The sequence below is a fragment of the Oncorhynchus mykiss genome, chromosome 23 (genome assembly GCF_057628025.1).
Source record: "Oncorhynchus mykiss isolate SJ-2025 chromosome 23, ASM5762802v1, whole genome shotgun sequence".
Taxonomy (NCBI): domain Eukaryota; kingdom Metazoa; phylum Chordata; class Actinopteri; order Salmoniformes; family Salmonidae; genus Oncorhynchus; species Oncorhynchus mykiss.
This window is the reverse complement of record NC_143044.1, coordinates 2,807,393-2,929,347: the sequence shown is the minus strand read 5'-3', so window position 1 is coordinate 2,929,347 and position 121,955 is coordinate 2,807,393. Positions and strand designations below refer to the sequence as shown.

Here is a 121,955-nt window from a genome sequence, read left to right as displayed (position 1 = left end):
ATGTGTTTACGTATAGCTTCCTGTGCCAACCGGAAGTGCCTTTAATTGGGTCACACTGTCTGTTTTGAACTTGCATTGGCCAAGTGCCCACATCAACCTACAATTTACTCATAACCCACTTCCAGGAGCACCCCATCACTCACCTTACCATATCAGGGTTACAGTCACATATAGTCTGGACCTGTGGGCCTCTGGACCTGTGGGCAGCACGGGAGTGGATCCAGAACCTACAGACAATAACACCAAATGGCCTGTATTAGAAAATGGGTTTTAACAGACAGGAAAATGGATGGAGAAGAACATGGTTTTATTCATAATTTATTTCTACTCTATATATTTATGGTTTGTTTGGTTTTAGTTTGGCACTTCCTCTTTTAGGTTTTTCCTTTCCTTTAACAAAACAATGAAACCATTTAAATGCACAATATGGCGTTTATGTTCATATTTAACAACACTATGGTTGAATGAATCTCTCACCACATCGACTTCTGCACTGCCACCCAGAAAAAGAGGCAACTTGGAGCTTACCTCAGTTTAATTTATGATCCTAGGAGGACATCTACGGGCCTTTAAGTATTACACCAAATGGCAAGGTGGCAGATTGGAATTTTAAGGGACATAAACCAATACTAGTCTTGGGAGACTCAAATGTTAATAGAATCCCTCCATTTCATAACCCATAACCCATACAAGTGGAGAGTTACCCTGGAGCAACATTTTACCATTTCAAAAAGGTCCTGGAGAAAACAGAGGTTCATTTAGACACCAGCATGCATAGTGGTTCTCTCGGTGGGCATAAACAATATGGATAATGACCCATACAAAACATCAAACAGAATGCATCAATGCACAAGGAAGCAAGAGTCACTTTTTCCCTAATGCAATTATTTACATCCCCATTATTAACCACTCACACCTCCTTTCACCAGATCGAAAACGGAACCTCAAAGTCATTAACGGTTACATCACCACACATGGCCCATTTCTCTTGGAGATACCACATGATGAATTCCACACAACAGACCTGATACACTGAACAACAACCACAGCAGACCTCATTTTTAAGAATTGGTGTGAGCAGCTAAATTTAGAATAGGCTCTACCCACAATTTGGACCCACACCACACCCTTCTTTTCCCCCCAACCCCCTGTACACTCCCCCTTTCCTCCCCCAGTTGCTTTCTTAGATTACCCAGCAGAGGGGGTAGTTGACCCCCTCTCATCATGAATTTATCCAAGTCTTTTCAACTCACAACAGCACAGACCCAACTTTTGGAGAGGGGGGGTTGTCTTTCATTTCACTCTACACTCCAAATGTCATATATGTATATAATCACTTGCACATTTAGCAAAAAACACTACATTGGGGAAACCCAGTATACAATAGAAAATAGACTTAAACAGCATTCTATACAATATCAAACGGGCCCATTTACACACAGAACTAGTGACTCATTTCCAGGATCACCCCATCAATGAACGCAATGAAAGCACTTATGCTGATTATAGACACTTAATAGCGCGTTTTTAAGTTTCAAAAGATTGCGACTCCCGCCCTTTGCCTCACAATGGTTTGATCCACTGCAGGTCATTCGTTTTGTTGGAAGCCTTCACACACACCTGCTGAATTTGCAGAGCTGGCGCGCAAACTAAAGCAAACGTTAACTATCAAGCTAGCTCACCCTAAAAGTGTTTTGAAACACATAACCTGTCATTATGAAAATCACTGTATTCAAACCTGTGTAGATCAGTCAATTCTTAACTTAAAGACTTAAAACTCAGGATTCTGTAAGTGGCTATGTCAATAAAGACATGTGTTTACTTATAGCTTCCTGTGCCAACCGGAAGTGCCTTTAATTGGGTCACACTGTCTGTTTTGAAGGGTTAAAAAAGTCACATCTTTCCAAAACTTCACATGTGTGACTAGGTAACCCTCCTAAACTGTAAATCAGTAATTTCCGCCAGCAGATGTCAAAGAAAAGCTCTCACACACACACACACACACACAGCAAGGATGGAGTGAAAAGGTGTGGTGCTGAAAGACACAGAGAGCAGGCAAGGGCATAAACATAATCTCTAGGCCGTGCAGAGTTCAACGAGATATCCCGTAGCTCGCTCGGTCTGAGCGCAGCGACCATGAGAAAAGTAGGCCCAAAATGTCATTTGTTTTGGGTGACAGTGAGAGAACTGCTAGGGTGAGAAGCACAATTCGACCTCAGGTACGTTCCTGAGGTCCTCCCGATCCGTGCAAGCCTAACCTTGGCCGTGTGGCATTAACCCTTAGCAGTTAAAAGAAGGTGTTTACTTCAAACAGTTTGCATTGACTTCTCTCCCCATAGGAATACATTGCCTGCACCTCTAAATTCAACCTGAAGCCTATGTGGGTTATGAATGCCTTATGAACCTGTCTTCTATGACAGTCCATCAGACCACTATGAGGTCTACCTGTGTCGAATCTAAGCATCCTGGAGCATCCGGAAGTGGTTAAATTCACCCAAAAGGTATTTTGATGTACATAACCTGCAAATGTGAAAATGACTGCATTCAACCCTGTCTAGATCAGTCAATTTTTAACATAAAGACTTTAAACTCAGGATTCTGTAAGAGAATACCCCAAGCAAGATATGTGTTTACGTATAGCTTCCTGTGCCAACCGGAAGTGCCTTTAATTGGGTCACACTGTCTGTTTTGAACTTGCATTGGCCAAGTGCCCACATCAACCTACAATTTACTCATAACCCACTTCCAGGAGCACCCCATCACTCACCTTACCATATCAGGGTTACAGTCACATATAGGCTGGACCTGTGGGCCTCTGGACCTGTGGGCAGCACGGGAGTGGATCCAGAACCTACAGACAATAACACCAAATGGCCTGTATTAGAAAATGGGTTTTAACAGACAGGAAAATGGATGGAGAAGAACATGGTTTTATTCATAATTTATTTCTACTCTATATATTTATGGTTTGTTTGGTTTTAGTTTGGCACTTCCTCTTTTAGGTTTTTCCTTTCCTTTAACAAAACAATGAAACCATTTAAATGCACAATATGGCGTTTATGTTCATATTTAACAACACTATGGTTGAATGAATCTCTCACCACATCGACTTCTGCACTGCCACCCAGAAAAAGAGGCAACTTGGAGCTTACCTCAGTTTAATTTATGATCCTAGGAGGACATCTACGGGCCTTTAAGTATTACACCAAATGGCAAGGTGGCAGATTGGAATTTTAAGGGAAATAAACCAATACTAGTCTTGGGAGACTCAAATGTTAATAGAATCCCTCCATTTCATAACCCATAACCCATACAAGTGGAGAGTTACCCTGGAGCAACATTTTACCATTTCAAAAAGGTCCTGGAGAAAACAGAGGTTCATTTAGACACCAGCATGCATAGTGGTTCTCTCGGTGGGCATAAACAATATGGATAATGACCCATACAAAACATCAAACAGAATGCATCAATGCACAAGGAAGCAAGAGTCACTTTTTCCCTAATGCAATTATTTACATCCCCATTATTAACCACTCACACCTCCTTTCACCAGATCGAAAACGGAACCTCAAAGTCATTAACGGTTACATCACCACACATGGCCCATTTCTCTTGGAGATACCACATGATGAATTCCACACAACAGACCTGATACACTGAACAACAACCACAGCAGACCTCATTTTTAAGAATTGGTGTGAGCAGCTAAATTTAGAATAGGCTCTACCCACAATTTGGACCCACACCACACCCTTCTTTTCCCCCCAACCCCCTGTACACTCCCCCTTTCCTCCCCCAGTTGCTTTCTTAGATTACCCAGCAGAGGGGGTAGTTGACCCCCTCTCATCATGAATTTATCCAAGTCTTTTCAACTCACAACAGCACAGACCCAACTTTTGGAGAGGGGGGGTTGTCTTTCATTTCACTCTACACTCCAAATGTCATATATGTATATAATCACTTGCACATTTAGCAAAAAACACTACATTGGGGAAACCCAGTATACAATAGAAAATAGACTTAAACAGCATTCTATACAATATCAAACGGGCCCATTTACACACAGAACTAGTGACTCATTTCCAGGATCACCCCATCAATGAACGCAATGAAAGCACTTATGCTGATTATAGACACTTAATAGCGCGTTTTTAAGTTTCAAAAGATTGCGACTCCCGCCCTTTGCCTCACAATGGTTTGATCCACTGCAGGTCATTCGTTTTGTTGGAAGCCTTCACACACACCTGCTGAATTTGCAGAGCTGGCACGCAAACTAAAGCAAACGTTAACTATCAAGCTAGCTCACCCTAAAAGTGTTTTGAAACACATAACCTGTCATTATAAAAATCACTGTATTCAAACCTGTGTAGATCAGTCAATTCTTAACTTAAAGACTTAAAACTCAGGATTCTGTAAGTGGCTATGTCAATAAAGACATGTGTTTACTTATAGCTTCCTGTGCCAACCGGAAGTGCCTTTAATTGGGTCACACTGTCTGTTTTGAAGGGTTAAAAAAGTCACATCTTTCCAAAACTTCACATGTGTGACTAGGTAACCCTCCTAAACTGTAAATCAGTAATTTCCGCCAGCAGATGTCAAAGAAAAGCTCTCACACACACACACACACACAGCAAGGATGGAGTGAAAAGGTGTGGTGCTGAAAGACACAGAGAGCAGGCAAGGGCATAAACATAATCTCTAGGCCGTGCAGAGTTCAACGAGATATCCCGTAGCTCGCTCGGTCTGAGCGCAGCGACCATGAGAAAAGTAGGCCCAAAATGTCATTTGTTTTGGGTGACAGTGAGAGAACTGCTAGGGTGAGAAGCACAATTCGACCTCAGGTACGTTCCTGAGGTCCTCCCGATCCGTGCAAGCCTAACCTTGGCCGTGTGGCATTAACCCTTAGCAGTTAAAAGAAGGTGTTTACTTCAAACAGTTTGCATTGACTTCTCTCCCCATAGGAATACATTGCCTGCACCTCTAAATTCAACCTGAAGCCTATGTGGGTTATGAATGCCTTATGAACCTGTCTTCTATGACAGTCCATCAGACCACTATGAGGTCTACCTGTGTCGAATCTAAGCATCCTGGAGCATCCGGAAGTGGTTAAATTCACCCAAAAGGTATTTTGATGTACATAACCTGCAAATGTGAAAATGACTGCATTCAACCCTGTCTAGATCAGTCAATTTTTAACATAAAGACTTTAAACTCAGGATTCTGTAAGAGAATACCCCAAGCAAGATATGTGTTTACGTATAGCTTCCTGTGCCAACCGGAAGTGCCTTTAATTGGGTCACACTGTCTGTTTTGAACTTGCATTGGCCAAGTGCCCACATCAACCTACAATTTACTCATAACCCACTTCCAGGAGCACCCCATCACTCACCTTACCATATCAGGGTTACAGTCACATATAGGCTGGACCTGTGGGCCTCTGGACCTGTGGGCAGCACGGGAGTGGATCCAGAACCTACAGACAATAACACCAAATGGCCTGTATTAGAAAATGGGTTTTAACAGACAGGAAAATGGATGGAGAAGAACATGGTTTTATTCATAATTTATTTCTACTCTATATATTTATGGTTTGTTTGGTTTTAGTTTGGCACTTCCTCTTTTAGGTTTTTCCTTTCCTTTAACAAAACAATGAAACCATTTAAATGCACAATATGGCGTTTATGTTCATATTTAACAACACTATGGTTGAATGAATCTCTCACCACATCGACTTCTGCACTGCCACCCAGAAAAAGAGGCAACTTGGAGCTTACCTCAGTTTAATTTATGATCCTAGGAGGACATCTACGGGCCTTTAAGTATTACACCAAATGGCAAGGTGGCAGATTGGAATTTTAAGGGAAATAAACCAATACTAGTCTTGGGAGACTCAAATGTTAATAGAATCCCTCCATTTCATAACCCATAACCCATACAAGTGGAGAGTTACCCTGGAGCAACATTTTACCATTTCAAAAAGGTCCTGGAGAAAACAGAGGTTCATTTAGACACCAGCATGCATAGTGGTTCTCTCGGTGGGCATAAACAATATGGATAATGACCCATACAAAACATCAAACAGAATGCATCAATGCACAAGGAAGCAAGAGTCACTTTTTCCCTAATGCAATTATTTACATCCCCATTATTAACCACTCACACCTCCTTTCACCAGATCGAAAACGGAACCTCAAAGTCATTAACGGTTACATCACCACACATGGCCCATTTCTCTTGGAGATACCACATGATGAATTCCACACAACAGACCTGATACACTGAACAACAACCACAGCAGACCTCATTTTTAAGAATTGGTGTGAGCAGCTAAATTTAGAATAGGCTCTACCCACAATTTGGACCCACACCACACCCTTCTTTTCCCCCCAACCCCCTGTACACTCCCCCTTTCCTCCCCCAGTTGCTTTCTTAGATTACCCAGCAGAGGGGGTAGTTGACCCCCTCTCATCATGAATTTATCCAAGTCTTTTCAACTCACAACAGCACAGACCCAACTTTTGGAGAGGGGGGGTTGTCTTTCATTTCACTCTACACTCCAAATGTCATATATGTATATAATCACTTGCACATTTAGCAAAAAACACTACATTGGGGAAACCCAGTATACAATAGAAAATAGACTTAAACAGCATTCTATACAATATCAAACGGGCCCATTTACACACAGAACTAGTGACTCATTTCCAGGATCACCCCATCAATGAACGCAATGAAAGCACTTATGCTGATTATAGACACTTAATAGCGCGTTTTTAAGTTTCAAAAGATTGCGACTCCCGCCCTTTGCCTCACAATGGTTTGATCCACTGCAGGTCATTCGTTTTGTTGGAAGCCTTCACACACACCTGCTGAATTTGCAGAGCTGGCACGCAAACTAAAGCAAACGTTAACTATCAAGCTAGCTCACCCTAAAAGTGTTTTGAAACACATAACCTGTCATTATAAAAATCACTGTATTCAAACCTGTGTAGATCAGTCAATTCTTAACTTAAAGACTTAAAACTCAGGATTCTGTAAGTGGCTATGTCAATAAAGACATGTGTTTACTTATAGCTTCCTGTGCCAACCGGAAGTGCCTTTAATTGGGTCACACTGTCTGTTTTGAAGGGTTAAAAAAGTCACATCTTTCCAAAACTTCACATGTGTGACTAGGTAACCCTCCTAAACTGTAAATCAGTAATTTCCGCCAGCAGATGTCAAAGAAAAGCTCTCACACACACACACACACACAGCAAGGATGGAGTGAAAAGGTGTGGTGCTGAAAGACACAGAGAGCAGGCAAGGGCATAAACATAATCTCTAGGCCGTGCAGAGTTCAACGAGATATCCCGTAGCTCGCTCGGTCTGAGCGCAGCGACCATGAGAAAAGTAGGCCCAAAATGTCATTTGTTTTGGGTGACAGTGAGAGAACTGCTAGGGTGAGAAGCACAATTCGACCTCAGGTACGTTCCTGAGGTCCTCCCGATCCGTGCAAGCCTAACCTTGGCCGTGTGGCATTAACCCTTAGCAGTTAAAAGAAGGTGTTTACTTCAAACAGTTTGCATTGACTTCTCTCCCCATAGGAATACATTGCCTGCACCTCTAAATTCAACCTGAAGCCTATGTGGGTTATGAATGCCTTATGAACCTGTCTTCTATGACAGTCCATCAGACCACTATGAGGTCTACCTGTGTCGAATCTAAGCATCCTGGAGCATCCGGAAGTGGTTAAATTCACCCAAAAGGTATTTTGATGTACATAACCTGCAAATGTGAAAATGACTGCATTCAACCCTGTCTAGATCAGTCAATTTTTAACATAAAGACTTTAAACTCAGGATTCTGTAAGAGAATACCCCAAGCAAGATATGTGTTTACGTATAGCTTCCTGTGCCAACCGGAAGTGCCTTTAATTGGGTCACACTGTCTGTTTTGAACTTGCATTGGCCAAGTGCCCACATCAACCTACAATTTACTCATAACCCACTTCCAGGAGCACCCCATCACTCACCTTACCATATCAGGGTTACAGTCACATATAGGCTGGACCTGTGGGCCTCTGGACCTGTGGGCAGCACGGGAGTGGATCCAGAACCTACAGACAATAACACCAAATGGCCTGTATTAGAAAATGGGTTTTAACAGACAGGAAAATGGATGGAGAAGAACATGGTTTTATTCATAATTTATTTCTACTCTATATATTTATGGTTTGTTTGGTTTTAGTTTGGCACTTCCTCTTTTAGGTTTTTCCTTTCCTTTAACAAAACAATGAAACCATTTAAATGCACAATATGGCGTTTATGTTCATATTTAACAACACTATGGTTGAATGAATCTCTCACCACATCGACTTCTGCACTGCCACCCAGAAAAAGAGGCAACTTGGAGCTTACCTCAGTTTAATTTATGATCCTAGGAGGACATCTACGGGCCTTTAAGTATTACACCAAATGGCAAGGTGGCAGATTGGAATTTTAACCTCTTAGAGCTCTAGGGGCGCTATTTCATTTTTGGATAAAAAACGTTCCCGTTTTAAGCGCGATATTTTGTCACGAAAAGATGCTCGACTATGCATATTCTTGACAGTTTTGGAAAGAAAACACTCTGAAGTTTCAGAATCTGCAAAGATTTTGTCTGTAAGTGCCCCAGAACTCATTCTACAGGCGAAACCAAGATGATGCATCACCCAGGAATTAGCAGAATTTCTGAAGCTCTGTTTTCCATTCTCTCCTTATATGGCTGTGATTGCGCAACGAATGAGCCTACACTTTCTGTCGTTCGCCCAAGGTCTTAGCAGCATTGTGACGTATTTTTTGGCATATCATTGGAAGATTGACCATAAGAGACTACATTTTCCAAGTGTCCGCCTGGTGTCCTGCGTCGAATTCGGTGCGCAATTGCCAGCTGCTTCCACTTTACCATTTGATTCAGGGGAGAAAGCATGTGTCCAAGAACGATGTATCAATGAAGAGATATGTGAAAAACACCTTGAGGCTTGATTCTAAACAACGTTTGCCATGTTTTCAGTCGATATTATGGAGTTAATTTGGAAAAAAGTTTGCATTTTGAGGACTGAATTTATGGATTTTTTTTGGTAGCCAAATGTGATGTATAAAACGGAGCTATTTCTAATACACAAGGAATCTTTTTGGAAAAACTGAGCATCTGCTATCTAACTGAGAGTATCCTCATTGAAAACATCAGAAGTTCTTCAAAGGTAAATGATTTTATTTGAAGGCTTTTATGTTTTTGTTAATGTTGCGTGCTGGATGCTAACGCTAATGCTAACGCTAAATGCTAACGCGAAATGCTAACTCTAGCTAGCTACTTTTACACAAATGATTGTTTTCCTATGGTTGAGAAGCATATTTTGAAAATCTGAGATGACAGTGTTGTTTACAAAAGGCTAAGCTTGAGAGATGGCATATTTATTTCATTTCATTTGCGATTTTCATAAATAGTTAACGTTGTGTTATGCTAATGAGCTTGCTGATAGATTTACACAATCCTGGATACAGGGGTTTTTTCATAGCTAAACGTGACGCAGAAAACGGAGCGATTTGTCCTAAACAAATAATCTTTCAGGAAAAACTGAACATTTGCTATCTGAGAGTCTCCTCATTGAAAACATCTGAAGTTCTTCAAAGGTAAATTATTTTTTTGAATGCTTTTCTGTTTTTTTGTGTAAATGTTGCCAGCTGAATGCTAATGCTAAATGCTACGTTAGCCATCAATACTGTTACACAAATGCTTGTTTTGCAATGGTTGAGAAGCATATTTTGAAAATCTGAGATGACAGTGTTGTTAACAAAAGGCTAAGCTTGAGAGATGGCATATTTATTTAATTTCATTTGCGATTTTCATGAATAGTTAACGTTGCGTTATGGTAATGAGCTTGAGTCTGTATTCACGAACCCGGATCCGGGATGGGGAGATCAGAAAGGTTAAGGGAAATAAACCAATACTAGTCTTGGGAGACTCAAATGTTAATAGAATCCCTCCATTTCATAACCCATAACCCATACAAGTGGAGAGTTACCCTGGAGCAACATTTTACCATTTCAAAAAGGTCCTGGAGAAAACAGAGGTTCATTTAGACACCAGCATGCATAGTGGTTCTCTCGGTGGGCATAAACAATATGGATAATGACCCATACAAAACATCAAACAGAATGCATCAATGCACAAGGAAGCAAGAGTCACTTTTTCCCTAATGCAATTATTTACATCCCCATTATTAACCACTCACACCTCCTTTCACCAGATCGAAAACGGAACCTCAAAGTCATTAACGGTTACATCACCACACATGGCCCATTTCTCTTGGAGATACCACATGATGAATTCCACACAACAGACCTGATACACTGAACAACAACCACAGCAGACCTCATTTTTAAGAATTGGTGTGAGCAGCTAAATTTAGAATAGGCTCTACCCACAATTTGGACCCACACCACACCCTTCTTTTCCCCCCAACCCCCTGTACACTCCCCCTTTCCTCCCCCAGTTGCTTTCTTAGATTACCCAGCAGAGGGGGTAGTTGACCCCCTCTCATCATGAATTTATCCAAGTCTTTTCAACTCACAACAGCACAGACCCAACTTTTGGAGAGGGGGGGTTGTCTTTCATTTCACTCTACACTCCAAATGTCATATATGTATATAATCACTTGCACATTTAGCAAAAAACACTACATTGGGGAAACCCAGTATACAATAGAAAATAGACTTAAACAGCATTCTATACAATATCAAACGGGCCCATTTACACACAGAACTAGTGACTCATTTCCAGGATCACCCCATCAATGAACGCAATGAAAGCACTTATGCTGATTATAGACACTTAATAGCGCGTTTTTAAGTTTCAAAAGATTGCGACTCCCGCCCTTTGCCTCACAATGGTTTGATCCACTGCAGGTCATTCGTTTTGTTGGAAGCCTTCACACACACCTGCTGAATTTGCAGAGCTGGCACGCAAACTAAAGCAAACGTTAACTATCAAGCTAGCTCACCCTAAAAGTGTTTTGAAACACATAACCTGTCATTATAAAAATCACTGTATTCAAACCTGTGTAGATCAGTCAATTCTTAACTTAAAGACTTAAAACTCAGGATTCTGTAAGTGGCTATGTCAATAAAGACATGTGTTTACTTATAGCTTCCTGTGCCAACCGGAAGTGCCTTTAATTGGGTCACACTGTCTGTTTTGAAGGGTTAAAAAAGTCACATCTTTCCAAAACTTCACATGTGTGACTAGGTAACCCTCCTAAACTGTAAATCAGTAATTTCCGCCAGCAGATGTCAAAGAAAAGCTCTCACACACACACACACACACACACAGCAAGGATGGAGTGAAAAGGTGTGGTGCTGAAAGACACAGAGAGCAGGCAAGGGCATAAACATAATCTCTAGGCCGTGCAGAGTTCAACGAGATATCCCGTAGCTCGCTCGGTCTGAGCGCAGCGACCATGAGAAAAGTAGGCCCAAAATGTCATTTGTTTTGGGTGACAGTGAGAGAACTGCTAGGGTGAGAAGCACAATTCGACCTCAGGTACGTTCCTGAGATCCTCCCGATCCGTGCAAGCCTAACCTTGGCCGTGTGGCATTAACCCTTAGCAGTTAAAAGAAGGTGTTTACTTCAAACAGTTTGCATTGACTTCTCTCCCCATAGGAATACATTGCCTGCACCTCTAAATTCAACCTGAAGCCTATGTGGGTTATGAATGCCTTATGAACCTGTCTTCTATGACAGTCCATCAGACCACTATGAGGTCTACCTGTGTCGAATCTAAGCATCCTGGAGCATCCGGAAGTGGTTAAATTCACCCAAAAGGTATTTTGATGTACATAACCTGCAAATGTGAAAATGACTGCATTCAACCCTGTCTAGATCAGTCAATTTTTAACATAAAGACTTTAAACTCAGGATTCTGTAAGAGAATACCCCAAGCAAGATATGTGTTTACGTATAGCTTCCTGTGCCAACCGGAAGTGCCTTTAATTGGGTCACACTGTCTGTTTTGAACTTGCATTGGCCAAGTGCCCACATCAACCTACAATTTACTCATAACCCACTTCCAGGAGCACCCCATCACTCACCTTACCATATCAGGGTTACAGTCACATATAGGCTGGACCTGTGGGCCTCTGGACCTGTGGGCAGCACGGGAGTGGATCCAGAACCTACAGACAATAACACCAAATGGCCTGTATTAGAAAATGGGTTTTAACAGACAGGAAAATGGATGGAGAAGAACATGGTTTTATTCATAATTTATTTCTACTCTATATATTTATGGTTTGTTTGGTTTTAGTTTGGCACTTCCTCTTTTAGGTTTTTCCTTTCCTTTAACAAAACAATGAAACCATTTAAATGCACAATATGGCGTTTATGTTCATATTTAACAACACTATGGTTGAATGAATCTCTCACCACATCGACTTCTGCACTGCCACCCAGAAAAAGAGGCAACTTGGAGCTTACCTCAGTTTAATTTATGATCCTAGGAGGACATCTACGGGCCTTTAAGTATTACACCAAATGGCAAGGTGGCAGATTGGAATTTTAAGGGAAATAAACCAATACTAGTCTTGGGAGACTCAAATGTTAATAGAATCCCTCCATTTCATAACCCATAACCCATACAAGTGGAGAGTTACCCTGGAGCAACATTTTACCATTTCAAAAAGGTCCTGGAGAAAACAGAGGTTCATTTAGACACCAGCATGCATAGTGGTTCTCTCGGTGGGCATAAACAATATGGATAATGACCCATACAAAACATCAAACAGAATGCATCAATGCACAAGGAAGCAAGAGTCACTTTTTCCCTAATGCAATTATTTACATCCCCATTATTAACCACTCACACCTCCTTTCACCAGATCGAAAACGGAACCTCAAAGTCATTAACGGTTACATCACCACACATGGCCCATTTCTCTTGGAGATACCACATGATGAATTCCACACAACAGACCTGATACACTGAACAACAACCACAGCAGACCTCATTTTTAAGAATTGGTGTGAGCAGCTAAATTTAGAATAGGCTCTACCCACAATTTGGACCCACACCACACCCTTCTTTTCCCCCCAACCCCCTGTACACTCCCCCTTTCCTCCCCCAGTTGCTTTCTTAGATTACCCAGCAGAGGGGGTAGTTGACCCCCTCTCATCATGAATTTATCCAAGTCTTTTCAACTCACAACAGCACAGACCCAACTTTTGGAGAAGGGGGGTTGTCTTTCATTTCACTCTACACTCCAAATGTCATATATGTATATAATCACTTGCACATTTAGCAAAAAACACTACATTGGGGAAACCCAGTATACAATAGAAAATAGACTTAAACAGCATTCTATACAATATCAAACGGGCCCATTTACACACAGAACTAGTGACTCATTTCCAGGATCACCCCATCAATGAACGCAATGAAAGCACTTATGCTGATTATAGACACTTAATAGCGCGTTTTTAAGTTTCAAAAGATTGCGACTCCCGCCCTTTGCCTCACAATGGTTTGATCCACTGCAGGTCATTCGTTTTGTTGGAAGCCTTCACACACACCTGCTGAATTTGCAGAGCTGGCACGCAAACTAAAGCAAACGTTAACTATCAAGCTAGCTCACCCTAAAAGTGTTTTGAAACACATAACCTGTCATTATGAAAATCACTGTATTCAAACCTGTGTAGATCAGTCAATTCTTAACTTAAAGACTTAAAACTCAGGATTCTGTAAGTGGCTATGTCAATAAAGACATGTGTTTACTTATAGCTTCCTGTGCCAACCGGAAGTGCCTTTAATTGGGTCACACTGTCTGTTTTGAAGGGTTAAAAAAGTCACATCTTTCCAAAACTTCACATGTGTGACTAGGTAACCCTCCTAAACTGTAAATCAGTAATTTCCGCCAGCAGATGTCAAAGAAAAGCTCTCACACACACACACACAGCAAGGATGGAGTGAAAAGGTGTGGTGCTGAAAGACACAGAGAGCAGGCAAGGGCATAAACATAATCTCTAGGCCGTGCAGAGTTCAACGAGATATCCCGTAGCTCGCTCGGTCTGAGCGCAGCGACCATGAGAAAAGTAGGCCCAAAATGTCATTTGTTTTGGGTGACAGTGAGAGAACTGCTAGGGTGAGAAGCACAATTCGACCTCAGGTACGTTCCTGAGATCCTCCCGATCCGTGCAAGCCTAACCTTGGCCGTGTGGCATTAACCCTTAGCAGTTAAAAGAAGGTGTTTACTTCAAACAGTTTGCATTGACTTCTCTCCCCATAGGAATACATTGCCTGCACCTCTAAATTCAACCTGAAGCCTATGTGGGTTATGAATGCCTTATGAACCTGTCTTCTATGACAGTCCATCAGACCACTATGAGGTCTACCTGTGTCGAATCTAAGCATCCTGGAGCATCCGGAAGTGGTTAAATTCACCCAAAAGGTATTTTGATGTACATAACCTGCAAATGTGAAAATGACTGCATTCAACCCTGTCTAGATCAGTCAATTTTTAACATAAAGACTTTAAACTCAGGATTCTGTAAGAGAATACCCCAAGCAAGATATGTGTTTACGTATAGCTTCCTGTGCCAACCGGAAGTGCCTTTAATTGGGTCACACTGTCTGTTTTGAACTTGCATTGGCCAAGTGCCCACATCAACCTACAATTTACTCATAACCCACTTCCAGGAGCACCCCATCACTCACCTTACCATATCAGGGTTACAGTCACATATAGGCTGGACCTGTGGGCCTCTGGACCTGTGGGCAGCACGGGAGTGGATCCAGAACCTACAGACAATAACACCAAATGGCCTGTATTAGAAAATGGGTTTTAACAGACAGGAAAATGGATGGAGAAGAACATGGTTTTATTCATAATTTATTTCTACTCTATATATTTATGGTTTGTTTGGTTTTAGTTTGGCACTTCCTCTTTTAGGTTTTTCCTTTCCTTTAACAAAACAATGAAACCATTTAAATGCACAATATGGCGTTTATGTTCATATTTAACAACACTATGGTTGAATGAATCTCTCACCACATCGACTTCTGCACTGCCACCCAGAAAAAGAGGCAACTTGGAGCTTACCTCAGTTTAATTTATGATCCTAGGAGGACATCTACGGGCCTTTAAGTATTACACCAAATGGCAAGGTGGCAGATTGGAATTTTAAGGGAAATAAACCAATACTAGTCTTGGGAGACTCAAATGTTAATAGAATCCCTCCATTTCATAACCCATAACCCATACAAGTGGAGAGTTACCCTGGAGCAACATTTTACCATTTCAAAAAGGTCCTGGAGAAAACAGAGGTTCATTTAGACACCAGCATGCATAGTGGTTCTCTCGGTGGGCATAAACAATATGGATAATGACCCATACAAAACATCAAACAGAATGCATCAATGCACAAGGAAGCAAGAGTCACTTTTTCCCTAATGCAATTATTTACATCCCCATTATTAACCACTCACACCTCCTTTCACCAGATCGAAAACGGAACCTCAAAGTCATTAACGGTTACATCACCACACATGGCCCATTTCTCTTGGAGATACCACATGATGAATTCCACACAACAGACCTGATACACTGAACAACAACCACAGCAGACCTCATTTTTAAGAATTGGTGTGAGCAGCTAAATTTAGAATAGGCTCTACCCACAATTTGGACCCACACCACACCCTTCTTTTCCCCCCAACCCCCTGTACACTCCCCCCTTTCCTCCCCCAGTTGCTTTCTTAGATTACCCAGCAGAGGGGGTAGTTGACCCCCTCTCATCATGAATTTATCCAAGTCTTTTCAACTCACAACAGCACAGACCCAACTTTTGGAGAGGGGGGGTTGTCTTTCATTTCACTCTACACTCCAAATGTCATATATGTATATAATCACTTGCACATTTAGCAAAAAACACTACATTGGGGAAACCCAGTATACAATAGAAAATAGACTTAAACAGCATTCTATACAATATCAAACGGGCCCATTTACACACAGAACTAGTGACTCATTTCCAGGATCACCCCATCAATGAACGCAATGAAAGCACTTATGCTGATTATAGACACTTAATAGCGCGTTTTTAAGTTTCAAAAGATTGCGACTCCCGCCCTTTGCCTCACAATGGTTTGATCCACTGCAGGTCATTCGTTTTGTTGGAAGCCTTCACACACACCTGCTGAATTTGCAGAGCTGGCGCGCAAACTAAAGCAAACGTTAACTATCAAGCTAGCTCACCCTAAAAGTGTTTTGAAACACATAACCTGTCATTATGAAAATCACTGTATTCAAACCTGTGTAGATCAGTCAATTCTTAACTTAAAGACTTAAAACTCAGGATTCTGTAAGTGGCTATGTCAATAAAGACATGTGTTTACTTATAGCTTCCTGTGCCAACCGGAAGTGCCTTTAATTGGGTCACACTGTCTGTTTTGAAGGGTTAAAAAAGTCACATCTTTCCAAAACTTCACATGTGTGACTAGGTAACCCTCCTAAACTGTAAATCAGTAATTTCCGCCAGCAGATGTCAAAGAAAAGCTCTCACACACACAGCAAGGATGGAGTGAAAAGGTGTGGTGCTGAAAGACACAGAGAGCAGGCAAGGGCATAAACATAATCTCTAGGCCGTGCAGAGTTCAACGAGATATCCCGTAGCTCGCTCGGTCTGAGCGCAGCGACCATGAGAAAAGTAGGCCCAAAATGTCATTTGTTTTGGGTGACAGTGAGAGAACTGCTAGGGTGAGAAGCACAATTCGACCTCAGGTACGTTCCTGAGGTCCTCCCGATCCGTGCAAGCCTAACCTTGGCCGTGTGGCATTAACCCTTAGCAGTTAAAAGAAGGTGTTTGCTTCAAACAGTTTGCATTGACTTCTCTCCCCATAGGAATACATTGCCTGCACCTCTAAATTCAACCTGAAGCCTATGTGGGTTATGAATGCCTTATGAACCTGTCTTCTATGACAGTCCATCAGACCACTATGAGGTCTACCTGTGTCGAATCTAAGCATCCTGGAGCATCCGGAAGTGGTTAAATTCACCCAAAAGGTATTTTGATGTACATAACCTGCAAATGTGAAAATGACTGCATTCAACCCTGTCTAGATCAGTCAATTTTTAACATAAAGACTTTAAACTCAGGATTCTGTAAGAGAATACCCCAAGCAAGATATGTGTTTACGTATAGCTTCCTGTGCCAACCGGAAGTGCCTTTAATTGGGTCACACTGTCTGTTTTGAACTTGCATTGGCCAAGTGCCCACATCAACCTACAATTTACTCATAACCCACTTCCAGGAGCACCCCATCACTCACCTTACCATATCAGGGTTACAGTCACATATAGGCTGGACCTGTGGGCCTCTGGACCTGTGGGCAGCACGGGAGTGGATCCAGAACCTACAGACAATAACACCAAATGGCCTGTATTAGAAAATGGGTTTTAACAGACAGGAAAATGGATGGAGAAGAACATGGTTTTATTCATAATTTATTTCTACTCTATATATTTATGGTTTGTTTGGTTTTAGTTTGGCACTTCCTCTTTTAGGTTTTTCCTTTCCTTTAACAAAACAATGAAACCATTTAAATGCACAATATGGCGTTTATGTTCATATTTAACAACACTATGGTTGAATGAATCTCTCACCACATCGACTTCTGCACTGCCACCCTGAAAAAGAGGCAACTTGGAGCTTACCTCAGTTTAATTTATGATCCTAGGAGGACATCTACGGGCCTTTAAGTATTACACCAAATGGCAAGGTGGCAGATTGGAATTTGAAGGGAAATAAACCAATACTAGTCTTGGGAGACTCAAATGTTAATAGAATCCCTCCATTTCATAACCCATAACCCATACAAGTGGAGAGTTACCCTGGAGCAACATTTTACCATTTCAAAAAGGTCCTGGAGAAAACAGAGGTTCATTTAGACACCAGCATGCATAGTGGTTCTCTCGGTGGGCATAAACAATATGGATAATGACCCATACAAAACATCAAACAGAATGCATCAATGCACAAGGAAGCAAGAGTCACTTTTTCCCTAATGCAATTATTTACATCCCCATTATTAACCACTCACACCTCCTTTCACCAGATCGAAAACGGAACCTCAAAGTCATTAACGGTTACATCACCACACATGGCCCATTTCTCTTGGAGATACCACATGATGAATTCCACACAACAGACCTGATACACTGAACAACAACCACAGCAGACCTCATTTTTAAGAATTGGTGTGAGCAGCTAAATTTAGAATAGGCTCTACCCACAATTTGGACCCACACCACACCCTTCTTTTCCCCCCAACCCCCTGTACACTCCCCCTTTCCTCCCCCAGTTGCTTTCTTAGATTACCCAGCAGAGGGGGTAGTTGACCCCCTCTCATCATGAATTTATCCAAGTCTTTTCAACTCACAACAGCACAGACCCAACTTTTGGAGAGGGGGGGTTGTCTTTCATTTCACTCTACACTCCAAATGTCATATATGTATATAATCACTTGCACATTTAGCAAAAAACACTACATTGGGGAAACCCAGTATACAATAGAAAATAGACTTAAACAGCATTCTATACAATATCAAACGGGCCCATTTACACACAGAACTAGTGACTCATTTCCAGGATCACCCCATCAATGAACGCAATGAAAGCACTTATGCTGATTATAGACACTTAATAGCGCGTTTTTAAGTTTCAAAAGATTGCGACTCCCGCCCTTTGCCTCACAATGGTTTGATCCACTGCAGGTCATTCGTTTTGTTGGAAGCCTTCACACACACCTGCTGAATTTGCAGAGCTGGCGCGCAAACTAAAGCAAACGTTAACTATCAAGCTAGCTCACCCTAAAAGTGTTTTGAAACACATAACCTGTCATTATGAAAATCACTGTATTCAAACCTGTGTAGATCAGTCAATTCTTAACTTAAAGACTTAAAACTCAGGATTCTGTAAGTGGCTATGTCAATAAAGACATGTGTTTACTTATAGCTTCCTGTGCCAACCGGAAGTGCCTTTAATTGGGTCACACTGTCTGTTTTGAAGGGTTAAAAAAGTCACATCTTTCCAAAACTTCACATGTGTGACTAGGTAACCCTCCTAAACTGTAAATCAGTAATTTCCGCCAGCAGATGTCAAAGAAAAGCTCTCACACACACACACACACACACACAGCAAGGATGGAGTGAAAAGGTGTGGTGCTGAAAGACACAGAGAGCAGGCAAGGGCATAAACATAATCTCTAGGCCGTGCAGAGTTCAACGAGATATCCCGTAGCTCGCTCGGTCTGAGCGCAGCGACCATGAGAAAAGTAGGCCCAAAATGTCATTTGTTTTGGGTGACAGTGAGAGAACTGCTAGGGTGAGAAGCACAATTCGACCTCAGGTACGTTCCTGAGATCCTCCCGATCCGTGCAAGCCTAACCTTGGCCGTGTGGCATTAACCCTTAGCAGTTAAAAGAAGGTGTTTACTTCAAACAGTTTGCATTGACTTCTCTCCCCATAGGAATACATTGCCTGCACCTCTAAATTCAACCTGAAGCCTATGTGGGTTATGAATGCCTTATGAACCTGTCTTCTATGACAGTCCATCAGACCACTATGAGGTCTACCTGTGTCGAATCTAAGCATCCTGGAGCATCCGGAAGTGGTTAAATTCACCCAAAAGGTATTTTGATGTACATAACCTGCAAATGTGAAAATGACTGCATTCAACCCTGTCTAGATCAGTCAATTTTTAACATAAAGACTTTAAACTCAGGATTCTGTAAGAGAATACCCCAAGCAAGATATGTGTTTACGTATAGCTTCCTGTGCCAACCGGAAGTGCCTTTAATTGGGTCACACTGTCTGTTTTGAACTTGCATTGGCCAAGTGCCCACATCAACCTACAATTTACTCATAACCCACTTCCAGGAGCACCCCATCACTCACCTTACCATATCAGGGTTACAGTCACATATAGGCTGGACCTGTGGGCCTCTGGACCTGTGGGCAGCACGGGAGTGGATCCAGAACCTACAGACAATAACACCAAATGGCCTGTATTAGAAAATGGGTTTTAACAGACAGGAAAATGGATGGAGAAGAACATGGTTTTATTCATAATTTATTTCTACTCTATATATTTATGGTTTGTTTGGTTTTAGTTTGGCACTTCCTCTTTTAGGTTTTTCCTTTCCTTTAACAAAACAATGAAACCATTTAAATGCACAATATGGCGTTTATGTTCATATTTAACAACACTATGGTTGAATGAATCTCTCACCACATCGACTTCTGCACTGCCACCCTGAAAAAGAGGCAACTTGGAGCTTACCTCAGTTTAATTTATGATCCTAGGAGGACATCTACGGGCCTTTAAGTATTACACCAAATGGCAAGGTGGCAGATTGGAATTTGAAGGGAAATAAACCAATACTAGTCTTGGGAGACTCAAATGTTAATAGAATCCCTCCATTTCATAACCCATAACCCATACAAGTGGAGAGTTACCCTGGAGCAACATTTTACCATTTCAAAAAGGTCCTGGAGAAAACAGAGGTTCATTTAGACACCAGCATGCATAGTGGTTCTCTCGGTGGGCATAAACAATATGGATAATGACCCATACAAAACATCAAACAGAATGCATCAATGCACAAGGAAGCAAGAGTCACTTTTTCCCTAATGCAATTATTTACATCCCCATTATTAACCACTCACACCTCCTTTCACCAGATCGAAAACGGAACCTCAAAGTCATTAACGGTTACATCACCACACATGGCCCATTTCTCTTGGAGATACCACATGATGAATTCCACACAACAGACCTGATACACTGAACAACAACCACAGCAGACCTCATTTTTAAGAATTGGTGTGAGCAGCTAAATTTAGAATAGGCTCTACCCACAATTTGGACCCACACCACACCCTTCTTTTCCCCCCAACCCCCTGTACACTCCCCCTTTCCTCCCCCAGTTGCTTTCTTAGATTACCCAGCAGAGGGGGTAGTTGACCCCCTCTCATCATGAATTTATCCAAGTCTTTTCAACTCACAACAGCACAGACCCAACTTTTGGAGAGGGGGGGTTGTCTTTCATTTCACTCTACACTCCAAATGTCATATATGTATATAATCACTTGCACATTTAGCAAAAAACACTACATTGGGGAAACCCAGTATACAATAGAAAATAGACTTAAACAGCATTCTATACAATATCAAACGGGCCCATTTACACACAGAACTAGTGACTCATTTCCAGGATCACCCCATCAATGAACGCAATGAAAGCACTTATGCTGATTATAGACACTTAATAGCGCGTTTTTAAGTTTCAAAAGATTGCGACTCCCGCCCTTTGCCTCACAATGGTTTGATCCACTGCAGGTCATTCGTTTTGTTGGAAGCCTTCACACACACCTGCTGAATTTGCAGAGCTGGCGCGCAAACTAAAGCAAACGTTAACTATCAAGCTAGCTCACCCTAAAAGTGTTTTGAAACACATAACCTGTCATTATGAAAATCACTGTATTCAAACCTGTGTAGATCAGTCAATTCTTAACTTAAAGACTTAAAACTCAGGATTCTGTAAGTGGCTATGTCAATAAAGACATGTGTTTACTTATAGCTTCCTGTGCCAACCGGAAGTGCCTTTAATTGGGTCACACTGTCTGTTTTGAAGGGTTAAAAAAGTCACATCTTTCCAAAACTTCACATGTGTGACTAGGTAACCCTCCTAAACTGTAAATCAGTAATTTCCGCCAGCAGATGTCAAAGAAAAGCTCTCACACACACACACACACACAGCAAGGATGGAGTGAAAAGGTGTGGTGCTGAAAGACACAGAGAGCAGGCAAGGGCATAAACATAATCTCTAGGCCGTGCAGAGTTCAACGAGATATCCCGTAGCTCGCTCGGTCTGAGCGCAGCGACCATGAGAAAAGTAGGCCCAAAATGTCATTTGTTTTGGGTGACAGTGAGAGAACTGCTAGGGTGAGAAGCACAATTCGACCTCAGGTACGTTCCTGAGGTCCTCCCGATCCGTGCAAGCCTAACCTTGGCCGTGTGGCATTAACCCTTAGCAGTTAAAAGAAGGTGTTTACTTCAAACAGTTTGCATTGACTTCTCTCCCCATAGGAATACATTGCCTGCACCTCTAAATTCAACCTGAAGCCTATGTGGGTTATGAATGCCTTATGAACCTGTCTTCTATGACAGTCCATCAGACCACTATGAGGTCTACCTGTGTCGAATCTAAGCATCCTGGAGCATCCGGAAGTGGTTAAATTCACCCAAAAGGTATTTTGATGTACATAACCTGCAAATGTGAAAATGACTGCATTCAACCCTGTCTAGATCAGTCAATTTTTAACATAAATACTTTAAACTCAGGATTCTGTAAGAGAATACCCCAAGCAAGATATGTGTTTACGTATAGCTTCCTGTGCCAACCGGAAGTGCCTTTAATTGGGTCACACTGTCTGTTTTGAAGGGTTAAAAAAGTCACATCTTTCCAAAACTTCATATGTGTGACTAGGTAACCCTCCTAAACTGTAAATCAGTAATTTCCCCCAGCAGATGTCAAAGAAAAGCTCTCACACACACACACAGCAAGGATGGAGTGAAAAAGTGTGGTGCTGAAAGACACAGAGAGCAGGCAATGGCATAAACAATCTCTAGGTCGTGCCTAGTTCAACGAGATATCCCGCTTGACCGTAGCTCGCTCGGTCTGAGCGCAGCGACCATGAGAAAAGTAGGCCCAAAATGAAGCCTAGCCCTAAATGTCATTTGTTTTGGGTGATAGTGAGAGAACTGCTAGGGTGAGAAGCACAATTTGACCTCAGGTACGTTCCTGAGGTCCTCCCGATCCGTGCAAGCCTAACCTTGACCGTGTGGCATTAACCCTTAGCAGTTAAAAGAAGGTGTTTACTTCAAACAGTTTGCATTGACTTCTCTCCCCATAGGAATACATTGCCTGCACCTCTAAATTCAACCTGAAGCCTATGTGGGTTATGAATGACTTATGAACCTGTCTTCTATGACAGTCCATCAGACCAATATGAGGTCTACCTGTGTCAATTCTAAGGTTCCTGAAGCAACCGGAAGTGGTTAAAATCACCCTAAAAGTGTTTTGAAACACATAACCTGTCATTATGAAAATCACTGTATTCAACCCTGTGTAGATCAGTCAATTCTCAACGTAAAGACTTAAAACTCGGGATTCTGTAAGTGGCTATGTAAATCAAGACATGTGTTTACTTCTGAACTGTAAATCAGTCATTAATCCCAACAGATGTCAAAGAAAAGCTCCCTCACACACACACAGGAAGGATGGAGTGATAAAGTGCGGTGCTTAAAGACACAGAGAGCAGGAAATGGCATTACCATAATCCCTAGGCCGTACCGAGTTCAGCGAGATATCCCGCTTGACCGTAGCTCGCTCGGTCTAGGCGCAGCGAGCATTAGAATAGTAGGCCCAAAATGAAGCCTGCACCACAATGTCATTTGCTTTTGGGTGACAGTGAGAGAACCGTTAGAGTGAGAAGAAAATTTGCACCACATGAATGTTCCTAAGGTCCTCCCGATCTCAACAAGCCTAACCTTGACCGTGTGGCATTAACCCTTCACAGTAAAACAGTGTTTTTTGATCTCACAGATTACAGTGTCATCTCTCCCCATAGGAATACATAGCCTGCACCACAAAATTCAACCTGAGGCCTATGTGGGTTATGAATGCCGTATGAACCTGTCTTCGGTACCAGTCCATCAGGCCACTATGAGGTCTACCTGTGTTGATTCTAAGCTTCCTGGACCAACCGGAAGTGGTTCAAATCACCCTAAAAGTGTTTACCCATACATTGCATGCAGTTTGATAGACATAGTGCATTCAACCCTGTGTAGATCAGTCAATTCTTAACGTAAAGACTTAAAACTCGGGATTCTGTAAGTGGCCATGTCAATCAAGACATGTGGTGATTTATAGCTTCCTGTGCCAACCGGAAGTGCCATAATTGGTGTCTCAGGGGCTGTTTCGAAGGGTTAAAAAAGTCAGATCTGTCCAAAACTTCATATATGTGATTAGGCAACCCCCATGAACTGTAAATCAGTCATTTTTCCCCCAAAAAATCAAAGGAAAAAAAAATTGCACTAAAACACAACTTGGATGGAGGGACGTATTGGGGTGCGTAGAGACAGACAGTGGCCGCAATAGTTAGCTTTGTTGGAGCTAAAAAAGAACGGTCGGACCTAGAGTTCCGAAACTTTAGAAACCTGTTCTAGACCTCCGGGCCATGGTGCGTGGCGAGTTACGTGGCTCTAGATGGTTCTCGGACCGAGAAACAGCCTCGTACATTTGAAATAACTTCAATTCATTTTTGCATCACGAAAATGACGACATTTAGAAATGTCCCAGAGTCGCAAGACTAGGTGCATTGCGAACGTCTCGGCCCATATAGGCAGACCCCAACGTTTCTGTCCGATATCTCATTCAAGGACCCCGTAGCAAGTCATGGAAAATAGTGGATTTTCAGCACCAATTAGGGTTTTTCTCGGACACCAAATGACCTATCGAGCCGAAACTCGGGATTCGGGGTCGCCTCACATAGGACTTCACATAATGTCCGAACTGGACCCGCAGCTAGAACGTAACTATGTGTTTTACCTTTTTATTATGTTTTCAACTAGAGGCGCTGTGAATTATGGGCCTGCTCTGACATATGTGATAGTTGGCTACTAAATGAGTAGGAAAAAGTGGGTTTGGTGTCAATTGATATCCATTTGGTGTCATAATGACATCTAATTGACTGATGGACACTGACTTGCTAGTTGACTTTTGTACATTTGCAATATGTTTAAACGGAGAGGGACCATCACCAAAATGGCATTCTGAAATCAACACAAAAAATGGCATCACCATAGTCTCCAGACTGTGCCGAGTTCAAGGAGACGCCCCGCTTGACCGTAGCTCGTTCTGAGTGCAGCAAACTTGAAAAAAAGAAGGCCCAAAATGAAGCCTGCACCACAATGTCATTTGATTTTGGGGGGCAGTGAGAGAACCGTTAGGGTGAGAAGCACAATTCCACCACATGAATGTTCCTAAGGTCCTCCCGATCTGAACAAGCCTAACCTTGACCGTGTGGCATTAACCCTTCACAGTAAAACAGGGTTTTTTGATCTCACAGATTACAGTGTCATCTCTCCCCATAGGAATACATAGCCTGCACCACAAAATTCAACCTGAGGCCTATGTGGGTTATGAATGCCGTATGAACCTGTCTTCGGTACCAGTCCATCAGGCCACTATGAGGTCTACCTGTGTTGATTCTAAGCTTCCTGGACCAACCGGAAGTGGTTCAAATGCCCCTAAAAGTGTTTACCCATACAATGCATGCAGTTTGATAGACATAGTGCATTCAACCCTGTGTAGATCAGTCAATTCTTAACGTAAGGACTTAAAACTCAGGATTCTGTAACAGCATACCCCAATGAGGATATGTGTTGATTTATAACTTCCTGTGCCAACCGGAAGTGCCATAATTGGTGTCTCAGGGGCTGTTTCGAAGGGTTAAAAAAGTCTGATCTTTCCAAAACTTCATATGTGTGATTAGGCAACCCCCATGAACTGTAAATCAGTCATTTTTCCCAAAAAAAATCAAAGGAAAAAAAAATTGCACTAAAACACAACTTGGATGGAGGGACGTATTGGGGTGCGTAGAGACAGACAGTGGCTCCAATAGTTAGCTTTGTTGGAGCTAAAAAAGAACCGTCGGACCTAGAGTTCCGAAACTTTAGAAACCTGTTCTAGACCTCCCGTAGATGGTGCGTGGTGAGTTACGTGGCTCTAGAAGGTTCTCGGACCGAGAAACAGCCTCGTACATTTGAAATAACTTCAATTCATTTTTGCATCACGAAAATGACGACATTTAGAAATGTCCCAGAGTCGCAAGACTAGGTGCATTGCGAACGTCTCGGCCCATATAGACAGACCCCAACGTTTCTGTCCGATATCTCATTCAAGGACCCCGTAGCAAGTCATGGAAAATAGTGGATTTTCAGCACCAATTAGGGTTTTTCTCGGACACCAAATGACCTATCGAGCCGAAACTTGGGATTCGGGGTCGCCTCAGCTAGGCCAACACATAACATAAGAAATGGACCCGCAGCTAGAACGTAACTACGTGTTTTATGGTTTTTTTATGGTTTGTACCGAAGGCATTGTGAATTTTGGGCCAGCTCTGAAGTATGTAATAGTTGGCTACTAAACGAGTTGGAAAAAGTGGGTTTGGTGTCAGTTTGTATCAGTTTGGTGGTCAGAATGATATCTAATTGACTGATGGACTCTTGTCCACTTGACTCTTGTACATTTGCAATATGATTCTATAGTGAAAAAACATCTCCAAAAGCGACATTCTGAAATCAACCCAAACGAGCGATTGAGATGACCCAGAATCACTGCAAAGCCATCCCGAGTTCATCGGGCCAGTCAATTTCACATTCCTGCAGGATTTTTATAGCATGACAAATTCGTGATGGTACCTGCCCATTAAAACATATTGCAAATGCACAGTGACTTTGAAAAAGTAAGGAAACATAAACAAATTCGATAAACAAATTCGTGATGGTACCTGCCCATTAAAACATATTCCAAATGCACAGTGACTTTGAAAAAGTAAGAAACAAAAAAAAATACATCTAAAATTTTTTGAGCATGACAAATTCGTGATGGTACCTGCCCATTGAAACATATTGCAAATGCACAGTGACTTTGAAAAAGTAAAGAAACATAAACAAATTCGATAAACAAATTCGTGATGGTACCTGCCCATTAAAACATATTCCAAATGCACAGTGACTTTGAAAAAGTAAGAAACAAAAAAAAATACATCTAAAAAATTTTGAGCATAACAAATTCGTGATGGTACCTGCCCATTGAAACATATTGCAAATGCACAGTGACTTTGAAAAAGTAAGGAAACATAAACAAATTCGATAAACAAATTCGTGATGGTACCTGCCCATTAAAACATATTCCAAATGCACAGTGACTTTGAAAAAGTAAGAAACAAAAAAAAATACATCTAAAAAATTTTGAGCATGACAAATTCGTGATGGTACCTGCCCATTGAAACATATTGCAAATGCACAGTGACTTTGAAAAAGTAAGGAAACATAAACAAATTCGATAAACAAATTCGTGATGGTACCTGCCCATTAAAACATATTCCAAATGCACAGTGACTTTGAAAAAGTAAGGAAACAAAAAAAAATACATCTAAAAAATTTTGAGCATGACAAATTCGTGATGGTACCTGCCCATTGAAACATATTGCAAATGCACAGTGACTTTGAAAAAGTAAGGAAACATAAACAAATTCGATAAACAAATTCGTGATGGTACCTGCCCATTAAAACATATTCCAAATGCACAGTGACTTTGAAAAAGTAAGGAAACAAAAAAAAATACATCTAAAATTTTTTGAGCATGACAAATTCGTGATGGTACCTGCCCATTGAAACATATTGCAAATGCACAGTGACTTTGAAAAAGTAAGGAAACATAAACAAATTCGATAAACAAATTCGTGATGGTACCTGCCCATTAAAACATATTCCAAATGCACAGTGACTTTGAAAAAGTAAGAAACAAAAAAAAATACATCTAAAATTTTTTGAGCATGACAAATTCGTGATGGTACCTGCCCATTGAAACATATTGCAAATGCACAGTGACTTTGAAAAAGTAAGGAAACATAAACAAATTCGATAAACAAATTCGTGATGGTACCTGCCCATTAAAACATATTCCAAATGCACAGTGACTTTGAAAAAGTAAGAAACAAAAAAAAATACATCTAAAAAATTTTGAGCATGACAAATTCGTGATGGTACCTGCCCATTGAAACATATTGCAAATGCACAGTGACTTTGAAAAAGTAAGGAAACATAAACAAATTCGATAAACAAATTCGTGATGGTACCTGCCCATTAAAACATATTGCAAATGCACAGTGACTTTGAAAAAGTAAGGAAACATAAACAAAAAAACATCCCAAAAAATGTTGGGTAACCAGCTGCATATTTTAGATCAGAAGCTTGAATTTTGAGCATGACAAATTCGTGATGGTACCTGCCCATTAAAACATATTGCAAATGCACAGTGACTTTGAAAAAGTAAGGAAACATAAACAAAAAAACATCCCAAAATTTTTTTGGGGGGTTACCAGTTGCATATTTTAGATCACCAGGTGCACATTTCAGGTCACCAGGTGCACATTTCAGATCACCAGGTGCACGGAGGAAAATATTTACTTTTGACTTTGACTTTTGACTTCCTATGACATCATATTGCAAATGGAGAAAACATATGCCTTATGCACAAGTAAAACAAAAAGAAATATGTAATACAAGTTGACCAAGGTATAGTTTGAGCAAAGTAAAGTTTGAATTTTGAGCATGACAAATTCGTGATGGTACCTGCCCATTAAAACATATTGCAAATGCACAGTGACTTTGAAAAAGTAAGGAAACATAAACAAAAAAAATCAAAAATGTTTTGTTGCACATTTTAGATCATCAGTTGCACGGAGGAAAATCGTTACTTTTGACTTTGACTTTTGACTTCCTATGACATCATATTGCAAATGGAGAAAACATATGCCTTATGCACAAGTAAAAAAAATATGATAATAAAGCATGACTAAAGTATGTTGATAAAGTTCTTATACATTTGTTATTGACACAAAAATCGAAAGAATTTTGAAAAAAGGTCCAGAAAGCACTTTTTTAAGGATGTATGAAGTTTTTTACCAAATTTTGACATTTTTGACTTTTGACTTTTGACTTCCTATGAAATCATATTCCAAATGGAGAAAACATATGCCTTATGCACAAGTAAAAAAAAATATATATATATGATAATAAAGTATGACTAAAGTATGTTGATAAAGTTCTTATACATGTGTAATTGACACAAAAATCGAAAGAATTTTGAAAAAAGGTCCAGAAAGCACTTTAAGGATGTGTGAAGTTTTTTACCAAATTTTGACATTTTTGACTTTTGACTTTTGACTTCCTATGAAATCATATTGCAAATGGACAAAACATATGCCTTATGCGCATGTACTTAAAAAAAATATATATATGATGACAAAAGTATACTCATACAGTTCTTACACATGTGTAATTGACAAAAAACTCGAAAGAATTTCGAAAAAAGGTCCAGAAAGCACTTTTTTAAGGGGTTTTAAGTTTTTTTTTTTTTTTATTTCATTTTTCAAAATTTGGCTTTTGGATGTTGACTTGGGTGCCATTTGCAATATGAAATGCCCCGGTGGAACGCACACGCCCCCTATTGGAATTTTGAAGTGTTACAATTGGCAATTGCCATATGGCATTTGCAATATACTTTGCATGAATCAACGCCAAATTGGGTGGTATTGGCCATCGTGTATATGGTTTGTCCAATGCCAATATACCGCCATTTGATTTTGTCCAAATCAGGGGGGTATTCCCTTACATAACCTTTAGTTAATGCTAAATACGGCTGCTAGAATCCTGACTAGAACCAAAAAATTTGATCATATTATTCCAGTGCTAGCCTCTCTACACTGGCTTCCTGTCAAAGCAAGGGCTGATTTCAAGGTTTTACTGCTAACCTACAAAGCATTACATGGGCTTGCTCCTACCTATCTCTCTGATTTGGTCCTGCCGTACATACCTACACGTACGCTACGGTCACAAGACGCAGGCCTCCTAATTGTCCCTAGAATTTCTAAGCAAACAGCTGGAGGCAGGGCTTTCTCCTATAGAGCTCCATTTTTATGGAACGGTCTGCCTACCCATGTCAGAGATGCAAACTCGGTCTCAACCTTTAAGTCTCTACTGAAGACTCATCTCTTGAGTGGGTCATATGATTGAGTGTAGTCTTGCCCAGGAGTGGGAGGGTGAATGGAAAGGCTATGGAGCAACGAACCACCCGTGCTGTCTCTGCCTGGCCGGTTCCCCTCTTTCCACTGGGATTCTCTGCCTCTAACCCTATTACAGGGGCTGAGTCACTGGCTTACTGGGTCCCTGGAGGGGGTGCGTCACCTGAGTGGGTTGAGTCACTGATGTGGTCATCCGGTCTGGATTGGCGAGGTCTTTGTGGGCTATACTCAGCCTTGTCTCAGAATGGTAAGTTGGTGGTTGAAGATATCCCTCTAGTGGTGTGGGGGCTGTGCTTTGGCAAAGTGGGTGGGGTTATATCCTTCCTGTTTGGCCCTGTCCGGGGGTGTCCTCGGAGTGGGCCACAGTGTCTCCTGACCCCTCCTGTCTCAGCCTCCAGTATTTATGCTGCAGTAGTTTGTGTGTTGGGGGGCTAGGGTCAGTTTGTTATATCTGGAGTACTTCTCCTGTCCTATTTGGTGTCCTGTGTGAATCTAAGTGTGCGTTCTCTAATTCTCTCCTTCTCTCTCGGAGGAGGACCTGAGCCCTAGGACCATGCCCCAGGAATACCTGACATGATGACTCCTTGCTGTCCCCAGTCCACCTGACTGTGCTGCTGCTCCAGTTTCAACTGTTCTGCCTTATTATTATTATTATTATTATTATTCGACCATGCTGGTCATTTATGAACATTTGAACATCTTGGCCATGTTCTGTTATAATCTCCACCTGGCACAGCCAGAAGAGGACTGGCCATCCCACATATACTCTCTCTAATTCTCTCTTTCTTTCTCTCTTTTTCCTAGCCACCGTGCTTCTACACCTGCATTGCTTGCTGTTTGGGGTTTTAGGCTGGGTTTCTGTACAGCACTTTGAGATATCAGCTGATGTACGAAGGGCTATATAAATAAATTTGATTTGAGATAGGGTTTTACGGCTCTCTGTATCTGAGGACAGAAAACATCACAAAAGAAACATGTTGCATTATACTCAAAATAGACAGCACTGAATATTATGTTGCTATATCCCTCTGTCCTACGTTTGTCTTGCTAGGAAATGGAACTAATAATAATAATCTTTTCATAATGTCCTCCCACAAAAGGTACCTGCCCCATCCAGAGTAGCCTACTATACCTTCTCTGACAGCTGGAACTGCTAGCTAATTCTTTCACAGTCAATCATGGCTGTTAGCTAGCTACCTACCTAGCCACAAATGCATTTTGAGTTACGATGATAAATACATCAAGAATGAAGTTAGAAAGCTGGTGATATTTAAATACTATTTTGTAAGCAATACAGTATGTAAAGTTAGCTAAATAGTTGAGTTTGAGTTAGTTGAGTTTTAGTTAGCCTGTACACTAAGTTTCTATAGCAAACTAGTCAACTAATAATACATAATTTTTGATAATTTTCTAAATATATTTACTGACAGGTTCTCTCACTGCCTCCATTTTCTGGGTCCTTAGAAAGACTAAATAATGGGCAATCTTCCTGAAATTTCCGGTGGTCGCAAAACACAGCCAGCTAAGTGGAGGGTTTGAGGTCTTCCAACAGACGGACTTTGATCTTCCAACATGGCGCCTGGTGCGGTTGCTAAGTGATTTGTGACGCAACTGCTAGCCCTCTATAGTTAGGGGCAACTTACCGGTTTGGTCAGGGCCAGCATGAGGGATAAAGTTTATCCTATGTTGGTGAGCGTGGTTATTAAGATAAGTTTGAGCATCATAGAAATACAAGGAAAGACACACAATTAATTATACAATAACAAACCAGACCCAGCAGACTCGGACCAGCCCCGCAACACCGTCTCCTCTCAAGGAGCCACCAGGAGTTACTTCAAGGTCTTATGGAAGAATTCCAGACCTTGGTGGAATGCCATGTCCGTGCCTTCAATACATTGCTGAGCAATTCCGCGGATTGTCTGTTAGGCAGCCTGCCACTACAGTAACCCCCCAGACTGTCATTTACCACGCTACCAGAGGAGCTTCTCCCCAATCTACCCCAGCTTCACTGAGAACCCAGCTTACTTCCTCCGGAGCTCTATGCTGGAGATCCAGGATCCTGTCGGGCGTTTCTTTCCCAGTGTTTCCTCATCTTTGAGCTGCAGCCCTCTTAATTTTCCTCAGATCGCTCGAGGATAGCGTACTTGAAAATGCTGATGTCTGGGAGGGCTCTTGGGAGAAGCCTCGGATCTCTCCGCCATTCCCGTTGAGTACCAGGACCTCCGGGAGGTTTTCAATAAGGCCCACGTTACATCTCTCCCTCCGCATTGACCCTACATTTGTGCTATTAATCTTCTCCCGGGTACTACACAACCGCAGTGGCGGCTTTATTCCCTGTCGGGTCTGGAAACCAAGACTATGGAGAGGTACATTGAGGATTCTCTTGCTGTAGGGAGTATTCGTCCATCTGCCTCCCCTGCCGTTTGTCAAGACGTTTCAATTAAAAAACACTTTGTCACTAGACAATAGATGTCACGACTTCCGCCGGAGTCGGTCCCTCTCCTTGTTCGAGCGGCGGTCGACGTCACCAGTCTTCTAGCCATCACCATAAATTTTTAATTTTCCATTTGTTTTGTCTTTGTTTTCTACACACCTGGTTTCAATTCCCCATTACATGTTAATTTAGTGGTACCGGTATTTTTTCCACACTGTAGTATTGTGTTTATACTGCTGTTATCTTGTATTAAATAACTTGTCCACGCATCTCCTGCGCCTCACTCCTTTCACCAGTTACCCACAGCCCTGACAATAGAAATGGAAACATTGTAACACTTCATATGTGTTTGGTGTAGACTTACATTCGCATGACATTTTGATAACTGTGTTATTCTCTCATACAAGGTGAGTTTTTATCAATATAGTCGCCTCCATTTACTTAAAAAAAAAAAAGTTAATTAGCGACAGAGAAGACCTCAGCAAGACTACTAATTCAGCAAGACACTGCTACCGTCCTAGCTAGCCACTGACTACACCATAGCTAGCTAGTTAGCAGTGCAGTAGATATTTTTTATTTTTTTGTAATACTTGGCCTAAAGAACTGTTTGTACAGTATATCGACTTTGGTGTCAATTTCAGACCATATGGCATTTTTGAAGAATTAAAGGTGAAGAGGTGACGTATTACAACTGTACTTCTGATACTAATTCTCAAAAGGAAAGTTAAAGACCTCAGCTGTGAGGTCAGTGAGGAAGACCAACAGTGATAGGGAGATTGTCTGAAAGGGACTGACATGCAGAGATGGAACATAAGGATTAAGACCACGATTTCTACTAACCCGGGTAACATTCAGGTCCTAAATCTGTGGCATGCAATGTTTCACTGCTGTGTCAGGCTAGTTTGGCACATCGCTAACTTTAGAAACATTTGCTAGCATGTCAACACCTGTCGGAAAAGTCTGCTTATACCACAGTGAGATATGGTACAACGTTAGCTGTAAGGAAGGTAATGTGTGTTGTACACGTAACTACAGTTATCTAGCTAACCACAGATTTTTGACCTAACCAAAATAGTTTGTTAGCAGCTAGCAAACAGGGCTTACCTTGTTACACAGCTCCAGCAACGCCTCTGACTTACAGAGGTTGGAAAACGATAACATGCACGTGTGCTTATCAGAGTAGTTACAATTTGGTACATAGCACAGAACCATCCTTGCTTCTGATCGATGAAGAGACCTAAGGTTAGCTTCAAAGGCCAGGGTAATTTAAAAAAACATATAGTAATTAAAAAATGGTAGCTAGCTAGGTAATTACAAAAATGCTAAACAAGAATACACACAAGAAATACATTATATAAATTATTTACATGAGAAACTAAAAAGGCTATAATATCTACTTGCTAGGTTACTTGCTACTTGTCGATGAGAGTTTGAATGGAGAAATGTTAATGTTTTTCCCACCCTGTTCCATGAGTGATGAAGTCAAAACTTGTGACAGGATGTGTGTTCTGTATGATTAGCGGCCACATTAGCAGCTAGTTAGCGTTTCCTTTTTTGGGGTGTAATTACAGGCGAATATATTGATAAATGTTACCTTGTCCGAGAGAGATTTGCGCGGTTATCAAAACGTCATGTCAGGGTAAGCCTACACACAACACAGGCCTTATATGAAGTAGTTCTAAAATCCCCTACGAAAAAATGAATGGTGGAAAGACGATTGGAACCATTTCAATATGAGGAGGTAATTATAGTCTACCAACTTTCCAGTGGCACTCACATAAACAAGGTCTAAATCATGTTTGATGCACTCTAAGTACAATTTTTGCTGTACTGTTTAAACTAGATGATAGGAACATTGTGGACAATTTTCAGCAAGTTGCAACAATGAAAATAGTGTGGCAAATCTCTTCAAGGTTAGGAGCGCTTGTCACAAATTAAGTGGTAAACTGTCACCAAATCACCCAAGAATGAGAGTTCTTTCGAACAGGACAGTGACCTGTGTGTTTGTTTCTCCGTCCTGGTCCACCCAGGCCGTAGGCGAGGTCAAGGATAGCAGGGTTCGGTACACAAATCGGGTTCTCGGTAGGTCCAGGTCCAAACACCATCAGGTAAGTCCAAAACAATCCAGCTCATACACAGTAAATCCAGCCAATCTCTATTGTCTCTTTCTCTATTGTTTATAGATCCTTCCAGCACTCTCTCTCCCTCTTCCTGGTTTTTCTTGACCCTTTATCTGTGGGTCGGCTCCACCTTCTGAGGGTTCCCCTTGCTTCTGGGACTTGTAGTTTTGGCGGTCGGCCATTTTGTGATCTGTAGTTCTGACAGGGGTGGACATTTTAGTGATCGGGCAGAGCCCGTTTATTAGTTCTGCTCTCACATATCTGCCATTTATCACTCGACCCCCTTCTTTGCCACAATAGTTATAAACAGTTTTCCATAAACAAGATCTAAAACATGTTTAATGCAATTTGTAAGAATAACATTGTCCAGTACTGTGAGGGTGAGATAGTCGGAACACTATGGACAATTCTGAACTCAAGGCAACAAGCCCACCTCACAGAACTCCTGTACCCCCATGTGGGTCCTAGTGTTCAGCATATACCTGATACCATTATTTTGCATGACCTGCATTCTCTTTTTCAGCATTTTTGATATCCCTCTATACCAAGCAGAGCAGGCATAATAAAAATGACACTGAATCAAGGTTGAGTCAAGCAGTTATTTTTATTTATTTAACTAGGCAAGTCAGTTAAGAACAAATTCTCATTTACAATGACAGCCTAGGAACAGTTGTCTAACTGCCTCGTTCAGTGGCAGAATGACAGTTTTTTTGTCAGCTCAGGGATTCGATCTAGAAATCTTAATTGCTCTAACCACTAGTCTACCTGCCGCCTCATCTTAACTTTGATGTTAAAATAGTTAGTGTTACAATATAAACATTTCAATTTGTTCGCCATTTCAGAAATAATTTTAACAGTAATCATGTCTCAAGAAAAGGATTTATCAAGGGACACACCAAGATAAGTAACACTTGTTTTAGATTCAATCTCCTTGCCTGAACAGTTTGCCTTTATCTTGTCAGCCCTAAGCAATCCACATTTGTTTCCAAACAAAATCGATTAAGTTTTTCCAAAAATGTAGTGACAATTTGTTGTCATTTAACCAATCGCTAACAAAATCTGCAATTCCTTACTCAGGGTCTCCGCTATGTAAACTATATCCTTCTCTGATACCAGAATATGGCTGTGTCATCAGCATAAAGCAGGAGTTTGCACTTTACTGTATCTGGCATATCATTAACATATACAAAAGAGACCCTTAAATGTATCCCTGCGGAACTCCATAGGATATTTCTTTGGCTTCTGACAGAACATCACCAACGTTACATACTTGTGTTCTGTTGGTCAGATAAACCAATTCACTGCTATATCATTTCAGTTTGCATTTCAGTTTCATCAGGAGAATATCATGGTCCACAGTTTCAAAAGCTTTCTGCAAGTCTAACTTATTTTTAAAACCTTTTTTTAACTAGCAGAAAGCAAACATGACCATAGCTGTATAATTCCCCTTTTCACCTTCCTGCTTGATGTAGTCAAAAAGGTGGACACGACAAGTATCGGTGGAATGAGCTGTTCTAAAGCCAGATTGGAGTTCATAAAGAGGTTTGTGCTCGAGAAGGTATCCAAATCAAATCAAATCAAATCAAATTTTATTTGTCACATACACATGGTTAGCAGATGTTAATGCGAGTGTAGCGAAATGCTTGTGCTTCTAGTTCCGACAATGCAGTAATAACAAGTAATCTAACTAACAATTCCAAAACTACTGTCTTGTACACAGTGTAAGGGGATAAAGAATATGTACATAATGATATATGAATGAGTGATGGTACAGAGCAGCATAGGCAAGATACAGTAGATGGTATCGAGTACAGTATGTACAAATGAGATGAGTATGTAAACAAAGTGGCATAGTTTAAAGTGGCTAGTGATACATGTATTACATAAGGATACAGTCGATGATATAGAGTACAGTATATACGTATGCATATGAGATGAATAATGTAGGGTAAGTAACATTATATAAGGTAGCATTGTTTAAAGTGGCTAGTGATATATTTACATAATTTCCCATCAATTCCCATTATTAAAGTGGCTGGAGTTGAGTCAGTGTCAGTGTGTTGGCAGCAGCCACTCAGTGTTAGTGGTGGCTGTTTAACAGTCTGATGGCCTTGAGATAGAAGCTGTTTTTCAGTCTCTCGGTCCCAGCTTTGATGCACCTGTACTGACCTCGCCTTCTGGATGATAGCGGGGTGAACAGGCAGTGGCTCGGGTGGTTGATGTCCTTGATGATCTTTATGGCCTTCCTGTGACATGGGTGGTGTAGGTGTCCTGGAGGGCAGGTAGTTTGCCCCCGGTGATGCGTTGTGCAGACCTCACTACCCTCTGGAGAGCCTTACGGTTGAGGGCGGTGCAGTTTCTTGGGAACAGGAACAATGGTGGCCCTCTTGAAGCATGTGGGAACAGCAGACTGGTATAGGGATTGATTGAATATGTCCGTAAACACACCGGCCAGCTGGTCTGCGCATGCTCTGAGGGCGCGGCTGGGGATGCCGTCTGGGCCTGCAGCCTTGCGAGGGTTAACACGTTTAAATGTCTTACTCACCTCGGCTGCAGTGAAGGAGAGACCGCATGTTTTCGTTGCAGGCCGTGTCAGTGGCACTGTGTTGTCCTCAAAGCGGGCAAAAAAGTTATTTAGTCTGCCTGGGAGCAAGACATCCTGGTCCGTGACTGGGCTGGATTTCTTCCTGTAGTCCGTGATTGACTGTAGACCCTGCCACATGCCTCTTGTGTCTGAGCCGTTGAATTGAGATTCTACTTTGTCTCTGTGCTAGCGCTTAGCTTGTTTGATAGCCTTGCGGAGGGAATAGCTGCACTGTTTGTACTCGGTCATGTTACCAGACACCTTGCCCTGATTAAAAGCAGTGGTTCGCGCTTTCAGTTTCACACGAATGCTGCCATCAATCCACGGTTTCTGGTTAGGGAATGTTTTAATCGTTGCTATGGGAACGACATCTTCAACGCACGTTCTAATGAACTCGCACACCGAATCAGCGTATTCGTCAATGTTGTTATCTGACGCAATACGAAACATCTCCCAGTCCACGTGATGGAAGCAGTCTTGGAGTGTGGAGTCAGCTTGGTCGGACCAGCGTTGGACAGACCTCAGCGTGGGAGCCTCTTGTTTTAGTTTCTGTCTGTAGGCAGGAATCAACAAAATGGAGTCGTGGTCAGCTTTTCCGAAAGGGGGGCGGGGCAGGGCCTTATATGCGTCGCGGAAGTTAGAGTAACAATGATCCAAGGTCTTTCCACCCCTGGTTGCGCAATCGATATGCTGATAAAATTTAGGGAGTCTTGTTTTCAGATTAGCCTTGTTAAAATCCCCAGCTACAATGAATGCAGCCTCCGGATAAATCGTTTTCAGTTTGCAGAGAGTTAAATAAAGTTCGTTCAGAGCCATCGATGTGTCTGCTTGGGGGGGGATATATACGGCTGTGATTATAATCGAAGATAATTCTCTTGGTAGATAATGCGGTCTACATTTGATTGTGAGGAATTCTAAATCAGGTGAACAGAAGGATTTGAGTTCCTGTATGTTTCTTTCATCACACCATGTCACGTTGGCCATGAGGCATACGCCCCCGCCCCTCTTCTTACCAGAAAGATGTTTGTTTCTGTCAACGCGATGCGTGGAGAAACCCGTTGGCTGCACCGCTTCGGATAGAGTCTCTCCAGTGAGCCATGTTTCAGTGAAGCAAAGGACGTTACAGTCTCTGATGTCCCTCTGGAATGCTACCCTTGCTCGGATTTCATCAACCTTGTTGTCAAGAGACTGGACATTGGCAAGAAGAATGCTAGGGAGTGGTGCACGGTGTGCCCGTCTCCGGAGTCTGACCAGAAGACCGCCTCGTTTCCCTCTCTTTCGGAGTCGTTTTTTTGGGTCGCTGCATGGAATCCACTCCGTTGTCCTGTTTGTAAGGCAGAACACAGGATCCGCTGTCAGGTGCGTGAATGAGGACCCAAAAGCGAATTAACAAAACAGAGTTTCTTTAATGACGAAACACACGTAGGCTCAGATGGACAGGCAGATTCCGACAGGACAGGACAAGGTTAGATGAACAGGCAGATTCCGACAGGACAGGACAAGGTTGCAGCAAACACGACGATAGTCTGGTTCAGGCATGAGTAACACAAACGAGAATCCGACAAAGACAGAAGCAGAAACAGAGAGAGATATAGGGACCTAATCAGAGGGAAAAAGGGAACAGGTGGGAAAAGGGGTGAACGAGGTAGTTAGAGAAGACAAGGAACAGCTGGGGGAAAGAGGGGAAGAAAAGGTAACCTAATACGACCAGCAGAGGGAGACAGGGTGAAGAGAAAGAACAGGAACAGGACACAACATGACAATACATGACAGTACCCCCCCACTCACCGAGCGCCTCCTGGCGCACTCGAGGAGGAAACCTGGCGGCAACGGAGGAAATCATCGATCAGCGAACGGTCCAGCACGTCCCGAGAGGGAACCCAACTCCTCTCCTCAGGACCGTACCCCTCCCAATCCACTAGGTACTGGTGACCACGGCCCCGAGGACGCATGTCCAAAATCTTACGGACCCTGTAGATAGGTGCGCCCTCGACAAGGATGGGGGGGGGGGGGGGGAAGACGAGCGGGGGCGCGAAGAACGGGCTTAACACAGGAGACATGGAAGACCGGGTGGACGCGACGAAGATATCGCGGAAGAAGAAGTCGCACTGCGACAGGATTAATGATCTGAGAAATACGGAACGGACCAATGAACCGCGGGGTCAACTTGCGAGAAGCTGTCTTAAGGGGAAGGTTCTGAGTGGAGAGCCAAACTCTCTGACCGCGACAATATCTAGGACTCTTAGTTCTACGTTTATTAGCAGCTCTCACAGTCTGCGCCCTATAACGGCAAAGTGCAGACCTGACCCTCTTCCAGGTGCGCTCGCAACGTTGGACAAAAGCCTGAGCGGAGGGGACGCTGGACTCGGCGAACTGAGATGAGAACAGCGGAGGCTGGTACCCGAGGCTACTCTGAAAAGGAGATAGCCCGGTCGCAGACGAAGGAAGCGAGTTGTGGGCGTATTCTGCCCAGGGGAGCTGTTCTGACCAAGACGCAGGGTTGCGAAAAGAAAGACTGCGTAAGATGCGACCAATAGTCTGATTGGCCCGTTCTGCTTGACCGTTAGACTGGGGGTGAAAGCCGGAAGAGAGACTGACGGAAGCCCCAATCAAACGGCAAAACTCCCTCCAAAATTGAGACGTGAATTGCGGACCTCTGTCCGAAACGACGTCTGACGGAAGGCCATGAATTCTGAAAACATTCTCGATGATGATTTGTGCCGTCTCTTTAGCAGAAGGAAGCTTAGCAAGGGGAATAAAATGAGCCGCCTTAGAGAACCTATCGACAACCGTAAGAATAACAGTCTTCCCCGCTGACGAAGGCAGTCCGGTGACAAAATCTAAGGCGATGTGAGACCACGGTCGAGAGGGAATGGGAAGCGGCCTGAGACGGCCGGCAGGAGGGGAGTTACCGGACTTAGTCTGCGCGCAGACCGAACAAGCAGCCACGAAACGACGCGTGTCATGCTCCCGGGTGGGCCACCAAAAACGCTGGCGAATGGAAGCAAGCGTACCCCGAACGCCAGGGTGGCCGGCTAACTTGGCAGAGTGAGCCCACTGAAGAACGGCCAGACGAGTAGGAACGGGAACGAAAAGAAGGTTCCTAGGACAAGCGCGCGGCGACGGAGTGTGAGTGAGTGCTTGCTTTACCTGCCTCTCAATTCCCCAGACAGTCAACCCGACAACACGCCCCTCAGGGAGAATCCCCTCGGGGTCAGTGGAGGCTACTGAAGAACTGAAGAGACGAGATAAAGCATCAGGCTTGGTGTTCTTAGAGCCCGGACGATAAGAAATCACGAACTCGAAACGAGCGAAAAACAGCGCCCAGCGCGCCTGACGCGCATTAAGTCGTTTGGCAGAACGTATGTACTCAAGGTTCCTATGGTCAGTCCAAACGACAAACGGAACGGTCGCCCCCTCCAACCACTGTCGCCATTCGCCTAGGGCTAAGCGGATGGCGAGCAGTTCGCGGTTTCCCACATCATAGTTAAGTTCCGACGGCGACAGGCGATGAGAAAAATACGCGCAAGGGTGGACCTTGTCGTCAGAGAGGGAGCGCTGAGAAAGAATGGCTCCCACGCCCACCTCTGACGCGTCAACCTCGACAACGAACTGTCTAGAGACGTCAGGTGTAACAAGGATAGGTGCGGATGTAAAACGATTCTTGAGGAGATCAAAAGCTCCCTGGGCGGAAACGGACCACTTAAAGCACGTCTTGACAGAAGTAAGGGCTGTGAGAGGAGCTGCCACCTGACCGAAATTACGGATGAAACGACGATAGAAGTTCGCGAAGCCGAGAAAGCGCTGCAGCTCGACGCGTGACTTAGGGACGGGCCAATCAATGACAGCTTGGACCTTAGCGGGATCCATCTTAATGCCTTCAGTGGAAATAACAGAACCGAGAAATGTGACGGAGGAGGCATGAAAAGTGCACTTCTCAGCCTTCACAAAAAGACAATTCTCTAAAAGGCGCTGGAGGACACGTCGAACGTGCTGAACATGAATCTGGAGTGACGGTGAAAAAATCAGGATATCGTCAAGGTAAACGAAAACAAAGATGTTCAGCATGTCTCTCAGGACATCATTGACTAATGCCTGAAAGACAGCTGGAGCGTTAGCGAGGCCGAAAGGAAGAACCCGGTATTCAAAGTGCCCTAACGGAGTGTTAAACGCCGTCTTCCACTCGTCCCCCTCCCTGATGCGCACGAGATGGTAAGCGTTACGAAGGTCCAACTTAGTGAAAAACCTGGCTCCCTGCAGGATCTCGAAGGCTGAAGACATAAGAGGAAGCGGATAACGATTCTTCACTGTTATGTCATTCAGCCCTCGATAATCTATGCAGGGGCGCAGGGACCCGTCCTTCTTCTTAACAAAAAAAACCCCCGCTCCGGCGGGAGAGGAGGAGGGGACTATGGTACCGGCGGCAAGAGCTACAGACAAATAATCTTCGAGAGCCTTACGTTCGGGAGCCGACAGAGAGTATAGTCTACCCCGGGGGGGAGTGGTTCCCGGAAGGAGATCAATACTACAATCATACGACCGGTGTGGAGGAAGAGAGGTGGCCCTGGACCGACTGAACACCGTGCGCAGATCGTGATATTCCTCCGGCACCCCTGTCAAATCACCAGGCTCCTCCTGTGAAGAAGAGACAGAGGAAACAGGAGGGACAGCAGACATTAAACATTTCACATGACAAGAGACGTTCCAGGAGAGGATAGAATTACTAGACCAATTAATAGAAGGATTATGACAAACTAGCCAGGGATGGCCCAAAACAACAGGTGTAAAAGGTGAACGAAAAATTAAAAAAGAAATGGTTTCGCTATGATTACCAGAGACAGTGAGGGTTAAAGGTAGCGTCTCACGCTGAATCCTGGGGAGAGGACTACCATCCAAGGCGAACAAGGCCGTGGGCTCCCTTAACTGTCTGAGAGGAATGTCATGTTCCCGAGCCCAGGTCTCGTCCATAAAACAGCCCTCCGCCCCAGAGTCTATCAAGGCACTGCAGGAAGCTGACGAACCGGTCCAGCGTAGATGGACCGACAAGGTAGTGCAGGATCTTGAAGGAGAGACAGGAGTAGTAGCGCTCACCAGTAGCCCTCCGCTTACTGATGAGCTCTGGCTTTTACTGGACATGAAGTGACAAAATGACCAGCGGAACCGCAATAGAGACAGAGGCGGTTGGTGATTCTCCGTTCCCTCTCTTTAGTCGAGATGCGGATACCTCCCAGCTGCATAGGCTCAGCACCCGAGCCGGCAGAGGAAGATGGTAGTGATGCGGAGAGGGGGGCAACGGAGAACGCGAGCTCCTTTCCACGAGCTCGGTGACGAAGATCAACCCGTCGCTCAATGCGAATAGCGAGTTCAATCAAGGAATCCACGCTGGAAGGAACCTCCCGGGAGAGAATCTCATCCTTTACCTCTGCGCGGAGACCCTCCAGAAAACGAGCGAGCAAAGCCGGCTCGTTCCAGCCACTGGAGGCAGCAAGAGTGCGAAACTCAATAGAGTAGTCTGTTATGGATCGATTACCTTGACATAGGGAAGACAGGACCCTGGAAGCCTCCTCCCCAAAAACAGATCGATCAAAAACCCGTATCATCTCCTCCTTAAAGTCCTGATACTGGTTAGTACACTCAGCCCTTGCCTCCCAGATTGCCGTGCCCCACTCACGAGCCCGTCCAGTAAGGAGAGATATGACGTAGGCGATACGAGCAGTGCTCCTGGAGTAAGTGTTGGGCTGGAGAGAAAACACAATATCACACTGGGTGAGGAACGAGCGGCATTCAGTGGGCTCCCCAGAGTAACACGGCGGGTTATTGATTCTGGGCTCCGGAGATTCGAAAGCCCTGGAAGTGGCCGGTGGATCGAGGCGGAGATGGTGAACCTGTTCTGTGAGGTTGGAGACTTGGGTGGCCAGGGTCTCAACGGCATGTCGAGCAGCAGACAATTCCTGCTCGTGTCTGCCTAGCATCGCTCCCTGGATCTCGACGGCTGAGTGGAGAGGATCCGAAGTCGCTGGGTCCATTCTTGGTCGGATTCTTCTGTCAGGTGCGTGAATGAGGACCCAAAAGCGAATTAACAAAACAGAGTTTCTTTAATGACGAAACACACGTAGGCTCAGATGGACAGGCAGATTCCGACAGGACAGGACAAGGTTAGATGAACAGGCAGATTCCGACAGGACAGGACAAGGTTGCAGCAAACACGACGATAGTCTGGTTCAGGCATGAGTAACACAAACGAGAATCCGACAAAGACAGAAGCAGAAACAGAGAGAGATATAGGGACCTAATCAGAGGGAAAAAGGGAACAGGTGGGAAAAGGGGTGAACGAGGTAGTTAGAGAAGACAAGGAACAGCTGGGGGAAAGAGGGGAAGAAAAGGTAACCTAATACGACCAGCAGAGGGAGACAGGGTGAAGAGAAAGAACAGGAACAGGACACAACATGACAATACATGACATCCGCGTCGCGAAAAACATATTATTGGTCGTACTGATGGTGAGTTGACGCTGATCTTATATTCAGTAGTTCTTCTCGACTGTATGTAATGAAACCTAAGATGACCTGGGGTACTAATGTAAGAAATAACACGTAAAAAAAGAAAAAACTGCATAGTTTCCTAGGAACGCGAAGCGAGGCGGCCATCTCTGTCGGCGCCGGAAGTCAACGACTTGAGTCCCTCAAGTTGATTAAAAAATAATCTCTCAACAACTTGGGATAAAATGCTGAGGATTGACACAGACCTGTAGTTTCCTACATTTGTTTTACTGCTCTTCTTGTGGAGCAGAACCAGTCGGGCTGTTTTGAGAACAGTGGGAAATGTACCACTACTAATAGAAAGGTTTACAATATGCATTATCATTTTAGCAGTGACACAAGCACTATCCTTTATGAATCTTGCAGGAAGGGTATCCAACCCAGTTGCTTTGTTTGTGCTCATTAAGCATATTAGATTGGAGATGTTGTCCTCTGTTACCATGTACAGATCAAACAAATTTGCAACCTTTTCCTGGTCATAGCATAAAAAAATCATCAATATCCAGGCCAATACTACCGGTTTTTACCTTATGGGGTTGATTTTGAGCCAACATTTTCCACAGTTTACCAGGCTGATGTAAATTGTCATTAACAGCGTCTATGTAATGTTGGGATTTGGCCTTATCCATTTTGTATCTTGCGTGGTTTCTAAAGTTTATATAACCATCATTATCTTGTTGTAGTTTGTGCTTTCAAGACAAAGTTGTTTTTATTGATCTATTGTCAGTGTCAGTAGAGTAGGCTTGAGCTACTATCACATTAAAAAAGATTTAGCTATCCTTTGCTATAAAGATGTTTTTTTTTGTGGTGAAAAAAATACCTTCCCCAAAACTTGAAACTCACGAGACACATGCTAATAGGTGGACTGACTATATGCTATCTAGCTAATTTTGTCTGACGTTCAGGTTTTGACGGGCATAAAGGTCTCTTCACTTTTCTCATTGGCATCACCAATGGTGTTTCATGATTACGGGGAATCTTCCATGTTCGAGCAGCCAAACACTCCACAGAAAATGACTGTGTCCGTCTTTGATGAATCAACTAGTTTTAGGCACTGTAATTATGCAGTTTGGAGAGCCACTCAGCTGTTGTTGACAAAATAATTAATGCGGTGGTCTTCCAACATGGCCGCCAGGAGGCGTCGTATGTCAACTGCAAGCACTCTATATTTGCACTTCTCCACATGGCCAGACATAGTGCTCTTCTCCCCTTGTAGTGCTCTTAAGCTCATCCTTGAAAAATGCCATAAGGTCTGAAATAGCAGACGTCAGCATACTATACAAACAATTATCTAGGCTAAGTAATATCAAATTATTTTTTGATCTACTGCTCTGCTAACTTGCTAGCTAAAGTGTAGTCAGTGGCTAGCCATACAGAGAAAGGGGACGGAAGAGGTTGAACACTTTCTGGTTCATGAAACAACCTATGAGAATTGTTAGGGGGCACAGTAAATCTGTTATTTGTTATTTTGTTATTTTCATGTCCTCCCTCTCTTTGCTCCTTTCATCTCACCTAGAGGTTATTATAGGCGCTTATTTTTTGCCTACGCTACAGACTGCTATATACAGTGCCTTGCGAAAGTATTCGGCCCCCTTGAACTTTGCGACCTTTTCCACATTTCAGGCTTCAAACATAAAGATATAAAACTGTATTTTTTTTGTGAAGAATCAACAACAAGTGGGACACAATCATGAAGTGGAACGACATTTATTGGATATTTTAAACTTTTTTAACAAATCAAAAACTGAAAAATTGAGCGTGCAAAATTATTCAGCCCCTTTACTTTCAGTGCAGCAAACTCTCTCCAGAAGTTCAGTGTGGATCTCTGAATGATCCAATGTTGACCTAAATGACTAATGATGATAAATACAATCCACCTGTGTGTAATCAAGTCTCCGTATAAATGCACCTGCACTGTGATAGTCTCAGAGGTCCGTTAAAAGCTCAGAGAGCATCATGAAGAACAAGGAACACACCAGGCAGGTCCGAGATACTGTTGTGAAGAAGTTTAAAGCCGGATTTGGATACAAAAAGATTTCCCAAGCTTTAAACATCCCAAGGAGCACTGTGCAAGCGATAATATTGAAATGGAAGGAGTCAGACCACTGCAAATCTACCAAGACCTGGCCGTCCCTCTAAACTTTCAGCTCATACAAGGAGAAGACTGATCAGAGATGCAGCCAAGAGGCCCATGATCACTCTGGATGAACTGCAGAGATCTACAGCTTAGGTGGGAGACTCTGTCCATAGGACAACAATCAGTCGTATATTGCACAAATCTGGCCTTTATGGAAGAGTGGCAAGAAGAAAGCCAATTCTTAAAGATATCCATAAAAAGTGTTGTTTAAAGTTTGCCACAAGCCACCTGGGAGACACACCAAACATGTGAAAGAAGGTGCTCTGGTCAGATGAAACCAAAATTGAACTTTTTGGCAACAATGCAAAACGTTATGTTTGGCGTAAAAGCAACACAGCTCATCACCCTGAACACACCATCCCCTCTGTCAAACATGGTGGTGGCAGCATCATGGTTTGGGCCTGCTTTTCTTCAGCAGAGACAGGGAAGATGGTTAAAATTGATGGGAAGATGGGTGGAGCCAAATACAGGACCATTCTGGAAGAAAACCTGATGGAGTCTGCAAAAGACCTGAGACTGGGACGGAGATTTGTCTTCCAACAAGACAATGATCCAAAACATAAAGCAAAATCTACAATGGAATGGTTCAAAAATAAACATATCCAGGTGTTAGAATGGCCAAGTCAAAGTCCAGACCTGAATCCAATCGAGAATCTGTGGAAAGAACTGAAAACTGCTGTTCACAAATGCTCTCCATCCAACCTCACTGAGCTCGAGCTGTTTTGCAAGGAGGAATGGGAAAAAAATTCAGTCTCTCGATGTGCAAAACTGATAGAGACATACCCCAAGCGACTTACAGCTGCGACTTACATCGCAGCAAAAGGTGGCGCTACAAAGTATTAACTTAAGGGGGCTGAATAATTTTGCACGCCCAATTTTTCAGTTTTTGATTTGTTAAAAAAGTTTGAAATATCCAATAAATGTCGTTCCACTTCATGATTGTGTCCCACTTGTTGTTGATTCTTCACAAAAAAATACAGTTTTATATCTTTATGTTTGAAGCCTGAAATTTGGCAAAAGGTCTCAAAGTTCAAGGGTGCCGAATACTTTCGCAAGGCACTGTAGGTCCACGAATACAGGACTAGTAAAGACCTGTTTACTACTTTTGTAAAAAAAATATGTAAACGATGTATTCAGATTTTTCAGGGAGTGCTGCAGTACCCTCAGCATCCCTACTTCTTGTGGCTACGCCGGTCCGGACAGAAACAAAAAACAAAACAAAAAAATATGTCCAAAAGATATCAACTGTGCCACAAACAGACCACCGACCATTTCGAATCTCACCGTACCTTCTCCGTTATGCTATCTGGTTTCCGAGCTGGTCATGGGTACACCTCCGCCATGCTCAAGGTCCCAAACAATATCATAACCGCCATCGACAAAAGTTAATACTGTGCAGCCGTATATATCGACCTGGCCAAGGCTTTCGACTCTGTCAATCACCGCATTCTTATCGGCAGAATCAACAGCCTTGGTTTCTCAAATGACTGCCTCACCTGGTTCACCAACTATTTCTCAGACAGAGTTCAGTGTGTCAAATCAGAGGCCCTGTTTTCCAGACCTCTGGCAGTCTCTATGTGGGTGCCACAGGGTTCAATTCACGGGCCGACTCTTTTCTCTGTATGCATCAATGATGTCGCTTTTGCGGCTGGTGATTCTCTGATCCACCTCTACGCAGACGGCACCATTCTGTATACTTCTGGCCCTTCTTTGGACACTGTGTTAACTAACCTCCAGACGAGTTTCAATTCCATATAACTCTCCTTACGTAGCCTCCAACTGCTCTTACATGCAAGTAAAACTAAATGCATGCTCTTCAACCAATCGCTGCCCGCACCTGCCCGCCCGCCTAGCATCACTACTCTGGACGGTTCTGACTTAGAATATGTGGAAAACTACAAATACCTAGGTGTCTGATTAGACTGTAAACTCTCCTTCCAGACTCATATTAAGCATCTTCAATCCAAAATGAAATCTAGAATCTGCTTCCGATTTCGCAAAACAAAGCATTCTTCACTCATGCTGCCAAACATATCCTCGTAAAACCTCTTTGCTTTATCTTGGCCAGGTCATAGTTGTGAATGGGAACTTGTTCTCAACTGGCCTACCTGGTTAAATAAAGGTGAAATAAATCAAATAAAAAAATACTACTGGAGTGTAGCCTACAGTGTCAGCCTGCAATGGAATGTTACGAATGCCCATTCATGTGGTAGGCCCAGTGCTTAATTCAAGCCTCTCCATTTTTAACTGTTTTGTTCCGGAACCTATTTGGCCGGATCGGGTACCTCTACGTGCGAGAATAAAAAAAATCCCTGTTTGCAATGTAAAAATTATAATAAAAGCAACCAGAGTTAATTCGAGTTACCTCTTCATTATCTCCTGCCCACTAAAAAAAATGAGAATGAGATTCACATTCTGTCATACCCTGATCTGTTTCACCTGTTTTTTTGCTTGCACCTGTCCAGGTGTCGCCCATTTTTCCAATTATCCCCAGTGTATTTATACCTGTGTTCTCTGTTTGTCTGTTGCCAGTTTGTTTTGTTCATCAAGCCTACCACCCTTGTCGCACCACCCTGGATTATTGCCCTGACCCTGCCATTCTGTACCTTATGGACCCTGATCTGGATTACTGACCTCCTTTTGCCCTTGACCTGTCATTTTGCCTAGCCCCTGTTCTAGTAATAAACTTTTGTCGTTCTGCATCTGGGTCTACTCCTGAAACGTGATAGTACGAACTGGCCATGACTGACCCAGCAGACTCTGACCAGCTCCGCAACACCATCACCTCCCAAGGAGCCACAAGGAGTTGCTTTGTGTTCTTATGGAAGGGTTCCAGACCTTGGCCGAACGCCATGACCGAGCGTTGAACACATTGCTGGAGCAATTCCACAGGATGTCTGTTAGGCAGCCTACCACGACAGTAGCCTACCATGATGATGGCAGCCTACCATGGCGGCCTAAATTCCCAGCCACTCAGTAACCCGGGTATTAACCAGTTGCACTTAGCCATCCTGGATCCGGGATCGTGAATACAGACTCAAGCTCATTACCATAACGCAACGTTAACTATTCATGAAAATCGCAAATGAAATGAAATAAATATGCTAGCTCTCAAGCTTAGCCTTTTGTTAACAGCACTGTCATCTCAGATTTTCAAAATATGCTTCTCAACCATAGGAAAACAATCATTTGTGTAGCTAGCTAGCGTAGCATTTAGCATTAGCATTCAGCAGGCAACATTTTCACAAAAAACAGAAAAGCATTCAAATAAAATCATTTACCTTTGAAAAAAAACGAAAATCCAGTCATCAAAACGCCGAACTTTTTTCCAAATTAACTCCATAATATCGACTGAAACATGGCAAACGTTGTTTAGAACCAATCCTCAAGGTGTTTTTCACATATCTCTTCGATGATATATCGTTCGTGGAAGTGTGCTTTCTGTCCTGAATCCCAGGAGAAAATGACCGCAACTGAAGATTACGCACCAATTTAGACAAAGGACACCGGGCAGACCACTGGAAAATGTAGTCTCTTATGGCCAATCTTCCAATGATATGCCTACAAATACATCACAATGCTGCAGACATCTTGAAGAAACGACAGAAAGCGCAGGCACGTTCCTGGTGCATTCACAGCCATATAAGGAGACATTGGAAAACAGAGCTTCAGAAATTTTGCTCATTTCCTGTTTGAAGTTTCATCTTGGTTTCGCCTGTAGCATGAGTTCTGTGGCACTCACAGATAATATCTTTGCAGTTTTGGAAACGTTAGACTGTTTTCTTTCCAAAGCTGTCAATTATATGCATAGTCGAGCATCTTTTCGTGACAAAATATCACGCTTAAAACGGGCACGTTTTTTTTATCCAATAATGAAATAGCGCCCCCATAGACTCAACAGGTTAACAGCACCACCTCCCCAGCCACCCGATTTCCTGGGGAACCCCGCTTACCTCCCACGGACGCTTCGATGGAGAGTCGGACAACTGTCAGGCATGTCTCGCTCAGTGTTCCCTCATCATCGAGCTGCAGCCTTTCTCCTTCCCCTCAGACCACTCTAATATAGCGTACCTCATCACAGTGATGGCCGGGAGGGCTCTCACCTGGGCTACGGTAGTGTGGGCAACAACAGTTGGCAGTATGCTTCCTGCACAGAGTATCGGAGAAAGTAAAGGATGAGCTTACAGCCCGGGATCTACCGACAGATCTCGACTCGCTCATCGCTTTGTCCATTCAGATTGATGGGCGACTACGGGAGTGAAGGAAGGAGAGGAGATTTCACTCGCCCGCCCAAGGCTTTCACCTCGCCTCCGAGACATCCCAGAAGTCCTCAACGGCTCCGTTGCTGAGAGAACCTGAGGCTGCCCGAGTTACCCCGAGAGTCGCCGAAGTCAGCCAATTCCCCTCTTCCCGTGGTAATGCAACTAGGCAGAGCTAGGCTGTCCCCAGTAGAATGGCAATACAGGCTTCACACGAAGAGTTGCCTGTATTGCAGGACTACTGGTCATTTTGTGGCCATATGTCCACTAAAAGACCAGGCTCACCGGTAGGAACGACTACTCTGGTGGGCCAAACTGAAAACTTTTCCTCTCCCCTTACTCGCACCCCCTTTCATGCCATCTGTGGGGGAACCAGTTGAAATCTCTCTGGGTACTCATCAACATTGGGGCCAATGAGAGCTTTATGGAAGCTACCCTTTTGTCCGAGCTGGGCATCCCCACACAGTCCCTCTCCATTCCCATGGACGTTAGAGCGCCCGTGGGTTGGGTCACCCACAATTCCACCCGCATCAACCGACGTGTGTCAGGGAACCACAGCGAGACAATCCAATTCCTGCTGTTTAAGTTATTCAGGTTCCTGTGGTATTGTGGATTCTCTTGGCTCCAGTGACACAGTTCTTTTATTGACTGGCCTGCTGGGCTGGAGCCCATTCTACTCAGCCTGCCCCGGGATGTCTTCCTGGGGGCTCAGAAGTTTCTCCGGATGTCTCCAGCATTCCCGCGGAGTACCAGGACCTCCGGGAGGTGTTCAGTGAGGCCCGGACCACTTCGCTTCTGCCGCACCAACCCTATGACTGCGGGATCAACCTTCTCCCAAGCACCACTCTGTCCCCGGGTACAACTGTACTCCCTGTTGGGTTCGGAGACCAAGGCTATGGAGAAGTACTTTGAGGACTCCCTAGCTGCAGGATTCATCCGTCCTTCTTCCTCCCCCACCTGTGCAGGGTACCTCTTTGTGGAGAAGAAGGACAAAACCCTGAACCCATGCATCGACTATCGGGGCCTCAACGACATCACGGTGAAGAACTACTATCCGCTACCACTCATCTCCTTGGCCTTCGAGCTGCTCCAGGGGGCCAGTGTGTTCTACAAACTGGACGAAACGCTTACCACATGGTGCGGATTGGGAAGGAGAAGAGTGGAAGACTCCCTTCAACACGGTCACTACGAGTATCTGGTCATGTCAGTTGGCCTTACCAACGCCCCTGCTGTGTTCTAGACTCTGGTGAATTATGTTCTCTTGCGGTGAAGCTGGCATTGGAGGAATGGAGGCACTGTCTGGAGGGGCGGAACATTCGTTCATTGTGTGGACAGACCACAAGAACCTGGAATATCTCCCCATCGCCAAACGTCTCAATTCCATTCAGCTAGGTAGGCCCTGCTTTTCACTCGGTTTAACTTCTCCATCTCATACTGACCGGGATCCAAGAATGCCAAGCCGGATGCGCTGTCATGCCGCTATAGCCCTGTGGCTACACCACTCGGAACCCAAAACCATCCTTCCCACCTCGTGCCTGGTGACAGCACTCAGCTGGGGAATAGGGAAGCAGGTTCGTGAGGCGCAGCATTCCCAGCCGAAACCCCGGACAGGGGCCCAGATCCTCTAACCTTGCCTGCCACCCGGGCTCTCGTCGGACCTTGGCCATTGTGCAACAGCGCTTTTGGTGGACTACCATGGTTGCTGACGTCACCGCATTTGTTGCCGCAATCTGTGTGCAGAACAAGTCTCCCCATGCGATACTTTCTATGATCTCTCTCACTCTCTCTGCGAGACATGAGCCTGCAGCTCTCAACTCTTCAGTGTTGCACTTCATCATTTATTTTCAATCATAGCAGCGGGAAGAGTGCTGGAGGAGCTGCAGCACCCCTAATTAGGCTAATTGAAAAACATTGCCAAAATTATAGAATTGCTCCTGTCTGTTCAGAAATAAATGAAATAATGCAGATTACTACATTGGAGTAGGCCTATAATTTTGCCACACAGGACCAATAGCTTATTTTTTTTATTGTCTATCTATGGATTGTGTTTATGCAGCCCAATCACAAGGCATGGCCCAGGAACGCACGGAAAATCTGTCAGTGAACAGCATGCAGCCAGAACAAGCCTTTCGCAATATTTCAGATACAATTGCGAGAAAACATAGGTTGGAAAACAAATGGCCTCTGCTTAAAAGAGAACACTCTAGTCTGACTGTTGGATGCCAAAATAGTTTATCAACTTCCAAATAGGCCGATTGATAGTCTCGTGCCAAAAGCCTATCGCCATCGCGGGCAATTGAGCTGCGCGTCATTGGGTGAGTCAGTGAAAGTGAAAAGCTTTTCTAGGACTATAATGTCCTCCTCATATTGCATGCACACGGTTTGCAATATACCAAAAACAAGTTATTCAATCAATCAAAGCTAAATATGATGTGGCTGTCCATGGTTCTGATTTGAGTGCGTTCGTGTAGAAAAAACATGTTGACTCACCCTGCCATCCTCCTCTCGTTCATGTTGATGAAACGGTCAATGACTGTCATACAGTACAAGCTGTGTTTATTTTTTGTTGTCCCAAGCTACCTAGCGAAAATGCCTGCTCGCTATCCTAACTTCCTTTCATGGCAACGTTAGCTAGGTAATATTAGCCTTCTACATCTAGCTACTTCCATCCTCTCAGTCCAGGGGCACAATGTGTACTTTTATGGTTCGATCAGATTCGGCGTTCTAATATTTTTTTACAAATTTTATTTCACCTTTATTTAACTAGGTAAGTCAGTTAAGAACAAATTGTTATTTACAACGATGACCTCCTCAGTTAAAATGGCCATTACGGAGGATTGAGTAAAACCACAAGTCCAAATCCCTATCTCTATCCATGGCTAATTTAGGAAAGGGTCCATTTTAACTTGCTAGCCACTGGAGGACAACAACACAATGAGGTGCAACAATTCAAGTTGTTTCAGTTATTTTACGTGATAGGGGTGAAGTCAAATCCAAACCGGCTTCCCTTAACACTTTTCTTTGGTAAGCCAGGACCATTCACAGTTGAGCTCACTCAGTTTACCTCAAAGCTGATTGGCTATTATTTTATCAAGTGAGGCCAATGCTCACTGACTTCCCTTGTATTCAATGCTACAGGTGGCAGTCATACTCTTTATGACCAGACAGATGATAGATGGATGGCTTACAGTGAGGCACTGTTTCACTCGCTCTGATGCTTTCTCCTGTGAGATGCATTCAACCTCTTGCGAATTGAAGGGAAATTATGAAAACACAGAGACGAAAAATTAGTTATTTAATTTAAAAAACAAATCTTGGTCAATTTTGGGGGGAAGCTTGGCTTCCCTTGGCATCCATGAATACACGCCACTGTAAGTGCCTCTACTCTGAATACACGCCACTCTGTAAGTGCCTCTACTCTAATGCTCTGTGTGTGATATTCCTCCATTCCAGGCACCTCAGACCCTCCCAGGCAGTTGCATTATTAGTCCTGATTCCTGTGACTAATCAATTTGGCTATTTAATATCAGCTACCCAACTTTATCAGGAGTTATCCCGAGTGAGCCTATTTGCAATGAGAATCAATAGTTTATTTTCTTTTTCGCCATGATCTGCTCGTATAAAAACATTTACGGATACAAACTTGAAACCATTGATCATGACAATTTAGCTCACGGGGTGAAACTCCTGGACAGTAGTTTTGAGTAGCCTGTGTTGTGACATGACTATAATTAATGTGATGCTACTTATCGAATAATTACCTACTACATTTAATTATTACTCGATTCAATTAATCATGTAAGAATGAACTCATTAGGAATTTGGGGCACCACATGAAAAGTCATACCAGTCACTAAATAATAATTTATTCATATCAATCTCATTCTGAACGTCGTTGACTTCATACATCTGCACAATCATACTAATCATTCTGTACCACACAAATTTATTTTTATTATTTATTTATTAACAAGCTAAATGATAACATAAGATAACACACACACACACAACACATACACACAATATAGGTTATTGATTGGAAACTTAGTCCGCTAGGGATTTGTTGTTGTATTAACACAAGATGAAGATTTAAAGAGTGAGCGAGAGAAAGAGAAGCAACACTTGGATACATTTGTAAACAACGCTTAGTTTAGCCCTAAATCCTTGCCCTGAACAGCCGTTCCTTTGGATAAGAAGTAATGTAAGGATGTGTTTACGTGTTGAAGGTCTTTGTCGTGTATCTCTGTTGGGCCCTCTTCAGATGGCCTTGTCTTTCATTCTCAGGTGTAAGTCTCTGATTGTCCACAAGAGGTCACAATGTCCTTAGTTGTCTGTTTATTTGCACTCGTTCTGGACAAGTGGCCTACTGAGGATGGCTAATCAGCCGTGTCAATGATCCCAGAGTGGTGATGAAAGCAGTGTAGGACACAATGATTTGAAGAGATTAACTGGATTGTCCTACTTAAATTTACCTTCTTAGATACAGTACAGTACTACTCAACCATAGCATTAATTGTTAAGAGGTTATTTTGTCTTTTTCAACTTTGTGTTGCATTTTCGGGGTCACGACTATCTTATCCCACGCTGCACCTGTGGTCCGTTTTAGTCTGATATGTTATTTCTTAACTCAAATGCTTTATGCCCTCGGATAAAAAGGGGGCCTTTACATCAGGCTGACACACTCTCTGGGTTCCCTGGGGCGTGGCTATGTACGAGGCAAGGTATCACAACTTACTATGATCTTCTTAGAGAACTAAAATCCCAATCTTATTGTCACAATAACGTTATATTTATCCTGGATATTTTCCACACAACGTAAAGCATGTAACATGATATACACAGTATGAAAACTCTTCAAGTTACAGTGTTTTTGTTATAACGTCTTCATGAAACTTTTAATGGCATCACAAAATAGACATTCATTTTCCATATTCCATCTCTCATCATTCCCAATATTCGGATGTTGAAATATATTGTCCCAGTGTCCATGGTTTGATGTTGTAGTTTTGGTCGGCAAACTCTTCATAAGACACAAAGACATCACCCAAAATAGGCCCCAAAAGAAATCGTCTGCTGCCTATGGTTTATGATCAACGTGAGGTGTCATAAAACCCCCACATCCATCCCTATCCCCCTTTGCGGTAGAGAGAGAGAGAGCTCTGTGGAGTTTATCCACTGAAGCCTGAACTTTTGGATCCTCACAGGTGAGTCATGACACCTGATTGTCCATTCCATTTTGTCCATTTTACCTTGACCTGTCCTGTTTTTAGGATATAGTGTTTGTTAACATGTCAATGCATTTTTTATTTCATTGGGAACCATTTAGGTTAGGCTATTTGATTTGAGAAACGTGCATGATGTAAAAAAGTGTCCATCTCGTTACATTGTACATGTCATCTATATCTGCTACATGATTTATGTAAGATAATTTTTTTACGGGAACGTTGGTGTAGCGCACCAGCGATGAATCTCTCCAACAGCACCTTGGAGAGGCGCACTGGGAATGGACAAGCAAAACATTTTGAGCCAGTCGTCACTGCTTATCACAAGGGCAGATTCAGCGCTCACCTTAAAAGCCCAAATGCCAATTTTTGAGATAAATTGTTATTGTTTTTGGGCAGAATTATGTGAGGTTTTATGTGTTGTTGGAGGTGCGTCTTAAACAGTTTAGCTTGTCAATCTGCCGCCATAGGCAGCCGACTAATCCTGACCAATGGGCAGGCCGGCCATGTTCACAGAGATTAAGTGGCCCCTACGTGTGGGGAATCTGATTGGTTGTTTACTACACACCTCCTTGTGATTGGTGGATTGTAACTCACCACGGCCAAAACTTGGTCTGCATGGCTAGTGGCTAATGTTAGCCAGCATCTAACTCAGAATAGATTCTCCATATGACATTGAGAAAGAGTGTATTGTGGGTAGTTTTTAAGAGAAGTTAATAAATATGTAAAAACACAAACATAACTGTGTTTGGATATAGTTATAGGTAAACAGATCGTGACTACAACTAAGTTACTTCCGAGAGGCTCCCGAGTTGCACAGCAGTCTAAAGCAGTCTAAGCATCACTATGGACCCTGGTTCGATCCCAGGCTGTATCCCAACCGGCCGTGATCAGGAGTCCAATAGGGCGGTGCACAATTGGCCAAGCGTAGTCCAGGTTAGGCTGGGATAGGCCGTCATTTTAAAATAAGAATTTGTTCTTAACTCAGTTGCCTAGTTAAATAAAGGTTAAATAAAAATTGTAAAAACGTAATCTTTGACCACACTGTGTTGTTACTTTGCTGAGTAAAAACTCTTTAATAGAATAGAATGTTACAAGGTGTATCGTCGTAGTGAGGAGACCAAAGTGCAGTGTGATGTGAATACATCCTTTTAATGATAGATGAAAACAAACACGAAGTACACTAAACAAACAAAATGACCATGACCGCTATAAATACTGAGTGCAAACATGCAACATCACATAGACAATAACCCACGAACCACAATACAAAACAGGCTACCTAAATATGGTTCCCAATCAGAGACAACAACAAACACCTGTCACTGATTGAGAACCATATCAGGCCAAAACACATAGAAATAGACAAACTAGACATACAACATAGAATGCCCACTCATATCACACCCTGACCAAACAAAACATAGAAACAAACAATGCAAATAATGGTCAGTGTGACAGTGTATGACAACATAGTGTCACGATCGTTATATAAATAATCAGACCAAGGCGCAGCGTGAGTATAGTTCCACATTTTATTGATTGTGAAACTTCAAAAAAACAACAAAGAAATAACGAACGTGAAAATACGTAGCGCACATACAAAAACAATATCCCACATCGCAGGTGGGAAAAGGAACACAATAAGTATGATCCCCAATTAGAGGCAATGATTATCAGCTGCCGCCAATTGGGAACCATACACATACACCAACATATAAACACAATACCTAGAACCCCCCTAGTCACGCCCTGACCTAAAACACCATAGAGAACCCAGAGGACCTAAAACACCATAGAAAACTCTCTATATGTCTCTATATGTCAGGGGTATTTCAGGTTATTTCATGATCATGACATATTTATAGGGTATATGAGGGAGAGCTGATTTCAGGGGTCGAGAGGGGACGACTTTCCTGTTACCAGTGGTTTAAGGACAGACTGACACAGACAATGCACACACACACACACACACACACACACACACACACACACACACACACACACACACACACACACACACACACACACACACACACACACGGTAAATCCAGAATACGTGTTAAGCAGTGGTCAGGTTGGTAAGGATGATTGAGAGATAAGTTCTAACAGCCCGTTCATACCAAGGACAGTTACAGATACAGACCCAACTCTAGACCTCTGGGAACACCAAACCAGACATGTAATCTAAAAGCAATCACTCAATTATTCATTCACTCACTCACTCCCTCCCTCACTCGCACACATGTACACACACATTCTCTCTTTCTCTCTCTTTCTCTCACTCACTTTGTCCCCCCTATCCAACCTCTTTTATTTCTTTGTGAACCACCACCCAATCAAATCTTCTCTCTTTCGCTTTACCACTCCTTTCTGTAAACTGCTGTTGTTCCTGTCAGTGCACAGAGGCGTGTGGTCCTGCTCTATGAGACACATCTGTGTTAGAATTGATCCTCTTTCAAATACTAAATCTTAGCTTGATTGAGCTCGTCTGGCAGTGGGATAGTCCCAAAAGTACTGTACAAACCCTGTCCACCTGACAAGCTCAAACAAACGTGCGAAGAAAACAAATACTATTTGATAACAGGTCTGTTAAATCCAAGTATGTCTCTTTTGCTACAAAAAACTTGACAGAACTACATGTAATTTACAAAATAAGGATTTTTTTTTGTTTGTTACACAGCTGTGCATGGTGCAATGTTTCATCCTTGGTGTGTGTGTCCCTCTTTCTGTTATAGCATCCCCTCACAATTCCATGTCTAATGCCCCATACGTTGAACAACCCCCTGATAAGAGAATTTTGTTCTCCAGGTTCATAACTTTAATTGTGATTACTCAGTCTGCTATATCAGGATTTGTAAGATACTGATAGAAATGAAAACAGACAGAGGCCCAGTCTACCACAGTTAAATGTTTATTCATGGAACGTTCTAAAGTCAAGAATACAAAATAATTCATTTTATACACACTTCACACGCCCACACATTCACACAGCCATACACACACACACACACACACACAAACAGACGTACATACACACATACTCACACACACATTCACACAAACAGACGCACACACATGTCCTGCTACGCACACACTGTCTGTCTCACTACCCAGCCGACAGAGATAGTGACCTTGTCCTTGAGATGTACTCCCCGTTGTCACGCCCTGACCGTAGATTGCTTTATAGGTTTCTATTTTCAGTTTGGTCAGAATGTGATGTGGGTGGGTATTCTATGTTGTAGGTCTAGAATTTATTTTTCTATGTGTTTGGCCTGGTATGGCTCTCAATCAGAGGCAGTTGTCCATCGTTGTCTCTGATTGAGAGCCATACTTAGGTAGCCTGTTTTCCCATTTTGAGTTGTGGGTGATTATTTTCCTTTTCAGTGTTTTCACCATACGGGACTGTTTCGGGTTTCCTTTATTATTTTGTTTGTTTGTATTCAGTGTTCAGTTTATTAAAGGCATCATGAACATGTACCACTCTGCGCTTTGGTCCACTCCTTCTTCCACCAACAAAAATCCTTACACCCGTTCTCTTCCAAATCTCTAGTCAGGTCGGCACCAAGCTCAGACAGTCTGTGTTTAAAATACCATAAAGACATTGTTTTACCCTAATTCTGACTAGGACTACACATTTATTGATTATGATTTGATACATTCTAATCAATTCCATACAATTATATGTTTCAGGGCGGAATATTCTAATCATTAAATTAACAGACAATTCTCACCTATCACCCCCCCACAATTTTTTTTTAACAAGTGCTGTTTGTGTCACACACACAACACTCACACACACATATGCACACAGTTTGCAACAGAGTAATATAGTTTGCAGTAGCTAATGTAGTTTACATCAGTAGATGATGCAATTTATGTTAGTTTCTCTGACCCTTATACGGCCCTTATACGGCTCTGAGAGGCTTGAGGTATAGAACTCTTTCTCTGAGCTCTGTAAGGACAGGAACATAACAGGGAGACAGAACATCAAGATCGCTTAGCAGGCCTTGCTATAAAACCCGTACTGCCTTAATACCAAAATACTACTAGTAACCTGAATGGCCCATAGGGCAGGAGTCTATATCCTGTTTCTGTAGTGTGAGGCAGCTTGGACGCTAGTTTATCACAGGGCCTTACCCTAATCCATCTCCTTAATGCTGAGTGCCAAGCAGAGAGGCATTGGGGTCCAATTTTTTAAAGTATTTAATAAGACTCAGCCAGGGTTGATTCAACTGGGATAATTCTAACCCCTAACCTTCAAATCTTATTTTACCTTTATTTAACCAGGCAAGTCAGTTAAGAACAAATTCTTATTTTCAATGACGGCCTGGGAACAGTGGGTTAACTGCCTGTTCAGGGGCAGAACAACAGATTTGTACCTTGTCGGCTCGGGGGTTTGAACTCACAACCTTCCGGTTAGTAGTCCAACGCTCTAACCACTAGGCTACCCTGCCGCCCCTTAGGGCAGACACTCTTAACCACAAGGCTACTTGTCGTTACTAAGTTACCAAGTACTACTGGTTTGTTTTCAAATCAGGAGGAGCCCATCTCTTTGCGCAGCTGGTCACACTAGAGAGTCAAGTCCCTCAGCTCCTGCTACAGTTTCTGGTTTCCAACCCTAGATTCAGATGAACCTCTATGGGCCACTGCTTATACACACAGACCACCCAAACTTAAACATGTACAGTCTACACACCATACATCTAACCCCAACCCATTCCCCAAACACTCAACAAACGTATAAGCCTGCCCAGAAAACAAATGCACTGACCAGACACTACAGACCTCCTGGAGAGGGGGAGAACTGGAGTTATACCAATGTCAATATCCTCCTGGTAGTTCATCCACCTACTCCATCTCCTTCATTTTCAGCATACTAGACAGTCAGGCAGGCTCTACAGAGGAACAAGGTTTTAACCAAACAGACAACCAATTCTGGCCAAGTCTAAACCCAGGCAGTCCATTTGCCATTGCGAGAAACTAGCCTCCAATGTCCTTATTAACCCAGCAAGCAGTAAGGAAAGTTGGGCTGGGGTAACTGGGTGGGGTAGTAGCGCAGTGTTACATTTCCATTCCCCCTCCCAGCTCCTGTGGGCTGCAGAAGATAGCTGAGCTGCTTGATCTGGGGCAGCTAGGAGCTGCAGAAGGAGCCCTTGTTCTTATTATAGAGCTGGTGGCCAAAAACGACAGGCTGGAGACACGTTAACGGTAACTCCTGACCCTCCTTTTAGCTAACCCAGATCAGGTGACAGACCAGGAGAAGTCCCAATTGGCACCCTATTCGTACATAGTGCACTAATTTTAACCAGGGCCCATACGGCTCTGGTCAAAAGGGGTGCACTAGGGTATAGAGTGCCATTTGGGATTGACACCAGCTCTAAAGCAGCCTAACACTCAGACTCATAGACCAGAGAGAGTGTTTTTTTTCCCCCAGTGGCTTGGAGTGGGTACGGTTTAAGTTGAGGTCTACTTGTGGTTTACTTATGATCTGGTTGAAGGTATATGATGGCATGTCCGAAAGTTACTTTGTTACCATCTAGCTCTGGTATGAAATGTTGCAATAACTCCATACTAATATCAGGTCTCTCTCACTCTCCCTCCCACCCCCGTTCCCCCACCATCTCACTCTAGCACTCCCTTTTTCGGCAACCAGAATGCATGACGTCATTTGGGAACAGCTTTCACATGCAGTGGGGTAACGGTGTGCGTGCGTGTGTGCGTGTGAGTGTGATGAGAAGCCGTCTGTGCCCACCAATCCTATTAACAGATGTATCTCGTGCAGTCAGTCATTGGCTGAGATCTCGAACTGTGATTTCTCCTGTCACGATTTTCGGTGTTCGTCTCACAATCGCGGACAAGGTGCTGACACCGCGCATTGCAGACCGTCCACACTGGAATACGCACTCCAGGAGTGGAACTAAAGAAGAAAAAGGCATTTTGTTTGTCAATTTTTATTGTCGGGTAAAGACGGCGGAGGAATAGAGCAGGATTTTACCAGCGGGGTGTTGGAGCTGCAGCAGCCGTGTTTCAGATCTCTTTGAGCGGGCTAACAGCTGTAACCATGCCAGTGTTCCACACGAAGACCATCGAGGGCATCCTTGAGCCGGTGGCCCAGCAGATCTCCCACCTGGTCATTATGCACGAGGACGGGGAGGTGGACGGGAAGGCCATCCCGGATCTGACCGGGCCGGTGGCCGTGGTAAAAGCAGCGGTCAGTAACCTTGTCAGGGTAAGTGCGTCTCCCTCTCTCCTCACAACTCAGTTTGGTGTAGTGATTTTGTAATGTACTGGATGGTAATGAACCGAGAGGAGTTTGTGCAGCAGAATGAAACGGGAGTGTTGTTATTGTTTGTTGTAGTGGTAAACACTTTGTTACAGGGACAATCTAGACAGGCACTGCTGTCACTGTGGACTGGTCAAATGGGGTTAGGGCAGCATCCATTCATGTTGAATAAACCTTCATCTGTAGCAGAAAGAAGGTAGTGTAAAACAGTGTAATAGTATTGCCATAATAAATGGCATGTCATACAGTAGTGTACATTTGGAAGAATCTTATCTCTGGAAAACTGAGCTAGTAACAGAATAGCCTAACCTTTCAGCACATGTGCATGGCAGTGTACACTGTGGTGTGGTGTGTGTGTGTGGGAATGTGCATGTGCACGTGTGTGTGTCTCCCCTCTTGGAGTGAGTCTATTAGACTTGAGGATTCTGCTGGTTTCCCTCACAGGAAACAGCATTAAGAATGCCCCCTCTTTCTTTCTCTCTCTCTGTCGCTCATTTGCTCTCTCTCTCTCTCTCTCACTATTTCCTTCCCCCTCACTCTCGCTCTCTCTCCTCTGTAATAAACAGAGTAATGTCTGGTTGTTTTCAGTGAGACAGCAACAGTGGTGTAGTGTTGCCTGGAGAAGTGCATATATTCTAATTTTGCAAAATGATTCCCAAAACGGCCCTCCAAAGGAAAAATGCTCTGTGAAAAAAGTTATATGAGAAACCGTGTCATACACTCTGAATTACCTTAAATAAAAAATTCCACATTGGTAATTCACAGTCACGTCAACCCATGTTGTACTGTGCAAGTAGGCTAATTGAAGGTATATTATTGAAACAGATAAATGAGGCTGTGAACTGAGTCGGAAATACTTCGTGTTTCAGATTTGTTCATTTTTTCACATTTTTTTGCTCTCAAAGTCAGACTTTTTAATAGAAAACAAGAAATTGGATGTTGTAAGTCATAACTTGCTTAAACCTCATCAGGAGATCAATTTTGAGGTCTTGTGCAGTTACCCTTTAATTCAAGTGTGCAGGCACCTAGCTCTGTTTGTATGGTGGTGTTTCTGTAGCACATGAGAGGGAGTTTGCAAAACAAATAGCCACTGGATTGATGCAAATAATCATATCATTCTGCCTGGTAGGCATAGGCTACTCTGTGTCGAGTTTACATGTAATTTAGAAGGCTTTGGGAAAGCCTCTCCATCTACCAGATATGGTTAGGCCTATCATTAGCATCACTATACTTTACCTGTTCCTTAATTGTTTGAAATCTGAACTTTTTCTACATGTTATGAGGCATGTCTTACCTTGCTTCAATGTAGCCTATAGCCAAAATCCCACCATGGAAATGTAAAGGCAATTATTTTATAAGCACTTCCTCATATGCATTCTCCTGCTCTATTGATTTTCTTACAACTTTGGTTCATTGTGTAGCACCCAAAAGCATTATCCTAGTCATATTAGCAACCCATGATAGTTATTGCATATTTAGATCTTCCCTCTTTCTAAATTTCAAACAGATATTTCCTTCCCTTTCCATGAATCCGCTTGCATGTGCAGTGCGCATTTTAGAACAGTGTTTTCCCTTAAATTGCATTTGGAAACATTCGCGCATACACCTACTGCTATGTGCACATTTCTGCAACTAAAATGTGAAGAAATAATAGTTTATAAAAATAAATAAAGCGAGTCGCACGCATATCTACAGTTTTCTATGACAATCTCAGGCTACATTGACATTTTAACACTGTAAAATCAGGGAAAGGGAATACATTCATACATTAATTCATGTATTTTATAGCTTACAGTTTATTCGCCTTTTGTCAGCACATCTACACAAAATAATTTTCTCTGCGGTTGCGCCAGCTCATGCTTTTTTAAAGAAGTAATAGTTTACAACATTTTAAGCTAACCATTCTGATCTGTTCCATCAGCCTTATTAATTGGTATGGCGTTTACCTCCACTACACTACTTTGATACACACCATGGGGATTAAGTAGTGAATATATGCAATACCCACTGAAAAATAAATGGGCTTACGTCATATAAGTGTACCCTCCACTACACCACTGGACAGCAACACAGAGACTGGCAGAGAGCAGGCTGGGATAGTGTAATGAAGACGCTGAGGGTCGAGAAGCAGGTGCATGTGGTACGTTTAATAAAGCAACAAACATGGAACAAGACAACATAGCAGTGCACATAAACAATACTGACTGTGGAAAGAAGCTAAGGGAATTCCAGATATAGGGGAGGTAATAAATGAGGTAATGGAGTCCAGGTGTTCCTCATGATGAAGTGCAGGTGCGCGTAATGATTGGTGCCAGGTGTGTGTAATGATGGATGTCAGGACCGCTGGATAGTATACTGGCAATGTCGAACATTGGAGGGGAGGAGCTGTAGATGTGACAGAATTTGGAAAATCTATCCACAACCACCAAAATGGTGGTGAAATCGTCAGAGGAGGGGAGATCAGTAACAAAGTCATGGATAGATGAGAAGTGGAAGGAGTTTCCCTGCTGGAGTGTTAAAGGGGGATTTGGTTTGGGCACATACGGAATAGGAGTTGACATAGTGAGAGACGGCTCCACACCAACCTACGAGGACCACCCTTGAGGAGAGAGTTGAGAGAAGTGGGGACGGAGCTGGTTCCTGATGAAACAGCAGTAGATGTAAACCCCAAAACTGTTGTAATCTCTTTATGGTGGTTGGGACTGGCCATGACCTGACCACATCTACCCTCTTGACGTCCAACCTCACTCCCTGTGGGCTGATTTGGTAGCCTAGGAAGGAAACAGTCTTCTGATGAAACTGGCACTTCTCAGCCTTGACGAACAGGTGGTTAGCCAGGAGGGGTCCCAGGACTGCTCAAACTTTCAGGGTAGCCAAGTAGACCAGGATGTGTTTGATATACACAACCACCTGGCATCCGAGCATGTCCCTGAACACCTCATTATCAAAGGCCTGGAACACTGACGGAGCATTGGCTAAGCCAAATGTCATCACCAAGTAATCGTAGTGACCAGACATCGTGCTGAAAGCCGTCTTCCATTCATCCCCTTCGCGGATGAGAATGTATGCACTCTGCAGGTCCAGTTTGGTAAAGAACTGGGGCCCGCGGAGCCAACGGGAGAGGATCATTTCGTTGAGTGGGAGTAGTCGTGACAGATAGGGCTGACATTCACTTCTCTCTGGTATGTGTGTGTGTGTGTGTGGAAAGGTGTTTGTGTGCATTTGTGCCTGCCTGCGTGTGTGCATGCACACACGTGTGTATTCCAAGAAAAGTCTCAATTGGAGACACTGACACCAGAGACCTTTCCTTTTCAGCAGGGTGTTCCCAGAGTTGAGGTTTACGGCTATCTAGGGTTGAGAGCGAATCATTTATAAATGTGGTTTGTTATGGTTACAGTAATATCAGAACATATTCTAGTGCCTCATTGAGTGTAGCTCCCAGAGGCTGTGTAACCTGTTGTCACTGTCACAGTCAATGTTGACAGTGGAGATCCAGGTCAGATAGATACTGCTCTTTGCCTAATTGACAGTTATTAGGCTAAAGTGGAGTGATCAATACACTCAACTGATCCTAGGTCAGATCCAGACTATTCTATGCTTCATGGACTGTTTTTACAGTGGAGTAATAGTACACAGTTTTTAGGTCAGCTTCTACTCTTTATGCACTGTTACTACTGTGGAGAGAGGGCTCAATACATTACAAAGATCCAAGGTCAGCTAGATACTGCAACGAACCTAATTGGACAGTTATTACTGTGTGGAGTTAGTGATACATTACACTAGGATATTTAAATACCTAACGCGACAATGCTAATCCCTAACCAAATTTAAATCATAGTTCAGTTATCACAAAACTACCACTAACAGGTCCCGATCATCATCATAAAGGCTAAATATAAATTAAACAAATACCTAACGCAACAATGCTGTAAGTAGGAGGAGAGGCTGTAAGTATGCATCTTTCAAATTATTTTCCACAAATATAAAGCTCTCTGCACGTCATCGCCATTAACAGTTGAAAACATTTCAGCGAGTGAGACAGGGAAGCGTCAGCAGCAAAGTCCTATATGGCAATATTTTGAAAAGTTAAATGAGAAGGGGATGAAATGCTAACTGGAATATATGAACATGCTGTCATACATCACTGCAACGAGCCATCACATTGATGAGAAGTGGGACATGAAGTCCCATCTATTGACAACTGAGAACATGGAGGAGAGGCACACAACAGAACCTAAAATGGCCTCCCGAGTGGTGGAGTGGTCTACTAGAGTTCCTGGTTCGAGTCCAGGTTCTGTCGCAGCTGGCCACGACAGGGAAGACACATGGGGTGGCGAACAATTGGCCTAGAGTCGTCCAGGTTAGGGGAGGGTTTGGCCGGCAGGGATGTTCTTGTCCCATTGCGCACTATTGACTCCTGTGGCGGGCCAGGCACAATGCACGCTGATATGGTCGCCAGGTACAATGCCGGGTTAAGCAGGCATTGTGTCAAGAAGCAGTGCGGCTTGGCTGGGTTGCGTTTCGGAGGACACACAGTTCTCGACCTTCGCCTCTTCTGACTCCATACGGGAGTTGCAGCGATGGACTGTAACGACCAATTGGATACCACGAAATTGGCATTAATAACATCATTGCTGAGTGGGTGGGGAACAGCAGTAAGGTGAGCTGTGTCTGGTAGGTAGTCATGAGTGCAGTAGATTGAACTGCATTGCCCCCTCGTAGTCATACGCAGGACCATATCTGCATTGTGAATTCATAATATTTTTTAAAAATAAAAATAATGGTAGTTTATATATTTAAATTGTATTTTACATTTGTCACCTTACACTGACACTACCTGTCTGGAGTCGACAATTTTTGTATTTTTTTTAATTTCACCTTGATTTAACCAGGTAAGCTAGTTGATAACAAGTTCTCATTTGTAACTGCGACCTGGCCAAGATAAAGCAAAGCAGCGTGACACAGACAACAACACAGAGTTACACATGGAGTAATCAATAAACAAGCCAATAACACAATAAACAAGTCAATGACACAGTAGAAAAAATAAAGTCTATATACAGTGTGTGCAAAAGGCATGAGAAGGTAGGCAATAAATAGGCCATAGGAGCGAATAATTACAATTTAGCAGATTAACGCTGGAGTGATAAATGAGGAGATAATGATGTGCAAGTAGAGATACTGGTGTGCAAAAGAGCAGAAAAGTAAATAAAACAGTATGGGGATGAGGTAGGTAGATTGGGTGGGCTATTTACAGACGGACTATGTACAGCTGCAGCAATCGGTTAGCTACTCAAGAATGTTGATGTTTAAATTTGGTGAGGGAAATAAGAGTCTCCAACTTCAGCGATTTTTGCAATTCGTTCCAGTAACTGAGAACTGGAAGGAAAGGCGGCCAAATGGGGTGTTGGCTTTGGGGATGATCAGTGAGATATACCTGCTGGAACGTGTGCTACCGGTGGGTGTTGTTATCGTGACCAGTGAACTGAGATAAGGCGGAGCTTTACTTAGCATAGACTTATAGAGTACCTGGAGCCAGTGGGTCTGGCGACGAATATATAGCGAGGGCCAGCCGACTAGAGCATACAGGTCGCAGTGGTGGGTGGTATAAGGTGATTTGGTAACAAAACGGATGGCACTGTGATAGACTGCATCCAGTTTGATGAGTAGAGTGTTGGCAGCTATTTTGTAGATGACATCGCCGAAGTCGAGGTTCGGTTGGATAGTCAGTTTTACTTGGGTAAATTTGGCGGCGTGAGTGAAGGATGCTTTGTTGCGAAATAGAAAGCTGATTCTAGATTTGATTTTGGATTGGAGATGTTTAATATGAGTCTGGAAGGAGAGTTTACAGCCAGGCACCTAGGTATTTATAGTTGTCCACATATTCTAGGTCGGAACCCTCCAGGGTGGTGATGCTAGTCGGGCGGGCGGGTGCGGGCAGCGAACGGTTGAAAAGCATGCTTTTGGTTTTACTAGCATTTTAATTAAGAGCAGTTGGAGGCCACGGAAGGAGTGTTGTATGGCATTGAAGCTTATTTGAAGGTTAGTTAACACAGTGTCCAAGGAAGGGCCAGAAGTATACAGGATGGTGTCGTCTGCGTAGAGGTGGATCAGGGAATTGCCCGCAGCAAGAGCGACATCATTGATATATACTGAGAAAAAAGTCGGCCCGAGAATTGAACCATGTGGTACCCCCATAGAGACTGCCAGAGGTCTGGACAACATGCCCTCCACACTGAACTCTGTCTGCAAAGTAGTTGGTAAACCAGGGATTCGAAATGGTCAGTGATCTGTTTATTAACTTGGCTTTCAAAGACTTTAGATAGGCAGGACAGGATGGATATAGGTCTGTAACAGTTTGGGTCTAGGGTGTCACCCCCTTTGAAGAGGGGGATGCTGCGGCAGCTTACCAATCTTTAGGGATCTCAGACGATACGAAAGAGAGAGAGGTTAAACAGGCTGGTAATAGAGGTTGCAACAATGGCGGCGGATAGTTTTAGAAAGAGAGGGTCCAGATTGTCTAGCCCAGCTGATTTGTACGGGTCCAGGTTTTGCAGCTCTTTCAGAACATCTGCTGTCTGGATTTGGGTGAAGGAGAAGCTGGGGAGGCTTGGGCGAGTAGCTGTGGCGGAGGCGGAGCTGTTGGCTGGGGTTGGAGTAGCCAGGAGGAAGGCATGGCCAGCCATTGAGAAATGCTTGTTGAAATTTTCGATTATCATGGATTTATCAGTGGTGACCGTGTTATCTAGCCTCAGTGCAGTGGGCAGCTGGGAGGAGGTGCTCTTGTTCTCCATGGACTTTACAGTGTCCCAAAACGTTTTGGAGTTAGAGCTACAGGATGCGAATTTCTGCTTGAAAAAGCTAGCCTTTGCTTTCCTGACTGACTGCGTGTATTGGTTCCTGACTTCCCTGAACAGTTGCATATCTTGGGGACTATTCAATGCTATTGCAGTCCACCACAGGATGTTTTTGTGCTGGTCAAAGGAGTCAGGCCTGGAGTGAACCAAGGGCTATATCTGTTCTTGGCATGGTTATCTAAGATGGTGGGGAAATTACTTTTAAAGAATGACCAGGCATCCTCGACTGACGGGATGAGGTCAATATCCTTCCAGGATACCCGGGCCAAGTCGATTAGAAAGGCCTGCTCGCAGAAGTGTTTTAGGGAGCGTTTGACAGTGATGAGGGGTGGTCGTTTGACCGCGGGCCCATAGCGGACACAGGCAATGAGGCAGTGATCGCTGAGATCCTGATTGAAAACAGCAGAGGTGTATTTGGAGGGGGGAAGTTGGTCAGGATAATGTCTATGAGGGTGTCCATGTTTACGGAGTTAGGTTTGTACCTGGTGGGCTCCTTGATGATTTGTGTGAGATTGAGGGCATCTATCTTAGATTGTAGGACTGCCGGGGTGTTAAGCATATCCCAGTCTAGGTCACCTAACAGAACAAACTCTGAAGCTAGATGGGGGGCGATCAAATCACAAATGGTGTCCAGGGCACAGCTGGGAGCGGAGGGCAGTCGATAGCAGGCGGTAACAGTGAGAGACTTATTTCTGGAGAGGTTAATTTTTAAAATTAGAAGTTCAAACTGTTTGGGTATAGACCTGGAAGGTTTGACAGAACTTTGCAGGCTATCTCTGTAGTAGATTGCAACTCCTCCTCCTTTGGCAGTTCTATCTTGGCGGAAAATGTTGTACCTGGAAATGGAAATATCAGAATTGTTGGTGGCCTTCCTAAGCCAGGATTCAGACACGGCAAGGACATCAGGGTTGGCGGAGTGTGCTAAAGCAGTGAGAAAAACAAACTTAGGGAGGAGGCTTCTGATGCTGACATGTATGAAACCAAGGTTTTTTCGATCACAGAAGTCAAAAAATGAGAGTGCCTGGGGACATGCAGGGCCTGGGTTTACCTCCACATCACCCGAGGAACAGAGAGGAGTAGGATGAGGGTACGGCTAAAGGCTATCAAAACTGGTCGCCTAGAGCATTGGGGACAAAGAATAAAAGGAGCAGATTTCTGGGCGTGGTAGAATAGATTCAGGGCATAATGTGCAGACGGGTATGGTTTGGTGCAGGTACAGCGGAGGTAAGCCCAGGCACTGAGTGATGATAAGAGAGGTTGTATCTCTGGATAAGCTGGTTAAAATGGGTGAGGTCACCGCATGTGTGGGAGGTGGGACAAAGGAGGTATCAGAGGTATAATGAGTGGAACTAGGGGCTCCATTGTAAACTAAAACAATGATAACTAACCTAAACAACAGTATACAAGGCATATTGACATATGAGAGAGACATACAGCAAGGCATAAAGTAACCACAGGTGTTAATTTGGAGAGCTAGCTAATACAACAACAAGTGAGACAACAACAGCTAATCAGCTAAAACAACAACAGGTAAAATGGCGATGAATGGGCAGAGAGGGTCGGTACTACACACAGAGCCTGAGTTCACGGCTGGGGCCGATAGATGAACAAAATAAAATAAAATAAAATAAACAGAATGGACTACCGTGATTAATGAACAGTCCAGCGGGCATCAGCTATGTAGCCAAGTGATCATAGGGTCCAGGGGGCAGCAATAGATGGAACAGGGAAGCCGCGGAGTAGTCACTACTATGCTAGCATGTGGGCGACACAGCGTTTAAAGTTAGTAGCCCGGGGCTTGTAGACGCGTCTGCTCCTACGTCCGACGGAGGCCGGTTGAAGGCACAGCGGATGGAGTATTCGTCGGCAGACCTGTCTTGGTGGTGTGGAGGGGCGCCGTGTCGACTAAGGATCCAAGCCAGATGGCGAAAGAGATATTATAGTTGTTGTAATTTACTTTTCTATCCGGGAGATGCGCCTGATTCACGGCTAACCGGGGCAGGGGCGTTAGCCACTATAGCCACTCGGTAGCAGCGGTGATCCAGTGCCAAGGTCTAGAGCTTGCGGCAAGGATCCGGTGGAGTAGTGTGTTATAACCGTGTCTGGGTGGAGTCCGGGTGAACAACTGAGTAGGCCGGGAGGTGGGCCTCAGGGATAGCTTCGGTACTGGGTAACTTAGTCGGTGCTAGCTAGCTGTGAAGATCAGGAGAATGGTCCAGGGATTACGGCAGGAATACGGCGTTGTAGTGGAGAGACAGTCCGTTACTGGTAGGCTGGCGAGTAATTATCCAAGCTAAAAAAAGGGCTGGTACCTGTGCAGAAGGTAAAGGCCGCTAGCAGTGGCTAACAATGACTAAATAGCTTGTAGCTAATTAGCTGGTTAGCTTCTGATGGCTAGGTGGTTCTTGCTATAAGGTCTAGAAATTAAAAATAATAGCGGTTCCGTATCACATTGGGTGTGGCAGGTTACCGGAAGGTATAATTGAACTAAAATGGAGAAGAGATTGAAAATAAAATTGAAATATATACAAAAAAATATGAAAAATACAAAAGTACACAAGAGGACAAAGAAAACACATCTGCACTGCTACACCATCTTGGAAGAATGAAGAGTGGGACTTCCACAACTCCCTGTCCTCCATTGCAGATACAATCTCCTCCTCCTCCAGTCCCGTGTCACATTTGTGCTGGTCCAAATATGCAATCTCTCGCCTGTCTCTGCGAGTTGGAACCATGCAGTGGTTGCTAGAGGATCAGTTCACTTGCTGGAGTGTCCTTCTGCCTGTAAACATGTGCATTATGGCATGTTACTGTGGAATGATCAATACATTGATTACACTGATTCTAGGTTAGCTAGAGAGTGTTCTGTCCTAACTGGACTGTTACTACTGCGGAAAGCAGGGATTTCTGTCAGCAACTACAGAACTAAAGTTGACCAAAATTGACTAAACAGTAATATTTTATTTACATACATATATTGTTTACCTCAGGGATGGGTAACTTCGATGGGGGTGGAGGCACTCATCATAAGGGGCCGCAGTGTACCCACATCCATACCCACACATGCAGTCTGAGCCAGCCCTAGCCTTTTGGGTGCCCTAAGCAAAACAATTGAGTTGCCTCCCTTTTGACAGCAGAAAGAAATAATCTATGTTTTAGTTAATTTCCTGTAATTCTACACATTTTGCCATGGGGCGTAGAGAAAGTGTTGCAGTTTTAAAGCAAGTCTGCAGCAATTCTACACATTTTGCCATGTGGTAGAAAGAAGATTTAGCAATTTTAGAACAAATTTCATACAATTATACTCAATTTGCTATGGGGTGGAGAGAGAAATTTGTGGTTTTGCAGATCATTTCCTGCAATTCTACACATTCTGCCATAGGGTGGAGAGAAATGTTTGCAGATTTTAATGATATCTGAGTGAGAGTGACTAACAAAATCAATGGGGGCTTCCCGGTCGGTAATTTGACCATGAATACAACAAGTTTGGATAGCTGGTTAGACTAATTTAACAATCTAAATTTTTTTAGCTGACATGAGATAATTGAGTGACTTGTCAGAGACTGACATAAGAAAAAGACTGCTGATGCACAACCAAATCCCGAAATTGCATGTTGTGTTCAACTATTCTAGTTGACCTGCAGTTGTCCATCCCTGGTTTACATGATCTTGGCAACTCCTTGACAACAGATGGTTCATTACCCTTACGAGAAACTTGTATTTTGCGACATGTGGAAGGGGTTTGATGGGTTTAGATTTTTTTTGGAGGGACACACATATACACCACTGACTAAGTTAAATAATATTGAGTTTCCTTTCCAATCTGAGGGTTGCTCAGTGTTTATTGACCCTTGGGTACACGCCTCCTCCCACAGTACGGAGCAGGCTAATGCTAAATCCCAAAACCACTCAACATTAATTATATATTAAAATGGCTAATTGACGCTAAAGGCACTCGGTGTGTTTGTGTCCATGCCGTTCCTGTGGTCCTGGGGTCAAGCAAAATTAAGACAATTTATACAATTTTAAAACATTACAATACATTCATAGATTTCCCTACTCCACCACTACCACATATCTACATTACTAAATCCATGTGTATGTATGTATGTTGTGTGTGTGTGTGTGTGTCTGTGCCAATGTTTGTGTTGCTTCACAGTCCCCGCTGTTCCATAAGGTGTTTTTTAAGTCAAATTTCAGTTTATTGATGTGGAATAGAGTTCCATGTAGTCATGGCTCTATGTAGTAATGTGTGCCTCCCATAGTTTGTTCTGGGACTGTGAAGAGACTTCTTGTGGCATGTCTTGTGGGGTATGCATTGGTGTCCGAGCTGTGTGCCAGTATTTTAGACAGACAGCTCGGTGCATTCAACATGTCAATACCTCTCATAAATAAAAGTAGTGATGAAGTCAATCTCTCCTCCACTTTCAGCCAGAAGAGATTGACATACATATTATTAATATTAGCTCCCTGTGTACATCCAAGGGCCATCCGTGCTGCCCTGTTCTGAGCCAATTGCAATTTGCAAGTTTTGTTGCACCTGACCACATGACTGAACAGTAGTCAAGGTGTGACAAAACTAGGGCCTGCAGGACCTGCCTTGCTGATAGTGTTGTTAAGAAGGCAGAGCATCACTATTATAGACAGACTTCTCCCCATCTTAGCTACTAATGCATCAAATGTTTTGACCATGACAGTTTACAATCTAATGTTACTCCAAGCAGTTTAGTCATCTCAACTTGCTCAATTTCCACATTATTTATTACCAGATTTAGTTGAGGTTTAGGCTTTAGTGAGTGTTTTGTTCCAAATACAATGCTTTTAGTTTTATAAATATTTAGGGTTAGACTGTTAACTTATTCCTTGCCACCTGTTCTGAAATGAGCTGCAGCTCTTTATTGAATGTGGCAGTCATTTCAGTCGCTGTAGTAGCTGACGTGTATAGTGTTGAGTCATCCGCATACATAGAAACTCTGGCTTTACTCAAAGTCAGTGTCATGTCGTTAGTAAAAATTTAAAAATCAATGGGCCTAAACAGCTACCCTGGGGATTTCCTGATTCTAACTGGATTATATTTGAGAGGCTTCCATTAAAGAACACCCTCTGTGTTCTGTTAGACAAGTAACTCTTCATCCACAATATAGCAGGGAGTGTAAAGCCATAACACATATGTTTTTCCAGCAGCAGACTATGATCAATAATGTCAAAAGCTGCACTGAAGTCGAACAAGACAGCCCCCACAATCATTTTATCATCAATTTCTCTCAGGCAATCATCATTAATTTGTGCAAGTGCTGTGCTTGTTGATTGTCCTTCCCTATAAGCATGCTGAATTTCTGTTATCAGTTTCTTTACTGTGAAATAGCATTGCATGTGGTCAAACACGATTTTTTCCAGAAGTTTACTCAGGGTTGGTAACAGGCTGATTGGTCGGCTATTTGAGCCAGGTAAGGGGGCTTTACTATTCTTGGGTAGCGGAATGACTTTAGCTTCCCTCCAGGCTTGAGGGCACACGCTCTCTAGTAGTCTTAAATTGTTTTTATTTTTTACAGTCTTTTCAAAAATGAGAATTTTTAAAAAGTTGTCATTTCCATTATTACGTTAGAAAGGAAAAATTACCATTATGGATGTTATAGTCTAAAATGGACATTCAAATCTTTTAAAGATTTTTTGATTAAATTCTTTCATAACACATTTGTTGTCATCTGAAACATTTCTAAAATGTCAGCAGAACTCATAGTACCTTAGGACAATATAATTACAGGTAGCCTGAATACCGGATAGGCTAAGGCCATACACCACACCCTAATAGGGTCATTTTTTCTCTTTATAGGGCCACACAAGGACATTACAAAAATATTTTGGGTATTAGATTGTTCTGGAAATTCTCACTTGGAAACATTATTGGGAGGAAGGATGTTTGACATGCTTTTTACATGTCACTTTTACAATATTTTAGGCCCTTTTTAGACCTATACTTGCCTCCTGTATCAAATCAAATTGTATTTGTCACATACACATGGTTAGCAGATGTTAATGCGAAATGCTTGTGCTTCTAGTTCCGACAATGCAGTAATAACCAACGAGTAATCTAACTAACAATTCCAAAACTACTACCTTATACACACAAGTGTAAAGGGATAAAGAATATGTACATAAAGATATTTGAATGAGTGATGGTACAGAGCGGCATAGGCAAGATGCAGTAGACGGTATCGAGTACAGTATATACATATGAGTTGAGTATGTAAACAAAGTGGCATAGTTTAAAGTGGCTAGTGATACATGTATTACATAAAGATGCAGTAGATGATATAGAGTACAGTATATACGTATACATATGAGATAAATAATGTAGGGTATGTAACCATTATATTAAGTAGCATTGTTTAAAGTGGCTAGTGATATATTTTACATCAATTCCCATCAATTCCCATTATTAAAGTGGCTGGAGTTGAGTCAGTGTGTTGGCAGCAGCCACTCAATGTTAGTGGTGGCTGTTTAACAGTCTGATGGCCTTGAGATAGAAGCTGTAAGACCCTGTGATCTGTAAACCGTACATGATACAGAAATCATCTTGGTGTTATTATACTCCTTACAGTGTGATCTCAAATATTGAGTATTTCTCGATACAACAATACAAATTATAATATTAATATCCCAAAGGCAGCCTTTTTGATGTTGATTTTTTATTTGTATTTTTATTATTTTCATATTGTTCGGAACAATATATTCTTCAAACACGTCAAATTTCCAAAATGTGCTCTCTGGTACTTTTGAAGATATAACCCATTTTATAGGGTCATTAACCATTCAGCAAATCACCAACAGAGGGAGTTTGAATCCATTTTCCCATTCACTTTTTTGGTGGTGCTCATTAGTAGAAAGCCCACTCTGAAAAGTTGCTGTACTTGTAGAGTATATTGCTTCAAACAATGTCTAAGAATAAGCTAACTGAAAAAGGGTACTTTTGAAATGTACTTATCGAAATAACGTTTTTAATTCAAATATGTCAGTCATTGTTTTAATGTTGGTAGCCAGTTTATAAAAGCTATAAGACGTAGTTGGTTAAAATATGTTTAATAATCTACATTCATCAATCTGACTCCAATTTAATATAAAGGTTTATAGACATACTATTTTAGCAAGAGACCCTTTTCGTGACTAACGGGTCTAGCCATGCAGCAAGTTTGGGCATCACCAGACTTTTTATTATTTTTTTTACATGTGTTTAAAATGAACCTTTATGCAATTAACAAGAGGCTAGACACAAAGAGCATTAATCAATTAATTAATTGAGTCAGTTTTAAGCAGAGGTGTCAAGTTGGTACCTCAAGAATACAATGTGTGTGTAATTAACTTAAATTAGAATTGGCAAATTCTTATTCATTATGAAAGTAGTCAATCAAAGAGGTACTCTATGAACGAGGAATGCATTCACTCAAATCAACTAATAGATGTATTAATCAAGAATAAACTAACTCTCAAACAATAACAGTGTACATGGAAGACATTACACAGCATAAAACAGAGTAAATGACTATCAACTAATAAGACTTCAGATATTAACCTCTAAGAGAGAAGATCTGTGTGTCTGTACACACAAGGGGCTTGCAAATAAGGTCTCAATTAACTAAAGGAGACACAGTCCTTTTAACTACGAAAAACGGAACTCTATTAACTATTAACTAACATTACTTTACACTTTGCTGGCGAAAACAAAAGGAAGAAACATCACACACGGATTGTAATCTAATTACATTCTTAAAATGATATGACAGGACACAGGAATGCTCCTGTCTGATAAGTGATAAGCCCAACAAATGAATTCAACCCAGTCTCTCTGAAAAGATATCAACCAGACAACATACAATGCAAGTCATGTCAAAATATTCAGCTCTTTATGAGCTATTAAACAAATCCAAACATGACAATAAAATTCATCAAAATACATTGACAATGTCAGGTCCAGTTTTAATATATTTCAGCCTTGAGGGCACAAGGAGGCACATGGATTCTCCTGTACTTCGTGGGAAGGTCCCGCCATGTGGAGAAGGTGCAAACACAGCTGTGCCTTGCTCTTTTAAGTGGTAAAATACGATAAATTATCTAGATAGTTCCATAAATTGTGATTGACCACATGCTGGTCTCCCACGCCAGCAAATCGCCAACGTAGTCTTCATCACATTCCAGGATGGCCATCCTCTCTCCCCTACAAAGGCGCATTCACGTTGTGCCTAAGAACAGCCCTTGGCCATATACCACACACCCTCATGCCTTATTGCTTAAGTATAGCCCAGGAGGTGTTTACATGGCAGCCATCAAGCTATGTGATGTAATTCTCAAGGGTTCATGATGTTTAGTGGTTGAAACATCGATTGCCAACCTGTCTTTATTTCTGTACACTGAGTATACCAAACATTAGGAACACCTTCCTAATAATGAGTTGCACTGTATACTCAGTGTAGTTCTAGTGCTGTATATACTGCACTACATTACTAATGTATCCCTGCTATTGATGCTTTTGATACTGACACACCAATCTACTGTACACTGTCAACCCCTCTTCCTGTTCTTATATGTGTATGCGTGTGTGTGTGTGTGTGTGCGTGCATTCTTGGGTGTGTGCGTGCATTCTTGCATGTGTGCGTGCATGCGTGTGTGTGGTGCATGCATGTGTGCGTGTGTGGTGTGTGTGTAGGTGGGAAAGGAGACTGTTCAGACCACTGAGGACCAGGTGATGAAGAGAGACATGCCTCCCGCCTTCATAAAGTGAGTCACGCCTCTTACATTGACCTCTGATCTACTCCTGACCCCCTAACCTCTAACACTAACTATTGGGACTGATTTCTAGGGGTTTGCAGTGTGTACTCTTCAGCTAAACAGCAGCATTCATTGATCAGTAAAGTACCAGAGAGAAACACAAAAACCAACAGGAAAGGGGGACTGGAGGGCTGAGGTTTACACCCCATGTCAAATCAAACTCGATTCATTCTAACAAAGCCTAATTATACATATTTTATACCATCTCTTTTAGCCTTGGTAGCGTTCAGTTTCAGAGGCCTTCTGTCTTTAGTTTATAAATGGTTTAGTAATGATGCCCTTCTCTTGTGTCAGTGAGTGACGTTGCTCTCTTCTCCGCCCATCTGGTCTTTTTGTCTCTGCGTCTGTTTCTCTCTCTCATCGGTGGAGGAAATAATAATTATAATTCGTTTTAGGTTTGCTTAGCAGGATGTGAACTCTGTCTGTCTGTTGGTGATGTAATTTAATAACCGGCCTGACTGGACTGTCTGTTTTGCCTGAGAATGCTCTGCCTAGAGGTGTATACTGTAGCTGTGCTCTGTCTTCTGCTGTGAGTCTGTCTATCAGTATGTTAGTTCTGCTGTGTGGTTCTGTCTGTCTGTCCAGAACTCTGCTGTGGGGTTCTACTGACTGTCTGATCTGCTACACTCAGTGTCCAGAGGAGAGTGAGCGTAGATTAGACTCCGTTACTCAGCAGTCCTGCTGCTACCTCTCTCTTTTTCACTCTCTGTCTCTTCTCGCTCCCGGTAACTGCTGCAGGAGTAAAGTTTTTAGATCTCTTCACATGAGAAGTCCACAGCGCAGTCCCACGCAGACACACACACACAAACTGGCACTGCATCATAAATATCATACTCGGTTCTCAGCAGGGGTTATGAGGGAATGTGAACCCTGCTATATTTAGTTCTCTTTGCAGAAAATTGATACTCTGGCCAATGAGGGCTCAACCCATTGATACTCTAACCAAATGAGGTCACAGGAAGGCCCTGTTCCAATAGTCTTAAAATCCTCCCTCCTTAACTTTCTTCTACCCATACTTTATTCCATATTTCCGTCTTTCATTGATTGCTTCCTTCCTTCCTTCTCTGGGCTGTCAATAATAATTCATGTTATATATCCAGTACTGTAGGTAAATTGTTCTAAGTTGTATCTATGTTCTAACAGTGGAAAATGTCTGTTTTAAGAGGGTTCTATGGTCTGTGTTCTAACAGGGTGGAGAACACCTTTTCTAAGATTGATCTATGTTCTAAAAGGGTAGAGAACACATATCGTAAGCTGGTTCTGTGGTCTATGTTCTAACAGGATGGAGAATGCATGTGTTCTAAGCTGGTTCTATGGTCTATGTTCTAACAGGGTGGAGAATGCGTGTTCTAAGCTCGTGCAGGCAGCTCTGATGTTGAAGGCGGATCCCTACTCGGTCCCTGCCAGAGACTACCTCATTGACGGTTCCAGAGGAATCCTGTCTGGAACCTCAGACCTGCTGCTCACTTTCGACGAAGCTGAGGTGTGGGGGGGGGGGGGGTGGTGTGTGTGTGTGTGTGTGTGTGTGTCTGTCTGTCTGTCTGTCTGTAGCAGTGTAATAGGCATCACACTGTTTCATCACCAGCTGCCCTGGTACTGAACGACCACAACTCCCCTCGATCACAAGACTTACATCACAAGACGCACACACACACACGCAGGGTTCAAAAGGAAAGATGTAGGTAGTTGTGAAACTGTATTTACAATCACAAGCAACAACATCCTTTAAGTGTGCACTTGCAAGCATTGGCTGGAGGGAGTTTTCACCACTGTTAAATCCATGTCAATGAAGAAATCCATGGAGAATTGGTCAAAGTGAAGAGATCCTATTATACTGAACAAAAATATAAACGCAACATGTAAAGTGTTGGTCCCATGTTTCATGAGCTGAAGTAAAAGATCCCCGAAATGCTCCATACACACAAAAAGCTTATTTCTCTCAAATTTTGTGCACACATTTGATTACATCCCTGTTAGTGAGCACTTCTCCTTTGCCAAGATAATCCATCCACTTGACAGGTGTGGCAAATCAAGAAGCTGACAAAACAGCATGATAATTACACTGGGGACAATAAAAGACCACCCTAAAATGTGCAGTTTTGTCACACAGCACATATGTCTCAAGTTTTGATGGAGTGTGTAATTAGCATGCTGACTGCAGAAATGTCCACCAGAGCTATTGCCAGGGAATTTAATGTTAATTTCTCGACCATATATCAGGTATGAAGGTAAAACACAGATGCAGACAACGTCGAATTAATAATGATTTAATAATCCAACAGGGGCAGGCAATAGACAGGTCAAGGCAGGCAGGGGTCAGAAAACCAGAGGTGGGGCAACGATACCGGACGGCAGGCAGGGTCAGGGTAGGCAGAGGTCAATAGTCCAGAGGTGGGGCAAAGTTACAGATCGGCAGGCAGGGCCAGGGGTAGGCAGAGTGGTCAGGCAGGCGGGGTCAGAGTCAGGACTGGCAAGGGTCAAAACCAGGAGGGCGAGAAAAAGAGAGACAGGAAAAAGCAGGAGCTGAGAAACCAAAGCACTGGTTTACTTGACAAACAAGATGAACTGGCAACAGACAAACAGAGAACACAGGTAGAAATACATAGAGAATAATGGGGAAGATGGGTGACACCTGGAGGGTGGTAGAGACAATCACGAAGACAGGTGAAACAGATCCCTCCAACATTGTTTTAGGGAATTTGGAAGTCAAATCAAATGAAATCAAATTTATTTATATAGCCTTTCGTACATCAGCTGATATCTCAAAGTGCTGTACAGAAACCCAGCCTAAAACCCCAAACAGCAAGCAATGCAGGTGTAGAAGCACGGTGGCTAGGAAAAACTCCCAAGAAAGGTCAAAACCTAGGAAGAAACCTAGAGGAACCAGGCTATGTGGGGTGACCAGTCCTCTTCTGGTTGTGCCGGGTGGAGATTATAACAGAACATGGTCAAGATGTTCAAATGTTCATAAATGACCAGTATGGTCAAATAATAATAATCACAGGCAGAACAGTTGAAACTTGAGCAGCAGCAGTGCCAGGTGGACTGGGGACAGCAAGGAGTCATCATGCCAGGTAGTCCTGAGGCATGGTCCTAGGGCTCAAGTCCTCCGAGAAAGAAAGAGAGAATTAGAGAGAGCATACTTAAATTCACACAGGACACCGGCTAGGACAGGAGAAGTACTCCAGATATAACAAACTGACCCTAGCCCCCTGACACATAAACTACTGCAGTGTAAATACTGGAGGCTGAGACATGAGGGGTCAGGAGACACTGTGGCCCCATCCGATGATACCCCCAGACAGGGCCAAACAGGAAGGATATAACCCCACCCACTTTGCCAAAGCACAGCCCCCACACCGCTAGAGGGATATCTTCAACCACCAACTTACCATCCAGAGACAAGGCCGAGTATAGCCCACAAATATCTCCGCCACGGCACAACCCAAGGGGGGGCGCCAAACCAGACAGCAAGATCACATCAGTGACTCAACCCACTCAAGTGACGCACCCCTCCTAGGGACAGCATGAAAGAGCACCAGTAAGCCAGTGACTCAGCCCCTGTAATAGGGTTAGAGGCAGAAAATCCCAGTGAAAAGAGGGGAACCGGCCAGGCAGAGACAGCAAGGGCGGTTCTTTGCTCCAGAGCCTTTCCATTCACCTTCACATTCCTGGGCCAGACTACACTCAATCATATGACCCACTGAAGAGATGAGTCTTCAGTAAAGACTTAAAGGTTGAGACCGAGTTTGCGTCTCTCACATGGGTAGGCAGACCATTCCATAAAAATGGAGCTCTATAGGAGAAAGCCCTGCCTCCAGCTGTTTGCTTAGAAATTCTAGGGACAATTAGGAGGCCTGCGTCTTGTGACCGTAGCGTACGTGTAGGTATGTTCGGCAGGACCAAATCAGAGAGATAGGTAGGAGCAAGCCCATGTAATGCTTTGTAGGTTAGCAGTAAAACCTTGAAATCAGCCCTTGCCTTGACAGGAAGCCAGTGTAGCGAGGCTAGCACTGAGCTACCACTCAGTCCTGAACTACCCCTCAGTCCGGAGCTGCCCCTCAGTCCAGAGCTGCCCCTCAGTCCAGTGGGGCCCTTTAGTAGGGTTGTCAGTCCTAGGTTGGCGGCAAGGGTCGCTTTTCCTAGGAGGCCACAAAAGCGGACTAAGACTACGGTGGAGTGGGGTCCACGTCCAGCACCCGTGCCGCCGCCGTGAAAGAAGCCCGCCCACCCGGACCCTCCCCTTTAGATTAGGTTTTTGCGGCCGGAGTCCGCACCTTTGTGGGGGGGGGGGGGGGGAACTGTCACGCCCTGACCTTAGTATCCTTTGTTTTTTAAATTATTTTGGTTAGGTCAGGGTTTGACATGGGTGATATGTGTGTTTTTGTCTCATTCTAGGGTGTTTCTACTGTCTAGGGTTTTTTGTAGATTCATGGGGTTGTTTTCATCTAGGTTGTTGTTGGTCTATGGTTGCCTAGATTGGTTCTAATTTAGAGACAGGTGTTTATCGTTGTCTCTGATTGGGAACCATATTTAGGCAGCCATCTTCTTTGGGTATTTCGTGGGTTATTGTCTGTGTTGTTGCCTGTGTCAGCACTCGTTTTCATAGCATTAAGTTCGTTTTGTTGTTTTTGTTTAAGTGTTCTTTGTGTTTTTCGTCATTCAATAAAATAATGGATTCACACCACGCTGCGCTTTGGTCCGCTTCTTACAACGTTCGTGACAGTGTAGACCAATCTGGGTTTCCAATCTCTCCAAAAGAATGTGTTGATCGATGGTATCAAAAGCAGCACTAAGGTCTAGGAGCACGAGGACTGATGCAGAGCCTCGGTCTGATGCCATTTAAAGGTAATTTACCACCTTCACAAGTGCAGTCTCAGTGCTATGATGGGGTCTAAAACCAGACTGAAGCATTTCGTATACATTGTTTGTCTTCAGGAAGGCAGTGAGTTGCTGCGCAACAGCCTTTTCTAACATTTTTGAGAGGAATGGAAGATTCGATATAGGCCGATTTTAGTTTTTTATATTTTCTGGGTCAAGGTTTGGCTTTTTCAAGAGGCTTTATTACTGCCACTTTTAGTGAGTTTGGTACACATCCGGTGGATAGAGAGACGTTTATTATGTTCAACATAGGAGGACCAAGCACAGGGAGCAGCTTTTTCAGTAGTTTAGTTGAAATAGGGTCCAGTATGCAGCTTGAAGGTTTAGAGGCCATGATTATTTTCATCATTGTGTCAAGAGATATAGTACTAAAATACTTGAGCGTCTCTCTTGATCCTAGGTCCTGGCAGAGTTGTGCAGACTCAGTACAACTGAGTTTTGAAGGAATACGCAGATTTAAAGAGGAGTCTGTAATTTGCTTTCTAATAATCATGATCTTTTCCTCAAAGAAGTTCATGAATTTATTACTGCTGAAGTGAAAGCGATCCTCTTTTGGGGAATGCTGCTTTTTAGTTAGCTTTGTGACAGTATCAAAAAGGAATTTCGGATTGTTCTTATTTCCTCAATTAAGTTGGAAAAATAGGATGATCGAGCAGCAGTAAGGGCTCTTCGATACTGCACGGTACTGTCTTTCTAAGCTAGTCGGAAGGCTTCCAGTTTGGTGTGGCGCCATTTCAGTTCCAATTTTCTGGAAGCTTGCTTCAGAGCTCGGGTATTTTCTGTATACCAGGGAGCTAGTTTCTTATGAGAATTATTTTTCATTTTTAGGGGTGCAACTGCATCTAGGGTATTGCGCAAAGTTAAATTGAGTTCCTCAGTTAGGTGTTTAACTGATTTTTGTCCTCCTTGGTTAGACAGAGGGAGTCTGGACGGACATCAAGGAATCTTTGTGTTGCCTGAATTTATAGTACGACTTTTGAGGTTCCTTGGTTGGGGTCTGAGCAGATTATTTGTTGCAATTGCAAATGTAATAAGATGGTGGTCCGATAGTCCAGGATTATGAGGAAAAACATTAAGATCCACAACATTTATTCCATGGGACAAAACTAGTTCCAGAGTATGTCTGTGACAGTGAGTAGGTCCAGAGACATGTTGGACAAAACTCCCCCCAAAAAAAGTCGATGATGGCTCCGAAAGCCTTTTGGAGTGGGTCTGTGGACTTTTCCATGTGAATATCAAAGTCACCGACAATTACTCGATGCCGACACATCTTTCTAGCTCATTCACACGCTGAAGCTATGTTGTGCTTGGTGATCTCTGACTGTTTCATCCTAACATCGTTGGTGCCGATGTGGATAACAATATCTCTATACTCTCTACACTCGCCAGTTTTAGCTTTAGCCAGCACCATCTTCAGATTAGCCTTAACGTCGGTAGCCCTGCCCCCTGGTAAACAGTGTATGATCGCTGGATGATTCGTTTTAAGTCTAATACTGCGGGTAATGGAGTCGCCAATGACTAGAGTTTTCAATTTGTCAGAGCTAATGGTGGGAAGCTTTGGTGTCTCAGACCCCGTAACGGGAGGAGTAGAGACCAGAGAAGGCTCGGCCTCTGACTCCGACTTGTTGCTTAATGGGGAAACCCAGTTGAAAGTTTCTGTCGGCTGAATGAGCGACACCGGTTGAGCATTCCTACAGCATTTCCCTCCAGAAACAGTGAGAAAGTTGTCCGGCTGCGGGGACCGTGCGAGGGGATTTATACTAACGTTACTATCTGTAGTTACTGGTGGCACAGACGCTGTTTCATCCTTTCCTACACTGAAATTACCCTTGCCTAACCATTGCGTCTTAAGCTGGGCTTGTAGCACAGCTATCCTCGCCGTAAGGCGATCGTTCTCCTGTATATTATGAGTACAGCGACTGCAATTAGAAGGCATCATGTTAATGTTACTACTTATCTTCGGCTGATGGAGGTCCTGATGAACCATGTCCAGATAAAGCATCATGTTAATGTTACTACTTAGCTTCGGCTGTTGGAGGTCCTGACGAACCATGTCCAGATAAAGCATCATGTTAATGTTACTACTTAGCTTCGGCTGTTGGAGGTCCTGACGAACCATGTCCAGATAAAGCATAATGTTAATGTTACTACTTAGCTTCGGCTGTTGGAGGTCCTGACGAACCATGTCCAGATAAAGCGTCCGGAGTAAAAAAGTTGAATGAAAAAATAAAGTTAAGGGAAAAAACAAAAATTATAAACGGTTATTAAAAAGTAAAAACCTTAAAGTTGTCAGGTAGCAAAGTAAGTTTGGCAACAAAACGCACAGCAACACGTAAAAAAGTCTGCAAGTTGTGACCGGAAATTATGTCAAAAAATCTAGGTGTCAGCTAGATCAGACAGCATTGAGTATGACTGTGACAGTGAGTAGGTCCAGAGACATGTTGGACAAAACCCACTCAAATCAAAATAAAATCACTGAGTCAATGATGGCTCCGAAAGCCTTTTGGAGTAGGTCTGTGGACTTTTCCACGTGAATATTAAAGCTACCAAAGATTAGAATATTATCTGCTATGGCTACAAGGTCCGATAGGAATTCAGGGAACTCAATGAGGAACGCTGTATATGGCCCAGGAGGCCTGTAAACAGTAGCTATAAAAAGTGATTTGAGTAGGCTGTATAGATTTCATGACTAGAAGCTCAAAAGATGAAAACGTCATTTTTTTTTTGTAAATTCAAATTTGCTATCGAAGTACGTCCAACTGGCCTCAACCGCAGGCCACGTGTAACCACATCAGCCCAGGACCTCCACATCCAGCTTCTTCACGTGTGGGATTGTCTGAGACAAGCCGCCCGGACAGTTGATGAAACTGTGTGTTAGCACAACCGAAGAATTTCTGCACAAACTGTCAGAGATCGTCTCAGGCAAGCTCATCTATGTACTTTATTGTCCTCACCAGGGTCCTGACCTGACTGCAGTTCGGCATCATAACTGACTTCGGTAGGCAAATGCTCACCTTTGATGGCCACTGACATGCTGGAGAAGTGTGCTCTTCACGGATGAATCCTGTTTTGAACTGTACGGGGAATGCTTTTTCTGATGGCAATGCTACGGACAATAAACACAATTGCATTTTATCGATGGCCATATGAATGCACAGAGATACCGTGATGCAATCCCGAAGCCCATTGTCGTGCCAATAATCCGCAGCCATCACATGATAATGTGATGCATGCATGTCGCAAGGGTCTGTACACAATTCCTGGAAGCGAAAAATGCGCTCACCATCCATGTCACCATTCATTGAGCAGGTTTGGGATGCGCTGGACCGACGAGTTCGACAGCGAGTTCCAGTTTACGCCAATATACAGCAACTTTACACAGCCATTGAAGAGGAATTGGACAACATTCCACAGGCCACAATCAGCAGCCTGATTAACTCTTTGCAAAGGAGATTTGTCGCGCTGCATGAGACAAATGGTGATCACACCAGATACTGACTGGTTTTCTGTTCCACGGCCCTATCTTTTTTAAGAGGTATCTGTGACCAAGAGATGCATATCTATATTCCCAGTCATGTGAAATCCATAGATTAGGGCCTAATGAATTTATTTAAATTGACTGATTTCCTTATGTGAACTGTAACTCAGTAAAAGTTGCGTTTACATTTTTGTTGGTCAGTCCTGTTGGGTGTGCTGTGGTGTCACACAGTTAGATGGGTTATGGGTTAGAGCCAGGGGGTTAGAGATAAGGTCAGGGTTATGGTAGCCTCTGCCGATACCCCAACAACCGGACGCTTTTGGACGTTAACAAGGCGGCACTCCATCTTAACTCCAATGCAGAAGAAAACCTCCCCCAACAGTTTTTTTTTTCATCGCGTCAAGACCAGTATATAGGGGATCTAGTTTCAGGCATTTATTTTACACCTGCTATGTTATGTTAAGGTTATTATGGTTAAGAGTTGCTGTAGCTTAACTATCTGTTGTGTACATGTGTTTTTTTTTTTTTGTTAGGTGCGTAAGATCATTCGTGTGTGTAAGGGGATCCTGGAGTATTTGACTGTAGCTGAGATTGTGGAGACCATGGAGGACCTGATCACCTACACCAAGAACCTAGGACCAGGTAACCTCACCTGTAGGCTCTGACCATTAACCTCTGAACAACCTCTAACCCTGATCACCTATACAAAGAAACTGGGACCAGGTGACCTCACCTTAAGCCTCTGTCCCATAACCTCTGACCTCTAACCCAGCAGTTTCCAACCTTTTCCCTTCTGGGAACCACCAAATCAACATCAAAAGTTCATGAGGACCACCATTCGTGGAGTCTTTTTATTTATTTTAGTTAGCCTTTATTTAACTAGACAAGGTAATAGATTAGAGCCCTATTATTATTAACAATTTGAGTTGTGAAAAGTAATGTAAAAGTAACGTTAAATTGCTTAGAATACCAATAATACTGTTATTAATTTTGGAAGAAAAAAAATATTGACAAAATAAAATAAAATCTCTTAAAAAATGTGGACCACCAGACCACAGGTTGAAACTCTAACCTGATCTCTAACCCTGATAACCTACACTAAGAACACCAGGTAACCTCTGACCATGAAGATAATTGGTTCAGGATATTTTTCACTCCGTGTTGTGATTGGCTACAGGTATGACTAAGATGTCTAAGATGATTGAGAAGCGACAGCAGGAGTTGACCCATCAGGAACACAGAGAGATGCTATTCAACTCCCTGAACACTGTCAAACAACTACTGCCTGTACTCATATCAGGTCTGTCGGACTGTCTGTCTCTCTCTTTCTCTCTCCCTCTCTCTCTCTCTGTTGGTGTTTGTGTGTGTGTGTGAATTTGCTCACCTCCATGAACACTGTCAAACAACTATTGCCTCTTCTCATATGAGCTTTGTCTCTCTGTGTTTATTTGTGTGTGTCTGTCTGTCTTCTCTGCACACTCCTCACACACACAGCCGCCCAGCAGATACCAGAGTTGTCATAGCAGCACTGATAATTGCAGTGGTAATTAGAACTTGGCTCTGGCAGAATGACTCCCAGCCCACCATTTCGCTATACACACTCACTCAGGCTCTCATTCTCTCAAAGATGCACACTCACGCACACACACTAGTCCATGTACTCTGCAGTAATCCCCATCTCTCTCTCACCAGCCATAAAGATATTTGTAGCGACTAAGAGCACACATAGTGCTGGGGTGGATGAGGCAGAGAGAAACAGATGCTTTACGTTTGAGAAGATGAGTGCTGAGATTAGTGAGATCATCAGAGTCCTACAGCTTACCACCTGGGATGAAGACACATGGGCCAACAAGGTACACACACACATACACACACACTTCACCCCCTGACTCCCCTTCCAGACACACACCAGTCTCTGGTAGTCCCTCCCTTCCCATTTTCCTCTACACTAGACGCAGCATTTCCTAAACCAGGGGTGTTCCTATCCAGGTCTGGTGGTCTGCTGGTTTTTTTCTCCCTGGCAATTAATTGATTGACCAGAGAGTCCACTCGCCTTGTTTTCCAAATCTGAATTAGTCCCTGAATAGAGGGCAGGGTGAACATCAGCAGTACTATTGACCTCCGGAACTGGATTGGAAAAACCCTGTCTTAATGCATACTTCACTTTCTCTCTTTAGTTTCCACTCTTTTCTTCTGTTGGGCTTCTGTTATAACTATTTTCTTTTTTCTCCCTTCATTCTTTTCCTCCCTGTAGAAGGTAAGCCTGTCTCTTTCCCCTCTGCCATGCTGCAGTGTGTGTGAGAGAGAGAGCGTGAGTGTGTGCATGTCTGTAAATGCTGTGTGAGGAGAGTGGGTGCGTGAGTGCGTGTGTGTGTGAGTGTATAACTGCTCTCTTTGTGTCTCTCTAGGACATGGAGTGTATGAAACGTTCTCTGGCGGTGATAGAGGCTAAGATGACCATGGCGAAAGGCTGGCTCAAAGACTCCCATGGACAACCAGGTACACACACACATATCCTATCCATAATCCTATCCGCCATGGTCCAGTGATAGTCTACCCAAATACCTGCCTGCCCCATCATCCTTATAGTGACATCCTCACAATACTAGCACTGCACTCCTTATGGTTAATTCATTGTGTGTGTGTGTAGGCGAGCCCGGGGATGTAGCGGTGCGTGTGATATTGGATGAGGCAGGGAAGGTAGGAGAACTGTGTGCTGGAAGGGAACGCAGAGACACACTTGGAACAGCAAAGACTCTGGGACAGATGACTGACCAGGTCACAGAGCTACGTGTCAGGTACTGTGTGTGTGTGTGCTTGCTCGTTGTTATAATAACCATGTATAAGCCGTTCCAATCTCGCATGATAAGGCTTACGTTATGTTATGTAGGGATGCACCGATATGACCTTTTTGGCCAATACTGATATCCAATATTTTCCTTGCCAAAAAACCCGATACCCATATAAAGAAAATGTGCGGCCCTTTAAGCATTGTAGTAGTTAAATAGTTGAAACACACACACACTGGCTAAAAAGTTATTTTGTTGGCATTTACATATGTCCCCATTACCAGTAAAACATAATCAAAACCTATTTCTTTCACGTACTTGCTGTGCTGTTTCGTTGTTCATTTGTTCAGTCGTTTCATTCTCAACCAGGATTTCATCATACATGTCAAGCAGTGAAGTCTCAGGTCTGTCTGTCCATGGCCTCTTCTGTCGTGGGTTCTCTTCTTCGGTGCGCACTGTCAATGTATCCGTTTCCATCTTGTCCAGCTGTGTCTGTAACATTTCACATAAACCCTGTTTCTTGTCTGCATCGAAGGAGCGGTCCTTGTACCTAGCATCAAGCATGGTGGCGACACAGTAAACAGGTTCAGAGAGAGTGCCACTGAATTGCTTTTTCACAGCCTCTAGTAGACTACTTTTGCAAGCTTTAACCCCACGGTCTGTCGGCAGTTTTGTTGAGCAGGCGTTTCAATGCCATGACAGAGAGTATCACGTCTGATGCAGACACAGTTGATGAGCTTATTTCTCGAGTCAGTTGTTCGAATGGAGCTAAGAGTGTGTTCATGTTTCAAACATGTTCTCAAATGCCATTGAAATGGCAGCAGCGGTATGAGAACCAGCACATTCTTGAGCATATCCGCAGTACGAAATCGACCCACTGTGCTGTCAGACTCAACATGCTCATGGGGTGGACATCGCTGGTTCAAATGTCAGTCGTTAAGCTAATAGCAGTGACACCCATAGCAAGTAGCTCATGGATGTGCGTTTCAACAATACTGTGTAACTAGGACAAAAAGGCTTCTCAACAGATTTTACCCCCAAGCAATAAGACCCCAACCCCTCTTTTACTCTGCTGCTACTCTCTGTTTATCATATATGCATAGTTACTTTAACCATATCTACATGTACATACTACCTCAATCAGCCCGACTAACCGGTGCCTGTATATAGCTTCGCTATTGTTATAGCCTCGCTACTGTATATAGCCTCGCTACTGTTATTTTTCACTGTCTTTTTACTGTTGTTTTTATTTCTTTACTTACCTATTGTTCACCTAATACATTTTTTTTGCACTGTTGGTTAGAGCCTGTAAGTATGCATTTCACTGTAAGGTCTACGTGACAAATAAACGTTGTCCCTGAATAGAGGGTATTTGATTAACTCCGGTAGGGCAACATCTGAAAAATAGCGCCTACTTGATAATGTGTACCGAGGCTCGAGGTGCTCGACCAGTTGGTGAAAGCCAACATTATCCACGACAGAGAACGGTTGATTGTCAAGGGCTTTTGTCCTAAGTAGTCGCTGAACATCTGGGGGTGATGTACTTTCAAATGAGTAATTAGGTTTGTGATATTGAAATATTTAACTTTCCCCCCTTCTTGGGAAATAATAGTAGCACAAACATTGTGCTACTGGCCTTTTTGTTATCTTCCTTTGAAACTTCAAAATAGATCCACATAGCAGACATTGTGGGCTAGGTTAGGAATGCTGTATTTTTTTGTGGCGTCGTTACGTCATCTACCTACATTATATAGGTATGCACATCAGCTTTGACATCGGTTTTGCACATCGGTGTTAAACTAGACATTGGGCCGAGGCCGATGTTGCCCTTTTTAGCTAATATCGTCAGATTCCGATATACTTACCGATATATCGTGCTTCCCTAATGTTATGTCTATATGTATCAGCATTTCAACTTTCTAATGGCTGGTATTTATTTTCATGTTGAGTTGATTCTAACACATTATACATGGTCATGACAATCTTACAATACATTAAACCTGCTGCTAAGTGTTAAAGTGTGTGTGTGTATAATCTCCTCCTGTAGAGGACATGGTCTGTCTCCACTATGTGTTCAGCGGGCCGGTCAGTGTTCTCAGGGTCTGGACCTGCTGCTTGGGAAAGTGGACAGTGCCACCCGCAGGCTCGAGGCTTTAATTAAAGCTAAACTGGCATTCGCTAGGAGACTGGATGCTGCCCAGGTCTGCACACACATACCAATATTTGACGTTTTGTTTCTGGGTTGGTCGAAATATCAGATTACATTTTAAAAGGACAAAACCTAAAAGGTAAAGTATGTGTGTGTGCCTCATAGGCATGGCTGGCAGATCATAATGGGGGTCCAGAGGGTGCAGAAAACATCAGAGCCTTGCTGGCCAATGCCCAAAAAATCGCTGACCTGTGCGAAGACCTCCTCGAGAGAGACGACATCCAGAGATCCATCAATGAGATTGCGGGGCTCACCGCACGACTAGTGGAGCTACGCAAGCGGTAAATTTGTTTGTTTCTTTGTTGTTGCCTGTTTTTTCAAGCGTGTAACTGTTGTTGTCTATATTGTATTGTGTGTATATTTTGTCTGTTTGCAGGCCATACTATGGGTAACTACTGTTGTCTGTTTGCAGGCCACACTGTGTATAAATGTTGTCATCTGTGTGATTGTCAGTTTTTCAGTTTTAGGCACATGCTGCAACCTCATGCCACCAGCATGTTCTCCCTTCCCAGGGAGCCCTGTCTGGCTGAGTCTGTCTGCCCACTATAGCAGGTTCAACACATGTAGAGTGGACACGTGCACCCACAAATCATATTTTCTTTGGGATGGTTTGGAGACAGTCCAGATTAAAAAGTCAACAGAAGACAAGACAACAAAGTTTAAGAACAATTTGATTGATCTGAATTGCCTAGTTTTAAAGCGCCTGCTGACGGCTATTGACATCTCGGGGTGTTTTCGCATACATTTTTGTGAACTCAGTGCAGTTCACTTTTTTTTGTCCAGTGTGAACACTCCAAAGGAACTCAGACCCCTCAAAAGAGCCCCCGAAAGGAATCAAACTGAGACTATCTCAGAGGTCTGAGGTGGTCTGAGTTCGGTTCGCTTGAATTCCGCTGTCCGGTTCCATTTTTTTAGGGCAATGTGAACACAAAGCTCCCCAGGTTCGCTTGTAATTATTTTGTAATTATTCCCACACCACACACTAGTCTACTGCAACACCATTCCCCCTGCCATAAACCCTTTCACATTGGTGCCACATAAGAGTGAAGATGATGATATGCAGGTTCACTGAAAAAACATTGAACATTCACTGAAAAAACAGCCTATTGATTAGCGAGGCACAGAAATTCCAAAATATGTGTGGAGTTTTTAGTTCAATTGATTTGTTTTCAATATGTGATCTTTAGGCTAAGCTGTTTATTTGTGGTTTTTTATTTTATTTTTTATTTATTTATTTATTTTACCTTTATTTAACCAGGTAGGCAAGTTGAGAACAAGTTCTCATTTACAATTGCGACCTGGCCAAGATAAAGCAAAGCAGTTCGACACATACAACGACACAGAGTTACACATGGAGTAAAACAAACATACAGTCAATAATACAGTATAAACAATACGATGTGAGCAAATGAGGTGAGATAAGGGAGGTAAAGGCAAAAAGGCCATGGTGGCAAAGTAAATACAATATAGCAAGTAAAACACTGGAATGGTAGATTTGCAATGGGAGAATGTGCAAAGTAGAAATAAAAATAATGGGGGTGCAAAGGAGCAAAATAAATAAATAAATTAAATACAGTAGGGAAAGAGGTAGTTGTTTGGGCTAAATTATAGGTGGGCTATGTACAGGTGCAGTAATCTGTGAGCTGCTCTGACAGTTGGTGCTTAAAGCTAGTGAGGGAGATAAGTGTTTCCAGTTTCAGAGATTTTTGTAGTTCGTTCCAGTCATTGGCAGCAGAGAACTGGAAGGAGAGGCGGCCAAAGAAAGAATTGGTTTTGGGGGTGACAAGAGAGATATACCTGCTGGAGCGTGTGCTACAGGTGGGAGATGCAATGGTGACCAGCGAGCTAAGATAAGGGGGGACTTTACCTAGCAGGGTCTTGTAGATGACATGGAGCCAGTGGGTTTGGCGACGAGTATGAAGCGAGGGCCAGCCAACGAGAGCGTACAGGTCGCAATGGTGGGTAGTATATGGGGCTTTGGTGACAAAACGGATTGCACTGTGATAGACTGCATCCAATTTGTTGAGTAGGGTATTGGAGGCTATTTTGTAAATGACATCGCCAAAGTCGAGGATTGGTAGGATGGTCAGTTTTACAAGGGTATGTTTGGCAGCATGAGTGAAGGATGCTTTGTTGTGAAATAGGAAGTCAATTCTAGATTTAACTTTGGATTGGAGATGTTTGATATGGGTCTGGAAGGAGAGTTTACAGTCTAACCAGACACCTAAGTATTTGTAGTTGTCCACGTATTCTAAGTCAGAGCCGTCCAGAGTAGTAATGTTGGACAGGCGGGTAGGTACAGGTAGCGATCGGTTGAAGAGCATGCATTTAGTTTTACTTGTATTTAAGAGCAATTGGAGGCCACGGAAGGAGAGTTGTATGGCATTGAAGCTTGCCTGGAGGGTTGTTAACACAGTGTCCAAAGAAGGGCCAGAAGTATACAGAATGGTGTCGTCTGCGTAGAGGTGGATCAGAGACTCACCAGCAGCAAGAGCGACCTCATTGATGTATACAGAGAAGAGAGTCGGTCCAAGAATTGAACCCTGTGGCACCCCCATAGAGACTGCCAGAGGTCCGGACAGCAGACCCTCCGATTTGACACACTGAACTCTATCAGAGAAGTAGTTGGTGAACCAGGCGAGGCAATCATTTGAGAAACCAAGGCTGTCGAGTCTGCCGATGAGGATGTGGTGATTGACAGAGTCGAAAGCCTTGGCCAGATCAATGAATACGGCTGCACAGTAATGTTTCTTATCGATGGCGGTTAAGATATCATTTAGGACCTTGAGCGTGGCTGAGGTGCACCCATGACCAGCTCTGAAACCAGATTGCATAGCAGAGAAGGTATGGTGAGATTCGAAATGGTCGGTAATCTGTTTGTTGACTTGGCTTTCGAAGACCTTAGAAAGGCATGGTAGGATAGATATAGGTCTGTAGCAGTTTGGGTCAAGAGTGTCACCCCCTTTGAAGAGGGGGATGACCGCAGCTGCTTTCCAATCTTTGGGAATCTCAGACGACACGAAAGAGAGGTTGAACAGGCTAGTAATAGGGGTGGCAACAATTTTGGCAGATCATTTTAGAAAGAAAGGGTCCAGATTGTCTAGCCCGGCTGATTTGTAGGGGTCCAGATTTTGCAGCTCATTCAGAACATCAGCTGAGCAGATTTGGGAGAAGGAGAAATGGGGAAGGCTTGGGCGAGTTGTTGTGGGGGGTGCAGTGCTGTTGACCGGGGTAGGAGTAGCCAGGTGGAAAGCATGGCCAGCCGTAGAAAAATGCTTATTGAAATTCTCAATTATGGTGGATTTATCAGTGGTGACAGTGATCTTCAGTGCAGTGGGCAGCTGGGAGGAGGGGTTCTTATTCTCCATGGACTTTACAGTGTCCCAGAACTTTTTTGAGTTAGTGTTGCAGGAAGCAAAGTTCTGCTTGAAAAAGCTAGCCTTGGCTTTTCTAACTGCCTGTGTATAATGGTTTCTAGCTTCCCTGAACAGCTGCATATCACGGGGGCTGTTCGATGCTAATGCAGAACGCCATAGGATGTTTTTGTGTTGGTTAAGGGCAGTCAGGTCTGGGGAGAACCAAGGGCTATATCTATTCCTGGTTCTAAATTTCTTGAATGGGGCATGTTTATTTAAGATGGTTAGGAAGGCATTTTAAGAAAAATATCCAGGCATCCTCTACTGACGGGATGAGATCAATATCCATCCAGGATACCCCGGCCAGGTCGATTAGAAAGGCCTGCTCGCTGAAGTGTTTCAGGGAGCGTTTTACAGTGATGAGTGGAGGTCGTTTGACCGCTGACCCATTACGGATGCAGGCAATGAGGCAGTGATCGCTGAGATCTTGGTTGAAGACAGCAGAGGTGTATTTAGAGGGCAAGTTGGTTAGGATGATATCTATGAGGGTGCCCGTGTTTAAGGCTTTGGGGAGGTACCTGGTAGGTTCATTGATAATTTGTGTGAGGTTGAGGGCATCAAGTTTAGATTGTAGGATGGCTGGGGTGTTAAGCATGTTCCAGTTTAGGTCGCCTAGCAGCACAAGCTCTGAAGATAGATGGGGGGCAATCAGTTCACATATGGTGTCCAGAGCACAGCTGGGGGCAGAGGGTGGTCTATAGCAGGCGGCAACGGTGAGAGACTTGTTTTTAGAGAGGTGGATTTTTAAAAGTAGAAGTTCAAATTGTTTGGGTACAGACCTGGATAGTAGGACAGAACTCTGCAGGCTATCTTTGCAGTAGATTGCAACACCGCCCCCTTTGGCAGTTCTATCTTGTCTGAAAATGTTGTAGTTTGGAATTAAAATGTCTGAATTTTTGGTGGTCTTCCTAAGCCAGGATTCAGACACAGCTAGAACATCCGGGTTGGCAGAGTGTGCTAAAGCAGTGAATAGAACAAACTTAGGGAGGAGGCTTCTAATGTTAACATGCATAAAACCAAGGCTATTACGGTTACAGAAGTCGTCAAAAGAGAGCGCCTGGGGAATAGGAGTGGAGCTAGGCACTGCAGGGCCTGGATTCACCTCTACATCGCCAGATGAACAGAGTAGGAGTAGAATAAGGGTGCGGCTAAAAGCAATAAGAATTGGTCGTTTAGAACGTCTGGAACAGAGAGTAAAAGGAGGTTTCTGGGGGCGATAAAATAGCATCAAGGTATAATGTACAGACAAAGGTAAGGTAGGATGTGAATACAGTGGAGGTAAACCTAGGTATTGAGTGATGAAGAGAGAGATATTGTCTCTAGAAACATCATTGAAACCAGGAGATGTCATTGCATGTGTGGGTGGTGGAACTAATAGGTTGGATAAGGTATAATGAGCAGGACTAGAGGCTCTACAGTGAAATAAGACAATAAACACTAACCAGAACAGCAATGGAAAAGGCATATTGACATGAAGGAGAGGCATGCTCAGTCGAGTGATCAAAAGGGTCCAGTGAGTGGAGAGGTTGGTTGGGGGTCACGGCGATTTAGACAGCTAAATCGGTAGCAAGCTAGCATAGGAGCAAGCTAGCATAAGATGGAGGTCTGTTATTAGCTAACTCTTGCGTTCCGTCAGTAGATTAGTGGGTTTCCGTGTGGTAGAGGGGATGAATCCAAATCACACAACAACAACAACAACAAAAATAAAAACAATATATATAGTTATAGAGGCCCAAGAAGAAAAATAAATAAATAAATACATAAAAATAAAATAAAATAAAAATTGTCCGATTGTCTATTCAGATAGCAGCCGATAAGATAGCCAACGGCTAGCAGGCCGCAGATGGGCGCCCAGGCAACGTTACGCCGGAGGAACCAGCCGGACAATTCCCTCGGGTAGACAACGTCGGCAGTCTAGCCGTGAAGGCCCGGTGGGGCTCCGCGTAGGCAGCAAAACGGGTCCGGATAGGTGACTGCAGCCCAGGAGTGATTGATGGAACTCTTCAGCTGGCTAGCTCCGGAACAATTGATGCTAGCTCCGGAATCGACGAAAGCCGATAGTCACACGGATAGCAGCTAGCTAGCTGCGAGATCCAGGCATGGACGTCCAGAGCCAGCGGCCGAAATCCAGGGACATGGAGAGAAAAATTGGTCCGATATGTTCCGCTCCGAGCCGCGCTGCGCTGCACCGCGCCGTGCAAAACTGGCGATAGATTCTCGAGCCAAAGGACAGCCGATGACCACAAACCGTGGTCAGCTGAGTACCAACGATTAGCCAGTAAATAAGCTAACTAGCTTCTGAACTAGCCCCTGAACCAGCTTCAGAGTAGCTTCTGGACCAGCTTCTGGCTAGCTCCCGGCTAGCTTCTGGCTAATTTCTGGCTAGCCTCTCGGAGGATCACAGATCTGAGGTAAATAATACTTTTTTATATAAATATAAATTGGTGAAGCGGATTGCAGGAGAGTGTTCTGAAGATGAGTTTTGGAAAATTAAAAATGTATGTGAAAAAAAAAGTTGTAAATATATATATATACGGGACACGACAGGACGAGGACAAAAATACGTCTGAACTGCTATGCCATCTTGGGTTTGAATAGTGTGAGAAGACACCAACATATTTGGTGAGAATCACAACGTAGAAAAATCTATTCTAGCTCTTAAAGGGGCAGTAGCCTACATGGGGTGTGCAATTTCCAATTACATGATTTAATCTACAGTTATTCTTCAGCTATGTTTTCTGTTACCAATAATATGTACATTTTAATAGGGCTGGTCGGTATACCATATTTTACGATATACCGGTATTGATGCACTGACTAGTTTGGGTTTTTACTTCTATAACTGAATGTTTGATTTGTTAAATGGTATACGCTGCTCTATTTTTATAGTTTACTTCGCTACTTGAGTCCTTTCTCTCTCTCCGCTCTCTCTTTCTCCATGCTGCTTTCCACACAGACCTAGCCCTGCCCTATGTCACACAAGGAGTGCATTTGTTGTTCTTCGACCACGAAACCGTTGCGTTCAGTCTGCATGGTCAATGCAGCACATGTGACAATGTTGACGACAATGATGCTATTTTCACTTTGCTTCTTCATATAAATCCACTAGCATTCTATAATTACGCTATACATTTGTGTTTCTTACATCTGTAAACAGCTAGTTTGTCTTTTCTTAGCAAGTTGGGCCGAAACTTTATTAGCCACTAATGCTAATCGCAAGTTAACTGGCTAGCTACCTAATAAATGTCAGTGGTAGAAAAAGTACCCAATTGTCATACTTGAGTAAAAGTAAAGATATCTTAAAAGAAAAGGACTCAAGTAAAAGTGAAAGTCACCCAGTAAAATCGTAATTGAGTAAAAGTCTAAAAAGTATTTGGTTTTAAATATACTTAAGTATCAAAGTGAATTAGTGTGAATTAGAAGTAGCTAAAAGAAAACATTCAATGTAGCCAAAGATTATAGGGTCCCCTAGGAAACACTTTGTATTTTGTGTGTTTATTATTGGTCTCCATTAGCTGCTACTCTTCCTGGGGTCCAGCAAAATGAAGGCAGTTTAAACAATTTAAAAAAGATTTCAATACATTCACAACACACCGTGTGCCCTCAGGCTCCTACTCCACCACTACCACATACAGTGGGGAGAACAAGTATTTAATACACTGCCGATTTTACAGGTTTTCCTACTTACAAAGCATGTAGAGGTCTGTAATTTTTATCATAGGTACACTTCAACCGTGAGAGACGGAATTTTATGATTTTTAAGTAATTCATTTGCATGCTTTGTAAGTAGGAAACACTGCCGATTTTGCAGGTTATCAAATACTTGTTCTTCCCACTGTATCTACAGTACTAAATCCATGTGTATGTATAGTGCGTATGTTATCGTGTGTGTGTGTGTGTGTATGCATGTGTCTGTGCCAATGTTTGTGTTGCTTCACAGTCCCCACTGGTCCATAAGGTGATTTTTAAAATCTAATTTTACTGCTTGCGTCAGTTACTTGATGTGGAATAGAGTTCTATGTAGTACTGTGTGCCTCTCATAGTCTGTTTTGGACTTGGGGACTGTGAAGAGTTCTCTTGTGGCATGTCTTGTGGGGTATGCATGGGTATCCGAGCAGTGTGCCAGTAGTTTAGACAGACAGCTCGGTGTATTCAACATGTCAATACCGCTCATAAATAAAAGTAGTGATGAAGTCAATCTCTCCTCCACTTTCAGCCAGGAAAGATTGACATGCATATTAGCCAGCCGTGCTGAGTCAATTGCAATTTTCCTAAGTCCTATTTTGTGGCACACAAACATCTGAACAGTAGTCAAGGTGTATAAGCATGCTGAATTTCTGTTATCAGTTTGTTTACTGTGAAATAGCATTGTATCTGGTCAAACACTATTTTTTCCCAGAAGTTTACTAAGGGTTGGTAACAGGCTATTTGAGCCAGTAAAGGGGGCTTTTACTATTCTTGGGTAGCGGAATGACTTTAGCTTCCCTCCAGGCCTGAGGGCACACACTCTCTAGTAGGCTTAAATTGAAATGTGGCAAATAGGATTGGCAATATCGTCTGCTATTATCCTCAGTAATTTTCCATCCAGATTGACAGACCCCGGTGGCTTGTTGTTGTTGATAGACAACAATGATGTTTTCACCTCTTCCACACTGACTTTACGGAATTCAAAAGTACAATTCTTGTCTTTCATAATTTGGTCCGATATACTTGGATGTGTAGTATCAGCATTTGTTGATGGCATGTCATCCCTAAGTTTGCTTATCTTGTCAATGAAAAAGTCATTAAAGTAGTTTGCAATATCAGTGGGCTTTGTGATGAATGAGCCATCTGATTCAATGAATGAAGGAGCCGAGTTGGCTTTTCCCCCCCAAAATGTCATTTAAGGTGCCCCATATCTTTCTACTATCATTCTTAATATAATTTATCTTTGTTTCATAGTGTAGTTTATTTTTATTTAGTTTAGTCACATGATTTCTTAATTTGCGGTGCGTTTGCCAATCAGTTGGGCTGCCAGACTTAATTGCCATACCTTTTGCCTCATCCCTCTCAACCATACAATTTTTCAATTCCTCATCAATCCAAGGGGATTCAACCGTTTTTACAGTCATTTTCTTAATGGGTGCATGCTTATTAGTAACTGGAATAAGTAGTTTCATAAATGCATCAAGTGCAGCATCTGGTTGCTCCTCATTACACACCACAGACCAGCAAATATTATTTACATCATCAACATGTGAATCACAACAAAGCTTATCGTATGACCTCCTATACACTATATTAGGCCCAGCCTTTGGAACTTTGGTTTTCCTAGATATGGCTATTATATTGTGATCAAATACAAGTTCATTTGTCATGTGCGCCGAATACAACAGGTATAGCAGACCTTACAGTGAAATGCTCACCACATCATATGGATTTGGATACTGCTTTAAAGCAAATATCTGCAGCGTTAGTAAAGATGTGATCAATACATGTTGATGATTTAATTAATGTGCTGTTTGTAACTACTGTTAGCTTAACTGACAACCTGATCCAGGTTGCAGGCACTTGTTACAGTTTAAAGTTTTTTCCAACCCAGAAAATATACTTCTCTGTTGATATCACACACATTATCAAGCATTTCACACATATTATCCAGATACTGACTGTTAGCACTTGGTGGTCTATAGCAGCTTCCTACAATAATGGGCTTTAGGTGAGGCAGATTAACATGTAGCCATATTACTTAAACAGTATTTAACATTAGATTGTCTCTAAGTTTTACAGGAATGTGGTTCTAGACCGCAACACCACCTCTGTTGACATTTCTGTCTTTTTGGTAGATGTTATAACCATGTATTGCTACCACTGTATCATCAAAGGTATTATCTAAGTGAGTTTCAGAGAGAGTCAGAATATGAATATCTTCTGTTACAAGCAAGTTATTGACTTCATGGATCTTGTTTAAAAACCTGTTATGGATGATGCGAATTTTCGCAGCTTTTTGTAAAAAATCGCGCAACATTTCAAAGTCCTGCTACTCATGCCAGGAATATAGTATATGCATATGATAAGTATGTGTGTATAGAAAACACTCTGAAGTCTCTAAAACTGGTTAAATCGGGTCTGTGGCTATAACAGAACGTGTTTAGGAGTAAAAATCCCTGGTAAAACTGTTTACCAAAAACACAAAAAAAATATTCGTCCGCCATTCAATGTATTGTTTAAGGCGACAGAAAACGCCTACAGCTTCCACACGATGTCGCCATTGCTGTCAATTTCTGACTCATTTATCCTTGGTTACAACACGAATAGACCCCTCCTTTCTTGAGGCGCACCACAGTATGTTGTGAAACTGAAAAAATGGACAATGATTTCCAGACTTGCTGCTATCGAATACAGATCGCCCCGTGATCAATTTGATACATCATTAACATTTATTAATACCTAAAGTTGGTTTAGAAAAGTCGTTTGAAGTGATTTGTAAAAGTTTATAGGCAACTTTTGTAATTTTAAAAAGTGACGTTGCGTCTTGTAAATGGGTTTTTTGCAGCATCAGACTGGCCTTCAGCAAATGACATTTTGGGTATACAATGACGGATTTAATCGGGAAAAAGACCCAATTGTGATGTTTATGGGACATATAGGAGTGCCAACAAACAAGCTCGTCCAAGGTAATGAATGTTTTATATTTTATTTCTGCGTTTTGGGTAGCGCCGGCTACCGCAAAATCTGTTGTTTACGTGTCGTGCTGGTATTTTGGGGGGTGCATGCTATCAGATAATAGCTTCTCATGCTTTCGCCGAAAAGCATTTTACAAATCTGACTTGGTGGCTAGATTCACAACGAGTGTAGCTTTAATTCAGTACCTTGCATGTGTATTTTTATGAACGTTTGAGATTTATCGAGTACTATACTCGAGTACTATAGGTGGCGCTCTGAAATTTCCGCTGAGCTGTCCCCGTGCAGGGACCACCTCCGTAACAAGTTAATTAGGCTACATATGTTAATATGGGCTATTTTTTGCACTTTTCTGGGTTGCTTGATTTGTTTTTAATGCTTTACTGGGCTAGCTTATCAGAGGTAGACTTACTCATGTTATTTACATTGGTGCTGATAGTGCAGGGTGAGCTGCATAAAGCTGCATAAAGTGGTCTTCCCACTATTGCACACGTGCTAACAGTGTAACTCTGGTTTATAGGCTCACGATTACGGCTTATGATAGCTGTAGGATAAACAGATGTATTCGGTGCAATTAGGGGTACATAAATTAAATTACTTACATTGTGTTTGCCAATGCCCCTAAGATCATGTACATTTGATGCAGCATTATGACGACTCATTGTCACAATGTTAGGGGTTAACTGAGATGGTCTTGGATCATTTACCAGTCATTGTTTCAACGCAGCCTTGAAATGTGTGGACAGATTCCAGGAGCCAAGATGATTTGTATTTTTTTTATTTCACCTTTTTTTTAACCAGGTAGGCCAGTTGAGAACAAGTTCTCATTTACAACTGTGATCTGGCCAAGATAAAGCAAAGCAGTGCGACAAAAACAACAACAGAGTTACACATGCGATAAACAAACGTACATTCAATAACACAATAGAAAAGTCTATATACAGTGTGTGCAAATGTAGTAAGATTAGGGAGGTAATGTAAGGGATTTCCTCCTCTTCTTCCGAAGAGGAGAGGCGAAAAGGATCAGAGGACCAATATGTGGCGTTGTAAGTGTCCATGGTTCTTTTAACAAGAAATAGTACACATGAACAACTGAATACAAAAACAATAAACGAAACCCAAAACAGTACCGTGTGGTGAAAAACACAGACATGGAAACAAACACCCACAAACACACAGTGAAACCCAGGCTACCGAAGAATGATTCTCAATCAGAGACAACTAATGACACCTGCCTCTGATTGAGAACCATACTAGGCCGAAACATAGAAATCCCCAAATCATAGAAAAACAAATATAGACTGCCCACCCCAACTCACGCCCTGACCATACTAAACAATGACAAAACAAAGGAAATAAAGGTCAGAACGTGACAGGTAAGGCAATAAATAGGCCATAGTGGCGAAATAATTACATTTTAGCAATTAAACACTGGAGTGATAGATGTGCAGAAGATGGTTGTGCAAGTAGAGATACTGGGGTGCAAAGGAGCAAAAAATAAATAATAAGGAGATGTGGTAGTTGGGTGGGCTATTTACATATGGGCTATGTACAGGTGCAATGATCGGTAAGCTGTTCTGACAGCTGATGCTTAAAGTTAGTGAGGGAGATATAACTCTCCAGCTTCAGTGATTTTTACAATTCGTTCCAGTCATTGGCAGCAGAGAACTGGATGGAAAGGCGGCCAAAGAGGAGTTGGCTTTGGGGGTGACCAGTGAAATATACCTGCTGGAGCATATTCGTTGCCAAACCCACTGGCTCCAAGTCATCTATACATCTTTGCTAGGTAAAGCCCTGCCTTATCTCAGCTCACTGGTCACCATAGCAGCACCCACCCGTAGCACGCACTCCAAATAAAATCAAATGTATTTATATAGCCCTTCGTACATCAGCTGATATCTCAAAGTGCTGTACAGAAACCCAGCCTAAAACCCCAAACAGCAAGCAATGCAGGTGTAGAAACACGGTGGCTAGGAAGAACTCCCTAGAAAGACCAAAACCTAGGAAGAAACCTAGAGAGGAACCAGGCTAAATGGGGTGGCCAGTCCTCTTCTGGCTGTGCCGGGTGGAGATTATAACAGAACATGGCCAAGATGTTCAAATGTTCATAAATGACCAGCATGGTCAAATAATAATAATCACAGGCAGAACAGTTGAAACTGGAGCAGCAGCACGGCCAGGTGGACTGGGGACAGCAAGGAGTCATCATGTCAGGTAGTCCTGAGGCATGGTCCTAGGGCTCAGGTCCTCCGAGAGAGAGAAAGAAAGAGAGAATTAGAGAGAGCATACTTAAATTCACACAGGACACCGGATAGGACAGGAGAAGTACTCCAGATATAACAAACTGACCTTAGCCCCCCGACACAAACTACTGCAGCATAAATACTGGAGGCTGAGACAGGAGGGGTCAGGAGACACTGTGGCCCCATCCGATGATACCCCTGGACAGGGCCAAACAGCTCGTCTGGGGGTTTGTTAACATAGTGTCCAAAGAAGGGCCAGAAGTATACAGAATGGTGTCGTCTGCGTAGAGGTGGATCAGAGTATCACCAGCAGCAAGAGCGACATCATTGATGTATACAGAGAAAAGAGTCGGCCTGAAAATGTAACCCTGTGGCAGCCCCATAGACGGCCAGAGGTCTGGACAACAGGCCCTCTGATTTGACACACTGAACTCTATCTGAGAAGTAGTTGGTGAACCAGGCGAGGCAGTCATTTGAGAAATCAAGGCTGTTGAGTCTGCCGACAAGAATATGGTGATTGACAGAGTCGAAAGCATTGGCCATGTTGATGAATATGGCTGCACAGTATTGTCTTTTATCGTTTAGGACCTTGAGTGTGGCTGAGGTGCACACATGACCAGCTCGGAAACCAGATTGCATAGCGGAGAAGTTAGTGGGATTCGAAATGGTCGATGATCTGTTTGTTAACTTGGCTTTCAAAGAATTTAGAAGGGCAGGCTAGGATAGATATAGGTCTGTAACAGTTTGGGTCTAGAGTGTCACCCCCTTTGAAGAGGGGGATGACCGCGGCAGCTTTCCAATCTTTAGGGATCTCAGATGATACGAAAGAGAGTTTGAACAGGTTAGTAATAGGGGTTGCAACAATTGCGGTGGATCATTTTAGAAAGAGAGGGTCCAGATTGTCTAGATGGACTTCATCATTCCTATAGAGTATCTTCTGTTTCCAGAAGGTGTCAAAGTTATCAATAAAAGTGACTCCAGCAGAGTTACAGTAGTCTTTTTAGCCAGCTTGTCCACACTTTGGTTCCTACCCTGTCACAATATCTCCTCCCTGACATTTCAATTCGTTGTCATGTCAAACAACACTATTATATTAAATTCTAACTATAGGATTAGAATAATCATTCTATGTCCATGATTCCAACAGTTCATGCAAGTGTTTTGCTCTAAACCTTAAGTCAAATTGCAATTGCAACATTTGGCTTAGGTTGTTTGCCCATATCGTGCAACCCTAAGTGGCAGCGTGGAAATTCTCAAATTACAGCAGGAAATGCAGAAATGTATGAAAATGCAGAATTTTTTGGGGGGTTGAAGTTGAAAGAATCCATTGAAATCACTTAAAATGTATGTGTTGCCACCTTAGGGTCACGCACTACTCATAAAGCAAAAAAATGAAATAGAAAAAAGTCATACTATGATACCGTACCATTTAAAAAACACAGTCTCCCCGTTACTCCCAAATCAAATCTAATTTTATTGGTCACATACACATGGTTAGCAGATGTTAATGCAAGTGTACCGAAATGCTTGTGCTTCTAGTTCTAACAGTGTAGTAATATCTAACAAGTAATCTAACATTTCCCAACAAGTTGATATAGAATGGTGCCAACAATGATGGTCGCTTAGCTTCGAGTTCTTAGTTAACTATGCAGTATTTTATTTTTTTTACTTAATTTGTTACCCCAGGAAATCTTAAGTCTTATTACATACAGCCGGGAAGAACTATTGGATATAAGAGCAACGTCAACTTACCAACAATGCGACCAGGAATAAGACTTTCCTGAAGCAGATAATCTTTTCGGACCACCACCCAGGACAGTGGATCTAATCCCAGCAGCTGACCGAAAACAACAGCGACGCAGAAAGGGCAGATGAAGCGGTCTTCTGGTCAGGCTTCGTAAACGGGCACATCGCTCACTGCTCCCGAGCATACTACTCACCAATGTCCAGTCTCTTGACAACAGGTAGACGAAATTCGAGCAAGGGTTGCCTTCCAGAGAGACATCAGAGATTCTAACATTCTCTGTTTCACAGAAACATGGCTCTCTCAGGATATGTTGTAGGAATTGGTCCAGTCACTGGGCTTCTCCATGCATCGCGCCGACAGAGATAAACACCTCTGTTTTATGATGAACAACTCATGGTGTTCACCTGACCTAGAATTCCTTACGATCAAATGTCGGCCATTCTACCAGTAATAGTCACAGCTGTGAACATCCCCCCCCCCCCCCCCCCTTGTCTTGTCCAACTTCCCTGTCGAAAAGCAGCAGCATGTGGTGTTGCTAACTAGCCTCCTCCCCGGTAATTCCATTGGTTTCGTCTGTCCGGTCAAAATTATATCCTCCAGCGTACCGATCAAGGGGGAGAGGAAGTGACGCAAGCCTAACAAGGCTCGCCCCGGCAACTGCGGCCACTACATGACCCAGTCTGACTCCCATCAGCTCTGTGCTACTTGCCTTGGCGTAGACGGGGCAGCAGGGTAGCCTAGTGGTTAGAGCATTGGACTAGTATCCTGTAAGGTTGCAAGTTCAAACCACTGAGCTGACAAGGTACAAATCTGCCATTCTGCCCCTGAACAGGTAGTTAACCCACTGTTCCTAGGCCATCATTGAAAATAAGAATTTGTTCTTAACTGACTTGCCTAGTTAAATAAAGGTAAATCAAATAAAAAAAAAACACACTTTGGCAGCTCTCGTTGATGCTGCTAGCTGTGCGCACTGCGCTAAGCTGGGCCCTGGTGTCATCAAATGTAGAGCATGGTACATGGGAAGTATTGCCCAGGCCTCGGTCTTGCTCAAAGTAGACTTAGTTTCAGGAGTTCAAGCGGAGGGAAAGCCTGGACACTCAAATTAAATCCAAATCAAATGTATTGGTCACATACACGTGTTTAGCATATGCGGGTGTAGCTAAATGCTTGTGTTTCTAGCTCCGACAGTGCTCTAACAGTTTCACAACATATACCCAAAATACACGTACATCTAAGTAAGGAATGGATGAAGAATATATACATATGTCAGAGTGGCATTGGACTAAGATACGACACAGTATAGAACACATTATATACATATGATATGGGTGATGCAATATTTGCACATAATTAAAGTGACTAAAATAACGTACAATAGTTTACCTTCTGGATGATAGCGGGGTGAACAGACAGTGGCTCGGGTGGTTGATATCCTTGATTATCTTTTTGGCCTTCCTATGGCATCGGGGGCTGTTGGTGTCCTGGAGGGCGGGATGTTTGCGTTGGGCAGACCGCACCACCCTCTGGAGAGCTTTGTGGTTGTAGGTGGTGCAGTTGCCATATCAGGTGTTGATACAGCCCAACAGGATGCTCTCAATTGTGCAACTGTAAAAGTTTGTGAGGGTTTTAGGTGTTAAGCCAAATTTATTTAGCCTCCTGAGGTTGAAGAGGCACTGTTGCACGTTCTTCACCACACTGTCTGTGTGGGTGGACAATTTCAGTTTGTCAGTGATGTGTACGCCGAGGAACTTGAAGCTTTCCACCTTCTCCACTGTGGTCCCATCGATGTGGATAGGGGGGTGTTTCCTGCTGTTTCCTGAGGTCCACGATCATCTCCAGAGTTTTGTTGACCTTGAGTGAGAGGTTATTTTCCTGGCACCACACTCCCAGAGCCCTCACCTCACCCTGTAGACGGTCTTATCGTTGTTGATAATCAAGCCTACTACTGTTGTGTCGTCAGCAAACTTGATGATTGAGTTGGAGGCGTGCTTGCCATGCAGTCATGGGGGATCAAGGAGTACAGGAGGGGGTTGAGCACGCACCCCAGTGTTGAGGATCAGCGAAGAGGAGGTGTTGTTTCCTACCTTCACCACCTGGGGGTGACACATCACGAAGTCGAGGACCCAGTTGCACAGGGCGGGGTTCAGACCCAGGGCCTCGAGCTTGATGATGAGCTTGGAGGGTACTATGGTGTTGAATGTTGAGCTATAGTCAATGAACAGCATTCTTACATACGTATGTATTTTCCTTGCCACTGTGCTTCTGCTAGCTCTTTGTTGTCTTGGACAGACTACTGTAAAGCACTTCGTGACAAAGGCTTATCTCTTTCTTGCCCTCACCCTCACTCTTTCACTTTGTCTCGGTTTCTCTCCTTCTCTTCTATCTCTCCCTGTATCTCAGGGGTAAAGGGGACAGTCCAGAGGTGCGTGCGCTATGTAAACTCATTGGAGCAGCTCTCCTGACCCTACAGGCTAAGACCAACAGAGCGGTGGCCAACATGAGACCTGCCAAACCAGCCATCACTCTGCAAGGCAAGATGGAGCAGGCCCTACGCTGGGTCAACAACCCTGGACAGAATGACAGGGGTGTGGGTGAGTGAGGGAGGGAGAAGGGGATGTGGGGAGAGGAGAGTGGAGAAGGCAGGGGAGAGGAAAGGAGAGGATAATACAGTACAGTGTCCATATTTATTTTGCACACCCCTATGTGCATGTGTGTTTATGTTGGACTCTGTTTCTGCCATGCTGCCGTCTGAGTGCAGTGTGTGAGCGGCCACAGCACAACTCAGGTAACTACTTTTACAGAGAACTGAACCATAAAGCTGTTGTGCTGTACAGTGAGCTCGTAAAAGTATTGGGACAGTGGCACATTTGTTGTTGTTTTGGCTCTGTATTCCAGCACTTCGGATTTGAAATTATACAATGACTGAGGTTAACGTGCAGACTGTCAGCTTTATTGAGTGAACTGAACTAACATATTGAGTGAACTGTTTAGAAACTACTGCACTTTTTCCACATAGTCCCCCAATTTTAGGGGGGACTATAAACGGTTCAGCCGATATGGATGAAACACTAAAATGAAAGCTGGCAGTCAAGCATTTTAACCTCAAAGTCACTGCATCATTTAAAATCCAAAGTGCTGGAGTACAGAGCCAAAACAACTAAATATTTGTCACTGTCCCAATACTTTTGGAGCTCACTGTATATCGTTTTACTATACTAAAGTTGTACTATCATGTCATAAGAGACATGGCCATGAACTCTGAGTCGCATTAGTGCACACCGTAGCAAAACGTTTTGAAATGGGAAATGTTTTGCAACAAAGTATATCAAATCCAGTGTGTTACACATGCATTACCCTCAAGGTCAGGCAGCAATCCGGGGCTTGGTATCGGAGGGCCGCCGGTTGGCTGGAGGGCTGGGGGGGCCGTACCGGCAGGACATGATTGTCTGCTGCGATCGCAACGAGGCGCTGATGACATCACTGGCAGACATAGCGGGGAGGGGAGAGGCCGAAGCCCCGCAGGCTAAAGCTACTGCTTCACAACTACAGGAAAGTCTGAAGGTAACACACACGCAGTGATGGGCAAATATACAGGTAACTTCCAAAATAAAGGAAACACTTGAGTAAATGAGGGATACAAAGTATATTGAAAGCAGGTGCTTCCACACAGGTGTGGTTCCTGAGTTAATTAAGTATTAAACATCCCATCATGGCTTAATTGTCGGAGTAGAAGACCTTGTGCATTTCAGGTAAAATAAAAAACAACATTTTCTATCCCAGGACAAAATAGCGAACAACAGCAAGCTAGCTAGCTAAATTGCCATAAATGCTTAATGCTTTTCGACCAGTTGTTTTGATATTTCATTCTGCGTGGACTGATTGCGTCTGGTGTGGGTGGACAAAATCAACATGCGCTTGAGCGGTGTGGTCAGTATGTAAGACACAATGTTGGCACGTAAGACACTTAATGCCAACATTAAAGCATCCTGAGACCATTCATGTGTGGGGTTGCTTCTCAGCCAAGGGAGAGGGCTCACACAATTTTGCACAAGAACACAGCCATGAATAAAGAATGGTACCAACACATCCTCCGAGAGCAACTTCTCCCAACCATCCAGGAACAGTTTGGTGACAAACAATGCCTTTTCCAGCATGATGGAGCACCTTGCCATAAGGCAAAATTGATAACCAAGTGGCTCGGGGAACAAAACATCGATATTTTGGGTCCATGGCCAGGAAACTCCCCAGATCTTAATCCCATTGAGAACTTGGTCAATACTCAAGAGACGGGTGGACAAACAAAAACCCACAAATTCTGACGAACTCCAAGCATTGATTATGCAAGAATGGGCTGCCATCAGTCAGGATGTGGCCCAGAAGTTAATTGACAGCATGCCAGGGCAGATTGCAGAGGTCTTAAAAAATAAGGGTCAACACTGCAAATATTGACTCTATTAAAGCCTTTGACACTTATGAAATGCTTGTAATTATACTTCAGTATTCCATAGTAACATCTGACAAAAATATCTAAAGACACTAAAGCAGCAAACTTTGTGAAAATTCATATTTGTGTCATTCTCAAAACTTTTGGCCACGACTGTACATTAGACATAATGTAAAAAACATGTACTGATATAAATATCCATGCTGTATGTCTGTCAGGACTTGAAGGGTCGTATGCAGGAAGTCATGACCCAGGAAGTATCCGATGTGTTCAGTGACACCACCACCCCCATTAAACTACTGGCTGTGTCTGCGACTGCCCCCCCAGAGGCCCCGCACAGAGAGGAGGTACTGTCTGTGTATGTCTATATATGTATATTTCCTTTCTACAACGTTGTGTTGCGTTACGGTCAGTGTTTGTAGAGGCTAATTTGTGTGTGTTGCAGGTGTTTGATGAGCGTGCTGGTAACTTTGAGGCCCATGCGGGTCGCCTGGGCGCAACAGCGGAGAAGGCAGCGGCCGTGGGATCAGCTAATAAAAACACAGTTGAGGGAATACAGGCTACCGTTAAACACACCAGAGAACTCACTCCACAGGTACGTGTGTGTGTGTGTGTCCACGGACTTAGTCTTTAGATAGACACAACAATGATGTTGATTATGAGTGTGTGTTCAGGTGACCTCCGCAGCTCGTATCCTGTTGAAGAATCCAGGTAACCAGGCGGCCTACGAACACTTTGACACCATGAAGAACCAGTGGATCGACAATGTAGAGAAACTCACTGGTAACACACACACACCCTCGCATGCATGCATGCATGCATGCATATGCAACCGCAACCACACACACACACACACACACACACAAAGATTTCTGAAGGCTGTATACTGTATGTTTCACTCTTCCTCATGTCTCTTTGTGTGTCTGTGTGCTTGCATGCTTGTGTGTGCAGGTCTGGTGGATGAAGCCATAGACACCAAGTCTCTGCTGGATGCGTCTGAGGAGGCGATAAAGAAGGACATCGATAAGTGTCGTGTCGCCATAGCGAATGTACAGCCGCAGATGCTAGTTGCCGGGGCGACCAGCATAGCTCGGCGAGCCAATCGTGTACTTCTGGTAGCGAAGAGAGAGGTGGAGAACTCAGAGGACCCATGGTTCAGAGAAGCAGTGAAACGTGCATCAGATATACTTAGCCACACTATATCACCTATGGTTATAGACGCTAAGGCTGTGGCCGGAAATATACAGTACCCAGGTACTTACACGCACGCACACATATATGCCTTGTTTCTGCCACTTGTATGTACAGAATTTGACTGTAATTTATGCCCATACTCTCCCACTCAGCCCTTCAGAAGGCCTTTTTAGATTCTTGCCTCAGAATTCTGGCTGCTGTTGGGAAGGTCAGAGAAGCCTTCAGCCTCCCGGAACCAGACTTCCCCCCTCCACCCCCAGACCTAGACAAGCTACACGTGAGTACAAACACACACACACGCAGTGTTACACAAACTCTTGAACTGTTTCAGCGTCAGGCATTGTTAATTAAAACAAGAAAAACAATGCTATCTGGGGCTTAGAGGGGGCTACATCTCTCCGTCCGTCCAACCGTCTTTCTGTCCGTCCGTCTGTTTGTCTGTCCCCTCCAGGTGAGTGATCAGGAGCAGGCCCCGCCTAAGCCCCCCCTACCAGAGGGAGAGGTGCCCCCACCCCGCCCCCCACCTCCAGAGGAGAAAGAGAGAGACAAAGATGAAGACTTTCCAGAGCAGAAGGCAGGAGAGCTGCTCAGTGAGCCCATGATGGTGGCTGCTAGGCAACTACACGATGAGGCACGCAAGTGGTCCAGCAAGGTCAGCACAAACACACACACACACACACACACTACTCTGGTGTTAGGGTGCTAGCCATTAGCTTTAGTGCAGCTGTAAGTATGTGCTAGTGTGTATGTGTGTTAGTGCAGGTGTTCATGCATTTCTCATACAGGACTAGTATACTGTATACGGTTTAGCTGTGCAAGTAGGCCCTACCAGTGGTATTACTGTGTTAATGCAGGCTTAGTTCCAGTGGTAATGTAATCTATTGGGTTTAGTGCAGAGTTTTACTTCAGCTACTGTATTAATATCTACAGAGGAAGGATTGGTTATGACAAATAGGAGAGTTGTGGAGGGGTTATGGTTATGATATAGGAGACATGTGGAGTGGTTGGGTATGACAGACGCGGTTCTCTGATGTCCTGTGTGTCTCTACTCTGAGTTGTGCAATAAAGGGATTTTTCCAACACAACTGTGTTGCTGAAATATGAAGATCTGGGAGCTGATTCCAATTTCAGACGAAAACTGGAAACTGTCATCTGAGAAGGGTGTCTGTTGCAAAATTCCCTTAACTTTACTAAAAATTCCCTAAATTCTCAGATTTTCCAGAAATTGTAGGATTCCGTATTTCTTGCTTATTCCTTTCTGATTCCAGGAATCCTCCAACCAGGATTTCCGGAAAACCTGGGAATTTTGGGAAAGTTACGGGAATTGTTTAACCCTAAACAAGAGGACTAGAACAGAACAGTCTTACAGAGTATGGACAAAAACACAATTCTCTCTCTGTCAGAGTCAATATGGGTTTGGTTTCTGTCTGCTACACAACATTGAAACAATTATAGAATAATTTTGTACCTGTATCTAAATGAACACTGTAGCCCAGGCTGACTCCCTCTCCCCCTACCACAGTTCTCCTTCCTCATTGCTACCTGCCTAGCCCAACTCCTCCTTCCCCTCCTCTGATAGATACTGATAGAACTGTCTGCCTCTTCTCCTCTCTTCTTTCCGTTCTCCCCCAGTGGTAGTATCGCTTTTTCCCCTCCATTCTCTCATTCCTCTTCCTCCCGACTGTAGACTTCCTCTTGTCCTTCTCTCCATTCAGTGCCTGTCATACTAACGCTCTACTTTCTACATGCTGCCTCCCATCTTATCACACTCCTCGTCCCTCTGCCTCTCTCCTCACCCCTATCCCTCCTACTCCACTCCCCTCCTCTCCTCACCCACCCCCAGCCTGAGGAAGAGGAGGGTGTAGAGGTAGATGATGAAGAAGAGTTTACTGACGGTGAGGATGACTATGAGCCAGAGCTGTTAATGATGCCGTCTAACGGCAATGCCGTAAATCAACCCATCCTAGCCGCCGCACAATCGCTTCATCAGGAGGCGCGCAAGTGGTCCAGCAAGGTACTGGCCACTGCATCCCCTCTGCATCCTGCTGTTGAAAAAGTAACTTACTGTTACTATGGGAACAAGTCATTTACTGTTACTATGGGAACTTGTAATTTACTAGGATTACGTTTTCAGAAAGGTGTAGACTACGTCCTGACTGCATCCCATCTGCACCGCTACTATGGAAACTCGGCTCTGCATCCTGCTGTAACCATGGGGACATCCAATCAGCTATGGCTGCTGCATTACTCCTGGACACTTAGTTGACACACAGTTGTGTTTACATTGCGTTGTTGGGGTTAAGGTTGCCTGTGAGGATTGTTGTTGGAATGGCACCTTTGTTGCACCTGCTGGATAAACTGATACTGGCTTCTCAAGTCCCTCCCTTGGGTAACTAAGTGGTTTAGAGGAGGAGCCAGACGCTCTGACTCTGCCTTTGTCCAACCTGTGAAGCCAAGGATGACAGTTTCTCAATACTTTCTGGGTGATGTAGTGTTCCTAGCTGCCTGCTGTTGGTAGGATGACACTTCCTGCTTTGCCTGATGATAAATATTAACCTCCACCTGACCATCATCACATAAGCTATCGGCGATGTATGTGAGTGTGTGTGAACGTGCATGCCTGAGTGTTGTAAAACATTCTAAATCAAGCTCAAGAAAACTAACTTTTGGACTACACATTTTCATTACCCATGATCGTCAACCATTGAAGATCAATGTCTGAGAACATACATGTATGAAAGACTAACACAGAGGCATGGAGATGTGGAACGTGAAACACGTCAGATGCATTCAGGAGTACCCCACCCATCCACAATACTAACTCCCTCTTTCCCATTGTCCCTCCCCCCAATCTCCCCCATCACACCCTTCCCCCTTCCTCCACAGGGAAATGACATCATTGCGGCGGCCAAGAGGATGGCGTTGCTGATGGCTGAGATGTCCCGGTTGGTACGTGGCGGCAGCGGTAATAAGCGGGCTATGATCCAGTGTGCTAAAGACATTGCCAAAGCCTCGGATGAGGTCACCAGGTTGGCCAAAGAGGTGGCCAAGCAGTGTACTGACCGACGCATCAGAACCAACCTGCTGCAGGTACTCAAGCACGCACATACAAACACGCACCTGCACGCACACTCACTCAGGGGGTGTACTGTAACATGCTGTTTGTATCCAGGTGTGTGAGCGTATCCCCACCATCAGTACTCAGCTGAAGATCCTGTCAACAGTCAAAGCCACCATGCTGGGACGAACCAACATCAGCGAGGAGGAGTCTGAACAAGTGAGAGAGAAAATTAAGAAAAAAAATCCTCAGCAATCTACACACAATACCTCATACCGACAAAACGAAACAGGTTTTTCAATTAAATTTTTTTTTAAATTAAAAGTAAAAAAACAGAAATACCTTATTTACATAAGTATTCAGACAGCTTGCAATGAAACTTGAAATTGAGCTCAGGTGCATCCTGTTTCCATTGATCATCCTTTTAATGTTTCTACAACTTAATTGGAGTCCACCTGTGGAATACTCAATTGATTGGATATGATTTGGAAAGGCACACACACTGTCTATACAAGGTTCCACAGTTGACAGTGCATGTCAGAGCAAAAACCAAGCCATGAAGGAATTGTCCGTAGAGCTCCAAGACAAGATTGTGTCGAGGCACAGATCTGGGGAAGAGTACCAACAAATGTATGCAGCCTCGAAGGTCCCCAAAAACACAATGCCCTCCATCATTCTTAAATGGAAGAAGTTTGGAACCACAAAGACTCTTCCTAGAGCTGGCCACCTGGCCAAACTGAGCAATTGGGGGAGAAGGACCTTAGTCAGGGAAGTGACCAAGAACCCGAGAGTTCCTCTGTGGAGATGGGAGAACCTTCCAGAAAGACAACTATCTCTGGAGCACTCCACCAATCAGGCCGGAAGCCACTCCTCAGTAAAAGGCAAATGACAGCCCGCTTGGAGTTTGCCAAATGGAACCTAAAGACTCTCAGACCATGAGAAACAAGATTATCTGGTCTGATGTAACCAAGATTCAACTCTTTGGCCTGAATGCCAAGCATTATGTCTGGAGGAAACCTGGCACCATCCCTACGGTGAAGCATGGTGGTGGCAGCATCATGCTGTGGGGATGTTTTTCAGCAGCATGGACTGGGAGACTAGTCAGGATCGAAGGAAATATGAACAGAGCAAAGTACTGAGAGATCCTTGATGAAAACCTGCTCCAGAGCGTTCATGATGTCAGACTGGGGAGGAAAGTTCACCTTCCAACAGGACAAAGAGACAATGTAGGACTGGCTTCGGGACAAGTCCCCGAATGTCCTTGAGGGGGCCAGCCAGAGCCCGGACTTGAACACCGATTGAACATCTATATATATACAGTGCCTTGCGAAAGTATTCGGCCCCTTTGAACTTTGCGACCTTTTGCCACATTTCAGGCTTCATACATAAAGATATAAAACTGTATTTTTTTGTGAAGAATCAACAACAAGTGGGACACAATCATGAAGTGGAACGACATTTATTGGATATTTCAAACTTTTTTAACAAATCAAAAACTGAAAAATTGGGCGTGCAAAATTATTCAGCCCCCTTAAGTTAATACTTTGTAGCGCCACCTTTTGCTGCGATTACAGCTGTAAGTCGCTTGGGGTATGTCTCTATCAGTTTTGCACATCGAGAGACTGAAATTGTTTCCCATTCCTCCTTGCAAAACAGCTCGAGCTCAGTGAGGTTGGATGGAGAGCATTTGTGAACAGCAGTTTTCAGTTCTTTCCACAGATTCTCGATTGGATTCAGGTCTGGACTTTGACTTGGCCATTCTAACACCTGGATATGTTTATTTTTGAACCATTCCATTGTAGATTTTGCTTTATGTTTTGGATCATTGTCTTGTTGGAAGACAAATCTCCGTCCCAGTCTCAGGTCTTTTGCAGACTCCATCAGGTTTTCTTCCAGAATGGTCCTGTATTTGGCTCCATCCATCTTCCCATCAATTTTAACCATCTTCCCTGTCCCTGCTGAAGAAAAGCAGGCCCAAACCATGATGCTGCCACCACCATGTTTGACAGTGGGTATGGTGTGTTCAGGGTGATGAGCTGTGTTGCTTTTACGCCAAACATAACGTTTTGCATTGTTGCCAAAAAGTTCAATTTTGGTTTCATCTGACCAGAGCACCTTCTTCCACATGTTTGGTGTGTCTCCCAGGTGGCTTGTGGCAAACTTTAAACGACACTTTTTATGGATATCTTTAAGAAATGGCTTTCTTCTTGCCACTCTTCCATAAAGGCCAGATTTGTGCAATATACGACTGATTGTTGTCCTATGGACAGAGTCTCCCACCTCAGCTGTAGATCTCTGCAGTTCATCCAGAGTGATCATGGGCCACTTGGCTTCATCTCTGATCAGTCTTCTCCTTGTATGAGCTGAAAGTTTAGAGGGACGGCCAGGTCTTGGTAGATTTGCAGTGGTCTGATACTCCTTCCATTTCAATATTATCGCTTGCACAGTGCTCCTTGGGATGTTTAAAGCTTGGGAAATATTTTTGTATCCAAATTCGGCTTTAAACTTCTTCACAACAGTATCTCGGACCTGCCTGGTGTGTTCCTTGTTCTTCATGATGCTCTCTGCGCTTTTAACGGACCTCTGAGACTATCACAGTGCAGGTGCATTTATACGGAGACTTGATTACACACAGGTGGATTGTATTTATCATCATTAGTCATTTAGGTCAACATTGGATCATTCAGAGATGCTCACTGAACTTCTGGAGAGAGTTTGCTGCACTGAAAGTAAAGGGGCTGAATAATTTTGCACGCCCAATTTTTCAGTTTTTGATTTGTTAAAAAAGTTTGAAATATCCAATAAATGTCGTTCCACTTCATGATTGTGTCCCACTTGTTGTTGATTCTTCACAAAAAAATACAGTTTTATATCTTTATGTTTGAAGCCTGAAATGTGGCAAAAGGTTGCAAAGTTCAAGGGGGCCGAATACTTTCGCAAGGCACTGTATATATATGAGCAAAAATGTCTAAAAACCTATTTTTGCTATGTAATTATGGGGTATTGTGTGTAGAGGATAAAAACAATTTAATCGATATTAGAATAAGGCTGTAACCTAACAAAATGTGGAAAAAGTCAAGGGTCTGAATACTTTCTGAAGGCACTCTATACATTTTCAAACCTGTTTCAACTCCCTTGCTCCCCCAATGGCCACAGTGTTTAACCGCTCTCTCACTCTCTCCCTCCAACATCCAGGCTACAGAGATGCTGGTCCATAATGCCCAGAACCTGATGCAGTCAGTCAAGGAGACCGTGAGAGAGGCCGAAGCTGCTTCAATCAAGATCCGCACCGATGCAGGCTTCACCCTGCGCTGGGTCCGCAAGACCCCCTGGTACCAGTAACACATACCGGTGCCAACACACACACACAAACAAACAGGTGTAGTTTTACGGCATACTCTGTATGTGTAGTTAGTAGAGTACACTTAACAACATCCCTGTTGAAATAAGTTTGAGTTGTTAGCTCCAAAGTTAAATTTATCCGTTACCATGTTATTATGTAGGACAACAGCTTCAATATATATTTTTTGTATGTTGGGTTTCAAGAGTTTTTTTTAGCATGAAGAGTTTTTATATTTTCTAAACATGGTGACTTATTTTTTTACCTGTCCCATTCTAAATGAATGTCACCAGCCCACTTCAACCACTGGTACACAATGAATGGGTTCTAAATGCCACCCTATTCCCTATATAGTGCACTACTTTTGACTACAGCCCTATGGGTCCTGATCAAAAGTAGAGCACTACATAGGGAATAGCATGTGACGTACAGTGACAGCTTTGTTTGTATGATGTTAATATGATATGAAGTGAGTGTGAGATGCTATTTATTGACTTCTGGAAGCTGTCAGGCTGGCGTGTTGGTTGGTGCTCAAGAGATGCTTCCTGTGTTTTTACTGAATTTTATTTGACATGTCACAAACCTCACCAAAGACTTTGTTTTACACCACTGTATATGAACATACACTATACACTACCGTTGGAAAGTTTGGAGTCACTTAGACATTTTGCCAATTAAAATAACATGAAATTGATCAGAAATACAATGTAGACATTGTTAATGTTTTAAATGACTATTTTAGCTAAAAAACTGCAGATTTTTTTAATGGAATATCTACATAGGCGTACAGAGGCCCATTATCAGAAACCATCACTCCTGTGTTCCAATGGCACATTGTTAGCTAATCCAAGTTTATCATTTTAAAAATGTTAATTGATTATTAGAAAACCCTTTTGCAATTATGTAAGCACAGCTGGAAACTGTTGTGCTGATTTAAAGAAGCAATAAAACTGGCCTTCATTAGACTAGTTGAGTATCTGGAGCATCAGCATGTGTGAGTTTGATTACAGGCTCAAAATGGCTAGAAACAAAACTTTCTTCTGAAACTCGTCAGTCTTATTGCTTAAGGCCAGACTTAAAGCCAGTTTTATTGCTTCCTTAATCAGCACAACAGTTTTCAGCTGTGCTAACATAATTGCAAAAGGGTTTTCTAATGATCAATTAGCCTTTCAGCTAACACAACGTGCCATTGGAACACGGGAGTGATGGTTGCTGATAATGGGCCTCTGAACGCCTATGTAGATATTCCACAAAAAAATCTGCCGTTTCCAGCTACAATAGTCGTTTACAACGTGTCTAAACTGTATTTCTGACCCATTTGATGTTACTTTAAATGGACAAAACATTTGCTTTTCTTTCAAAAACGAGGATATTTCTAAGTGACTCCAAACTTTTGAACAATAGTGTATATACAAAAGTATGTGGACACCCCTTCAAATTAGTGGGATTGATTATTTCAGCCACACCCGTTGCTGGCAGGTGTATAAAATCGAGCACACAATCATGCAATCTCCAGAGACAAACAATGGCAGTAGAATGGCCTTACTGAAGAGATCAGAATTTTTGCCCTGCTAGAGCTGCCACGGACAACAGTAAGTGCTGCTATTGTGAAGTGGAAACGTCTAGGAGCAACAAAGGCTCAATGGTAGGCCACACAAGCTCACAGAACGGTAACACAGAGTGCAGAGGCGTGTAAAAATTGTCTGTCCTTGGTTGCAACACTCACTACCGAGTTCTAAACTTCCTCTGGAAGCATCGTCAGCACAAGAACTGTTCGTCGGGAGCTTCATGAAATGGGTTTCCATGGCCGAGCAGCCGCACACAAGCCTAAGATCACCATGTGCAATGCCAAGTGTCGGCTGGAGTGGTGTAAAGCTTTCCGCCATTGGACTCTGAAGAAGTGGAAACGCGTTCTCTGGAGTGATGAATCACGCTTGACCAGTCTTGATGGCTGAATCTGGGTTTGCTGTTTCCCAAGAAAGAGCTACATGCCCCAATGCATAGTATCAACTGTAAAGATTGGTAGAGGAGGAATAATGGTCTGGGGAAGTTTTTCAAGGTTTGGGCTAGGCCCCTTAATTCCAGTGAAGGGAAGTCTTAACGCTACAGTATTAAATGAAATTCTAGACGATTCTGTGCTTCCAACTTTGTGGCAACAGTTTGTAGAAGGCCCTTTCCTGTTTCAGCATGACAATGCTCCCATGCACAAAGCAAGGTCTATACAGAAATGGTTTGTCGAGATCGGTGTGGAAGAACTTGACCCCATCGGACACCTTTGGCATGAATTGGAATGCCAACTGCGAGCTAGGACTAATCACCCAACATCAGTGCCCGACCTCACTCATGCATGCTCTTGCGGCTGAATGGAAGCAAGTCCCCGCAGCAATGTTCCAACATCTAGAGGAAAGCCTTCCCAGAAGAGTGGTGGCCTCCATATTAATGCCCATGATTTTGGAATGAGATGTTTGATGAGCAGGTGTCCATATACTTTTGGTCATGTAGTGTATGATAGGACTTTCTGACAACCTTAAAAGCACAATTAATGCAGATGTAAAGATCAAGTTAGAAAACACTGAATGTACTCAAGTTTATTAGAACCTTGTTTTCTGGAGTTCAAAAAGACAATTAAATAAGATCGTTTTGCAGTGTGATTGTAACACTGATTAGATTATTATTTTCTGTATGTTCCATGTAACAGTTGCACTGTTAGTTTGGTACTTTTTCATGAGTGAACACTAAAGCCAATCTTTACAGTTACACATCCCGTCCACCTGCTCTATCAGTGTGAATGTGTTTGTCTGTGATATATGTTTATGTGTGTGTGCGCATGCAAGTATTGGTATTAAGCTGTAATGGTTAAGGCCGGTAAAGCACCACAGTACAGCTTAGGGTAAAGCAGCCTACAAGCTGGGTTTAAGGCTGTCAATACTGTGGTTTATGCTGGTACAGTACAGGCAGTTCTAAAAATGTAGAATTTTATTTTTAGCCAGCTAACTTTCCAAAATTGCTTGAAATAACTTAATGTTTTTGATAAATGTGACCGTTTAAAGTTTGGTGGCTAACTTGATAGTCCCGATATCTGGAATACTCCACTTGTTAACAAGCTTTATTTATGTTATTATGGTTACATATTGAGCATGTAGTCACTGAGCCCCCTGTCCATGTATAGGTGTGTTGTGTGCACAGGGTTAGGGTGTGTATTCTGTGAATGTACGTATAAAACACTGTCAGACAGCCTGCCAACACATACATTGTATTGTGCCTTGGAATAATAACGAAAACAACATTAAAATATATTTTGTCTTTCATTTATATATTACATCTACAGTGCCTCCAGAAAGTATTCACATCCCTTGACTTTTTCCTCATTGTTGTTACAGCCTGAATTTAAAATTGCTAAAATACATTTTGTCACTGGCCTAGACACAATACTGCATAATGTCAAAATGGAATTAGAGTGAGATCAAGTACTCCAGTACTTTGGATTTGAAATGATACAATGACTAAGGAGGTTAAGGTGCAGACCCTTTAATTTAAGGGTATTTTCATCCATATCAGATAAACCGCTTACAAAATACAGCACTTCTGTACATTGTCCCCTAATTTTAGGGGACCAAAAGTATTGGAACAAATAAAATTATGTATTAAAGTAGTAAAAAGTTAAGTATACTGAAAAAAATATAAATGCAACATGTAGTGAAATTTTCCATACACACAAAAAGCTTATTTCTCTCAAATTGTGTGCACAAATTAGTTTATTTCCCTGTTAGTGAGCATTTCACCTTAGCCAGGATAATCCATCCACCTGACAGGTGTGGCATATCAAGAAACTGATTAAACAGAATGATCATTACACAGGTGCACCTTGTGCTGGGGGACAATTAAAAGGACACAAAAATGTGCCATTCATCCACGGCAATCACCTCGTTTCAGCATAATAATGCATTGCCCCATGTAGCAAGGATCTGTACACAATTCCTGGAAGCTGAAAATCCCCGTCCCAGTTCTTCCATGGCCTGCACACTCACTAGACATGTCACCCATTGAGCATGTTTGAGATGCTCTGGATTGACGTGTAAGACAGTGTGTGCCAGTCCCGCCAATATCTAGCAACTTCGCACAGCCATTGAAGAGGAGTGGGAAAACATTCCACAGGCCACAATTAACAGTCTGATCAACTCTATGCGAAGGAGATTTGTCACGCTGCATGAGACAAATGGGGATCACAACAGATACTGACTGGTTTTCTGATCCAACAATTTTTTAAAGGTATAATTGACCAAGAGATACATATTTGTAGTCCCAGTCGTGAAATCCATAGATTAGGGCCTAATGAATTTATTTCAATTGACTGACTTCCTTATAAATCAAATCACATTTTATTTGTCACATGCGCCGAATACAACAACACCTAAGTGAAATTCTTGTACATGTAGGTAAAAAAAGTGACTACGCATAGATAATAAACAGAGTAGCAGCAACGTACGGGGGTGGGGGGGGTCAATGCAAATAGTCTGGGTAGACATTTGATTAGTTGTTCAGGAGCCTTATAGTTTGGGGGTAGACGCTGTTAAGAAGCCTTTTGGTCCTAGACTAGCTCCGGTACCACTTGCCGTGCAGAAGCAGAGAGAACAGTCTATGACTAGGGTGGCTGAAGTCTTTGACAATTTTTATGGCCTTTCTCTGACACCGCCTGGTATAGAGGTCCTGCTTGGCAGTAAGCTTGGCCCCAGTGATGTACTGGGCCGTACGAACTACCCTCTATAGGTCGGACGCCAAGCAATTGCCATACCAGGCAGTGATACAACCAGTTAAGATGCTCTCGATGGTGCAGCTGTAGAACTTTGAGGGTCTGAGGACCCATGCCAAATCTTTTGGGTCTCCTGAGGGGGAATAGGCTTTGTCGTACCCTCTTCTTGACTGTCTGGTGTGTTTGGACCATGAGTTTGTTGGTGATGTGGACACCAAGGAACTTGAAGCTCTCAACCTGCTCCACTACAGCCCGGTCAATGAGAATGGAGACATGGTCGGTCCTCCTTTTCCTGTAGTCCACAATAATTTCCTTTGTCTTGATCATGGCCAGGTCTCTGACCTCCTCCCTTAAGGCTGTATCGTCGGTGATCAGGCCTACTGTTGTGTCATCGGCAAACTTAATGATGCTGTTGGAGTCGTGCCTGGCTATGCAGTCATGAGTGAACAGGTAGTACAGGAGAGGCTTGAGCACACACCCCTAAGGGGCCCCTGTGTTGAGGATCAGTGCGGCGTGTGTTGTTACCCTTACCACCTG

The 121,955-nt window shown here is 43.2% G+C and overlaps 1 protein-coding gene and 3 long non-coding RNA genes across 14 annotated transcripts; 2 read left to right on the top strand and 2 right to left on the bottom strand.

The window, feature by feature from the left end:
• Positions 1 to 8,485: 8,485 nt before the first annotated feature.
• On the top strand, positions 8,486 to 30,872 carry LOC149972471 (uncharacterized). Its single transcript, XR_016490895.1, has 3 exons — positions 8,486 to 9,220; positions 9,589 to 9,650; positions 30,478 to 30,872. It is a non-coding gene; the product is annotated as an uncharacterized LOC149972471 (long non-coding RNA).
• On the bottom strand, positions 17,133 to 34,691 carry LOC149972470 (uncharacterized). Its single transcript, XR_016490894.1, has 3 exons — positions 34,376 to 34,691; positions 19,965 to 20,048; positions 17,133 to 17,422 (listed from the first exon to the last, which is right to left on the bottom strand). It is a non-coding gene; the product is annotated as an uncharacterized LOC149972470 (long non-coding RNA).
• Positions 34,692 to 35,084: 393 nt separating this feature from the next.
• LOC149972469 (uncharacterized) lies at positions 35,085 to 49,349 on the bottom strand. Its single transcript, XR_016490893.1, has 2 exons — positions 49,041 to 49,349; positions 35,085 to 38,407 (listed from the first exon to the last, which is right to left on the bottom strand). It is a non-coding gene; the product is annotated as an uncharacterized LOC149972469 (long non-coding RNA).
• An 11,505-nt stretch (positions 49,350 to 60,854) lies between these two features.
• Positions 60,855 to 119,980, top strand: LOC110502227 (vinculin). 11 transcript variants are annotated; one of them, XR_016490891.1, is made up of 23 exons: positions 60,876 to 61,472; positions 77,085 to 77,155; positions 78,539 to 78,689; positions 86,099 to 86,207; positions 86,743 to 86,865; positions 87,258 to 87,418; positions 87,974 to 88,064; positions 88,216 to 88,363; positions 90,402 to 90,555; positions 90,669 to 90,844; positions 107,033 to 107,223; positions 107,391 to 107,417; positions 107,994 to 108,193; positions 109,295 to 109,423; positions 109,522 to 109,671; positions 109,751 to 109,859; positions 110,028 to 110,330; positions 110,423 to 110,547; positions 110,722 to 110,922; positions 112,114 to 112,165; positions 113,157 to 113,360; positions 113,443 to 113,547; positions 116,524 to 119,980. XR_016490891.1 is itself a non-coding variant. In XM_021580086.3 (23 exons), exons 1-23 carry the CDS (start codon positions 61,305 to 61,307, stop codon positions 116,668 to 116,670), a joined length of 3,414 nt encoding a protein of 1,137 aa, XP_021435761.1. In that variant the 5' UTR covers positions 60,876 to 61,304; the 3' UTR covers positions 116,671 to 119,980. The 11 variants fall into 11 exon arrangements, 9 of the variants coding, with proteins under 9 accessions (XP_021435763.1, XP_021435761.1, XP_090072715.1 ...); XM_021580086.3 differs by having other exon boundaries at positions 112,114 to 112,284; XM_021580088.2 differs by lacking the exon at positions 107,391 to 107,417 and having other exon boundaries at positions 60,855 to 61,472; positions 112,114 to 112,284.
• Positions 119,981 to 121,955: the final 1,975 nt, after the last annotated feature.

Coding starts and splice junctions, on each gene's coding strand:
- LOC110502227 (XM_021580086.3), top strand. CDS start 61,305: ATGCCAGTGTTCCACACGAAGACCATCGAGGGCATCCTTGAGCCGGTG. Junction 108,194..109,294: donor AACTACAGGAAAGTCTGAAG/GTAACACACACG, acceptor TATGTCTGTCAG/GACTTGAAGGGTCGTATGCA. Junction 109,860..110,027: donor CAATGTAGAGAAACTCACTG/GTAACACACACA, acceptor TTGTGTGTGCAG/GTCTGGTGGATGAAGCCATA.